This window comes from Paroedura picta, chromosome 2 (genome assembly GCF_049243985.1).
Source record: "Paroedura picta isolate Pp20150507F chromosome 2, Ppicta_v3.0, whole genome shotgun sequence".
Classification (NCBI taxonomy): Eukaryota; Metazoa; Chordata; class Lepidosauria; order Squamata; family Gekkonidae; genus Paroedura; species Paroedura picta.
The window spans coordinates 78,890,284-79,007,791 of record NC_135370.1 but is presented as its reverse complement, the minus strand read 5'-3'; the positions used below and the strand labels follow the sequence as shown (position 1 = coordinate 79,007,791).

General features: G+C 45.5%; 5 protein-coding genes and 1 long non-coding RNA gene across 13 annotated transcripts; 2 read left to right on the top strand and 4 right to left on the bottom strand.

Annotated features, from left to right (window-relative positions):
- Nucleotides 1–5,395: 5,395 nt before the first annotated feature.
- On the top strand, nt 5,396–26,025 carry LOC143829745 (sphingomyelin phosphodiesterase 5-like). 2 transcript variants are annotated; one of them, XM_077321103.1, is made up of 8 exons: nt 5,396–5,712; nt 16,649–17,711; nt 21,319–21,391; nt 22,105–22,245; nt 22,341–22,430; nt 22,797–22,860; nt 23,210–23,360; nt 24,143–26,025. In XM_077321103.1, the coding sequence occupies exons 2-8, from the start codon at nt 16,740–16,742 to the stop codon at nt 24,245–24,247; spliced, it is 1,596 nt and encodes a 531-aa protein (XP_077177218.1). In that variant the 5' UTR covers nt 5,396–5,712; nt 16,649–16,739; the 3' UTR covers nt 24,248–26,025. The 2 variants fall into 2 exon arrangements, with proteins under 2 accessions (XP_077177218.1, XP_077177217.1); XM_077321102.1 differs by lacking the exon at nt 5,396–5,712 and adding an exon at nt 13,700–13,859.
- A 2,666-nt stretch (nt 26,026–28,691) lies between these two features.
- LOC143829742 (membrane-spanning 4-domains subfamily A member 8-like) lies at nt 28,692–45,963 on the bottom strand. Its single transcript, XM_077321098.1, has 7 exons — nt 45,811–45,963; nt 42,046–42,272; nt 41,103–41,216; nt 38,010–38,066; nt 36,886–36,993; nt 32,289–32,402; nt 28,692–30,073 (listed from the first exon to the last, which is right to left on the bottom strand). The coding sequence occupies exons 2-7, from the start codon at nt 42,259–42,261 to the stop codon at nt 29,945–29,947; spliced, it is 738 nt and encodes a 245-aa protein (XP_077177213.1). The 5' UTR covers nt 42,262–42,272; nt 45,811–45,963; the 3' UTR covers nt 28,692–29,944.
- Nucleotides 44,837–48,840, top strand: LOC143829744 (uncharacterized). Its single transcript, XR_013228225.1, has 3 exons — nt 44,837–45,014; nt 46,839–47,016; nt 48,188–48,840. It is a non-coding gene; the product is annotated as an uncharacterized LOC143829744 (long non-coding RNA).
- A 181-nt stretch (nt 48,841–49,021) lies between these two features.
- LOC143828736 (olfactory receptor 9G19-like) lies at nt 49,022–50,478 on the bottom strand. Its single transcript, XM_077318987.1, has one exon. The coding sequence runs from the start codon at nt 50,473–50,475 to the stop codon at nt 49,531–49,533; it is 945 nt and encodes a 314-aa protein (XP_077175102.1). The 5' UTR covers nt 50,476–50,478; the 3' UTR covers nt 49,022–49,530.
- A 5,125-nt stretch (nt 50,479–55,603) lies between these two features.
- LOC143829743 (membrane-spanning 4-domains subfamily A member 12-like) lies at nt 55,604–80,499 on the bottom strand. 2 transcript variants are annotated; one of them, XM_077321100.1, is made up of 7 exons: nt 80,422–80,499; nt 79,181–79,407; nt 78,225–78,347; nt 72,866–72,922; nt 69,737–69,841; nt 65,248–65,361; nt 55,604–57,384 (listed from the first exon to the last, which is right to left on the bottom strand). In XM_077321100.1, the coding sequence occupies exons 2-7, from the start codon at nt 79,394–79,396 to the stop codon at nt 57,289–57,291; spliced, it is 711 nt and encodes a 236-aa protein (XP_077177215.1). In that variant the 5' UTR covers nt 79,397–79,407; nt 80,422–80,499; the 3' UTR covers nt 55,604–57,288. The 2 variants fall into 2 exon arrangements, with proteins under 2 accessions (XP_077177215.1, XP_077177216.1); XM_077321101.1 differs by having other exon boundaries at nt 69,815–69,841.
- Nucleotides 80,500–89,514: 9,015 nt separating this feature from the next.
- Nucleotides 89,515–109,265, bottom strand: LOC143829740 (membrane-spanning 4-domains subfamily A member 8-like). Of its 6 annotated transcripts, none has more exons than XM_077321095.1 (7): nt 109,243–109,265; nt 106,144–106,373; nt 105,280–105,408; nt 98,675–98,731; nt 97,156–97,272; nt 93,723–93,836; nt 89,515–90,180 (listed from the first exon to the last, which is right to left on the bottom strand). In XM_077321095.1, exons 2-7 carry the CDS (start codon nt 106,333–106,335, stop codon nt 89,932–89,934), a joined length of 858 nt encoding a protein of 285 aa, XP_077177210.1. In that variant the 5' UTR covers nt 106,336–106,373; nt 109,243–109,265; the 3' UTR covers nt 89,515–89,931. The 6 variants fall into 6 exon arrangements, with proteins under 6 accessions (XP_077177210.1, XP_077177208.1, XP_077177212.1 ...); XM_077321093.1 differs by lacking the exon at nt 109,243–109,265 and adding an exon at nt 108,807–108,872 and having other exon boundaries at nt 106,144–106,378; XM_077321097.1 differs by lacking the exon at nt 109,243–109,265 and adding an exon at nt 108,807–108,846 and having other exon boundaries at nt 106,144–106,296.
- Nucleotides 109,266–117,508: the final 8,243 nt, after the last annotated feature.

Sequence of the window (117,508 nt, the reverse complement as noted above, 5' to 3'; positions counted from 1 at the left end):
AGTGTCAAAAATAATGGACAGAGGTTCAGAGATGACATCTGCAAGTTCTTTTAGCACCCTTGGATGCAAATCATCTGGCCCAGAAGACTTTGTTTCATTTAAAGAAACTAGGTGTTTGTGGACTGCTCCAACAGTGATCCTATGCCACCATTCCAGTTCCCCGTGTTGTGTTACATTTTTGCCAAAGGGATCACCATTTCCGTCACAAGAGAAGACTGAGGAGAAATAGGAGTTCAGCCCTCTCTTCATCATCTATTATAATTTCACTTTCTTGTTCTCACAGTGGTCCTACGGTGTCCCTATTCTTTTTCTTGTTTGAAATATAACTAAAGAAGCCTTTTTTTATTGTTTAGCATTTCTTGCTAGCCTAAGATCATATTGAGCTTTAGCTTTTCTAACACTCCTCCTACAATTATTGGTTATTTGTTTATTCTCATCCTTAGTATTAAGGCCTTCCTTCCATTTCCTATATGACTTTTTTTTATTCCTCAAATCATTTGACAACTGCTTATGGAGCCAACTTGGCTTCCTTAGGCTCCTTCCATCTTTTCTTCTCAAGGGAATTGTTTGTGATTGAGCCTTCAGTATTTCACTTTTAAGAAACTCCCAGCCCTCTTGGACTCTCATCTCTTTAAGTCTTTCTGACCACGCGACTCTACGCAACATACCTTTAAGTCTGTTAAAATCAGCTTTCCTGAAGTCCAGTCTATACATACGACTACGTAAAGGTTTTCTCTTTCCCACAATTGAAAATTCCAAAAGCACATGGTCACTCTTACCAAGTATGCCCACTACTTCCACCTCATCTACCAGTTCTTCCCTATTGATGAGAATCAAGTCTAAAATGGCATAGCCCCTGGTTCCCCTATCTACTTTGTTTCTACCTCATGTGGCAACTGTGCATTGTTTACCTGGCAGGAAGCAAGGAGGACTGATTTTGTCCTGGAAGATATGATTGTTCCTTGCTCAGTTTTTGCAATTCATATCCTGATGATAAAGTAGCTGATCAAACAGCTCAAAGGCACATGTTATGAGGCATTGTGTGGGGTTTTTTTGTTTACATTCTGGCAGGCACAGTGACTACTTGCATAGCACAAAGGAACTCTGTATGAGTCTTTGGTTCTTCAACACATGCCAGGTATGTAGTGAGTGCCCTGCCATACCCTCAAAAGTCTGTTGTTATGTGCCCCATTTTTGTAGTTAATGCCAGCCAGGTGAGGTGATTGTTGTCTCCTCCAGAAACATGTGCTCTGAAGTAGTGTCTGCATAATGTGGTAGTTTTGCAACAAGTACTAACATGTAGGGTTTACTGTGCAAGCCCTGAAAGATCCAGTTGTTGCCCACCATGTTTTTATACTTAATTCTTGGCCAGGTGACGTTACTGCTTTCAGCTGCCAAAGGCATTCTGCATGTGCACTGAAACATCATTTCGCCCTGTGGGGCAGCTGTGTAACATGTTCATTACACAGGTAATCATTTTGGTGATGTCCAGCAAGAAACTCTTTTTGTTGGTCAATGCAACAAAAACAGGCACCCCCTGTTAAAGCAATGCTTTTTTTGTAATGTTTTAAAGTTTATATTAAAATAAGAAAAAGACAGGAGAAAGATATCTTTGGGATACATAATATCAACCAATACCCCAGTTCCCTGATCACAGATTCACTTCTACTTATTCAAAAAATCTGTAATGCCACTGTTCCTCAGATTCTGAGATTGGTCTTTTGTTAACTTGATTAGTCAGCTTAGCCATTTTTGACAGGTAGGCTGTTTTTGTTGCACTGAGTAACAGAAAGCCCATCCATGACACAAAATCTAACAGGCAGCATTCTCTGACACAGGATCAGTTGGAAGACTTCGCTTTGAGGAATCTGTGCCTCAGCTAAAATGAACACTGATACTCCTGCATGTGACCTCTGGCTGCAAGACATTTAGCATCTTGGCCTCACATGTCATTTGTGTTCATTGCATTGTGTTTCCTTCTGGATGTTGCACTAGCAAGATAAAGTGTGTCTCACTTGAGCATCCTTTCCCCTCACTTTATTATGAAGTGCAAAGAGTCTGTCTACCCACCTGCAAAGTCCTCCTCTACCCACTCACTTGGCAGAGGTGCTGGTGGCACAGGTGGCACTTGGCAGAGGTGGCAACTCTGGAGGCTGGAGCAAGCATGAAAGCTCATTAGGTGCTGAAGGGCACCCAGGGTAGTTCTGTAAATGACAGGCAAATGGGCCACTCAGAGTTATTTCTGGTGTGATGTAACAGATTCAAGCAGGTCACTGTGTTGGTCTGAAACAGCAGAACAAATTTTGAGTCCAGTAGCACCTTTAAGACCAACAAAGGCACCTTTCCAGGAAGTCCAAGTAGTTGAAATGTAATCTCTGAAATAAGATCTGCTTTCCAAAACATCCCAAACTGACAACAACATAACTGCCATTTCTTCCTTACTATTGAGAGCCCCAGCTGGCTTCAGCCTCTCCTGGCCACCCCTCCCTTCTCCAAAGGCTCCGGAGGCAGGGAGGGGGGGAGAGATAGAGGGCCATTCCGCACCAGGACCAATGTTGCCAAATGTTCACAGAATGCAGAAACGCTATATTAAATAGTGGAATTTCATCATTCCGCATACTCTTATTTTTAGTGGAATATAGAAGTCCCAGTAGCGTTTCATTCATTCCCCACAGGTTCCTGGTCTCGCTGGAATCAGAACAAAGGAAGCGATTTTTTTCTGCGCTGCTTCCCGCCCCTGACCGTCAATCAAGAGCCAGTTTGGTATAGTGGTTAGGAGTGTGGACTTCTAATCTGGCATGCCAGGTTCGATTCTGCGCTCCCCCACCTGCAACCAGCTGGGTGACCTTGGGCTCGCCAAGGCACTGATAAAGCTGTTCTGACCGAGCAGTGATATCAGGGCTCTTTCAGCCTCACCCACCCCACAGGGTGTCTGTTGTGGGGAGAGGAATGGGAAGGCGACTGTAAGCCGCTTTGAGCCTCCTTCGGGTAGGGAAAAGCGGCATATAAGAACCAACTCTTCTTCTTCAAACGGAACAGCCAATGGGCTGTTGTGTTCATGCTCCCAAAACGCCCCTTTCCCTTTAAGAATGTTTTTTAAAAAAACCAAACACACCCATTGCAACGAATATGCATTCAATCGTTGCATCGGAAAGACCTTTTTACTGGCATAGGAGCTGGCGATTAATCGTTTACATGCTCCTCAAGTAGAACCCCCCCCACAGGAAATTACAGGCAGTGCCGAACAGGGGTCTGTGCTGTGCCTGGGAACTTAGGGAGCTTTGTTTTACTTTAAATCACTTCTGTGGAGGGACTTTAGCCAGTGAAGCCTCGCTCGTTCATTGCTTTCGCAGGTCTAAGGGGAAAAAATGGCGATCGCTTCTCCGGAAGTTCGGGGCAAGAGCGGGGGAGGGACTTTCTACCGCTATATTGAGAACGCACATGTCTTTCGCTGGTTTGTTGCAGCTTGTGCGCAGAAGTGTAGTGATTTTTTCAGGGGGAATCCACTTTTCCCGATTCCCCGAAAAGCGCTACAACGAAGTGTGTTGCAGGAGTGTTGCAGATTGTGTGCAACGTCATGCGGAACGTTGAATTTGTAGCATTTACCAAAGGTAAGACTTCTGCTACATTTAAGTCATGTGGAATGGCCCAGAGAGATGCAAACTCCTGAGAAGAGTGGGTCTGGAATTTACCTGCTCAGGTGCAGATGAGCTGGCCTCTGCCTGGAAGAACATCAAGGTCAGGAGACGGCGTGGGGGTTGTACTGGTGCTGTTGCATCCAGGTTTGCTTTGCAGTGGTGGGGAGAAAGCTGGAATGGTGTGCTCCCATCTGGGTGACTGTGGGGGCACGTCTAGTGGTGCCTCTGTTCCAGCAGTGGATGTGGCCAGAGAGGCGTAGTGGGTGTTTCGGAAGCCTTCAGGAGGGAGCGCTCACCTTAGGGGTAGGACTGGGAAGGGCTCCAGCACCATGGGTATTCTCTGGGCAAATAGCCTGGCCTTGGGAAGCCAGCCTCCAAGTGGGACCTGGAATTTCAGCTTATCTGAATAGACTACAAAGATCAGTTCCCTTGGAGAAAATAGCTGTTTTGGTGAGTGGACTGTATAGCATTGTACTCCACTGAGACCACTGTCCTCACCAGGCTCCATCTCCAAATGTCCAGGCATTCTTCACCTGGATCTGGCAGCCCTTCTGAGGGGCTTACGGGAAAGGGAGAGAGGTAAAAACCCTTTAAATGAGAGGCTAACACACTGTCCTTAAAGGAAGAGGGCTAGAGTGTTCCAAACGAGTGAAGGAGACCAAGGGTGACTCCAAAACATCCAGAGCCATATGGAAAGGTGGTATAAAAATCTAAATAAATAAATAATCCCTCCTCAGGCAATTCCTAGGCTATCTAAGGCTCCCTGGTAAAAGGCACCCTCACACTTAAGAGGCTGCACTAAATCTCCCTTGGCAAGAGAGCAGCTTCACACTTAAATCTGTGGTGCTATTTTTAGGCTCTTTTGTACCAAAGGAGGCAATGGCAGAGTCCTGAGATGCTAGGCTGTAAGCTAGAGTCGACTGTACCATCTTCAGACTGCCCTATTTATGGGCCTGCTTCGAGTTCCTGTCACACTGGACATTCCAAGCCTAGAACTTACAGAGATTTTAAAAGTATAATTCTCAGGTGGATGGGGCCTGATGAGGGTCAGGGCTGTTGTGTGGTCTGACGGTGGGCCTAAGCAGTCCCCTGACAGCGTTCCAAGCCTAGAATGGCCCCACTGAACCACTCTTTGCCTTGTTGGAGAAACCGTATTGATAAGCTACATGTACTTCTTGCTGGTAGGGAACATAGTGGCTCCCTGGAGCTTTTCGGGGTTGGGAAAATCATGCTGGGAGGGCAGTGGGGAAAGAAAAGGCATACATTCCAAGCACAGAAATCCCAGAGCATGTTCATCAGCTCCCACCTCTGCTCCAGTGTCCTCATTCAGAAAATTGCCCATAATTTCTAACCCCTGCCAGCAACCTATTATTTTATTTCCACATGCCTTTGATTTGTTTGTCACAGACAGATTTTTATTGGGATTTTTTCCATTCACATATAAAGAAGCTTTGCTGAAATTAGTGGGATTGTCTTCTGAATAACTCTGCCACAGGTGTCGTTCCTCCCACTTAGAGCCTAATGATTCTTGGCTTTGGCAATCCAATGGAACGAGATGCCTTTGTATCCCTGGAGAACAGTTTCTTTCCCTCTGATGGTAAATGTCTTGCCTCCACCCACTTGTCGATGCATTCAGCAGAAAAACATTGCCTGCCCCTCCCTCCCTCCTTCCTCTAGTCTTGTGCAGGTCCACAATTAAACTGTAAGCCTCGAGGCAGACTCTCATAAATTAATCTGTAATAAGTCAAGAAGCTGCAGGAAGCAAGACAAGTAGCTGGCAGAAATAAGAGGATGCTTTGGATTTCTGGATTCCTCCATGCAGCCACTTAGGAATGCCTTTCCAAAGCTCCCTGGCAAAGCAGGAGGATCATCATAGAGCATGATTAAGATCCTTGTTATCTGGAGCACACAACAGACTAACGACAAACAGCTAGATCACTTGAGCCCAACTTTGCCTCCTCTTCCAAAGCCTTGGCAGAGTTATTCCCAGGAAGAATCTCAGCCAGGCAAGCGCTGGGCCTGCTGTCCTGGACTGCTTGGGGAGAGAGACCCTTTGAGGGCCACCATGTCAAAGGTGAGTGCTTTGGAAGGGAATAGCAAGGGCAGAATGTGAAGAACCTGATGAGGAACCAGGCCTGCTGCCTTCGCAGTTGCATGACAACTTGACCCAGCTCAGAAAGTAGGAGGAAGGGAAATTCCTTTTGTCCCTTTTGACAGATGTCAAACCGATAAGCCAAGCCCAGAGCAAGAGGGTGTCCATCTCTTGGTTGCAGCCTGTAGGTGGCAGAGTGTGGGTAGATCCAGCAGAGGTTCTGTCCTGATATAACCAGTGCATCTGGAGCATGACTTCTCAATGGAGACTGATGTTCTGGGTGCGTCCTCAGTGTGGTTAGATATGAAGTAACAGACACATCTCCTTTCCTTTTCCTGTCCCTTGTCCTCCTCATTTTAATTCTGTTAATCAACTGCTGGCAATTCCCTTTGTCTTTTTTGAGACCTTTGTTTTTCTTCAAAGCTCATCTTCCCAGCAGACCTGCAAACTGTTTCCTTTTGTCATGCTTGAAACCATTTTGCTTCTTTCTGATCTTCAGTTAGGCTTATTTCAACCCTCTGCCTTCATGTGCTAGAACTTCTTGTTTGTGTCAACTATAAAATCTATATGATCATCCATTTCTATTGAATGTAATTGGGAAAGGGGGTGTTCCTACGATACATTCTCATATTCATACAACAATGGTGTGAGACAAGAACAAAGTACGTGATCCCTCAGCAGTTTCACCAGTTCTGTATACGTCAGGAAAATGCTGGACCACCTGACCAAAATCCCACCCAGAGTCCTTGGATTCAATAGGCTTCAGCACTCCCTGCTCCAGCTTGAAGCTGCCTTCTCCTTGTATAGCAGCATTCATGTCATACTGGTTTGTTTAGAAAGCACGGGTAATGTTGGAAATGCTTTGCTTTTTTTCTCATGTAAAATGGGCTGCTTCACTGCTGAGGGAGTTGCAAGTACAGCATAATGACAAGACAGGTCGAGTTTCAGCCCTGCATTGCTGACACACTGGGGCACATTTACAATAGAAGGTGATTTTTGGCTAATAGTGTGATCCCCTCTTGCTTGTGCAGCAGACTGACACAGGAGATGGTGTTTGTGTATCAAGCTGCCTAGGAGGAGAACCTATACAGTTACAGACACAGCCCTTCCTCTACCTGAGGTGTTGGGCAAGGTGGGCTTCTGTGGAGAGAGGATCCTGCCAGAGTGGGTGTCTGCAAGACATCTCCTGTTAAGAGCACGGTCTTAAGCTACAGTGGTAAGATACAGTGGAGAGTGAAAGACATCTCTTTTTTGGAGCAGCAGTCGGTTGTAAATAACTGGGGTGTTTTTGACTCAGAAAGAAAGTGTTCCTACCAGTTATTTACATGAAGTAAATGGAGCATAGCCTTTTTTCAATCAGGATTGTTTGGAGAAGAGGTTACAGAATTTGATGATTTGTTTGTCCCCTGAATAAAGCATGTGTGAAACAGGAGGGCCCAGTATCTGTTGGGGAGTTTTCCCTGGTATCTCTCAGGCATCCCAGCTGGGTGGTTCCTGGACTGTATTTGAAGATTTAACAGATATAACATGGAGACCTGGAAGTTAGAAGATCATGCTCATTTTTAATGGGATTCATGTGATATGTGTGTTAAAAATGCCTGTGACAGATGTGTTATGTAATTCCTTGTATAAGTGAATAGTGGTTGTGTGTGCTGTTTTGTGTCATTTATATCTAGATCCTTGTGTATAGTTGTAGTGGAATTTAAAGTTATGTGGTGTTTAATAATAATTTATGTTGTTTGTACAATTACCATTTATAGTTGGCTTTTTTTGTACATTGGGCCATTTCTATTGCAGACTCCAAGGAGATCAGGGAACATTGCTAAATATTGTGAGCAAATGGGAAATGATTCATCCTGTTCACTCACAGGGAAGGAGAAGACTGAGACGCTGTACCAAGCGAGCAGAATTACCAGTCTGTGGAAAGAGAGCAGCTTGGCTTTGGGCTCTTCCCTTTGCTTGAATAAGGCCAGACTGAGGGGATGTTGTTGTTGCTGTTATTTCAATTTATATCCCGCCACTCCCAAACTGGCCCGTGGCAGGGTACAATGGTCCTCAATGAAACCCCATTAAAACTAGTTGGGTATTAAAAGACATACAACAAAATAATCCCAAAACACTGTGGTATAACTCAACCTCCAATCCCCTCCCAGTAATGTCTAATGGAGGAAGTGGGAAGAGGGGGCAGATGACTCATAGCCAGCCACTGCTGAATACCAGTTATCACCAGTTAACACCAGAGGGGCCCAGTCAGATCTTCCTTGCTGTGCCACCCTCAACCATAGACCTGCTGGTGGAAGAGCAAGCCCTGGAGAATGCCAAAAGCTCCCTCAGGGCCTGCAGCTCTTCTGGGAGCTCATTCCACAAGGTGGGGGGCAGGACCAGAAAGGCCCTGGACCCGGTTTATTTATTTATTTGTTTGCTTTTGTTTATTTAATTTATATACCGCCCTCCCCGGAGGCTCAGGGCAGTTTACATAGAACATATGAGCAATACATAAAACAATCTATAACATATGAATAACCATACAATAATATTAATAACTGGTAGTTGTAACAATAGAACAGTGTAAACAATGCAACAGTGCAACCAGGTCCAGAGCACTCTGGTGGAGTTCTGGGAGGGAGGGGAGCAGGGGATCTTAATTCACTGTTGGTTGTGCTTGGTCTCAACCAAATGCCTGGCGGAAGAGCTCCCTTTTGCAGGCCCTGCAGAACTGTTTAAGCTCCGTCAGGGCCCTGATCTACTCCAGGAGCTCATTCCACCAGGTGGGGGCCAGGACAGAGAATGCTCTGGCCCTGGTTGAGGCCAGGCGGACTTCTTTCGGGCCAGGGACCATTAGCCGGTTGGTGGCGGTGGAGCATAGGGCTCTTTTAGGGGCATAAGCAGGGAGGCGGTCCCTCAGGTACACTAGGGCCTGACCGCGTATGGACTTGAAGATAATTACCAGAACCTTTAGTCTGATCCAGAATTCAACTGGCAACCACTGCGGTTGGTGGAAAATGGGCTGGACCTCCACAGTTGAGGCCATGCATCTCTGGGGCCAGGAACGACCAGCAAATTGGAACCCACAGCGTAAAGCTCTGCGGGGGGCATAGGGCAATAGGTGGACCCTCAGATATGCGGGTCCCAGAACCACGTAGGACCTTAAAGGTCAAAACCAAAACCTTGAACTGTATCCAGGCAGCAACTTGCAGCCAATGTAGCTGCCTCAGCACATCCTGGATGTGAGCCCCCCAAGATAAGTGGCCTCCTCAGATAAGAAGGGTTGCATGAAAGATATTAACTGCTGCAAGACTTTATTCCTCCCCAAAAAGTCTCTCGGGCTGTTATGGAAAGCCCGATATCAGCTTTCTGCAGTTCAGGCAGAGGGTATGGGGAATTCTGGATGGATTTAGGCAGGTCCGGTCTACATAACTATTTTAAAGATGGCCCCCACCTACTTAGTCGTTATTATCTTGGAATCTCATCCAAGATAGTAATCTGTGGAAAAGAGCATGTGATTGGCAGGCTATGTACATATATCTAGTTTATTTATTGTGCTTGTGGCACAGAACGTTACTCTGGATTATGTTCTATTGATAGCAGGACTGGTGGGTGTCAACCTTCTTCCTGGGTTAGAATTTCACTTTTGCTCCCACTGGAGATGGTCCCATAGCTGAGAGCCAGAACCTTTTGACAGACAGGCTGTGGAAGTTCCCACAGCAGAGAACTGAGTTGCCAGGTATGTAGGGCCTGGAGATCCCTTGGAATTACTGAAAGGGCACGTCCCCCCCCCCTTCCCAGGCTCTAATCCTAAAATCTCCAAGAATTTCAAAACACACGGTTGGCAACCCTAGTGGGACCTGATTTGGACTGAGCCTGCAGCTTGCTGTTGAGAAAATGTACATAGAAATGATAGCTATGTGTGTTTCCCCAATGAGGCAAACAGTGGCTCTCTACAGTTATTTTGGTTCAGGAAAATGACATGGGGGGCACGCACTGAGGCTCTTCTCTCTCTGTATGCTGAAGCCCTGATCTGAATCAGACCCTATATACTTGGAGACTGTTTTTCCAGAATAGAACTAGAGGCAAACATCTGATGGAGAATACTCTGAGCAGCCACATGGTTATGTAAACCTGGGGGAGCTTCTGGCATCCTGCAGGGCCTGCAAAACGGAGCTCTTCCGCCAGGTCTATGCTTGAAGCCTGGGTTGTGAGATTGGTTTGCACCCCCCCCCCATGTAAGGCAGCAATTAGGCCGTTGTTATCTTTGGACCCCTCTTTCCACCCCCTACTAGAGGCTGATTGGGGGGTTGGGTGTTCAAGTAATTACTGCCATGTTGTTCCAGCTGTTGTATGATTTTGTTGTCCTGTATTTAATGGGGTTTTAATGGGGGTTTTATTGGACATTTTATAACCTGCCATGAGCCGGTTTCAGGAGTGGCGGGAAATAAATTAAATAATAACAATAACAATAATAACAATAACAACAACAACAACAACAACAATAAATTGGTTCTGAGAAGTTAGTAAGGGTGGCCTCGGTTATATTTATTAACTTCATTTAAACTCTGTCCTTCTCCCCAATGGGGACCCAAAACAGCTCTCTTCTGTTTAATTCTCACAACAACCCTGCAGAGTAAGTTAGGCTGAGAGTGTGTGAATGGCCCTAGTCTCCCATCAAGTTTACAAGTCTGAATGTGGGTTTCCCAGATTCTAATCTGGCATTCTAACCCAGGGTTCCCCAACCTGCTGGCATTTCTGTAATTCTGACAAAGTGGGTTAGGTGAAACAGCCAAATGGCTGCCACAGGAGGCAGAACTGACCAGCAGATGGCTGCCACAGGAGGAAGAGCCACACTCACAAAGGAAGCCCAATGTGGGGGACAAGAGGGGTATTAAAACAAATCCAATGGGGAAGTAGAGTTAGAGAGAGTAAGACCATGCTGTGGTGCCAGCTGCTGTTGAAATGTTACTCAAATCAGAAGGCCTCCGGCTGGCTCCACCCACTTTCTTAAAATACTTGGCGGGTTGCTTAAACCTGCACTAGCCACTACACCACTCTGCTAACCTGAAACTCTCAGTTGGTACACTACTGAGAGGAGAGTACAAGAAGTTGCAAGGAAAGGGGAGGAGATTCCTGGCCAAGGTCAAGAGATGGGCAAGTGTCCTTGGAAGAAAAGACTATCCCAAATAGCAAGGGTGATTCTGATGAGCAGAGACAGCACCTCTCATCTCCTTTTACAAATAAATAACAGTAAAAGAACCAAAAACTATAATGTACCATAAGTAATATACTCAGAAAATCAGTATTTACTTTAGTGTCATAGGTCTACATTTTCATAACGTTAACTGATGTGTATTTGAGCCTCTATTAGGTGAGAAGTGATTCCAGATATGAATATTTTGTTTCTGATAGTCTGCGGCTTCTTGTTCATCCAGTTCCACAGCTTCTTACGATCACTGTTTGCTTGTCATAAATATGAACATGGTCATTGTTATGGAGAGGCTGAAGTTCACTGTAACATTTTTCTCTTCAGCCTGATATTTCCTCTTCTGTATATGCTCATCCATTCTCTGCTATACAAAGTTCATCAGGGGGTGGCCCATGTTCTAGCAGGGCTATTCTTTAATTCAGCAGGGCCAGAAAAGTATCAGCTCCAGGTGGGTTTTTTGTAGCATCTGTTTTATTACTTGGTTTCCTGTTTCCATAAATAATGAGCTAATGTTGCCCTCTCAAAAGGTTTCTAATGCTCCATTAAATTTTTTCTGTTCTTCATGTATTCTTGAGAACATGTTTTACAACCCTGTAGCAACCACAGCTTAGATCCCCCTTGCCTGGTTTGGTCATGAGAAAGCACTTGTGTGCATGTGTGTGTGTGTGGGGGGGGGGCAAGAGAACCTCAGCCTGGCATGCTGTTGGATCAGACCCTAATGATACTTTAACATTACTTTAAAATGGTGGAGGCAACCATGGGTCAGAACCACAAATGCTGCCACATCTAGGTTGGTCAATAATGCTCCCAAATTGCAAAACTGTTTCAGTTAACTTCAATTCAGTTACAAACTCTTCAACAATTTTAACATTCTTTTGGCACTCTGACTGAAAATGTACCTCTCAAATTTCTCATTTTACAAGGTCTACCATAGTCTTCCAGTACATATTTATTTCCCCCTCCTGTAATTGTAAGCTGTTGAAAACATCAAAGGATACACACCCAACAACTGTAGAAAATAAGGCTAGCTTTTGGGTGTCTTCTTCATCAATGGCACATACTGCAAGAAATACAGAGAAAAATAAGCTGGGTACCGCCAAGGATGGGCAAAGGGGAATCTCATGTCCCTCCTCCACTATTTCCTCTTTCCCTTGCCTGCAAGCCCATATAGCCTCCTATCTTTTCTTTCGTCCTTGTCTCCTTTCCACCTACCGGCAAACCTACCTGGCTTCAGTTTTCCCTCCTTTTTTCTCGCCAGCCTCTCCCTGGGAAAACGCGGCAGGGCTCCAGCCACTGAGCTAGGTCCAGGGTTGCCCAGTTTCCAATTTACAGTGGAAGACCTCTCAGCACTGCAGCAGGTTCCCACTGGTGCTTCAGTGGGAGAAAATAGGGAGAGAGAAATTGGTGCCAGTGCTTTGACATAACATTCAGTGATAACTGAAGTGACCTACTGGGACACTCTAGGATTTGTAAGAACATGATAGTTTGGTGCAGAGAGTTTTGCTAATCTTAGTCCCCACCTTGATGGCACTTCCATGTGCAACCAGAAATCACTTCAGTGATTTAGGGCGGGCTCTGTCCGGGATGAGGAAGGGTGCCGATTGGCCCCTTCCTCCGGACAGACCATCGGCGGGGCCTCTCGCCGCGTCAGGCCGCCATGTCCCGCGTGCCAGCGGCCTGCAGGCTCGCCGGCACCGAGACCATGATCTAGTGCCCGCTGTATTGTGAGTACAGCGGGCTTGATTACTAGTCTTATCTATTTCCCCTCTCTTCCATTTTATCCTCACAATAACCCTGTGAGGTAGGTTAGGCTGAGGAGGGGTGAATGGCCCAGGGTCAGCCAATGAACACCAAGGCAATTTGACTCTGGGGCTCCCAGATCCTCACCTGAATCTCTGATCACTATACCATTAGTCACTATAGGATAATTGATGGTGAACACTAGCAGGCAGCCAGACATGGGTGTTAAACAGTTTGGGCAGTAGGAATGAGGCTGTCAGCTCTAAGATGGCAAATACCTGAAGGTGTAGGAGGTGAAGCCTGAGGAGGGCAAGGGAGGGAATGTAATGCCATACAGGCCACCTTCAAGAGCAGCCATTTTTTCCAGGTGAGCTGTTCTCTGTTAGCTATAGGTTAGTTGTACTCCCAAGAGATCTTCAGCCACCACCTGAAGGTGGACGAACTTAGGTAACAAGTAGCTCAGTGGTTGCTGCCAGGCCTGGCCCCTCTAAGTCCTCTTTCAAGGGCCAAAGCCAATTTGCCCTGCCACTTCCCCTGCCTTTTACTCACAGAAGACAAAGACTAGCAATATTGTGGGTGCTTACTTACAGCCACTGAGAGCATTCTTTCTCAAAGCTGTAGGCACTGCTTCTATTATTTTCTATTTTTACCCCATCCTACTCCTTGTATATATTTTGTCAGATTTTTTTCTGGAAACCTGAGGTTTTTCTCAGATTGGTGAAATGTGCATCTTAATCTCTGGATTTAAGTATCCATAGATGTGGTCATAATGTGAATTAGATATATTGCTGTATTTTACTTGTTTCATAATTCCAGCTGGTGTTCCATAATGCTCAACATAACTCAGAGGACTCAGAGAGTAAACTACAGCTGCTATATTATACACCCACTGAAACACCAGCCCAAGCCAGTAAACTGGAAATTGAAACATCAAACAAAACTGGTTGAGACCGGTTCTGAAGAGGGCCTGAAGAACTTCTCTTAAAGAAACAGATCCTCACAGGATTTCTCCCTGTGTAGTGGTGGCAGTTTGATTTTATGGGCAGCTCCTCTAGCATGGCTCTCACCCAGCAGCCATCCCAGTCATAGCATAGAATCTGGAACTCTTGCTTCATATCTCTACAGCTATTGCCCCCCAGAAAAATATGTGCCTGATTTCAGCTGAATGGGACTTCCTTCTAGATGCTATGAGGTGAGACATTTCACTCAGCCTTCCCAGTCTTACAGGGCCTGCAAAACAGAGCTGTTCCACCAGGCCTATGGTTGAGGCCTACAAATACCACCAACAAGCTGACCTCTCTACATAAATGACAAACATCTGTATGCCCACTCAACATGTAACAACAAAGCACTTTACCTCCCCCTCCCTCCTACCGGAGAGAAGGCAGTGAGTTCCCAATTGTTTTAATAGAAGTTTGAATGGTTTAACATGTTTTAACCATGATTTTATTTTATCATATGTTGTGAGCTGCCCTGAGCCCCTGGGAAAGGACAGCATAGAAATTTGAAAATAATAAAAAACTAATTAACAACACCCCCCCCCCCCCGGCAAATATCAGATTGTCGCAGATTATCTGCCACAATTTGATTCTTGTGGCGGCTGGCCAGCACTGAGTCCCGCTCACACCACTGCTGGCTATCTTTCGTGCCTGGACCTGCACTCCTGGTGGCAGGGTCAGCCATCAAAGACGGGCAGTGGAGGCGAAGGCGGCCTGTCTCTGCCGCCTGTCTTCCTTTCCATCCACTGATGTGCTCCCTGAGGCAGGACAAATGGACATGACATCTGTAGTAATTTCCATTTCAGAGTTTGCACCAGTAGATGTGCTTCCACATCAATAAAACCTCCTCCTCACAGCCTGTGAGGGCACCAGAAAAGCAGTCTGTAGGGCCACCAGAAAAGCAATCTACACATAAGCTGATGCATACATATATACACCCTGTATTCTTGCCTTTATTTAGCTTCTGAGCCCTGCAGTTTCTTGCTCTCAACCCCTACTGTGGGTCTTCTCCCACCTCCCCCAGCCTGATCCTTTCTGGTTCTTGTGTCTTTTTGCTGCTGTAATGGAGCCTGTCCACAATTTCCAAGAGAAATATCCCCAGTAGTTTCTACTTGGAGTTGAACCTAAAGGTTATTAAAAAAAAAGTCCCCAAGTCAGCCTATGGATCAATCCTTTAACATATGTTTGCATGCATGGTTTAGACGGGAGATGACTTAGCGCCCCTCCATCAGCACCAGTGACAGGCTGTCAGTCTGATATGCTGGCTAGTTTGGTGGTCTGACAAAGGATTCCCCACTTTTGTAGAATTTCTCCTGGGCTGGGAGTTCAGTGTTTGGACCAATGAGAAAGTAGGGTACCAGTTTAAAACTGTTGCCAAAGGAAACTTTAAGCAATAAATGTGTGCTTCATGAGCCTGGGATGTTTTTACATTCAGAGAGATGAGACTTTTGCAACAGCCACATCAGTAGATTTGTGCCACACAAATTTCTTGCCAGTGACTTCATGGAGTGCCCGTACCTTTGCTGTATGCACACCTAGCTCTTTTGAATCTACAGGCATCAGGTAATGTGCTCCACCCCTGGACCAGCATCTGGAGGTTTGCTTGCAAAATATGCAGTGGATGTGGGCTTGTTTGTTGTAAGAGCCAAAGAATGGGACCCAAACCCGGTCTAACACCTGTACAGTCCCAGTCTTGCCATGTAGGCACAAGCACACCTTCATTGATTGCATGAATTTGGTCATCAGAACTGCCCCTGCACTCCAGTGAGGCAAGGGGAACTGCCTGCAGGACCAGCCTTGGCATATCCAGATTTTATCTGGGTATATCCAAATCAGCTGTCCATTTAGCTCCCCACCCTCCAAGCAGGAACGAAAGAGATCAATAAAGTGGCTGCTGGCCCTTTAAACTTAACAGTTTGACGGGTCCACCAGTCAACTATTTAGTTTGACTGGCCAGCAGCCATTTAAATCCTTCCTTTTGATTCCTACCCCTCCAAGCAGAGGGAAGCCAAAGGAACTGCTGGAATAGCTGTAAGTGATCCTTTTAACTGAAATGGATTGCTAAAATGGTTGCAAACCATTTAAACTTAACAATTTGACAGGTCTGCTTGGCAGCTGTTAAGTTAAAATGGCCAGCTATTAAGTTTAAATGGTCAGCAGTGGGGAGAGGGAGAGAGAGAGAGCTGTTCAAACTGAGCCTCCCAGCAGACCCCAAGCAGTCTACTTTGCGGTCTGGCTCCACAAGAACCAGCCCAACCCTTGTTGTGGCGCCTGAAGGACCTTCTCATCTATCGAAACCTCAGCTTTGGTTGCCAAGATCCCCCTTGGTTCTATCCCATGACTGGGTTTAAGGAAGGTTGGCCAGTGCAGGATTTCATCCCCCTTCCACACACTATGTATCACACTTCAGTTGTATTAGATGCAGAAACCAAAAGTGTTTTTGAAAACACGCATATTATAGTTAAAATATTTGTCTTACCTCTTTGCAGAATTGTCACTGAGATGGCTTACATAGGGATGCCAGATGTCCTGGGATTATAACTCATTTCCAAGAGCCAGAGATCAGTTCCCCTGGAGAAATTGGCTGCGTTGGAGGGGGAACTCCATAGCATTATACTCCACTGAGGTCCCACCCCACCCCAAATTTCACCCATTTCCGGCGCTACCCTCAAAATCTCCAGGTATTTCCCAACCCAGAGCTGGCAACTTTAGGCTTACAGCATATTAAAACTAAAAAAGTTCAGTGTGTCTGAAGAAGTGTGCATGCACACAGAAGCTTATACCGTGAATAAAACTTTGTTGGTCTTAAATGTCCCACTGGACTCAAACTCTGCCCTACTGCTTCAGACCAACATGAACCCCTTTGCTTGCTTAGAAGTGGGGGTAGAGTTGCCAGGTCCCTGGTGCTGAACAGGAGACCCTGTCTCTGCTGTCCCAACCTTCACTCCCTCCCTCCCTCTCTCTCTCTCTCTCTTTCTTGCAGCACTTGTGCACAAAGTGACAGTGAGCCAAACACCAGCCTTCTGCAGCCCACTGACACTTGGCACAGCTTCTCCAGACCATCCAGGGGCAACATGGGCCTGCGAGAGTCGCCCTTCTCTAGCTGCTTCTTGAGGAATGTGGACGCTGCGGTCAGAAGAATCATGTACTTCAGCTTTTGGCCCCTGAACCAGCTGCTGGCCTTGAAGCAAACCACAGCAGAGAAGCAGAAGTACCAGCACCAGCAATGCCTGCCATATGCCCTGTGGGCCTTACTGAAAGGCCTTGTCCTTCTGCTGCTCCTGTTAGCCTCTTTGCCTTCCACTGTGCTGTGCCTGCCAGTGTGGCTCCTCCTCCAGATTGCACGCCGTCCCTTTGCTTGTCAGCACGGGCCCAGGCAGACTCCCCCAGAAGAGTGGGTGCTTCCTGGCAAAGCAAAGGTCTTCCGCGTTGTCAGTTCCAACGTCTGCCTCCTGCCCGAGGGCTTGGCCAAATACAGTAACCTGGGTCAGACGCAGGACCGTGCCAAACAGATTGCCCTAGGCCTTGGGCAGGCTGCAAGCCACAACGGTTTGCCGCATGAGACAAACTCCAGGAGCAGCTTCTTCTGGAACGGCTTGGACATCTCCAATGGGACCACGCCTGGGGCCACCCGATCAAGCTCCTCCAGGACTGACGTTGATGTGGCCATCGAGATGCCCCTTGATGAGGAAAAGGCCACTTCACCACGGGAGATCACTGCTTCCTTCCCTCCAAATGTGGACTTTTTGTGCCTGCAGGAGGTTTTTGACCAGGATGCCGCTGCCTGCCTGCTCCGGTCTCTTGGCCCTCACTATGAACACATCATCTACGACGTGGGCTTCTATGGTTTCATTTGCTGCTCTGCCTTGAGATGGCTCAGTTGCGTAACACTGTGTAGCTACTGGAAACGGCTCAACTGCTTCAAACTGCTCAACAGCGGCCTCTTCCTGGCCAGCCGCTACCCCGTGCTGGCTGTGCAGTACCACTGTTACCCCAATGGCAGAAATGTGGATGCACTTGCTGCTAAAGGACTGCTCTGCGTCCAGGTGAGGGGCAGCATCAGGGGCAGGGGGGCAGGTCGGGAAATCCATGAATCTGCCTTATACCAAGTAAGACCATTGATCTTTCAAGGTACGTGGTGTTGGTACTCCAATGGGCAGCAACTCCCCAGAATCTCAGGTAGTTTTTCACATTGCCCACTCTTTATTTATTTGTTTGCACCTTTCATATCCCAGGGTTCTCCTCTTCTCCGTTTTATCCTCACAACAACCCTGTGGTGTAGGTTAGGCTCAGGTCATCCAGCAAACTTCCATGGCAATTTAGACCTGAACCGAAGACCTGCTGCATGCAAAGCAGATGCTTTAGTACTGAGCCACACCCCTTCCCACATTTCCTATTAACAGGCCGACAGCTGTCAACATTGCTTAGCACCTGCCTAGCTCTGGGGCAAATAAGGCCAGCATTGGCACAGGGTGTTTTCTGTTGGTTGGAGTGTAAGATTGGTGTAGTGTAGTTGTTAAAGAGTGGTGGACTGGGTTTCCCCACCCCTCCACATGCAGCTAGCTGGGTGACCTTGGGCTAGTCACAGTTCTTTCTGAGCTGTTCTCACAGAGCTGTTTTGTTAGAGCTCTCTCAGCCCCACCTACCTCACAGGGTGTTTGTTGTGGGGCAAGGAAGGGAAAGGTGTTTGTGAGCAACCTTGGGTCACCTTCAAGTAGTGAAAAGCAGGGTATAAAAAACTAGCTCTTTGTCTTCTTCTCTCCCTGGGGACTTAAAAAATTGCCTGACACACTGTCTGGGGGATTCCTTCATCACTAATGAATGGGTTGCATGAGTGTGGCCATGTCTTCACTGATGGGTGGCTAAAGTCACCCAGCAAGCTTCCCTGGCAAAGTGGAAATGAGCCCAAGATCTTCTGCATGCAAAGCAGATGCTTTAGTACTGAGCCACAGTCCTTTCCATACTTCCTATTAACTGTCCTACAACTGTCAACAGTTGTTTAGCACCTGGATAGCTCTGGTGCATATTCAACAGGCATTGGTACTGGGTGGTTTTGTGTGTGTGTGTGTGTGTGTGTGTGTGTGTGTAGGGGGGTAGTCTTCTGTCCCAGGGGATTATGTCAGGGTACTTGAAATGCTGGCTGGCACATTATCTGGGGGATTCCTTTGGTGCTAATAGGATGCATGAGTGTGGCCATGACCTTATTGGTAGGTGGCTAAGGAAAGCTAACTACTCTAAGTGTTGCATCTCCAAAGAAGGGTCCTTGCTTCACAGCTGGATTGCAAATGGAGCAGATGCTAATTGCCCACAAAATCACCAACTTTCTTTGCCACTTTAAGGGGAAGGAGAGACGAGGCTGGATCCATTTGATGATACTCTGTCCTGACCATGGGCAAATGTGAGAATGGTGGTTCAGAGAGTGGGGGGCATGAGCATAAGCCCACAATCTTGTTCCATCCAGTGACTAACCAGCTGCATAAGGACCAAGGCCTTCTGCTGAAGTTGCCTCCTGGCATTCAAAGATTGACTACCTCTGGACATAGCTAGAAGCCACTGATGAACCAGCCCTTCATATTCCCCTTTTACAGCTGCCTAGTGTAGTGGTCATTAGAGGGAATGCAGTGTGGTATAGTCATATCTTGGAAGCTAAGCAGGGTCAGTATGTGGATGGGGGCAGTGGTCCCCAACCCCCGGGCCACGGCCCGGTGCCGGGCCGTGAAGGCCTCGGCACTGGGCCGCGGCTCCCTCTTCCCGCCCGCCCACAGCGAGAAGCTCGCCAGGCTGCAAGCAAATCGGCCGCCAAAGCGGCCGATCAGCTTGCGGCCCGGCAAGCTTCTTGCTTTGGGAGGGGGCGGGAAGAGAAGCTTGCCGGGCTGCAAGCTAATCGGCCGCTTCGGCGGCCGATTTCCTTGCGGCCTGGAGGGGCGGGGAGAGGGAGCCACGGCTGCTGGCATGCCGGCGGCGCAAACGCGCACACTTGCCGCGCGTACGCGTTTGCGTCCGGCGGGGGCACAAACACGCACGCACGGCAAGTCCGCGCACACGCGGGGCCCCGGGTCACCCTCTCCCCGCACCCCGGCGCAGCGGTCCGCAGCCTGACAAAGGTTGCAGACCACTGGATGGGGGAACTACTGAGGAAAACTGTGCAGAAGGCGGCAATGGCAACTCCCCCCTGCTCCTCAGTTGCTTTGAAATGCCCTTGCTGGAATTACCTTAATTCATTTGTTACTTAATGACACACACATGCATATTTTAATCATGATCACCTTGTCAACTGGCAGAGAATATCACAATTTAATCACGTGGTGGGTAAAGAAGTATTTCCTTTTGACCTTCCTGAACCTATTGTCCATTAAATTCACCGAGTTCTAGTATTACTTTCTTCAACCCATGCATAACTTTATAAACTTCTAGCATGTGTCCCCTTAACCATCTTTTCCCTCCAAATTGGAAAGTCCCAGAATCTTTAGTATTTTCTCATAAGAAAGATGCTCCAAGCTCTTAACTCTTCTGAATATCTTTTTACCTCTCTGCCATAACTAATCCGGACCCCCTCAGCATATAACTAAAGTTAGGGTTTTTTTTTGCCCTAGTGGGTAATTATACTTTGCCCTTATTGCTGCTGAACTTCTTTAGCCACATTGTTCCTACTCACCCAGTTTACACAAATCCTGCTATAGCTTTTCCGCATCCTGAATAATTTGGTATTTTCTACAAACTTGGCCACTACTCCACTCATCCCAAATTCAGGATCATTTATAAACAAATTAAATAGCATTGGCCCCTGTACTGATCATTGTGAAGCCCCCCCTCCCCCAGGTTTATTTCCATTCATTGTGAGAACTATTCATTTATTTCTGCTGTCACTAGCCAATTTTTAATCAATATGAGGACTGTGTTTTTATCCCCTGACTGCTAAGCTTACTCAGGAGTCTTTGGTGAGCCAGCCATCGCTTCTCCTGAACATGGCTAGAAGATACATTCCCTTGTTGCCAAGGAACCACATTTGGAAGCCATGATTTTCTGAGTGGCTTGGGCCCTCCCTCTACTCCTATTTGGGGAAGTTAAGCATGCTTTTGCTGGCCAGGGCATTTGGAGAAGCCCGCTCTTCAGGCGCACTCTTTCTCCCCTCTCTTAGCCATTGTCCGTTCCAAAGCGACAAGCCCTTCCCATTCATCAGATCCCTCCCACCTTTCCTGGACTTCTGACTGCCCTGCCCTAATAGCAAATATGGAAAGAGCTCAACCTGCTTTCTTTCACCTTTACTCAAAGAAGGCCTCTTCTGGCTGTGTTAAGCCAATGAGATGACTGGTCCTCCTCTGCCAGAAGCATGAAGCAAAGTCGATAAAGGCCTGGGAACCTAGGAGCTTAATGGGGAATAGCTCTTGAACCCAATTTTTTGGACTCCAAAGTCAAAGCCTAACAAAGATTCCTGTTTTGCCCCTGAGAAAGGCTGTCTGACAGACCACTGAGTCACCCCAAGGATAGGCTATTAACTCCCCTCTTCCCAAAAGATGTGCTTAAAAAGCAAGAATACAATGCTAGGGCAAGATTGGTTACTCCTTGCTTCCACATGGCTGGCGTGAGAGATGGGTATTTGTGTTTTTCTCCATAAAAATACCTGCAATTACTTTTTTGATTTGCATGTCTCAGGTTCAGCTGGGAGTTTCCCAAGGGCAAAGGATTGTGGGATACATGTACTGCACTCACCTTGATGCCAACACAGGTAAGTGTGAATCCTTTCCTGCAATAGGCAGACTTCTATTACTTACTGATGGTTGTGCCATAGAGAGCCCATCTATCTCCAGGACAGTCTGTGGAGGCAAGTAGCACCTCTTCGGAGTCTCAGGAAGAATCATAGAATCATAGAGTTGGAAGGGGCCATACAGGCCATCTAGTCCAACCCCTTGCTCAATGCAGGATCAGCCCTAAGCATCCTAAAGCTTAGGGCTGATTCTAAGCTTTAGAAGAAGAAAGCAATGCTATCCAGCAGTCTATTAAGGAGAGTTTTACACATTTTTATATGCATCTTTTAAAATGCCAGTGATTGAACCTGGGATCTCCGACACACAGTGCATTCATCTCTCCCACAAAGCCACCCATCCCACCTTACACACCATCTTGTTTTCCACCAGAGAGGTTAGAACCTTCCTCCTGGGAAAGGGACAAGGGCATTCTGTACCAGTTCTCTACTTATCAGGCTATGGACCTTGCGGGGGTACACCAACAGTGGGGAGCAGGCTGGTATCCACCTGCCCCCCCCCGATCTGTGAACCTGCTTCTCCCCTTTCCATTCTCCAGGAGGCTTGCTCTGGGTCTTGGGGTTCTCCAAGTGTGGTCTGGAAATGCACCTCTCTCTTCCCCTCCTAGCAATGTTTGATGTGCACTTTTGTGAGGGGTGTGCTAAAATGCTAATGCAACTCAATCTCTACTTCACAGACGGTGAGCAGATCCGGCATGACCAGCTAAATCAGGATCTGCACTGGGCACAGCAGTTTCAGGAGACAAATGCTCAGCCTGGAGATATTGTGGCCTTCGACGTCTTCTGTGGGGATTTAAATTTTGACAACTGCTCCTCAGGTGGGAGCTGGGCCAGGAAACCAGGAGGGAAGTGTAACAGACAGATTAGGCTGTGTGGAACTGCCAGCTCACTGCCCCCTTTCCTTTATTCCTAGGTAATGCGATGGAGCAAGTCCATGAGATCTTTGGTGTGTACACAGATCCATGCCGTATTGGGCCACAACAGGACAAGCAGTGGGCTCTTGGTGGGTGTCTCCTTCTTGCTGCAGCCTCCCTTCCCCAGGAATTCCCTGTCCCTCATCCTCCCCAGTGCCCAAGGGGTGGAAAGCACATAGCACCACACAGGCTTCCTGTGAGAGATGCGGTGCTAAAACCTCTTCTATTCTGCAGTCCCTGTGAGATCCTTGCATGCTGCAAGGTGAGAGCCAGGAGAAGAGGCTTTGACACGGGGGTGGAACTGGAAGCTATTAGAGCCCCTCTTCCTCCCACCCCAGCACATCCTCCTGCCTTCACCTAGAACTTTCCCATTTGAGGCAGAGCATGAAAATGTAGGGCTGGTGGGGAGAAAGCATCGGGCCAAAGGCTAAAACGATTGCTCTGAATTTCTACAGGTACTTTGATGAACTCCCTCAAGATCTATGATGAGGCAGTGGCAACCCCAGAGAACTTGAAGAGGTGAGGGGAGACCTGGGCGATACCTGGAGAGCTGCAGATCCCCCTCAGGCAAACCAAGCACCAGCCACTTGCTGGGGGAGGGCACAGCGCCGGGGATAGGAAATCTATGGGGCAGGGGAGACACATGCATTGCTTTGGCCATACTGATTTCAGTTAATTGATAAATCAACTTGGGTGTGCATGTCCTTCTTTGGGTTCTCTAGTTCTTTCTTCCAGTGCAGCTGAGGTGGTGTGACTTTCTGAAGAAGACAGTAGTGGGGCACCGTCAGGAAAGCTGCAGGGCCACTAACAACGGCTTTTCCAGGCAGTCCCTTCCCTTCCTTATTGAGACTTGCTTGTTTTCTTCCAGGACTCTGGAAGATGAAAAGGAGCGGCACAAGTACCTGGCAGGCCCCATCCTGGCAGACGGGCAGCCAGACCTTTCAGCAATATGGAGTGAGGGGCGCCGCATTGACTATATCCTTTACCGGGAACACCTTGGCCCTGTGGAACTGAAAGTGGTGAGCGGAGAAGTTGTGGGCATACCAGTTCTTGGGAGTGGGAGGAGAATGACGTCTCTGTTGCCCGTGAAATGGGGGAGGGCCCAGAGTGCTGGCAGACTCCACTCTCTCTGAATGCCTCTTTTGGAGAAGGCTCCGGAAAGTGCCAGCCTAGGCCCTGTTGAGGGATGGGACTGGGCAGAGACCTGGAGGAGGGACTCTGTGGCAGGAGGCAGGCTCCTGTTGGACCTTGGTGCAGCAGCAGGGAGGGGACAGCACGGTGCAGAGTGAGACCAGGGCTGGCATGAAGGGAATCCTGGGCTTCCACTCCTCACTTTTTGATGCTGGGAGGGGGAGGAAAGACCCTATAGAATTCCTCCTGGTAGTACCAAAGAAGGAGAGCTGTGGGAGGGCAAGTCTGGTGTTGAGTTCTCCCCTCAGCCTTGACGTTGCTGAGCATGCTGCTCTTCCTGAGCCCCAACGCCCCCTTCGGAGATCATGGAGCTATTTGATCTCCTCAAAGCACTCCAGGCATTCAACGGTGCCTGCTGATTATTATGCTGATCTACACTAGGGTAATCTCAGCTGCCACTAGACACACATGATGAGGGGCAGAATAAACAGCTATAAGTCAGACTGGGGCTGCCTGCCTGTCAGAAGGCCTTTCTTCCTGGATCCACTTGCAACGGGGCCTGCAATTTCATCCACTCTCCTGGCCATGCACTTGCCCGCTCCTTGTTTTCCCTGGCACACGTCTTCCTTGCTCAGTCCTCTCACTTCTCTCTCTCTCTGTTTACTCCCAGGCTGTGGAGAGATTCTTCTTCATCACCAAGCTGGCCCGCTGCTCTGACCACCTTCCTGTGGGTCTGCAATTCTCTGTGACTCCTGTGGTGCAAGCCAGCATGTGAACCCTCTCTGACGCTGGGCAAGGAAGGTGGGCCTGTCCGTAGGCACAGAGGACCGAGCTACTCTCCCTGGTTCAGAACCCCACAGGGGAAGGACTGGCACTCCTTCCCCTTTGGCAGAGTAGAGCAGCCCTGCTCCAGCAGGTGGGCCGCGTGACTCTTGGCCCTTTGTCAGACGGCAAGAGGCTGCCCATGGGACAGCACAAGAAAAGTGGCTTCTGTGGCAATGGCAGTTGCTGGTGGGGTACTTTAGGGTGGGGGCAGAGGCACTCATCCTCTTTGCCGTTTCAAAGAGGCCCTTCAGGGGAGCTTGTAGCAGAGCAGGGCCAGAGAGAGTGCCTGAATTGGCTTTCATGACCTGAATGTGGAACCTTGCCAACCACCGATGTTCTATGTACCCGGCTGCCCTAAACCAATTCAGGGCTCCCCCCTCCCCACTCCTTTATCTGTGGATCAGGCAGTGTGAACTGAGCCCAACTAATCACCGCCTCAGAGTAGTCCAGTAAATGGCCCCAGAGGGAAAGAGTTGAGCTTGCTGGGAAGACAGCGGAGCTATGGGGGATGTGGGCCACTCTTGCCCCAAAGACTGCTATCAGCTGCCAGTGTGTTATTCCTGGAGGAAATCGACACCTCCATATATGCCCAGACTCCCCAAATAAATATTTTTTCTTAACTTTCCTATGTGTGGTTTGAATGGACAATAATCATTCATGTATTGTGAAGTACAATAGAAAAGCATCCAGAATGATTTTGTAACTCTTTCAAACTCATGGCATAGAACAAAAAATGAATACAGATCACTTGCAAATGCCAGGAAGTTCCAGTGTTTCCAAGTTACTTGTGAAAATGAGCCCGGAATAAATTACTCTCCTTGAGCACCATCCAAACAAAGACAAGCCCTCAAGTGCCTCTGATTTCCTTGGGAGAACAAAGTGTGGATTTCACTTCATCTGCTGAAATCAATACGACTGCCATAACACACACAGTGCCCAGCTTCAAAGACAATTAAACTGATTTTCACTTTCAGGCTGCAAAAGGCAAATATTTATAAAGTACCTGAAAGACAAATTGCTGATTATCAGCTTTTCTGCTTCCCAAGTGGCAGCCATTCCTGACCTACGGACAGCCCCCTAACCTAAAACAAATTCTCACTAAGCGCAAAGTGTCAGGAACTGGAACCAGACCCTGCAACACACCAAAGCCATGAACTCATATATACTCAGGGCACTCACTGTATTTAGTATCATTGGCTGTACCATTTGGGGCTGATTAATTTGGCCATCCTCCAGCGAATGAATGCAAATCTGACATTAGATACAATATCGAGGAATCGATAAATCATTTTAATGTTCCAGAGGCATTCTGCTGATAGTCACTATTTTTCTTCCAAGGAACTTCAAAGGGAGAATCTAACAGGAAATTGCTGAATTAGCTTCATTAAGATCAGTATTATCTTCATGATAGATCTCAAATGAGATCTGATATATCTCTCTCATTATAGCTGCTGATATCTTAGCACATTCCACTCCTTATAAATGTTATTTCAGAAATGCCTCTACAGTTTTCTAACTAGATTTGCTTATCACACACAAGACTTGTTTTCTATTACTCTTACTTTGTCTGTAAACTGCTGGGAGTGGCCCTCATCCACTGAGTGGATTGATTACTCTTCTGGATGTATGTTGCTTTAAATTGGCCTCCTTGTAGTTTTGATTATAAATGCATGTGCCTATTGATTGTACATCTCATGCTTCTGATAAAGTGCGTCCTGACTCACACAACTGGAATAAATATTTGTTAGTCTTTTAAAGTTTCACTTTTCTTCCCAGGAGCTAGATAGTGTGAAAAAACACTGTCCTAAAAATTAATTTCATCGACAACAATTGTTTGGCTTCATTTGAAAGTATGAGCTCTCTGTGGTCTCTCTCATTCCAGGAAAGAAGAAACAGGTTATCTTAACTGCTCCCCCTAATTACAAACAGTAATAGCCTAACTTATATATAAAATAACAAAAATTGAGTCCAATATCACTTTTAAGACCAACAAAGAGTTATTTACGGTGTGAGCTTTTGAGTGCACGCACTCTTCCTCAGACTACTTGAGTGCATACACTTGAAAGTTCACGCTTTGAATAAATTTTTATTGGTCTTCAAGTCACTATTGGACTAGTATTTATTGTGCTACTTCAGACCAACACGGCTACCCACTTGAATCTATCTGGCACATCTTTGTTGTATAATAAAAAGCTAAGGCCTAGGTGGGCGGAGAGTGGGTGGAGCCAGTTGTGCCTTCTGATTGGTCCAAAGATCAGACTGTCCCTGCCCCTCGGACTTAGGACCAGCCCCAGCCCGGCCAGGGGCAATCTGGCAACATCACCATCAGTCTGCCCCTGACCACCGCAGGGAGAAGAAGTTGGTAGGGTTGCCAAGTGAGAACAGAGGCTTGGACAGGCCGCGCCAGCCCTTTTCGCCCCAGGGCTGTCCTAGCTATCACATCCAAGTGACAGTGGCTGATGAGTGTGCTCCTCCCCCCTCGTTTCAGGCCTGCTATGAAGGAGCCTCTGACAGCCCCTGACAGATGGGAGGGAGGTGTTTCTGAGAGCAATGCAGGGGAGTCTGTAGGAGGACCTGTGCTTTCCTTTGGTGAGAGGGGGAAGCTTTTCCCTTTTGCCAAACAGTTGGCTGGCAGGGAGGCCACAGAAAACCCTCTTCTCACTTAAAATACTGCTCTGACTGGCCTCGCTGCTGGAGGGAAGAAACAGCCAAGCCATGTGTATTTCTTATGTGTGACTCTCTGCAGATTTGAGGCCTACTGCACAGTGTTATTGTGCAGACAAAACTGAATGCTGTTGCGTTCTTTTGTTTCATGTTTCATCTGCACAACGACGCTGTGCAATAGGCCTCAGGTCTTTCAACTCAAGAACAAACTGTGTGGGAGGCCTTAAATGTTTCTTCTCCACAACAACCCTGTCCAACCTTGCAGATTAGCTGTAACTCCAGGAGCTCTCCAGGTCCCACCTGGAGGTTAGCTACCCCTGGGTTGGAAATATTCCTGGTGGTTTGGAGGTGGGACTTCAGAATTGTACAATGCCTCAGAGTCCAGCCTCCAAAGTAGCCATTTTTGCCTGCAGAGCTGATCATTATAGAGCTTAGCAGTGATCTAGAGCCAATGGTAGAGGCTTGTAGACTGGCGTTGGGAGGGAGTGGTGCGAGTGTATCCTCCTGGGCCAGCCCTTATCAGAAACTCTTTATATACTGGGGGCACAGACAGACAGACCGGCATCTATCCTGTGAGTCTGTTGTGTAGGAAGATCTAAATTAAGAATATTTACAGCCTGAAACTGTAAATAGTGAACAAGTAAATGGCTGGAGGGACATGGGAACCGTAATGACTTTTTCAAGCTTGGCCTGATAAATGAAACACCAGTATTAAAAAGTCCTGACTAAGGTCAAGACTGCTGTACACAGAGAGACCTCTTCTTAGGACTGCCAGCTTGCAAATGAGGCTCTCTACCTCACCTCCTTCAGAGGGAGTCTGCTATGGGGAAAGGAAGGGAAGGTGATTGGAAACTGCTTTGAGATACCTGAGGCCTACTGGGTGACTGCAGCCCATTCCCAGTTCCCTCAGACCTATCACAGCACCACATCCCTCACAGGTTTTCTATTATGGGGAGACAAAGGGAAAAGGTGTTTGTAAACCGCTTTGAGACTCCTTTGGGTAGTAAACAACAGGGTACAAAAATCCATCTCTTCTTCTAAGGAGCAACTGTGAAAGAAGTATGTGGGCACATAACATTTTATCAACAGTAAAAAAAATGGAGACAGCAGGAGCAGGGTGGACACCTGTGTACTATGACTATCCCACGTTTCTTAGGGCAGGGGGACATTTTGGTATATGTGGCCTAATTCACACAAGGGAAATGACATTGAATGCAGAACTGGGAGGAATTGGTTGCCATGTAATCTTCCCCTAAGAAGAGTCTCCAGTCTGATTTTCTCTTCACATATTTGGCTCTGGAAAGCTCATCTGTAATCACTAAGCCACAATTCCCAAAGGTCAGTTGTTTCCCACCTTCAACGAACATTTTAATCTAAACCACAGGTTCTCGACACTCAACTCTCCACACCCATGCCCTCATTTGTCACCACAACCTCCCACACAACACACACATTCAGCCTCATGCCCTTACAGACTGGACAACTCCTCCCCTTCCTCTTCCCACTGCCAAGCTCTAGCGCCCGTTGTATTCCTGGAAACAATGGGCTTTGCCCCTAGTATAAGATAAAATACAGAAGGAACGAATGGCCAAAGAGGCTCAATATCTGACAGGGTGGGACCAACTGCTGAGCGCACTCTTTTCTTCCCAGATTGCACCTCTGCCTGCTGACCTCTGAAAAGGTTTTGAGTCTGCTTTAATTGCCCTCAGAACTGAAAACCATACAATGGATCATTTGTTAATAAAGCTTTATTTAGCACATTTACTTCAATGTATTTTTGTTCGCCTTTTAATTTTTTCCCTGTTAAAAACAAGGAATGTAACAAAAGTAAATGTAAATTATCAAAGTATGCTAGAAGCGCATCATTTGGTTTAATCTCCCAAACCAACAGCACCATCAGGTGGTTGAGGAGAGAATTGCAAGCAAAACTAATCAGTCGGGCTGCGCATGTGGACATGGTGTTAGATGTTGAAATGATCGAGAGGACTGCAGAGACACGCAAAACACCACTGGCAAGATGTACAAGGGGGCCATGGCTGCCTGTTAAAGGAAAGTCGGGCAAGACTTGAATGTCACTTGGTGCTCTGAGGTGACATCTCCTTGGTGAAAGTCTTGCCTCAGGAGACAAGGGTTGGCCTTTGGATGTAGCAGAGTAAACAGGACCACCATTGTTGTGCCTGAGATAGTCCTGCAAAATAGCGTAACTGTACCTACTACTCCCTAGAAGGCCAGATCCTGAAGATGAAACTGAAATACTTTGGCCACCTCATGAGAAGGAAGGACTCCCTGGAGAAGAGCCTAATGCTGGGAGTGATCGAGGGCAAAAGAAGAAGGGGATGATAGAGAATGAGGTGGCTGGATGGAGTCACTGTAGCAGTTGGGGCAAACTTAAATGAACTCCGGGGAATGGTAGAGGACAGGAAGGCCTGGAGGATCATTGTCCATCAGGTTGCGAAGGGTTGGACACGACTTCACACCTAACAACTACAACAACAACAACAACCTACTGTAAAATTGGTTGTGGCAGTGAAGTGGTATGCTCTTGGCCAGGTTATTTGTAAGGGTTGCCTTCTAGTTTTCCTTCTAACCCGAACCTTTGGTTACATCATGAGAAGACAAGGCCCAGGGGAAGAGACAATAGTGCTAGGAAAAGTTAAGGTAGGAGGAAAAGAGGAAGATTGCAAGGCTGCTTAGAGGTTGTTAATTTGTAGGGTCACCATCAGTTGGAAGCAACCAGGCAGCATATAACAAACACACACACAATCTTTTGGCCTTGGAAGACTTGGGACCTGAAAAACAGATGCAGAAAAGATGTGCAAGTAAAGCTTCATGAAAGCTTTACAGCAGTTTCAAGCACCAGATAAAAAGGTAAACCTTTATTTGAATGTTTTAAGGCACGGCTTGTACTCTGTGTTCCAATTGCAGTTTGATTAGAGAGACGGTTGCTGGCAAGACTCCTCTCTTCAGTTCTTGACTGAGCCTCTCATTTTGGACAATCAGTCTCATAGGCTGGAGGAGCCGGATTGCCTTCAGCATGAGCCACAGGAGGAGCCGGATTCCCTCCTGGATAAGCCACGCCACTATTGACTGTGTAGGGCACAAGAACCATGGTCTGAAAAAAACACAAATATTTACTTATTTAAAACATTTGAATCCTGCCTTTGGGCCCAATTACTGTCCAAAAGGCAGTAAACAAAAAATCATTGAAACAATTGAAAAGGTAAATATACAGGTAAAATTCTAAATTTATAATTATAAATTTAAAACACATTTAAAAACACGGAAGTACAGCCATTTCTGGAGGTATGCCAGATAAAACAAAAAAACTCTCTTGACCTGCAGGAAAAAGACACCAATAGATGGAGAGAAGAATCTCCCAGGGGAAGGAGTGCCAGTGTTTTGGTACCACGATGGAGAAGGCCCTTTCCTGGGCTGCCCCCTATCTAGCCTTACTTGGGGGGGGGGTAACCAAAGCAGGGCATCCAAGGATGACATGAGTGAGTGAGTAGGTTCATATGGGAGACGTCAGTCCTTAAGGTATGGTGGTCCCAGGCCGATTATGCTAGACAAAATATATTCATTTCTAGGAGAGGGCTGGGAGGAAGGGGTGTGGTACTTTCTGCTTTTTAGATGTAAAGACATGTCGAAAGGCTGTATTGAAGGACTATGTACAGCCTCCCAAAGTATTTCTACACTAGGGGCAAAACCTGTTGCAGGCAGGAATGCGATGGGTGCTAGCCCCCCCCTCCCTGCCCTGGGCAGGCCAGCCGAGCCCCTCTCCCCTGTGGCCCTCAAAATTCCAGGCAAGGCCTCCACAGGCCTTTTTGGGGCAAGGGGGAGCACTGCCGGGGATCCCGTTCCTTCCCAGGCCGCCCTGCCAATGCCTGTCATAGCTGTGGCTGGAGCTGTTTAGAGCAGTGGTAGCGCTGGCAGGGACTCCATCCCTCCATCCCCAACCCCACTCCCACTGCCCCTGGCCACAGTCCCTGACCCTCTTCCCTCCCTCCCAGCTCCAGCTGCCTGCCTCTGGCAATTCTTCAAGATGCAAGAAGTTGGAGGGGATGCAGCAAGGGGCGGGACATCCCTCCTGATTGGCCGTTCATTGTATGGCTGGCCAAGCAGGGATGGGACAGCCAGAACTGCCTCCCTGACTGGTGGGTAAGTGATGAGTCCGAGCTCCTCTTACCCTCTTATTAAGAGGAACAGATATCAGGTTATTTATTTTTGTTTGTTTGTTTTGTTTTTGAAAATGCTATGGACCTGGTGGAAGTGGGAGAGAGGATGGCGAAGTTAAATCTAGGGTTGCCAGTGGTCCACTGGTCTGGTCAGGGATCCCCCACTTCCTATACACACCTTAGCCTCCAGCCCCTCCCCAAACTTAGTCCAGCCTGGCTTTCAGCTGGAAATGACACTAACATGCCAGGGTCATCAGGAGTGCCACTCCGGGTTTGGGGCAAAGTTCTATGGTTTGAGGCACACTCTACACTATAGCTTTGCCCCAAAGACAGAGTGTCATGCCCCTCCCCCCACATCTTCGACATACCAACATAGCACATCATAAAGCTCTCAGAAAGTGTGTCCAATCTCCCACCAGCAGCATCAATGAACCTGGCAACCCTAGATGCATCACCAATAACTAGTCTTGTATTTCTGTAGGCCACACAGAGAAATCACAGTGCAATGAATAGGCTTTTGCTGAGTGGGAGCAGGAAATACTTGACAGAAGTGCTCCCACTAATTTGCAGCAAATGAGAAACAAATGCACATTTACTGCACAATATATGAGAAGCAATGTCTGAAAAGGAATGACCTCCATAATCTGGTTAGTGGCTGGCCAAATGTTTTGTCCTCTTACAAGTCTAAATAACTGCCAAATGTATCCTCAGAGCACCCATCTTGGCCCAGCTTCTTCTCCATCTAAAGGTAACAGCAGCAAGTGGTGGAGGATTCAGTAGGTAAAAGCATGCGTAGAAGAAAGAATTAAACCCTTCTCCCCTCCCCAGATGGCTGTGATCCAAACAGGGGCCATGCATGAGGGGAATTAGCTATCGAACTGTGGGGAAGATCTGATCATGGATCTCCTAGTGATCATTATCTCTGCAGATGACCCTGCCCCATGCAGATGACCCTGCCCAGGCAGGGAAAGACCTGACATCCAGAGCCAATATCTGCTCTCAAAAATAAGATTGAGGAGAGGAGGTGCAAGAGCCTGGCAGTCCCCTGAAAGCATTTTTCAGTCATGTGTTATTCACATGCATAACTTCTCCAGATCTTTGGGATTTTCAACATGAACAGTTTAAGCATTGATCAAGGTGCCAAATGCTTACCGGATCATTCTTGCAGCAGGCAACCTGGCATCCAAAATGTGCTGTTGAAACAGTGATGCAGAACTCCAGTAAACTGAATAAGAGGAGAAGAACACCAAGACCGAGACCTACAGGCTGCAAAACACAAATGTAAGTGCCCTATTATGCCCCACTCATTGCCAACCTCTTAGTTCAACTGCAACAAAAAGCGGCCGCGAGTAAGCGCGGCCGCCGTTGACGCGGCGGGGGCGCCTGGGAGCGGCGCGGACCCAGCCGGGTCATAGGCGCGCCGCTGCGCGCCGGCAAGGGGCGGGGCTGCCGGCCTATAAAAGGCCTGGAGCAGGGCAGCCCTTCCCTTTTCGGCAGACGACGCAGCCCGGACAGCAGCCCTCCCATCCCTCCCTGAGTTGCGGCCATGTTGTTGCCTCCTAGCCACTTTTTTGATTCAACTAATGGGAATTATCAGTAGAAGAACTGGTGAAAATGTTAAGCCATTTGCTCTTGAAGTTTGAACATGAAACGCACAATAGCAGCTAAGAACCTGACCAGGACCTTCTTGGGACCAAACTACACAATAACACATTATGTTCTCTGCCAACTCTGGCTAGTGACATTCCTAGAGATTTGTGGATGGAGCCTGGCGAAGGTGGAGGATGGGGGCAGGGAAGGGACCACAGTGGAAAATAACACTATAGAGTCAGCCCTTCAAGGCAGCCATTTTCTCCATGGGACAAGATCTCTATAGTCTGGAGATCAGATGTAATTCCAAGAGATCTCTAGGTTCTACATGGAGGGTGTGTTCAGTACTCTTCCCATTGCAGCCGCATGGCAGCTGTGTGGAATGTTTGTACTAAAGCCTGTGGGAGCCCAGCTGAGCTTGGGACTGTGGCACTGGCTGAGGAGGGGTCCTGACTCCCCCCTGTTCTATTTTCCTGAGCTCCTCCCCCATGCGTTGGTCCCATGGGCTCCTGCAGGCTTTTGAAATGGCATTCTCCTCGGGGACTGTTTGGCCGCAGGCTCCCCAGGCCCGACTCCTTAAAAATGGGTCACGTAGTTTGGTCTTATGTCTATTTGGTATTTTGTAGCATTTTAAGTCAAGGTTACAGTTACAAGCCGCAATCCTTGTTAAGTATATAAAAGACTGAAAATCTCATTTGCACCTCTTTCTTCCTCTTCATGAAGCATGAGAAATAGAATAGAACAGAAAGGAAGAGTCAGATGCATTCTGGTTTCATACTTATATTGTACAGCACCTAAAGCAGTCATTCTCAAACTTTTTTGGACATGGCCCTTTTAGGAGCCCTTCTCTGATTTCCGGGCCCCCTGTCAAATAAGCATACAACACAATCCTTACCACAGGTTCCTCTTTATAATTCTGAAAGGGCCATATATCCAGGTGCTTTCTGACCTGTCTGGGTGTTGTCTGGGCCCTGTTATAGACACCGGAACCACCAGCCCAGCCAGATCCAGTGGGCCAATCTGGACGTGCCCAGCTTTACCCAGCCCATGGAACGCCCGCCTCCAAGAGCAGAGCGCAAGCTGCTTGCCCAGCCTCACAGCCAGAAGGTTCCTGCCTGCCGAGGTGGCTGCTTGGCTGTCTTGCATCCTTCCCAGAGCCGCACACCCGCCGCCAACACACAGCGTGGCCCGACCGCCATCTTGAGAGGATCATGGCCGGCAGGGGAGGGGGGTCTGGCACTGCTTGCCCCGCAAGGGGCTCTCATTGTGTCACAGACATGCTGATAGCCCTTTGACCGCACACCCACAGCTCCCAAGGTCCCCCACTGCTGGGAGGGGGTTTTTCCTCCCTGCTTGGCCTGCAAACAGCTCTCACGGCAGTAGCAGCCCTTCGCAGTCCACACCGTACCCCTCCCCCCCCGGGAGTGCTGCCGCCGGGAGGGCACTTTCCCTCCCCGATTCGCTCTTCAAAGGCCATGCACCGGCTAAAGTCCCTCCACAGAAGTGCTTAACAGTAAAACAAAGCTCCATACTGCAAGTGTCTTTAAAGTTCCCAAGCACAATACAGCCCCCTGTTTGACACTGCCTGAAATTTCGGCCACAAATCACACCCACGGAGGGGGGGATTTTTTTTTTTACTTGAGGAGTGTGTAAACAATTAAGCACCAGCTCCTACGCCAGCAAAAAAGGTCTTTCTGAAACAATGACTGAACAAATATTCGTTGCAACTGGTGTGTTTGTATTTTTAAAAAAAACAGTTCTTAAAGGGAAAGGGGCTTTTCGGGAGCACAAACACAACAGTCCATTGGCTGTTCTGTTTGATTGATGGCCAGGGGCAGGAAGAAGCGCAGAAAAATATCGCTTCCTTTATTGAGATTTCAGTGAAACAGGAAACCTGTGTGGAATAAATACAACGCTACTGGGGCTTCAATATTCCACTAAAATTAAAGGTATGCGGAATGACGAAATTCCACTATTAAATATAGCATTTCTGCATACTGAAAACATTTGGCAACATTGGTCCTTGTGTGGAAAGCCCCCAAGTTATGTCAGACCAACCTTATCTCTTTTTTCGAGAAAGTGACCACCTTGCTGGATCAGTGGGAGGCTGAGGACATGGTTTATCTGGATTTCAGTAAAGCTTTTTGATAAGGACCATATGATATTCTTGTTGACAAGTTGGTAAAATGTGGTATGGATCCTAATTCTGTCAGGTGGACCGATAACTGAGGGGGTACTTATTAAACTGGGAGGGGTAGCAAACACAACAGAAAACATAATCAGAATACAGGATGATCTTGATAGGCTTGAGAAGTGGGCTAAACTAAATAAAATGAAATTCAATAGGAACAAATGAAAAGTTATGCATTTAGGTAGGAAAAATTGTATACACCAGTAAAGGATGGGGGAGATTTGTCTTGGCAGTAGTATGTGCGAAAAAGATCTAGGAATCTTAGTAGACCATACATTGAACATGAGTCAGCAGTGTGACTTGGGGGCTAAAAAGGCAAATGAGATTTTGGGCTGTATCAAACGGAGTATCGTGTCTAGATCCCGGGAGGTGATAGTACCGCTTTATTCTGCTCTGGTTCAGCCTCACTTGGAGTACTGTGTTCAGTTTTGGTCACCCCAGTTGAAGAGGGATGTTGACAAACTGGAACATGTCCAGAGGAGGGCAACAAAGATGGTGAGGGGTTTGGAGACCAAGACATATGAAGAAAGTTTGGGGGGAGCTTGGTCTGTTCAGCCTAGAGAGGAGACGACTGAGAGGGGATCTGATAACCATCTTCAAGAAGTTCCTGACAGTTAGAGCGGTTTCTCAGTGGAACAGGCTTCCTTGGGAGGTGGTGGGTTCTCCAGCTTTGGAAATTTTTAAACAGAGGCTAGATAGCCATCTGACAGAGAGGCTGATTCTGTGAAGGCAAAGGGTGGCAGGTTACAGTAGATGAGCGATTGGGATGTGAGTGTCCTGCATAGTGCAGGGGGTTGGACTAGATGACCTATGAGGTACCTTCCAACTCTATTATTCTATGATTCTATCAATAAGTTAGGCACCAAGGGTGCCAAAGTGCCCGGAAATGCCAGAACAGGGGCATATCTTCCAAAAAGGCCCTGGCCCTGTCTGAGGCCAAGTGAACATCATAAGGACCAGGGACCTCCAACCCATTCATACCCACAGAGCACAAGTCCTACAGGGGTCATAGGGGTTTAAATGTTCCTTCAATTACATTGGGCCCATATGGCGAATGGCCTAGAAGGTCAAAACCAAAATCTTGAACTTGATCCAGTATTTAACAGGCAACCAATGCAGCTGCCTCAACACCGACTGGACATGGATGTTCCAGTGAGAACCCTAGCAGCAGTATTTTGCACCACCTTTAGTTTCCAGGTCAAGGACAAGGGAAGGGCTGCATAGAGTGAATTACAGAAATCCAGGCTGGATATGACCGTCACATGGGTCACTGTGGCAAGGTCTTTTTGAGACAGGGCATTAGTAGCTGTGCTTGGTGAAGGTAGAAGAACACCAGCTGGGCTACTTTGTTGACCTGAACCTCTATTGACAAGGAGGCATCCAGAATCACCCCCAGATTTCTGGCTGAGTGCCACCAAGCGAATCCCCCAAGGTCCTCCTCTGGTTGTTTGCTGGTTTAGATGCCTTAACCTCCCTGAACCACCAAATGCCAGTGCCTTGTCAGACTGCCTCTGCTGTGTGCTACTGTGCTGCTTGTGTTACTGTTTGCAATTATTTATTGCCTCAAAAAATGGGGGAAATTCTATCTTTCTGGAAGTTGTTATAACAATTGTCCTTGAGGAATCCTAAAGCCCTCCAAGTCTTGCCAATTTGGATGGAAACCCATGCAGGTACAGAGCTGAAAAATGGTGGGTGTCTTTCATTGAAACCAGTGGGAAATGACAGCAAAAGAGAATTATGACAATGAAGAATCAAAAATGAAAGGAACAAGAATGAAACAACACCATATGACAAAAGCTAGCAATGAAACAGACTCTTTTGGCACTAAAAATAAAATAAACAAAAAAACCCTGCTATGTGTAAGTCTAGAAAACAGCAGACAGCTCAGACTGTGAGGAATTTCAGCCCACATGTTTCTTTTGTGAATCTAGCTCATAAAGTCAAAAGTATTAATATTTGTTCACTTACATTTCTGTAGCTATATGAGTATTGTATACTCAGTTCCGAGATATATAGAATCACACCAACTAATGCCATCACAGCACTTGTGATGTTCATTCCCACGCTACACTGCACCTGAAAGGGACCAAAAATCAATCAAGCTTCTTCAAAGAACATTGATAGGTTTGAATTCTAGTATATCTACCATTAAAATATGCTCTATATCCCTGCGGATGGTTCTTGTAGGTAGTGAGACATAATGATTGGAGTGCACTCAAGAAGACAGACAGGAAAGGAATATCATGTCACATGAAAATATATATGTTGTGAGATTTCTATATCGTCCATTTTATATGGATAATATATTGGAGGGGGGGAAATGGGTGATAGGTTTGAACAGGGGGTTAGGTCTCTATCGAGGGAATGAACCCTGCCAGGTATTTTTGTTGATGTAAAAGAGTGATTCCTCCTTCCCTCAGCAGCCCTTGGACTCTACTCTTTATGTGTATCCTTACCCCATCCCCCCAACTGGGAGCAGCATTTCAGTGGCCAGATTTGGCTGCAGCAGCAGGAAGATTTAAGAAATCAATGACATTTTCCCTTATATAATCTACAGCTTATTACATGATAGCAAATTGTGATTTGCTTGTCTATCTATCACATACATTCGTCCTCACTAGATTGATTTTGTAATTCTGGACTTTGGATCCTATCAGGATCCATCCTCAGCAGCTTGTTTGGTTTATTCCCACACAACAAAATCAGTTAGATTATAAGGAAAAGTCCATGGCATTTCTCCTTTCCCTACCAGAAATTGGGCAGGTACAGGCATGGAAGTGTAGGCAGAATTTAAATATGAAAGGAAGCAGAGCACCAGCTACTTTTAATCTTGTTCTCATTTGCCCACGTTTCCAGTGTGGTTAGATCTCACTGAACTCTCTATCTTTTGGGGGTGTTCACTATTCCTCCCAATTTGATGTCATCTACAAATGTCATGAGTAGTCCCTCCACCCCCCCATCAGATAATTGATTAAAAGCATATTGATAGTTCCTGATTAAGTGGACAGCACAGTTTCCACAGGACCTCTTATAGAAACCGTCATGATATGCAACTCTAGTTTCAAAGAAGAAAATACATAAATCTCTCTTACCAAAGACTTGCTCAGCTGATTCTCAACTGACACTGACAGGGATCCAGAAATAATGAACTGTCAAAAGAAGGGGGAAAAGTATCACCTTATAATTCGCCCAAGAGTTCATACCAGACCACTGTAGAACAGTGTGTTTTCTCATTATGCTCAACTAGTGCCATTTTAAAGCAGAAGAAAATCTGGCCTTCTGATTACCTGAGGTTTCTACCTCTTACACGAGCAGCAATGCATTTTGAAAAAACAGAGGCCAAGCATTTTTCTTTGTCGGCCTATTTTCTCAAACTTGTGCTTGTGGCTTTTGTATGAGAAATAGCCCTTTTACATATTTATCTTAAATTGTATCAATACTAGTAAAAAAGCCTGCTGCAGTCAGGAATGCAGCGGGCTCTAGCGGGGTAGTGGAGGGGGGAGACAGGCGGAAAGAATGGCAGGAAGACAGAGAGAAAGACAGACAGACAGAGAGAAAGACAGAAAGAAAGACAGGAAAAAAGACATACAGAAAGGAAGGAAAGAAGGAAGAAAGAAGGAAGGAAGGAAGGAAGGAAGGAAGGAAGGAAGGAAGGAAGGAAGGAAGGAAGGAAGGAAGTGGGTGAAAAAATGCCACAGCACCATTGGGGGTGGGAGGCTTCCTGGTCCAAACTGTAAGGGAAAGAACCCCCTGCCCCCCCGGCTCTTGTTGGGCCAGGAAGCCCACACGCCGCCTCCTCTTCACACGTTCCGATTAGGCCCTGCCTTGTACAGGCCATGCCCACTCTCTGCCCACTTAGCCCTTAGCTTGTTATTTTAACAGCAAACCCACTATTCTTAAGTGAAAGCCTTGTCATGGGTGAGAACAAGGGAATTCCAGATCCGTGTGTCCCATTTTCTTCGTGCCAAAACCAGATGTGAGCATGAGGTTTTGTGTTAATTATTGTCAGGTAATTAAGGTAGCCAAATTTGACATCTACCTGAATGACCAGTTTGGAGAGGCAAACTACCTGATGGCACTTGATTTAACAAACAGGTACTGACAGGTGCCAGCGAAATCCTGCGACTGGGAGAAGATGGCTTTCACCACCCCATGCAGCTTATTTAATTTCAAGTAGATGTTGTTTGGGCTGCATTGGGCTGTGGCAATGTTCCAGGATTTGGTGGACCACATCCTGGCCTCATACCAAGGGTTTTCGAGCGCATATATTGACAATATCATTATCTTCAGTCTGAATTGAGAGTTGCACTTGCTGCATTTGTCTCAGGTCTTGCGTGCCCTGAAGGCAGCCGGCTTTCACATGAACCGCAGGAAGAGCCACCAGAGGTTCCAAGAATTGTGGTATCTGGAATTCATAGAGGGATGAGTCCAGCTAAGGCTCCTGCCCGACAAGATAAACTTCCTGCAGGAGTACACCAAGTCCTACACCAAGAATTGCTATGACAATTCCTAGGGTTTGTGGGGTAGTTTAGTAGATACCTCATTTGGTATCTATAGCTAGCCCCCTCATCAACTGTGGGGAGGAATCATGATTTCAACAAAGCCTTTATCCTCTATGCAGATGCCTCTAGCACTGGTCTCAGTGCCATACTGTCCCAGATCCATGGGGGGGGGGGGCTGAATCTTCACGGAGCTTTTATTCCAATCCTAGGTCAATTCAATCCCTGCCATATAACTGAATATGATTTCCAATTTGATTTTGGGTGATATAAATTTTCTATCTGAAAACAATCTGATCAAGCTGTTCCCCCCCCCCCCCGTGATATCCAGGAGCTGAACTAACTCAGTATAAATGATCAAGCCACTTTGAGGGCTCCTAGTATTAAAGCGCAGATCTGTGTTTTCCCAGAATAACGTCAGCAGTCTGTCCCTGATTGGCTGGGTGCCGGTTCAAAGAATTCTTTGTTCCTGGTTGCAAGATTTATTTTTTTTTAAGTTTAAGGTGACTGTGCTCCAGAATCCATACTTCTCACAGCAGAGATTTGCCTCATTCTGTGAGAGGCTGCTGATAGCTTGTCTCCACTCTTCTCGGCTGCCCCCCCCGCTCACCCCCTCGCTCTCAGGCTAGTGCTCAAATGCAGATGGGTTTCTATTTCAAGTGGGGGGGAGAGGAGGGGGGAAGCACAAAGACTCTGGTTCAAATCAATCTGAATTCAGCAGGATCAACAGCAGAAAAATCAAGTTCAGTGCAGATTCAGCCCAGTACTCTTTATGAGCTGCTAGCTGCAACCCGCATGCTACCATATAGAATGAAGTGTTGCTGGTGAAATGTACAGTGGGGGCCTCGCTAATGGTTTGACAAAGGAGGAGGCATGGAGGAGAGAGATTTGGAGATACAGCAAGGTGGAGACATCAGGAAGGGAGAGGAGGGAGGAGGGGAAGGGAGCCAGAACAGATAGCAAGGAGAGCAGGGAGACTGGGAGGAATGCTGGAGGCAGCACCCAGGTCCCCTGAGGCAGGAAGAGAGTCTAGGGAACACATCTCCTCCCCACATCCCATCTGGCATCTGCCTCAAGAGGGCACCAGAACACTGTCCCCAGAAGAGACTCAAGTGGGCCCCCTAGAGGCAAAGGCAGGAGTGTCCCACAGGCATCAGTATCTAGATAGGAAAGTTAATTTAGCTATGTTTTTAACCATTTGGTTAAATATACTGTTGTTTATTAGCAAACATTCCTTTTGTTATTTAATAAATTCTTTTCTAAACTTTTTCAAAGGTGAGGGGGTTTTGTGTTTATCTTTTGTGTACACATAGTTTCAAAGGCCCAGGTTTGAACTCTGCTGGCTCGTTAGAAGAGCACGTTGAAGTCTTGACACCACTGGACTCACACATTGTGTTCCTGATGAAGCCAGTCACTGAGAAACCAGCACCAGTCTGTATAACTCGGGCCTCTGTTTTGTGGACAAGTTAGTGTGTGATGCCTGGTCCTTGAGGTTCAAGCCAACTAACATTTATTTCCTTCATTTTCAAAGTAATCATCTTCCTATCCCATTTTATAGAAATTAAACCAAGATAAACAAGATAGAGAAGATAAACAACTGAATAGGAATTGCATCACTTCCAAGGATTAAATTCAGGATTATGAACACTGAAACACTCTAGTTCTCAAAGACAATTTAGTACTTACAAAAAGTCCACCCCAGAATGGATATCCTCCAAATGCAGCCACAGGAAAGTAGACTTGCCAAATCGAGACAGCCCCAAAGCCGATGTGCATCAATCCAACCATGATCTGAACGGCCTGTGGGAAGATGATACAAGATAGGGCAACTCCTTTAGAGCTGGGAAGTGACAAGTTCTGATCATTTAGCACAGTCTGCACAATCATTTTAAAACAAGGGAAATGTTCATTTGGTCTGTTCCTTTTCATCAATTCCAAACTGAAACAGGATATTTACCAAGACCTCACCAGTGAGCACCCCATTCTGTTCATAAATATCCTAGTTTGGCTGGGAACTTTAAATTAATCTAGGAAAAAGAGTTCATTCCAGCCGGAGCTATTATCTTTGGGCTCCCTGGCTAGATGCCCCTCAGTTTCCAAAATGTCCCTTGTATGTTCAGTCCAAGAGTACTGAACTTCTGTCTCCAGGTTGTCCCCTTTCAAAATTTTTAGTCACTGGAGGGCTTTGTTCTATGTGTGTTCTGAACTTCTGCATTCTCTTTCATGTGAAAATAGCTACATGGTTATAGGGAATATTTTCAGTTACCTGCTTTGAAGAAGAAACATTTTCAGGCTTTTCTAATAATTGGGGTGTCTTGCACTACCAAATATTAGGATTCTGTATCATTGGGACATATTCCAGCTATATCTATCACTCTATGAATGAGCGAGTGATCTGTGAAGGCCAAAGACCTTTGAGTTGTCTGGTTTTGCTCTATTTTGCTGTCAAGTGTAGGCTCCTAAAGCAGTTTCCAATAATATAGTTGTTTCGGATATAAAAATAAACTTAGATGATAATTTGTTATTTCCCTTTTCAATGAATCCCTCTCAACCTGTTTAGTTTTCCTAGAACTACTATGAAGTAACCATTGAAATCCCTGGAACATGCATAGGCATTAAAGGCACCTACCCCCAGAGTTTTAGCCTCTACTCTGAGCATTTTCTCCAGTCCCCCCCGCTGAGGGTTCTGCTGAGGAGGGCTGAACGGCTGGCCCACATATTGAGTTACTCCAATGGGTTGGGTAACAGCACCAGGGATGACCAGGCCTGGATGGATTACATTGGCACCATAAGATGGAACAAAGAATGTTGTTTGATTTGCCATTCTCGGAGGATCTGTTGCCATTGGTTAGGTATCTGCATGAAAGAAAGAAAAACAATAAAACAAACCTAAAAAGCTACCCTTTCATAGATTTGAACAAATATTACCAATTCCTCTCCTATGAAGAATTTGAAATGGAGCCCCAGAAGATGGGCTCCATGCTGGTCAGGTGACTCGTGAAAATTCTGTTTTCTACATATGGACAGCACACAATGAGGGGAAAGGGATTCTTAACACAATAAATTAAAATTTTGCTTCTTTAACTGTATGCATATCTAGAAAAACTAGACTTTGAGTTTCTGGGGAGTTGCCATCTCCTCCCTTCTCATACGTTCCTTGCATGCGGCTCAGAAGCTAAAGACTTCAAGCTCTGGAACAAATTCTAGTTTGTGGTTATATGTGAACCACAAATGATTCCCCACTTTATTCATGTAAAGAGGATTCAAAACCACAGTTTAATCCTGGGTTACAATCCTGGACAGCAATCAAGAGAATAACTATAGTTTGTGGTTCAGATATAATGACAATTAAAGGGTGGCCAACATTTTTTACATAGTCCTTGAATGTTCCCCAGTCAAAACTGCCCGATCGTTTTGTTCTACAGCCATTGTGCAAGCTCAGTGTGTTCAGCCTAACACTTCATCAGCATCAGCAACAGCAGCAGCAACAATAGCATCTATCCTCTTCTCCCAACAAAGTTGGTAAAGTGCTCAGGGGAACTAGCATCACTTTATCCTCATGAGAAACAGCCTTCATCTATGAAGATGGTCATAAGATGATTGTATAGCACCAACAGGGGACCTCAGAAATGGTCTGGAACCATTTTGGCCGAACCAGCTTGGCTTGATCGAATGCTGCTCCAACTTTTGGTACTTGAAATAGGACAAATGCTACCTGCATTCTATCCTTTAAGGATGGGTTTGAACATTTGGTAGTGATGGAAAAGCCCTCTGTACATGTTCAGAGATACTCTGGCATGCCAGGCATTTCAAAGCTGTGTTCTTTTTCAAATTAAGCACTGTCCCCAAATTCATGTAACTCATTTTACCCCCAGAGCTTTAGCCTCTTCTTTGACCAGTTTATCCAATCCCATTCATGTGAGGGTTCTGCTGAGGAGAGCTGAGCAGAAGGCCCACATACTGTGTTACCCCTCCTGTTTGGATAACAGGACCAGGGATGATCAGGCCTGCCTGGATTACGTTGGCAGAAATAACAAAGCAAGCAGCTACTCAGTACAGATACAACAAACTAAACAAAATCCTCAGCAGAGGTAAAACTAAGGGCCATTCCGCACCAGGATCTATGTGGCAAATTGGTTGCGGGATGAAAAAACGCCATTTTAAATTGTGGAATTCATCGTTATGCATACCTGGCTTTGTGGTGGAATCCAGTTGCGTTTCTATTGTTTTCCATAGGTTTCCGGTCTCGGCAAAAATCGCTAGCCAGGAAGCGATATTGCTGAGCTGTGTCCCGCCCCTGGCCGTCAAGCAGCCAATGGGCGGCCATTATCATAAAACAGACATCGAACCCCAGCAATCACTGAAGCCATAAAACACTGCAAGTCACCCTGAGCCTGTTGCCAGGAAGGGCATCTTATGGTCATCTTATGACCATTAAATTTATGTAATAATGAGACAAAGATCAAAAATAATTTTGAAAGTAGAGTGACAGAGTGAACTTCGCCTCGCAGCTGAGCCCTTCAAATTTTCTTAGCAGCATTTTCTAGAAATCATCAAGTACTAATCATAAGCCCCAATTGCTTCTTTCTCCCTCTGTCCCCTGTCCCTTTTCCTGTAGGCCATGAGTGACCCACTGGCTGGAGCCCAACACTCCAGAGGCACATGGAGCATGAGGAAAGGAGAGTGGTTAGACATGTTCTGCTCCTCTGTCAAGCAGTACACGGACCTTCTCCCTGGTTCCTGCAACTCTCCCAAAGCCTCCAGGGAAGGGACTCCAAACTAGGGGTCTGGGAACCTCTGAGGTTCATAGCAGCTCCAATGGGGGTCCACGACCTTTCCCCTCCTGCCTTAATTGACTTGGCCACAAGCTAGGGAACTGGCAGCTTCCATTACACCTCCCCTTTGGATATAATAGAGGAATGGGGCACCCTCTTTGGGAGCCCCTAGAAGTGGACCCCTTGGACAAATCACTCTGAAATTGTGAGGGGACTTAGGGAAGAGCCTCCCAGAATTACCCTGAAATTCTGGAGGCTGTATCTCAAGCTCTCACCCCCAAACCCCAGGAAAGGCAGAAAAACTGAAATTCCCATTATAGCCAATGGTCACATTGACTTTAATGGGTGCCAAAAGCAAATTAGCCGGATTGGGCCCTTAGTGATTTATGAGTCCTTTGATTTTGGGCAGGGGGAAGAATCATTCCTGATTCAGGGGGAAGAAAACTTTCAAGAGACACACTTTGTGTCACAACAGAAAATCATTGTCATTTATTTCTGGCATCGCCTATACTTGTGTTCACCTATTCATTGCTCCAGGCACATTGCCATTTTTAAAAAGAAATTCCTGTCCCTGGGAGAGGGAGGTGGGTGTGAGGGCAGGACAATACAGACAACTCTAGCGCATTTGAGTCTCCATACCTTCCTTCTCCTGGTTGCCTGCTGGTTGCTCTACGGACGCTTGCAACTTTTAGATTGGTGAATCCTTTTTATCTGATTCCCAAACTCATGCTTTAAAATGGAGGATGTGGTGAGCTGTCAGCTGGCCAGACACTGGATGTGGGTGATGTGAAGTGGAGCGGTCGAAATATAATGCCTAGATTAGGTAAGCATTTCACTATATTTATTGTGTACAGAAAAAGCCCTAATTTTTTCATGGCTTCTAGGACAGCAAATGCTGTTTTGATAGGGAAATTCCTTGTTGAGGCCATGCGAGTTTGAGAAGCCTGTGACAAAAGATCTGTAATTTGCCTGCCCTCTATGGCTTGAATTCTGCCTTTCTTCCTCTTATTCCTAGTTGAGATTGAATGATACTATTTAAGCCACAAGAACAGAGAAAGAAAAATAAAGAAAAGAAAGAATTGACTGCAATTTAAAATAAAAATGAATAGAAATGTCCAATTAAACTGCAACAGATTAAAAGCCCTTAAAACATCTCCCCAGATGAAAGAATGCCTATCCAGCTTAGACTGAATGTTTGCCAGAAAGGGAATTTTTTGCAGTAACTGCTTAATTGTTACAATTGCTACAACCCCCCCACCCCTCAAAGAGCATTATGCTCTAGCACTTCCAACTTCCTGGTGATCCCTTGACCCCAAGGAAGCTCGCTTGGCCTCAACCAGGGCCAGAGCTTTCTCAATCCTGACCCCCACCTGGTAGAACGAGCTCCTAGAGGAGATCAGGGCTCTGCTGGAACTTGAACAGTTCTGCAGGGGAGGGCGGTATATAAATAAAATAAACAAACAGGATATTAGGATCATGAACCTTTTTGCTCACTCTCTTAGTGACTACACACTAACAGAACTGTTACAATGAGTATTGGTAAAACCATTAGAAAATTGGTACAATAGCATAATATTTTAAAAATGAAAATCACATAAGAATGAAAAGTTTAACATTACCACTACTCAGAATGGATCCTTGGTAGCAAGCCGTCCCCCAGTAATCCACAGTACAGCACAGCACTGCCGATGTACTAGCTGAAAAATTCTTGAGAAGTTCCTGGTCAGCTCGACTCTCAGGTGACACTATCTGCCACCCGATCAGTAATGAGAACTTTCTGGAACAGTTGGCTAAAGTAATCTCAGAGATGGAATTTGTCACAATGTCAATATCAGTTGTTTATTGTTGAAGGCAAAACCATAACAACCAAATAAATGTATTAGAAACACATCACGCTTGGTTGCATATAACCACAGAATCACTTTGTCCACAATGCATAGTGAGAATGAATCAGTAAATGAAACCTGAGCACATGCACAAAAGAGACAGGTGCTGCATCATGGAATATTTCCAGAATGCCTATTTATGGTGTGGCATAGGCATGTACAAGAAGAAGAAGAAGAAAAGCAAACTGTTTGGATTCAGCCTTACTTGATTCAGGCCAAAACTGATCCATCTAAATCAACTGATTTGGGGTGGAGCTTGGCTGAATCGATTCTGCCAACTCTGATTTGGCATCATTAAAGACAATGGCACCTTTAAAGTGTATGGAAATTTTCCCATTTCTACTCAGTGGCCTGCGGGGGAGTTGAGTTAGAGGCACCAAACTTGCTGCCTCTCCTCAAAAAAAACCCCCCATGTTTCAAAAAGATTGTCCCAGGAAGTCCCATAGGACCTCCATTGTTTCCAATAGTGTGTGTGTGTGTGGGGGGGGGGGAATCAGATTATCTCCTATATAGGCAGAGAATGGATTTACGCTCACCCAAGGAGACTTGTGAATCTGGAAGCTCTGCTAGATTTGACCCCCCCCCCCCCACAGCAACTTGGCTGTTGAGCGGATAGAGCAGTGGTTAATGCCACAACCCTTTAATACAGTTCCTCATGTTGTGGTGACCCCCAACCATAAAATTATGCAAATATTCTTTCACAGCAATTAAACTGAAACTGACTGATACCATGTCAATCTCACTCCTTTCCGCTGCTCCAGACAGACAAACGCTTGATCTACCCTGCAAGTCTGTTGTGAAGATGGCGCCCCCCCCCGGCCAAGCTGCTTGCCCTGCTGCAATCCCTGTTAAAGGGTCATTTGACCCACAAAGGAGTCCCGACCCCCAGGTTGAGAACCACTGTGGTAAAAGATTGGCATGTCTGCTTCTCTGAAGTCGGTAAGATGGCTCCCCAACACTCTCCCATCTCCTGTCCAAAGCTAACTATTTGGTATGTACCAGAGCTGCAAAAATGGAAACAGGAGTGAGATGGCTAGAGTGAGTCTGGCAGAAAAGTTGTGACCAAGCATCAAGAACATCTTATAAGATAATTATGAATGCTTATGAGATGGTAGTGGAAGCCACTAAGGAGGAATTCTATGTGGCCGCCATTGCCTCCACAAGCTCGCGCCTGGCACAATTATTTTAAACAAAAAGAGTTAGCTTTGAGGGGTTCCCGAAGTGGGTGACCCGTGCCTGGTGGATTTCTTGGTCAGATGACATCCAGGCCCTGCAGTATCTTTCTAAATACTGTCGGGCCTGTAAGGAGAAGTTGCTTCACCAGGACAGTTGAGAACAGTTTTCTACCACCTACTAGTTGTTGTTGTTGTTGTTTTTACAGCAGTCTGGAGTGTTGCATGCCAAATGATCATATTTTATTCTGATGCTTGAGCTCAGGTGCTATTTGTTGAGATATGCAAGATGTGCAGTGTGTATGAATCAACAGTACAAAAAGAATTTCTACAGGAGGCATTGGAGGAGATGTGTATTTAGCATAGCATAGGAACTTCTTGATGTTTTGTAGACAATCTCCTCCTGATTGGCTCAATTGGAAACTTCCTGCTCCTTTAAGCATACTTCCTCCCTGCTTGCCTCCTCAGGAAAGGTCCAAGAACCAAGCACTGCCACCCTCTCCTCAGGTGCTTTTATGCAGCTGATGTTCTTTACAAAAATAGTTATTTATTTCCTCCTGCTGTATCATTAGAAGCGGGGCACGGGGAACTCCACATCTGCCTTCCCCGACCCTTCGGGGGGGGGGGAGTCTGTGTGTGTGTGTATATATATATGTTTGTGTGTGTGTGTATATGTGTGTATGTGTGTATATTTTCCAAGTATAGAAACAGATACAAAAGGAAAATAGTGTATATAAAAATCATATATGACAACATTTAAAACACAATATACATGATCGATAAACAGAACAACTCACACACTAATTTAGTTTCCAGTAATCAATCATGATCTGAATAACCATTATTTATAAAATTCTGCCACGGAAAGTTTTGGAATTATCTTCCTACAAAATCTAAAAAGGGTCAGTAAATTGTTCTGGTGGCTGTCTGTTTACCAGATTAGTCAGCTCCAACATGACGACAAGATTTCTCCTAAGCTCCAGTCAAGAACTCACTCCATACCTAAACCAAATGACAGTGGGGCGGTGCGGGAAAATGCTGAGCACAGAATACAAATGAGCACCACCAAATATCAAAGCAGCTCTATCCGGTACGCACTCCAGGCAACCCACTCTGGGCAACTCTTGCTGCTTCCATCTTGATACTACAGTCAGTTTATTTGCAGCAGTTGCATGAAAGAAAAATCCTCTAGCTTCGAAAGGTAGATTAGAAAGTAACATGCTTAATGTATACTATTTTATTAAGTTGATTTACAAAAATCATACAATGGAATAGTTACAATAATGGACAAAAAGCAGAAAATATTTTTTTTTGTAATATGTAGTAAAAATAAAGGTGATGGTTTTCTAGATGGGGGAACATTTAAAAAAATGTGTTATTGCTTTATGTATTATTCTGGTTTAATATGTTTGAAAGATAAGTAAGATTAGTTATATACAACTTGATGAAACTAAAATTGACTTTTAAATATTTTTAAAATTTAATTATATGCTCTCTGTGGAAGGTAAAATGTAAATGATGGAAATAGTTAAGCCCTGGGGAAAATATAGTACATACTCTGCAGTAATATTGATGAGATAAAAGAAGTGAATATATAAGATACATTGTGAAACGTTAGCTTCTTAACAGTCATCGTTTTGTACATGAAATATGTAATATCATTTTTATTCTGTATTATGTTATATTTTTCCTTCTTGAATCAATAAAAATATTTTAAAAGGATCAAATTTTGCTCTAAGCCCTTTAAATCTCCTAGTGTGTTTACACGTGGCTGTTTCCTTTCTACAAAAGAGTGACACTTGGATTATACTTGTGTTTAGGGTCGTCCAGCCTGGACCCTAAGAAGATTCCTGAACCCTTTACCATTGCATTGAGGGGAATCCTTTTGCAGTTTCTCCCATCCTTGTGATGCATTGTGATGTTTTTGTGCAGGATGAGGAAAACGACTCTTATCATTTCTTTATTCCAGTTCTGTGAATGAGTAGGTTGGAGGTTCCATGGGTCTGTGCCAGCTCCTGTTTTTCTCTCCTGCCCCCTCCCCCACACTGGACTGGACTGAAGTGGCTTAAGGTTCTATTTACCTTTTCCACCCTGCTGTTTCTCCTTCTTATTTTCTGAAGAGGCTGCCAGGAAGAAATAAGATCACGACTAGAAGAGGCAAACATGAGTACACAGGATAGTGGTAGAACTTTAATAAGGTTAAAGTTGGAAGGACTCTTGGTGATGTCTCCAGCCCTTTGTGAAGCAGTAAGAAAAGACACAAGCAGATGATATTTCACTCTCATTTCTGAATCACATGGACAGAAAACCCACCCAGCACTTTCTTGAAGGCCGCCTTCACATCCTTGTTGCGCAAGCTGTAAATCATGGGGTTGATTAGAGGGTTGACAACGGTGTAGAATAAGGCGTTGGCTTTGTCCCAGTTTGGAGTGTGCTGGGAGCTAGGTCGGGAATACATCATGAGGATGGCTCCGTAGAAGAGGGAGACAGAGATGAGATGAGCAGAACAAGTGGAGAAGGCCTTGCGCCTCCCAGCAGCAGAGCGAATGCTAATGATGACTGCTATAATTCGAAAGTAGGCACCCACAATGAGAATAGTGGTGGCCAACACATTGCAACCAATGACAGAACTCAGGATAAGTTGATAGAGCCAAGTATCATCACAGGCCAACTTTGCTAATGGTGGTGCATCACAAAAGTACTGGTTGATGATGTTGTCCTCACAGAAGTGGAGGCGGAAGGTGTTAGCTGTGTGTATAATGGAATTGACAAAACCAGCTACATAAGAAGCAATGACCAGTTGGATGCAGAGCTTCTTGGGCATGGCAGTGACATAGAGTAGTGGGTTGCAGATGGCCACATAGCGGTCATATGCCATGGCAGCCAATAGGAAGCATTCGCTATAGGCCAAGCCAGCAGAGAAGAAGAACTGGGCTGCACAGCCAGCAAAAGAAATGACATTGTTCTTGGAGACACAGTCAAACAGGATCCGAGGAGTGTACACTGTGGAGTACCAGAGATCCAGGAAGGAAAGACTGCCCACAAAGAAGTACATTGGAGTGTGCAAACGGGAATCAAGGTAGATGAGAGCTATGAGGCCCAAGTTCCCAGTCACTGTGAGAATATACAAGACCAAGAACAGCACAAAGAAGACCAAGCGCAGGACTGGATCTGTTGTGAAACCCACCAGAACAAAATTAGTAATTAGGGTCTGGTTGACTTCCATATCTATGGTCTCTATAGGCCTTATCTGTTGATACAGAGAAGAAGAATGGGTAGGTCACTATTTATTACAATGGTATGTAGAAGACACCTGGGGATTTGAAAGGTGTATTTTAAAATGGCACATTTTGTTTCATTTTGCCTCTTGCCCAGACAGCCCTTGTTTCGGAAGAAACAGTACTGCTTTGATATGATACCTAGATAACATCAATCTGGAAACCCGACTGAGATGGGTCAAGGACTGAAGCTTCCTCCAGGAATGCTGATATTTGGTCCACAGCAGTCCTTTCAACCAACTTCCCCAAAAACACTAAGCCCAAGACAGGGTGGTAGTTGTTAGGCTCCTGTGGATCTAGAGATGGTTTTTTGAGCAATGGGCGTACCACTGCCTCTTTTAATCCTTTAGTATAGTTATTGTAACTACCCCCACAGCTAATTCTCCACCAGGTCTGGCTAACTCCAAGTAGCTAGTTTGGGAACACTCACCTTTAGACCAAAGCAACAGAATCAACAACCTCTTGAAAAGCCTGTAATAAAAGCCAGTTGATATAAACAGATGGTCCTAAAAAGAATCCTTCAAGATCAGGCTCTACTCAGGGGGTTGTTGGGAATCCCTTACTTACAGAACGTATTGTTGTAGTTATGTAAATTATTAAATGAAGCATGCCTTATGAAGAAGTTATTTAACTAGCAATCAATACACTTTCATAGCCGAAATTAAATTGTAATGGAATTTTAATCCGATCATTGCTTTGTGTGTGTGTGTGTGTGTGTGTGTGTGAGAGAGAGAGAATTGCTGCGAAATCGCAGCCGATTTATGTTGACCATCAGCAAGGGCCTTTCAAGGCATGTCAGAAGCAAGGGTGGTTTGCCATGGCCTCCCTTGGTGGTGGTCTACCTTCCAATTACAGATCCAGTTTAGCTTCCAGATCTGCTAAAGCTATACCATTATATATCTCATGTTCTCATTCTCGGAGATGGAATTCTAAGCCAGGTTGGTGTAGTGGTTAGGAGTGGGGACCGGGTTTGATACTGCGCTCCCCCACGTACAACCAGCTGGGTGACCTTGGGCTGGGTGACCTAGCACTGATAAAGCTATTCTGACTGAGCAGTGCTATGAGGGCTCTCTCAGCCTCACCTACCTCACAGGGTATCTGTTGTGGGGAGAGGAAAGGTGAATGTAAGCCGCTTTGAGACTCCTTCAGGTAGAGAAAAGCGACATATAAGAACCAACTCTTCTTCTTCTTCTTCTTCTTCTAAGCTCAACTTGCACAGGATATATTGCCAAATATTTTTCCTATGTATCTCTGGAACCTGGGCAATTTCATTATGCTGTATGTTAATATGCCCTCTCATTCTAATCTGAACTGATTATTTTCAATCCATGATATTGTATCTGAGGATGTGTGCATGCACACAAAACCTCATACATTGAATAAATCTTTGTTGGTCTTAAAGGTACCACTGGACTCTAAGTTTGTTCAGTATATTATCTCTTTTGGCCAGTGGGTTTATGTGGAGAATATGAGCAAAATGTATTATTTCTATCAATGGAAGTTGCTCAGAAAGGTGCTCACTTAGACCATTTACGCACTGGAGGTTTCATGCCGGGCTGCAGGCTGGAGTTTTAGTTGTGGCAGGTGGCCCCACCTCTTCCTGCACACACATGGGGGAGCATTTGGCCTGGTGCACCTCATCCACCCCCGATTTGTGCTCCTGCACGGGAGCTGGGGCAGTGAAGTTCCCAGTGCATAAACAGTCTTAGTGGATTCTGCAAAATTCAATTAATGGCAGAGTGGTTTTTTCATGCATTCACTGAAGCATGAAAATATGGATGCTACTGCAGTTGCCCAACCTATCCGTTAGAACCTTTGATGTACAAAGTTCTATGGTGTCTCTCTCTATAAAATGAGTCCAGATTCTTCACTGTGCTGCTCACAGCTTTCTGAAACTGCCTCCCTCTCCATACTGTGGTCAGAAAATGTTTGAAAAGAAAAAAAACAACTCTGCCACTAACGAGTCAACAAAAAATCCCTCTACCAAAATGTGTCCAGTCATAATAAGATAATTTGGGCCTTCCTTGTGCCTCTTTCTCAGTGTTGTGCTCTTGTGCTGTACAAACATCTCTCTTTCAGTGCTTTTCTATCTCCCTCTCCAGATAATCCTGTTGCACTTGGCCTCCATCAGAATACATTGGTTTTCAAAGAGCTGTGCTTAATAGCATTATACCAAGACACTGAGAATTGGTAATGGGAAGATTTAAACAAGAAGGCATGTTAGACTTTAAATTACTTCAGGCTACATAGTGTGTGTTGGACTCCCTGTGAGAGTCATAAGAACGCATAGAGACAGCCGAAGACATTTTTGTGCAGAAAAACCCATAGAGAAGTGGAGACACAGAACGAATCAATAGCAGTCCGTGACTCCTTCTCCCAAGGCTCACTGCCTCCCCGTGACCAGTGGCTGGATGCCCTGACCACTGTTTCTTACGGACTTCTTGTCAGGCGGCCACGACATGCAACACATGCAATATGGACCACAAGCCCTTCTTGTCATTCTATTTTAGAAATCTCTGGATATTATATATAGTCATGGTTTAATTTTCTTTCTCAAAAAGAATTCCTGGGGATTGTTCTGACACTCTTTCCACATTTGATGTACATTTCAGACACTTGGTCTTTGGTGGGCTCATCCCCATTTTAAAGGGCCCGGAAGCAAAGTCAAATCTTAAAAGGCTGTTTAAGCTACGAGGATGTAGACAGAGGTGGGAAAACTGAACTCAGAACCTTTTCTCCTCAGAAAAACAAGAATTTGACCTTAGTTGGCTCTCAGACATGGTTTCTGGATACAGGTGGGCTGGCCAGTTCCTAGGAGCTTAAACTGGGACTACAGATTAAACCTGGAGCAACCAGTCTTACCTGTAAGAAGTGTGGCTTATTCTCCCATGAATTCCATTTGAGTGAGATAAGAAGGTGGTTTATACACCTTGCATCAGTTCCCAGTGTGGCCAATTAAATATTGATTCCTCTTTCTTGCTGATCTGAGGTGGGAATATGAAGATTAGACTACTGAATTTTTTTTTTTGACTCCTGCTCCCTGAAGTGTTTATATTTAAGAGAAATAGGAGTTTGTCCACTGGGCTTTAAACTCTGCATGTAAACAACCCCCTGAACTCTAAATATTTCTATCTTTAGGGTACCTGAGAGCTCCATTGTAGTTCCTTTTTTGTAAACAGTTGCAACTGTAAATGTAGTATTAAGAGCATTAAGTGAATTCCCTCTCTGAAATAAGGTGGCCGTAGAGGTCAAATGTGTATGTGTGGATTTGTAAAATGGTTACCACCAGTAATCACCGGCAAATGGATTTGATTACCAAAGACAATTTAAGTCCTCAGTTCATGCCAAGAATGGAATTTCTTACCCTAATTCAAAGGATTGTCTTTAAAATTGTCTTTAAAACATTAGGTCTAGTAAATTTCTTTTCCATATGAGTTGTCTAAGAATGAAGGCGCTGAAGGTACTGAAATATCTCTATTAATTATTCTCCTAGTTCTGGTCTGTTTGGGCTGTAGGCTGTTTGGGCTTTAGGACACCCCAATGTGTTTCATGCAAGAATGGAGATAGGAGGCTGGGTATTCCCAGTCGTAATCCAGCATGCTAACTGTACCTCATGGGCACTCAGCTAGGTTTCCTGCCTCATAAGAACACAGAAGATGTCCAGTTGGTCCAGCAATTATTTTACTCAGTTAGATTCACTGGTAGGCAACCTTACCATATTTGAATGGGCACCTATTTGATTGAGAAAGCAGATGGGATACAATGAATTGATCTAGCTAAGGTATAATGCCACCTCTAGAGTAATCTAAACTCATTTCCCCATAAATCCATAACAAAGAGATCAGAACACCTTTATGCATTTTACATCTGAGTTGTTCTGAGCAGTTTGTCTTTGCATCTTTTCCCCTCTAAAGATAAAGTTCTGTGTTTCTGTATCCATATAACTGCAGACTTTTTAGCCAATAAAACCAGAAGTTTGAGTTACCACCAGTTAGGATGACCAAGCATTTGCTTCTGTGGGACCGTTTATGCACTGGAGGTTTCATGCCAGGCTGCAGGCTGAAGTTTTACTCATGGCAGGTTGCCCCACCTCTTCCTGCACCCACATGGCAGAACATTTGGCCTGGTGCACTTCATCCGCCCCCGATTTGTGCTCTTGCATGGCAGCTGGGGCAGTGAAGTGCATAAACAGTCTGGGAGAACTCCCACTTGTGGGCTTGTCTCAGGTTGGAGGGGCACCAAATAAATAATTGCTGAGGCCACACTGTCAAACAGCTCCAAGTATGCAAGATTAAGCATAACCCCAAGAAATATCATGGAATTTACACAATTTAGACAATGGATTATAGAAAAGCAAGAGCTTCTCCTATGAGACATTGCCCATCAACAACAGGTGTCCTAAGTCACCATGGAGACAGACCTGTGTCAAGTCCTACAGGCCGGCAAAAGTATTCAGTCACTAGAGTGCTGGCAGACTTTCCTCTGAATTCTTCTTTTGGAGCAGAATTCTTCTCTAGAGACCCAGGCAAGTGCCAGCCTCCGCCCTACTGAGAGATGGAGTGGGGCAGAGACCTGGAGGAGGGACTAAGGCAGGAGGCAGGCTCCTGTTGGGCCTTGGTGCAGCAGCAGGAAAGGGACAGAACTGTGCAGAATGAGCTCAGGGCAAGTATGAAGAATCCCCAGGGAATCCCGGGCTTTCAGTCTCCACTCTTTGAAGCTGGAAAGGGAGGAATGACCCTGTTGAATTCCTTATACTATCAAAGAAGGAGAACTGTGGGTGGGTAAGTCCCTAATTCAGTTCTCCCCTCAGCCTTGACTTTGCTGCTCATGCTGCTCCCCCTGAGCCACAGGCCCCCTGTTGGAATTGCAATCAGCAAGTAATTTGACAAAGCCAACCTTAAAAGGTTGTTGTTAAGTTGTGAAAATCTTATAAGTGCTTTTGAGATGGAACTTTGTACAAATAATTAATATGTTCTTACTAAAATATATAAACCCTTACTGAAGAATGATATGGAAGACTGTATGATAAAATGCAGCAAGAAATTTGATTATAATATACAAATGAAACAATGTGAAAAGTGTGGAAGAAATGTATTAAATTCACATTGTCCCAGTTTAAAGGAAATTGTTTACAAAATGATGTACCAATGGTATATGACAATAGAAAAATGGAATAACAAAATTATCACAATGGATTAAACAAATGTCGGAATGGCAACCAACGACCATGGACATTTTACCATACATGCTGGACCTGTGGTAGAGCTCAGAAATTCTGGATTCAAATGCATGTTTGCATACAAAAGTTCTTAAAGACTAATATCGAAATAATACCAGAAGCATTCTTGTTGGGCTTAATTGATAAAGGATCTAAAAATTGATAATGAAACTTTGTTTAGATACATGATAACAGCTGCGTAACTTTTATGTGTGGAAAACTACATATCTGCCTACTGAAGAAGATTGGATTGCTACCCCTCCCTCCTTCTTTACTTGTCCCATTTGAATAGATTGTACCCCTCAATTCTAGTATTCCAATTGTGAGTATTATCCCATCAAGTTTCTGTGATTCCTATTAGGTCATAGTCCCTTTCCTCTATTAGGACTTTTAGTTCCTCCTGCTTGTTTCCTGCATTAGTGTCGAGTCATCTTAATCCATCCTTTGTGTGCCCCATGGTTTTGGTTTTTGAACTCCCTTGTAAATTAGTAATTCCCAGTTTATGTGCCATTCCCTGTAAATTTGCAATCTTCTCATCTTCAGTTCTTGCCATCACACTAAATTCTGAATTTATGTCTTGCTCCCCCTTTGGATTTAGTTTAAAGCCCTCTTCAACAGGTGTGCAAGGCTTCTCCCAAAAATACTTTTTCCATCCCTTGTGAGGTGCACGCCATCTCCTGATAGTAGCCCCTCATACTGACAATCGTAGACCAGGATCCAGAAATCCAAACCTTTCCCATTGACACCAGTGATGTAGCCAGCCATTTACGTGCATGATTTGTCTCTCTTTTCCTAAGTCACGGCCATTTACACAAAGAATAAATGAAAACACAACCTGCACTCCCAGGTCCTTTACCTTTCCCCCCCAGATCCACAAAGTCTTTCTTAATATGTTCCATGCTGTACTTGGGTGTACCATGCTGTACCACATGAATGGGGAAAAAGGGGTAATGACCTGTGGGCTTGATGAGCCTGTCCAACCTTTAAGAAAAGTTTCCTAGTGTTTTAAAAGGGCATGGATCCCCTATTATATTTCTCATCCTTTGAATCCAGGGTCCCGTTTTAAGAATGTCTGGGGATTTTGCATACCCACGTGTGGGGGGAACTACATGATCTAATATGTGATTTGCCTGTGGGCACTCAGGACTATCAGCAGTTTATGGAACTTGTTAAGCAGTGTTTGAACTTGTTGGAGGACCAGTTGATACTACATTTCTGAGCGGCAAACCTTAAGCCCAAAGAGCCCTATGCTTCATGTATGTCTTGTTTAACAAGGCTCCTTGACTTGGGTGGAAGCATATAACAAACACACACAGAATCTTTTGGCCTTCAAAGGAAAGACTTCAGATCTCAAAAACAGCTGCAGAAAAGATGTGCAAGTACATTGCTTCAATAAACCTTTACAATAGCTTTGAATGCCAGATTAAAAGGTAAACATTCATTAGATTGTTTTAAGGCACAGTTTATAATCTGTGTTCAAATTGCAGTGATTAGTGTAAGGGTTGCTGGCAGGACTTCTCTGTTCCATTCTTGACTGAATCTCTCATCTCGGACAAGCAGCCTCATAGGCTGGAGGAGCCGAACTGCTTTCAGCACAAGCCATGTCTCCATTTATAGTGTAGGGCATAAAAACCATGGTCTGAAACAAGCAAGCAAACAAGCAAACAAACAAACAAACAAACATTTATTTATTTACTTACATACAACAATGTGAGAGCCAGTTTGGTGTAGTGGTTAGGAGTGCGGACTTCTAATCTGGCATGCCCGGTTCGATTCTGCGCTCCCCCACATGCAACCAGCTGGGTGACCATGGGCTCGCCACGGCACTGATAAAACTGTTCTGACCGGGCAGTGATATCAGCGCTCTCTCAGCCTCACCCACCCCACAGGGTGTCTGTTGTGGGGAGAGGAATGGGAATGTGACTGTAAGCTGTTTTGAGCCTCCTTCGGGTAGGGAAAAGCGGAATATAAGAACCAACTCTTCTTCTTCTTCTACAATCTAACGCTCCCTTTCCACCCAATTACTGTCCACAAGGTGGTGAGCAAAAAATCATTAAAACATTTAAGCTGATAAGAAATGCAATTAAAATTACAAATTTGATAAACAACAACAGAAGCATGGCCAGCAGTCATTACTGAAGGTCTGCCTGATTTTTTAAAGAGTCCAGACCTGAGGCAAAGATAGTGATATGAATCTCCCTGGGGAAGGAGTTTCAGTGTTTTTGGTATCACAACAGAGAAGGCCGTTTCTTAGGTCGCCACCCACCTGCCTTCAGACTGAGAGACAAGAAGCTGTATCTTTATACCCCACTTTTCACTACCAGAAGGAGTCTCAAAGTGGCTTACAAACACCTTTCCCTTTCTCTAACCACAACAGGCACCCTGTGAGGTAGATGGGGCTGAGAGAGCGCTAACAGAACTCTTCTGTAAGAACAACATAACAGAACTGTGGCTACCAAGGTCACCCAACTGACTGCATGTGGAGAAGTGGGGGATCAAAGAGTCCACTGCTCTTTACAACAATGCCATGCTTGCTCTCAGGTGGTCAGGGTAACTGGAGCACCACGTCCAATGAAGGATGATCCAAATGAGTGAGTAGGTTGATATGGGAGAAGGCAGTCCTTGAGGTATGTTGGTCCCAGGGCTACTATGCTTGACAAAATATATTAATGTCCATGAGAGGGCTGGGAGGAGGGGAGATTATACTTTCTGCTTTTTGTAACTTAAAAAAACATCTGGAAGGATTGTACTCAAGGATCGGTTACAATCTCCCAAAGTATTTCTACATTTCAATTTATTAATTTTTTAAAAAGGTGTGAGCCTTGCGGGTGTAGGTGAAAAGATGGAAGAGGTATGTTGCCAATAACTAATCTTGTAGGCTACATAGAGAAATCACTGTGCAATGACAATGATTGTTTCCACATGTGGAGAAACATCTAGTTTTAGTATCGCTTTGGATTTCCTCTGGATGCTGCGAGAACTCTAGCCTTTGTGCATTTGGGCTTTCCTTCCCTTATTTCCCAGGCTGGAATTCACAACATGTTTTCTGCACTAAATCTGATGGAGGCAACCTCCTATCATGCTTTGCTCCCTTCCCCTTTTCAAAAACGTGTTTTTTTGCAAAATGGTGCCATTGTGCCCCTTAATCCCACCATTATGCACCCTTGATTGCCTCCCCCCTTTTCCTCAAAGTGTCCTGAATGTACTAATAATAATAATAAAAAAAACATCCTGATTTATCTGTTCCACTTAATGTTCCTGGTAAGGGATTGGAGGAGGAGCTAGTCTCATGGCCTAAGTGTCACTCAACACTTAATACCCACTCAGGGTGGCTATCCCACCCCTGAGTGGCTCATCCTCCAACCGGCTTGCTTGTCTTTCCAGCGACCAGCCAATCAACTTCCATCCCCCACCCCTGACCACCCCTTCCTCCTTCCACTTCCCTCCAAGGCTTGGAGGCTGCAATCCCTGCCATGTGATAGCTGCTCCTGCTGGTGAGTTCCATGCAGCCTGCAGCCTTTCCAGGTCCTGGGGGGAGGGAGAGGACATCTGTAGAGTTCTTCCACTCTACCCCCCTAATCTAGTGCATGTTGTATTCCTGAACGCAACAGGCTTTTCATCCAGTAACATTATAATGCTGCTGTGCAAGTCTGCATGACCACTTAAAAAAACAATCAAAAACTTAGAAACAGCATTGCTCCAATCCTCAGCAGTTTTTCTCCTAGCAGATCAATGGAGGATAATTTCAATCTGTGGGAGGGGGAGAGGGTTTGGAAAGGGCGACCCTTGGTGATGCCTCAATGTCATGTGCAAATCATAGCAATGGAAGAGATAAGGAGAGAAAACAACAGCTGACCAGTGAAATCCACTAAGTGGATTCAGTGGTTTCCTTCCGGCTCCATGAATGGGATGTCTGCCTGCCACTTGACCAAGCCCCTCTTTGTTACCCATTTCTGCCTATTCACGGTGCAACAAAGACCTTCCTGGTCAGAGATGCTAGACCCATGCATGCTTGCTTATGTGGTTCTGATGGACTCTGCTCAGCGTGCATTGCCATTTTCACAAAAGGCTCGCTGCTGCAGAGAGATGAGCTTTGTTTGCAACCATATTTTTCACCCCACAGTTCTTGCCTTTCCAATACCTCCCCCAGTATAATGTCTCTTCTTGTTTACAATGCCAGAGAAGCCATCAATCCATTTTATACATGTCTGCTTGGAAATAGGCACAGGAGTGAGCAGGGAAATGCAAAAAAAAAAAAAAAAAAAGTGGGTGGAGAGGAAGATCCGTGGTACCCAAGAAACCCAACAAAGCATGCCTTTTCACCATTCTATCCTAAAGCCCATACATATAGGGGTTACTGGCAGGACTGCTGTGATTGTTCCAAATAACTCCAGGCTTGGCAAGAGCTCAGCTGAGCCAACAGCAGCCACCCCACCACTCTGATCTGCACTTATTTATTTATTTATTTATTTATTTATTTATTTATTTATTTATTTATTATTTGATTTCTATACTGCCGCAACCTCGTGGCGGTTTACACATAGAATTCTAAAACAATAAAACCCCAATAAAATCCTCATTAAAATAACAATCACAATGGCGACCATAATCTCTAGTAATCCCTCCTTGTTCAGGGTGGGGCACTAGATCTAATCTAATGTAATGAGAGCCGGGCTGAGATGAATTTGGGAACCAGTTGGAAAACCCCTCCTCCGGGACTCTGCCCCGGCCTCAACCATATGCCTGGTGGAAGAGCTCCATCTTGCAGGCCCCATGGGAAGCTGGTAACTCCGGCAGGGCCCTTAGCTCTTCCGGGAGCTCATTCCACCAGGTTGGGCCCAGGACCAAAAAGGCCCTGGCCCTAGTCGAGGCCAGGCGTATGTCCTGGGGGCCCAGGACAACAAGTAAATTCATAATCGAAAAGCAAATGGCCCTGCGGAAGGCATAAGCAAGCAAGCAGTCCTGCAGATAGGCAGGACCCAGACCACATATGGCCTTAAAGGTTAATACCAATACCTTGAACCTGACCCAGAAACAGACAGGTAACCAGTGCAGTTGACGAAGCACCGGCTGGATATGGGCCCTCCAAGATGTTCCAGTGAGGACCCTCGCAGCCGCATTTTGTACCAGCTGTAACTTATGGATCAAGGAAAGGGTAGGCTGGCATAGAGCGAATTACAGTAGTCTAAGCTGGAAGTGACCATTGCATGGATCACACTGGCTAGGTGTTCTGAGGACAGGTAGGGCGCTAGTAGCCAGGCTTGGCGAAGGTGGAAAAAATCCTTCCTGGCTACTTTTGTGACCTGAGCCTCCATTGAATGGGAGGCATCAAAAGTCACCCCCAAATTCCTGGCGACCGGTGCAGGTATTAATTGCACTCCATCCAGGCATGGGAAGTGCATTTTCTGGTCCTGCCCTCTTCTCCCTAGCCACAGGACCTCCATCTTGGAGGGGGTTGAGTTTCAAACGACTTTGCCTGAGCCATCCAGCCACCGCTTACAAACATCTGGCAAATGTATCCGTGGGGAGTCTGTCCGTCTGTCCATTAGAAGGTAGAGCTGGGTGTCATCCGCATATTGGTGACATTCCAGTCCATAGCCCCGGACCAGCTGGGCTAGAGGGCACATATAGATGTTAAAAAGCGTGGGGGAGAGTATCGACCCTGCGGAACCCCACAAGGGAGCCTACAAGGGTCTGACAACTCATCCCCTACTGCAACCCTCTGCGATCGATTCCGGAGGAAGGAGACCAGCCATTTTAGCGCAGTCCCTCTAACTCCAGTTCCGGTGAGGCGGTGAGCCAATATCTCGTGTTCGACTACATCGAATGGAGCCAACAGGTCTAACAACACGAGTATGGTGGAGCCGCCTTAGTCCAGCTGGCGCCAGATATCGTCCATTAGGACGACCAGCACAGTCACCACCAGGATGGAAGCCAGACTGGTATGGATCAAGGGCCAAAGTTTCCTCCAGAAATGCTAGTAATTGGTCCGCTGCTAATTATGAGGAACATTTTCCACTCGCCTGTTATGACCTCAGGGAGCCATGCTCCAGGCAAACAAGGGAATGGTTGACCTGCACACCTTGGCCCTTCCCTCACCTTCTTTGTTCTCACCTCTTTTTGTTGTTGTTACAATCAGGCAGACATTTCAGAATGGAAAGAGCAGGGAGGGAGTGGGAAGGGAGGAAAGCAACAAGGAAAGGGCAGTTCTGAAATGACTCGAAATGGTGGGCTCGGGGAAAAACACAATTGCAAACATTTATGCATTGGGTGGCCCCGAATTAGACCCTATCAGACTGCACTTGAAAAGACAAAATCTGGTATTCTGGGGATTCCTTTGTTGCAGGGCAACTGAGGGGGCAATTTGGGTCTTCATCTGAAGAAGCAAATTTTAGTGTGGAAACAGATGGAAAAGATGACCCTTTAAATATGCAAATGCTCGATCCCCTTCTAACCTCCATCCCATCCCCATGGATTTGAGGGTGGAGGCTAGGGGAAAGGGACCGACATTGTTCTTGTGCAATGCAAGGTTGATTAAGAACAAGGCCTCTACTCTGCAGCACTTTATTGCAGAGTCGAAGGCGGACCTTGCTTGCGTGACTGAGACCTGGGTGAGGGAAGGAGAGTCAGCGGCCTTGAAAGAACTAGCCCCACCAGGCTACTCGGATGACACCCAGCTCTACTTCCTAATGGATGGCTGGCCGGATTCCCCTCGGAAAACATTTTCTAGTTGTTTGGAAGCAGTGGCTGAATGGCTCAGGCAGAATCATCTGAAACTCAACCCCTCCAAGACGGAGGTCCTGTGGCAAGGGAGAGGAGGGCATGGGGATACAGGGCACAGCCTTATGCTGGATACACTCCTTTCTCCAGAACCGGACCTAGAGTGGGGGATGAGTTCTCGCGTTCCTATAGACTCCCTTGTGGTGTCCCTCAGGTCCTCTCCCCCACATTGTTTAACATCTTTATGTGCCCTCTGGCCCAGTTGGTACAGAGCTTTGGGCTGGGTTGTCACCAGTATGCTGATGACACCCAGCTCTATCTCCTCAAGGACGGCTGCCCGGAATTCCCCCCAGAACGATTCGCCAGTTGTTTGGAAGCAGTGATGGAATGGTTCAAGCAGACTCGCCTGAAACTCAACCCCTCCAAGACGGAGGTCCTGTGGCAGTGAGGTAGGGGGCAGGATCAAGAAGCGCGCCTACCCACCCTATCAGGGGTGCAACTTACCATCACGTCCCAGACCAGGAATCTGGGGGTGACCATCGATGCCTCCCTGACTATGGAGACACAGGTCAAGAGAGTAGCCGGCCAGGCATTATTCCACCTTCGCCAGGCTCGGCTACTAGCACTCTACCTGTTTCCCAATCACTTAGCCACAGTGATCCATGCAACTGTCACCTCCAGAATATATCTCTGTAACTCACTCTACACGGGCCTACTCTTGTCCTTGATTCGGAAACTTCAGCTAGTGCAAAATGCAGCTGCTAGGGTCCTCACTGGAACATCTTGGAGGGCCCACATCCAGCCGGTGCTGAGGCAGCTGCATTGGTTGCCAATTGCTGTCCAGATCCGGTTCAAGGTTCTGGTTTTAACCTTTAAGGCTTTATGTGGGTTGGCACCCACATACCTGAGGGACCGCCTTTTGCCTTATGCCCCCCACAGGGCCCTACGGTCTGCAGGTGAAAATTTGTTGGTCATTCACAGCCCCAGGGAAGCATGCCTGGACTCAACCAGGGCCAGGGCCATTTCGGTCCTGGCCCCCACCTGGTGGAATGAGCTCCTGGCAGAGCTGTGGGCCCTGCAGGATCTTTCAACGTTCAGCATGGCCTGTAAAACAGAGGTCTTGCGCCAGGTATATGGTTGAGGCTGGGGCTGGCAAGATAGATCTATGGCCCCCCCTGGGAACATCATCGGGACCTCCTTGTCCACCCCGCTAGTAGTGGGGGGGAGTCAGGTTTTTATTGATCTTTCCGCCATGCTGGGAATGTTTTATGTCTTTTCATGGAGTTTTAAGGGGGTTTTAAGATATTGTGACCCACCATGAGCAGCAAGGGAGTGGCAGGAAATAAATTGAAAATAATAATAATAATAATAATAATAATAATAATAATAATAATAATAATAATAATAATAATAATAATAATTCCAAACCATATCAGTAGTGTGGACACAGTCTATGTTATTGCTGAGTGGGTGCAGGAAATACTTGACAGAAGTGCTCCCACTAATTTGCAGCAAATGAGAAACAAAAGCATATTTATGAAACAGTAGAGGGATGATGATGTCTGAAAAGGAAAGACCTCCATAATCTCGTAGTAGCTGGTCCAATGTTTTTTTCCTCTTATAAGTATAAATTAGTGGCAATATATCATCATAGCACCTATATTTCCTCAACTTCTCGATTTAAAGCAGCAAGGATCAGTAGGTTCAATAGGTAAAACCATGTGGAAATGCATGCAATCGAGTTTTTCCCCATGACCGCCATTTTGAGTTGTTTGGGCACATCCTCATTGCCATCTTCCCTTCCTCCCCTTCCCTTCCTTCCTTCCAAAAAATCTTCCTTTTCTTTTTTTTTAAAGGGGTGATCTTGTTACAGTGTTTCTAAGTTTTAAAAAAGCAGTCTTACACAGCAGCATTAAAATGTTATAACCCAGATATAGATATAGATATAGATATAGATATAGATATAGATATAGATATAGATATAGATATAGATATAGATATAGATATAGATATAGATATAGATTGCTGGATTAATAATAATAATAATAATAACTATAATAATAATAATAATAATAATGGCTCTTTGAGAGGAAGTGGGGGAGGTGACCATGGGGACAGAATAGCAGGCATCATTTTGCAAAAATCACATTTTTTGTGGAAGGGAGCAAAGCATGGTGGGAGGCTGTCTCTGCCAGATTCAGTGCGGAAAGTATGTTGCAAATTTCAACCTGGGAAATAAGGGGAGGAGAGCCCAAATGTGGAAATGGTAGAGTCAACATACAGCATCTAAAGGAAATCCAAAGCTAGGTGAAAACAAGGTATGTCTCCTAATGCGGAAACCATCCTATACTGATCATTATCACTGCAGCTGGTACTCACCAGATAACCCTGCCCCATGGGATAGCTTCCCAGGCTGGGGAAGACCTGATATCCAGAACCAACATCTGCTCTTAAAAAATCATTTGAAAATTCAGAAGGAGGAGATGCAAGAGCCTGGCAGTCCCCTGAAAGTATTTTTCAGTCACGTGTTATTCACATGTATAAAGGGAACATCTCCATGAATCTTTTCTTTGGATCTTTGGGATTTTCAACATGATCAATGTAAGCACTGAGCAAGTTACCAAATCATACAGATACAGATACATTTATTTCAGTCAACGACCAGTACAAAATATAAAACAGTAAAACACTATGTAAGATTGATTAAAAGTTCCAAAATACTTCATGTATTCAATAAATCCGTCCTAACCCTTATACATATTGAGCCAGGCACTCTGCTTACCGGATCATTCTTGCAGCAGGCGACCTGGCATCCAAAATGTGCTGTTGAAACAGTGATGCAGAACTCCAGCAAACTGAAGAAGAGGAGAAGAATGCCAAGACCGACACCTACAGACTGCAGAACACAGATGGAAGTGCTCTATTATGCCCTACTCATTGCCAACTTCTTAGTTCAACTGCAACAATAACAGGTTCCCTCCTAGCCACTTTTTTGATTCAACTAATGGGAATTCATCAGTAGAAGAACTGGTGAAAATGTTAAGCCATTTGCTCTTGAAGTTTGAACATGAAAAACAAAAGAGCAGCTAAGAACCTGACCAGGACGTTCTTGGGACCAAACTACACAATAACACATTATGTTCTCTGCCAACTCTGGCTAGTGACATTCCTAGAGATTTGAGGATGGAGCCTGGCGAAGGTGAAGGATGGGGGCAGGGAAGGGACCACAGTGGAAAATAACACTATAGAGTTCAAAGCAGCCATTTTCTCCATGGGACAAGATCTCTATAGTCTGGAGATCAGTTGTAATTCCAGGAGATCTCCAGGTTCCACCTGCATGCTATGTTCATCACTCTTTCCTTGTAGCCGCACGGCAGCTGGGTGGAACATCTGTACTAAAGCCTGTGTATACCCTTCACTATGCAAGTTGGGCGGCGGGCACACTTTTGCCCGCCCGCGGAGACTCATGGATCCAATTGGTTTCCGGAATGCTCTGTGGGGCCCGATGCCTCCTGGCAACTCACTGGCGGCGTTAGTAGAGGACTGGCAGTCCCGTCTGACAGCCGCTATAGATGAGATTGCCCCTAAGCATCCTCTCTGCCCTCGACTCAAACGGGCCCCCTGGTACACGGGGGTGCTCCGGGAAAAGAAGAGGGAGGTGAGATGACTAGAGCGAGTGTGGCGGAAGACTCGCGACGAAGCTGCAAGAACATCTTATCGCACGCTTATGAGGGCGTATGAGATGGCGGTGAAAGTGGCGAAGCGAGAGTTCTTCGCCACGGAAATCGCGTCCGCAAGCTCTCGCCCGGCCCAATTATTTAGGGTAGTTAGATCCCTTACCGCCCTTCAGGGGCGCCAAAATATTAGTCAATTGGCACTTGGCTGTGAGGCATTAGCAAGCTTTTTTGCGGATAAAGTCTTGTCGCTTCGCCATGACCTTCCTGTCACAATTAATACAGTAAATGAACTGGAGACCTGTTGGCCGTCTTTGGCAGCGAGGTTTGATGGCTTCAGACGGCTCTCTTCTTCCGAAGTGGACAAGTTGCTGGGGTCGGTCAGGGCGACCACCTGCCCCCTTGATCCCTGTCCCTCTTGGCTTCTCAAGGGGAGCGGAGAGGGGATAGGAGGCCAACTCAGGGATATTATCAACCTTTCCCTGAGTTCCGGGGAATTCCCCGAGCGGCTGAAGGAGGCAGTGGTTCGCCCTCTCCTGAAAAAATCAACGCTGGACCCGCAGGACCCTGCCAACTACCGCCCGGTGTCGCACCTAGCGTTCCTGGGCAAGGTGGTGGAAAGGGCTGCGGTGGACCAGCTCCTAGCTTTCTTGGATGAAACTTCGGCACTCGATCCATATCAGTCTGGCTTCCGCCCTGGCCACGGGGTAGAGACGGTGTTGGTCGCTTTGCTGGATGATCTCCGTCGCCAGCTGGATAGAGGCGGGTCAGCCGTGCTGGTCCTTCTGGATCTGTCGGCTGCTTTCGACACCGTGGACCATGAGATATTGGGCCACCGCCTCGCCGGTACGGGGATACGGGGTACAGCCTTGCGCTGGATACGCTCCTTCCTCCAGAACCGGACCCAGAGGGTTGCAGTGGGGGATGAGCTCTCGCGCCCTTATGGACTCCCTTGTGGGGTCCCACAGGGCGCGGTTCTCTCCCCCACACTATTTAACATCTTCATGCGCCCTCTGGCCCAGCTGGTACGGAGTTTTGGGTTGGGCTGCCATCAGTACGCTGATGACACCCAGCTCTATCTCCTCATGGACGGCCACCCAGACTCCCCCCCGGAACCATTCGCCAGATGTTTGGAAGCAGTGACAGAATGGTTTGAGCAGAGTCGCCTGAAACTCAACCCCTCCTGTGGCTGGGAAGTAGGGGGCGGGAACAGGAAGCGCATTTACCCACCCTGGCAGGGGCGCATCTTACCATCGCGTCCCAGGCCAGAAACTTGGGTGTGACCATTGATGCCTCCCTGACTATGGAGGCGCAGGTCAGGAAAGTAGCCGGCCAGGCATTTTCCATCTTCGCCAAGCCCGGCTACTAGCGCCCTACCTGTCCCCCGAACACCTGGCCACTGTGATCCATGCAACGGTCACCTCCAGATTAGATTTCTGTAACTCGCTCTACGCGGGCCTATCCCTGTCTCTGATCCGGAAACTCCAGCTGGTACAAAATGCAGCCGCTAGGGTCCTCACCGGCACACATTGGAGGGCCCACATCCAGCCTGTGCTGAGGCAGCTGCACTGGTTACCAATTGCTGTCCGGATCCGGTTCAAGGTTCTGGTTCTAACCTTTAAGGCTTTACGCGGGCTGGGACCCACATACCTGAGGGACCGCCTAGTGCCCTATGCCGCCCGCAGGGCTCTGCGCTCTGCGAGTGAGAATCTTCTGGTCGTTCCCGGCCCTAGGGAAGCACGCCTAGCCTCGACCAGGGCCAGGGCCTTTTCGGTCCTGGCCCCCACCTGGTGGAATGAGCTCCCGGGTGAGCTGCGGGCCCTGCGGGACCCTTTAACGTTCCGCAGGGCCTGCAAGACGGAGCTCTTCCGCCAGGTCTATGGTTGAGGCTGGGGCTGCCGGGGTACATCGACTGCTCTCCCCCGGGCTTCTTGAACATCGTTGACCTCCTTCTCCTCCACCCCCCCCTTTTTTAGGAATGGGGGTAGGAAGGGGATCTTATTATTGTGCTGCCATGTTGTGACATTTTAAAGCCTTTTAATGGGAGTTTTAATGGTTTTTTTAAGACATTGTAACCCGCCGCGAGCCATTTGGGTGTGGCGGGAAATAAATCGAAATAATAATAATAATAATAACAATAATAATAATAATAATAATAATAATAATAATAATAATAATAATAATAACAAGGAGGAATGTGGCTACACATCTCCATCTTTATTTCTGGTTCCCTTTACGCAAGCATGGTTAGGCTAGGAAGCCTACCCAGAAAGCCTTACATATCAGAAATAGGCCAGCACTGGCTCTATGTGAGATTGGAATTATACAAGGGAATAGTTGATTATCACAAGAGTGATGCAATTAATCTACACAAGGGAAGGGCTGGGTCATTTGCTCTTTACCCCACCTTGGCTGAGTGAGGACAAAGGAGTTGACAGCATCTGGCTAGTGGCTAATCTACTCAATGACTGTCCACATTTGAAAGTATCATCTCCATTTAATATCTTTCCTGGATGAAGTCATCCTTCTGGCAGCATTTTCCTATCCTTAACTGCTGGTACATTAATCTACCATTCAGGTGAGACTGCTATGCCTAGGCACCCATTCCAGCTCAAGGTGCAAATAGGGCCACACCTGAGACATTCCCTGTGTACATTACATCAACTCTGGAGGTCTCCCAATAAACCAATTAAGGCCTCTTGGTCAAAACCTAGGTCACCCACTAGCAAAGTTTCTGCTTCTTTAATATTGCCCAGTTAATCCCATCAAGATAGCGGGCCTTTCTGGACACCATAAATATAGCAAAATACTTACCCGGTGAAGACACTACATTTTTGTGTTCTGCATGACATCACTAATGTACAGCGTTAAAGCAGAAAAACGGTAGCTACATCCTCCATTTTAAAGCACTAGCTGGGGAATCACATAAAGTGAAAAAAGCATAGAATATTCTCCAATAACGAAATGAATGGAGGCAACCTGTGTTTAACCCAGGGTTCTATATGGTCATTAGAACTTTGTAAAATTTTGGTTCACCATTACTATTTAGATCCAGTGTGTGAATATGGCTCTCTGTTGTGCATTTGACTTGTCAATTGACAATAAGTGAACCATCTTCTAATAAGTACAACACCTGCTTTTTCTCTGCTGAGCAGTTATATTGTGAAGAATGCTATTTCTAAAAAAATATGTTTACTAATTAAGGGTCTAGATACTAGTATAAGAAGTTGCCTCTTGGATATGAATTATTGTTATGATCAAGTTGTAGAATTCTAAATGCTTTCTTCTCTTCTGGTAATTGTCATTTTCTCTGTGAATCCATTGGAATTTACAGGCTTTAGACATGGCTATCTGATGTTTGATTGTATTCAGTGAGTTAATATTAAACTTTAACAACTGGGTGGGGGGGAAGTTATGCTGCCTTGACTACTGTGAAAATTGAGAGTAAGCTATGAGTGAAGAAACGGCATTAAACTAAATAAACAGAAGAATGCCTATGCACAAGTCTAAAAAACAGATAATTCAATCCCATTAACACATGTCCTTTCTGTGAATCCAACTCATAGTCAAAAGTATTAATTATACTTGTTCACTTACATTTCTGGATACAAGTACATTTGCAATCACTTCTGAGATATATAGAATCACACCAGTTAATGCCATCACAGCACTTACGATGTTCATTCCCACGCTACACTGCACCTGAAAGAGACCAAAAATAAATCAAGGTTTGAATTCTAATGGCCATTTCTGCATGAGGAAAATGTTCCTGTACAGCCTTTGCATGTTGGTGGCTTTTAGAGCCTCCTCCATATGATGTCACCAACATTTCAAGGCTGTCCAGTAGCTAGGTTGCAGTGTGGCCATTTTAAACTCATGATTTCAGGAATCAGGAAAAAACTGAATATATATATTTTTAATTGCATAGTCTGTGTTGCAGCAGGACCATAAACCTACTGCATTATCCAAGGTGAAATAAAATCTTCTTTAAAGTCTCGATGGTCTTTTGGGGCTCATACAGGCAAAACAGAGCCCCATTTGCTTTTTCTAGAGGTGGGAAATGAGCTGGGAAAGGGGGGGGGAGGGTGATCTGGCTGTCTTCTGCCAATCAAACAAGGGTCTGAGCAACTTGTTTTAAAGCAAACCATTAGCACAAAATGTCTTTTTGGGCTTCAGTTACCCGTCCAGCCTTCTCACAACTTGGGCAGGTAAAAACAGCCACGTTTGCATTTTCTGGAGGTGGGAAATGAGCTGGGAAAGGGTGTGTGTGTGATCTGGCTGTCTTCTGTCGATCAAATAGGAGTCTGAGCAGCTTGATTTAAAGCCAACCATTACCACAAAATGTCTTCTTGGACTCCAGGAACAATGTTCAGCGTCACAGAAATCCACCCAGACCGAAATAAACTGCAAAAGAACGCTTGAATTCCAAAGGGGGGGGGGGAATGCTGTATCGTTCTGGCGTTTCTCCACAGCAACGTGGCAGTGTTGATTTTTATTATTATTTTATTCCAGGAGATGGGCTGGGGTCAATTCTCTGGTCCTATATGGCTTGGAATCAACGGAACATATAGGATACCTTCTCCCATATGAACCAACTTGTCACCCTTGGAGGCCCTGCTTTGATTGCCCCTGCCATCTGCAGCTAGACAGGTAGCAAGTAGCAACCTGAAAATGGACTTTCTCAGTTGTGCCACCAAAATTTTGGAACTCCCTTCCCAATGAGATTCATCTGTCTCCCCCTTTTAGGGTCTTTCACCAGTAGGTGAAGACATTTTTGTTTTGTTTGACATACCCCCATGGTTGTTGACCCTCCTTTTAGCATTCTTTATTTAAATTTGTAATTTTAACTGTATTTTTAATTGTTTGAATGCTGCTTTGACAGGGTTTGTTGAAATATTGTAATGTATTTATGTTCTTTGCCTTGTAAACCCCAATAAGTTGGAAATGTGACACAAAAATATTTAAAATAAATAAATGTCTTGAAGGAGATCTTTATTGCTAGTTTCCTTCTGGCTGTTCCTGGTATTTATTTGTTCCTGGTGTTTATTCTTCCCTTTACCCCTGATTATGTCAGTCTTAACAGTTCATCACTTAAAACACAAGGGATGCTTGAATACCTGCCATGTTACGTGCTATAAAGGAAAATGCAAACAATATTTTAAAACACTAACAAAGTATTGTGAGTGGGTTTTGTACATGGGGTTAGGTGGGGCCTTACAGTTGTCTTCCACTCGTAGCAACACTTTCCTCTAGAACAAGGAACTTTTTTGATGACACAGAATTCTTTTCACTACTACACCAAAAGAAGATATACCATTGTAAACAAAGGAAGAAAGGAGGGATGTATATCATCCTCAGAAAATATATAAATATTTTAATTAACTATAGTTTTATTACTTAATAAATAAACTGACTTGGAACTACTGGAGACATTTCCATGGCTCCCTGAAGTGAGGTCATGGAGAAGGGTGGGATTGGCGCTCATAACCCAGGAAAGGGTTATATATATAAAGGAGGTGTTGAGAGAGGAAAGGGGCATGTGGGAATCCGTGAGGGAGCAGAAAGTTCCTCCTGATGCAATGTAGTAGAAATGATACCAGGCACAGAAATGGCAGGTGACAAAGGGGCACTTTGGGTTGGGAGCCCCAGGGAGAGAGGGAACAAGACTGAGCTGAAGCAGCAAAAGAAAAAAAAATGAGGAAAACCTCTCATAAAAACCCTTCCGCTGCCTCTTGGCACATAATGAGGTACTCTACTTCCCCTAGTGAGCCATGGGGCTTGGGATCCTGATAGAGAACGACAAAAGGTCAGGACTCTTCTCAGGACACCATGAGAGGGCAAATGACCACAAATTCTCCCCTGATTGATTTCTTGCCTATCTGTAACTTGCATTTGTCCTCACTAGACTGATTTTGTAATGCTGGACTTCAGATCTGATCATGATCTCTCCACAGAAGACAAAACATACCTGTGTGATTCCTTTCCACAAAAGAAAGTTAATTTTAGAAGATCTGAATCATAAAAAAGAATCAATGAAATTTCTCCTTTTCCCTATAAATGTCTACTTTTATAGTATTCTACTTTTATATTTCTATTCTATACCTACTAGAAATTGACAAGTACGGACATGGAAGGAACCACTGTGGAGACTCCTCCTCTGTGAAATGGGGCTCTATATCTCCCCCCACCCTCAAGGATGGGGATTGGGGGTGGGTTAGTTTAGGTTATGTGTTTTTGCCGCAACTTGGTTATTGTGTTTAATTATGGTTTTACTGTTGTGATTTTAATGTATGGGGTTTTATTGTTGTAACTTGACTCGAGCCTCTTAGGGAGAGGCGAGTAACAAATATAATAATAATAATAATAATAATAATAATAATAATAATAATAATAATATATGATACTTCTCTTGCATATGAAAGAGATACTCTGCAGGAGTTTTCACAGTATGAACACTATCCCTGTGCTCTGAACAAAAGATGGCAGATCAGGATCTGAATGACTCAAGCCAGCCTGCTAGAAAGGTGAATTTTAGTCAAAGCTTGTTGTGTTCACTGCAGCATATTGATAAGAGGAAATCAGGGTGTGGAACCTGATGGGAGCAGGACTGTTGGTTCCTATTTAAGTGGGCAGCACTTTCCAGAGGACCATCAATTTATACGTAATATGGAAGAATATTGTTGACAAATCTAGTTTCAAAGAAGAAAATATATAACTCTCTCTTACCAAAGACTTGCTCAGATGATTCTCAGCTGACACTGAAATGGATCCAGAAATAATGAACTATCAAAATAAGGGGAGGAAGTATTATACACAACTTTTACAGAACAATTATCTCTGTTTAGAAACAAGGGGACAGATGTTTGACAAAAGCATCTTTCCTCATTACACTCAGGGCCATTCTGCACTCGTTCAAAATAGCACAATGGTTACAAATTGAAATCGCTACTGTTTTGCTGTTATGCACAACGTCGTTGACAATCTGCAACACTCCTGAAACCGATCCGCAAAAAGCGCTTAGTTGTAGCGCTTTCAGGAAAATCCCAAAAAGTGGATTCACCCTCCAGAAAGCGCTACACTCTTGCAACCAATCTGCAACACTAGCGGGAAAGTTATGTGCATTACCATTGTTGCGGTTTCTGCAAAGTCCCTCCCCCTAGCTCTCCCCTCTGATCTTCTGGCGAAGCGATCGCTATTTTTTTTTTCTGGGAGCAAGGAGAGATCAACGCTCCGGCAAGCCTCCATTTACCCAGTGAGGCTTCCCTGGCTGCAGTCCCTCCCCAGAGCTGTTTTAATCACCAAGCACGAAACAACACACAGCCCCGTTTGTTGGTTTATTTTCCCTTTATTTTTCACTGTATTTTCGGCAGAAAATCGAGTCCGTGTGGGGGGGGGTTGTTTTTTTTTCACTCGGGGGGGGGAACGTGGCAACGATGAAACGGCAGCTCAAACACCGCCTGCTAGCTAGATGGGTCTCTCCGTTGCAACGAATCAACGCAGATTCGTTGCAACGTGTTTTTTTTTTAAACCTTCCTTAAAGGGAAAGGGGCTTTTTGGGAGCATGATAACGGCCGCCCATTTGCTGCTTGATGACCAGGGGCGGGACAAAGCTTGGCAATATCGCTTCCTGGCTAGCGATTTTTGCCGAGACCGGAAACCTGTGGGAAATGATAGAAACGCAACTGGATTCCACTACAAAGCCAGGTATGCATAACGACGAATTCCACAATTTAAAATGCCATTTTTTCGTTCCGCAACCAATTTGCCACATAGATCCTGGTGCAGAATGGCCCTCAGTATCATCTTTAAAGCAGAAGAAAAACTGGTCTTCTGATTACCTGAGGTTTCTTCCTCTTACTACAACAGCAACGCTTTTAGAAATAACAAAGAGACCACTTATTTTTCTTTGTCAGCCTATTTTCTCAGAGTGCACAGAGCACTTGGAATGCATGTGTATTCATGCAGTACATTGTAGGATTTTATGAAAATGAAGAGGCATGTGGAGGCCCAGGACAACTATGGAAGACAACATTGTGTACAAAAACAGAGTTGAATTTATTTCCCCTTTGTTGTTGTTGTTAGGTGAGAAGTCATGTCCGACGTATTGCAAACCCATGGACAATGATCCTCTAGGCCTTCCTGTTCTCTACCATTTCCCAGAGTCCATTTAAGTTTGCACCTACTGCTTCAGTTACTCCATTCAGCCTCCTCATTCTCTATCGTCCCCTTCTTTTGTCCTCAATCGCTCCCAGCATTAGGCTCTTCTCCAGGGAGTCCTTCCTTCTCATGAGGTGGCCAAAGTATTTGAGTTTCATCTTCAGGATCTGGCCTTCTAAGGAGCAGTCAGGGCTGATCTCCTCTAGGACTGAACGATTTGTTCGCCTTGCTGTCCAAGGGACATGCAAGAGTCTGCTCCAGCACCAGAGTTCAAAAGCCTCAATTCTTTGACACTCAGCCTTCCTTATGGTCCAACTTTCACAGCCATACATTGCAACGGGGAATACCATAGCCTTGACTAAATGCACTTTTGTTGGCAGGGTGATGTCTTTGCTTTTTAGGATGGTATCTAGATTTGTCATAGCTTTCCTCCCTAGGAGCAAGCGTCTTTTAATTTCTTTGCTGCAGTCCCCATCTGCAGTGATCTTGGAGCCCAGGAAAATAAAATCTGACACTATCTCCATCTATTTGCCAGGCATTGAGAGTGCTGGATGCCATGATCTTAGTTTTCTTGATGTTGAGTTTCAAGCCAAATTTTGCACTCTCCTCCTTCACCCGCATCAACTGGCTCTTTAGTTCCTCTTCACTTTCTGCCATTAGAGTGGTATCATCTGCATATCTGAGGTGGTTGATATTTCTCCCTGCAATCTTGATCCCAATTTGTGACTCATCTAACCCCGCCTTTCTCATGATGTGCTCCACATACAAGTTAAATAGGCAAGGCGACAGTATACAGCCTTGCCAAACTCCTTTCTGAATCTTGAACCAATCAGTGATTCCATGTTCAGTTCTTACTGTTGTTTCTTGACCTGCATATAAATTTCTCAGGAGACAAATAAGATGCTCTGGTATTCCCATCTCTTTAAGAACTTGCCACATTTGTTGTGCTCCACACAATCAAAGGCTTTAGCATAGTCAATGAAGCAGAAGTAGATGTTCTTCTGGAACTCCCTAGCTTCCTCCATGATCCAGCATATGTTGGCAATTTGATCTCCAGTTCCTCTGCCTCTTCGAAATCCTGCCTGTACTTCTGGAAGTTCTTGATCCACATATTGCTGGAGCCTAGCTTGTAGGATTTTGAGCATAACTTTGCTAGCATGAGAAATGAGTGCAATGGTGCAGTAGTTTGAAATTCTTTGGCATTGCCCTTCTTTGGAATTGGAATGTAAACTGACCTTTTCGAATCCTATGGCCATTGTTGAGTTTTCCATATTTGCTGGCATATTGAGTGTAGCACTTTTACTGCATCGTCTTTTAAGATTTTGAATAGTTCAGCTGGAATGCTGTCACCACCACTAGCTTTATTGTTGCTCAGACTTCTTAAGGCCCATTTGACTTCACATTCCAGGATGTCTGGCTCCAGGTCAGTAACTGGGATGTTAAGCTCACTCTTGTATAGTTCCTCTGTATAATTTTGTCACTTTTAAAAATCTCTTCTGCTTCTGTGAGATCCCTACGATTTTGGTCCTTTATTATACCCATCTTTGCATGAAATGTTTCCCCATATAAATTGACAATTATTTATGGACACAGGAAGAGAGACACACCTGCCCCTAATGAATCCATGGAGAGAGATTCAGATGAGTAGCTGTGTTGGTCTGAAGGAGCAAAATAAAGTTTGAGTTCCATGGCACCTTTAAGACCAACACAGTTTTATTCCTGGTATAAGCTTTCATGTGCACACACACTTTTTCAGTTATGCATGCACATGCAAGCTTATATTAAGAATAAATCTTTGTGGTTCTTAACAGTGCCACTGAACTCAAATTTTGAGTTCCTGATGAATCCAGTCACCGAGAAGCTAGTACCAATCTACATAGCTGAGGTCTCTGTTTTGTGGTCATGTTAAGAGTTGTTGTTGTTGTTGTTGTTGTTGTTATTATTATTATTTATTAGATTTATTTCCCACCACTCCCCGTAGGCTCGTGATGGGTCACAACAGTCCTATCCCCATTAAAATACCCATTAAAAGACTTTAAAAACAATCCCAACATGGCGGAAGCTCTCATTATTCCTACCCCCTGCTATCAGAGCAGCAGGGAGGGTGAGGAGCAGATCTAACTTACTAGGTCCGGGGGGGGGGGGAATGCTGGCACTCATTCGCTGACCCCGGCCTCAACCAAAAACCTGGCGGAAGAGCTCCATCTTGCAGGCCCTGTGGAAAGCTGGTAAATCCTGCAGGGCCCGCAGGTCGCCCGGGAGCTCGTTCCACCAGGTAGGGGCCAGGACCGAAAAGGCCCTGGCCCTGGGTGAGGCCAGGCGCGCTTCTCTAGGGCCAGGAACGATCAGGAGATTCTCCCCCGCTGAGCGTAAAACCCTGCGGGGGATATAGGGCGGTAGGCGGTCCCTCAGGTATGTGGGTCCCAACCCGCGTATAGCCTTAAAGGTCAAAACCAGAACCCTGAACCTGATCCGGGCAGCAATTGGCAACCAATGCAGCTGCCTCAGCACAGGCTGGATATGGGCCCTCCAAGGTGTACCAGTGAGGACCCGAGCAGCTGCGTTTTGCACTAGCTGGAGTTTCCGGATCAGAGACAAGGGTAGGCCGGCGTAGAGCGAGTTACAGAAATCTATTCTGGAGGTGACTGTCGCATGGATCACTGTAGCCAAGTGGTCAGGGGACAGGTAGGGCGCTAGTAGTCGGGCCTGGCAAAGATAGAAAAATGCCTGACCCGCTACTCTCTTGACCTGAGCCTCCATAGTCAGGGAGGTATTGATGGTCACCCCCAAATTTCTGGCCTGGGGCGCGATAGTAAGTTGCACTCCTGCCAGGGTGGGTAAGTGCGCTGCCTGGTCCTGCCCTCTGCCTCCCAGCCACAGGACCTCCGTCTTGGAGGGGTTGAGTTTCAGGCGACTCTGCTCGAACCATTCAGTCCCTGCTTCCAAACATCTGGCGAATGGTTCCGGGGGGGAGTCTGGGCGGCCGTCCATGAGGAGATAGAACTGGGTGTCGTCAGCGTACTGGTGGCAACCCAGCCCAAAACTCCGTACCAGTTGGGCCAGAGGGCGCATAAAGATGTTGAATAACGTGGGGGAGAGGACTGCGCCCTGCGGTACCCCACAAGGGACTCTGTAGGGATGCAAGAACTCTTCCCCCACCGCAACCCTCTGGGTCCGGTTCTGGAGAAAGGAGCGTATCCAGCGCAAGGCTGTGCTCCATATCCCCGTGCCGGCGAGGCGATGGATCAGAAGGTCGTGATCCATGATGTCAAAGGCCGCCAATAGTTCCAAAAGGACCAACAGGGCTGACCCTCCTCTGTCCAGCTGGCGACGGAGATCATCCAAAAGGGCGATCAACACCGTCTCCACCCCGTGGCCAGGACGGAAGCCCGACTGATATGGATCGAGTGCCGAAGTTTCCTCCAAGAATGCCGAGAGCTGGTCAGCCGCAGTTAAATGGAAAGGAGAGAACTTGAGAAAGTTGGCAGCAGACCACAGGAACCACAGTAGTGGGGTAAACTACGTGTAGAATGGTACCAGCTAAATATCAGGAACTTTTTCCAGAGTAGCTCAGCAGTGGAGTCAACTGCCTAAGGAGGTGGTGAGCTCTCCCTCACTGGTAGTCTTTAAGCAGTGATTAAACAGAAACTTAGCATGGATGCTTTAGGCTGATCTGCATTGAGCAGGAGATTGGACAAGATGACCTGTGTGGCCCCTGATGCCCTATCCTAATTGTTTAAGCCAACTAATATTTATTTCCTTCATTTTCAAAGTGCTCATCTTCCTATTCCATTTTACAGAAATTAAATCAAGGTAATCATGAAACAGAAAATAGATAACTGAATAGGAATTGCATCACTTCCAAGAATTAATTTCAGGATTATGGATATCGAAACACTCTAGCTCTCAAAGACAATTTAGTACTTACAAAAAGTCCACCCCAGAATGGATATCCTCCAAATGCAGCCACAGGAACATAGTATTCATAAGATAAAAAGAAAGAGAGAGCCCCAAAGCCGATGTGCATCAATCCAACCATGATCTGAACGGCCTGTGGGAAGATGATACAAGATAGGGCAACTCCTTTAGAGCTGGGAAGCGACAAGTTCTGATCATTTAGCACAGTCTGCACAATCATTTTAAAACAGGGGAAATGTTCATTTGGTCTGTTCCTTTTCATCAATTCCAAACTGAAATGGGATATTTACCAAGACCTCACCAGCGAGCACCCCATTCTGTTCATAAATATCCTAGTTTGGCTGGGAACTTAAAATTAATCTAGGAAAAAGAGTTCATTCCAGCTAAAGCAGTTCTCTTTGGACCCCCTGACTAAATGTCCCTCAGCTTCCAAAATGTCCTTTTTATGTTCAGTCAACAAATACTGAACTTCTTTCTCTAGGTTATCTCCGTTCAACATTTTAGTCATTGGAGGGCTTTGTTCTCTGTGTGTTCTGAAGTTATGTATTCTGTCTCATGTGAAAATAGCTTCATGGTTATGGGGAATAGTTTCAGTTACCTGCTTTGAAGAAGAAACATTTTCAGTCTTTTCTAATAATTGGGGTGTCTTGCACTACCAAATATTAGGATTCTGTATCATTGGGACATATTCTAGCATTGCCTATCACTCCATGAGTGAGTGGACAATCTGTGAAGGTCAAGGAGCCTGGTCGGGTTTTGCTCTCACCCTCTGTCCAATGTAGGCTCCCAAAGCAGCTTCCAGTAATATAGTTGCTTCAGGTCAAAGAATAATCTTAGATGATCATTTGTTAATTCCCTTTTGAATTAATAGCTTCTCACCTGTGTAGTCTTCCTAGAACTGCGCTCCTCTACTATGGGGACACCAATGAAATCCCTGGAATGTGCATAGAAATTAAAGGCACTTACCCCCAGAGTTTTAGTCTGTACTTTGAGCAGTTTATCCAATCCCCACTCCTGAGGATTCTGCTGAGGAGGGCTGATTGGCTGACCCGCATATTGTGTTACCCCAATGGGTTGGATAACAGTGCCAGGGATGATCTGTCCTGCCTGGATTACATTGGCACTATAAGATGGAACAAAGAACATTGCCCCATTGGCCATTGTCTGAGGATCTGTTGCCATTTGATAGGTATCTGCATGAAAGAAAGGAAAAACATAGACAAATGAACCACTCTCACAGATTTGAACAAATATTGTAAATCCCTTCCCCATGCAGAATCTGAAATGGACCCCCAGAAGATGGATACCTTGTCAGTAAAGTGACACATGAAAGCTCTGTTTTCTAGATACGGACAGCACATAAAGAGGGGAAAGGGATTCTTAACATGAGAAATATGCTTCTTTGACTGTTTGCATATCTTAAAAATAGGAGTTTCTTGGGATTGCCATCCCCTCCCTTCTCATATGCCCATTGCATGCAGCTCAGAAGCTGAAGACTTCCAACAATTGAACATAATCATAATCATCATCAACAACAATAGCAGTAACCATACTTAGCTGTCTTTTTCTCCCAATGGCAAAGCAATACCCTGGCAACAAGAATAAGCCTTCGCCCTTCTATTACATGCATTTGGGGATATCCCTGATATGACAAAGGTTGGTAAGGTGCTCAGAGGAAGTGGCATCACTTTATCCTCAGGAGAAATAGCCTTCATCTACGAAGATGGTTATAAGAAGATTACCGTATTTGCCGGCGTATAAGACGACTGGGCGTATAAGACTATCCCCCAACATTTCCACTCAAAATACAGTACTATGGGCCATTATGGGCAGCTATGTCTATCCCAACTGAAGTGCACCCGGCGTATAGGACGACCCCCCCACTTGGAGTCATATTTTTCAGGCAGAAAAAGTAGCCAGCAAATACTGTATATAGCACCAACAGGGGACCTCAGAAATGATCTGGAAAAAATTTGGCTGGTCCAGTTAGACTTGATCCAATCCTGCACCAACTTCTGGTATTTGAAAAGGTATCAAACACTATCTGCCTTCTCTTCTATAAGGTAGGCTTGATAATTTGGTAATGGTGGGAAAGACCTCTGTACATAGTCAGATGCACTTGGGCATTCCATGCATTTCAGAGCTGTGTTCTCCTTCAAATTAAACACTATCCCCAAATTCATGAAACTCACTTTCAAAGTACTTACTTTACACTCTGTGATGTACTTGGTCTCAGACTCCCAGTGTAACTGTTACTACACTAGAAAGTGCTAAGAGGAACTTTGCTAGCATTGGACTTTGAGTTCTGCTCTGTACTGTGCCCTCATATATTGCCAGTCTAATTTACTGTACAGGTTATTTAGATTTCAAATATTCTTTTACTTCCTGTTACAGGAGCAATCTCTCTATATGAATTGTTTTATGCTTTGATTTCCTTCCTCTATGTAGCCATTATTGGCCCCAATATTAATTTTTCCTGAAAGGGGAAAGTTTTATGTAATTTTACTTCTATCCTAGTGATCGTCAAAATAGGTGCTCACTTGTCTGCTATTTCTGTAGTCAGCAGGTCTCATGAATCCTTAGTCTTTCAGGCTTGTGTGTGCCATCCAGGCACAGCTGAGTTATGGGCACTCTGTGGGGTTCTCAAGGCCAGTGATGTTCAGAGGTGGTTTGCCACAGCCTGTCTCTGCATCATGACCCTGGTGTTCCTTGGAGGTCTCCCACCCAAATACTAGATGGGCGCTGCCTCCCCCTCAACAGGTGAGCCCAGCAAGAGTCAGCCAAGCAGTGCCTCCTCCATCCTCTGTCTCATGGGAGCCTGGTGAACACTCTCTCCCCATCACCATGTGATGGCTGAGCAAGCCATGTGAGGGCTGGATAGGCAGTATCTCCCCCTTGCTGTGAGAGATGGCCTGGCCTTGGTATGGGGAAGGCCATTGGCCTGCTGGGAAATAATAGGCATAATGGCCAGTTCACCCTGTATTTCATCTTGACATGAGCTCTTTCTTTACCAACTTCTATCTTCTATTTTGTCTGCTGCTAATAGAAACATGATTAGGGGGACACCATGAAACACCATGAAACACACATTCTTGTTCATGTACATTAACTGAAGTTGCAAGAGAGTGGGTTCAGCTCTGTAAGAAATGTAGTCAAGTCACACTGGGGTATGATTTCAGAACATCACCACTTTCTTCCTTTAAGACTTATTTTGGTATTTGGAGCAATGTTGTCTGTGGATGTATAAGCAAAAATTTGTTACTGGGCTGGTCAGGCCATGATGGTACCGGTACCTTGAGAAAGCAACCATGTCTCAGTTCATCCTGCAGAGTAATGACTTTGAGAATTATTACAGCAGTGCTGCAAAGATATAATTATCTGAGAAACATGTTATATATAAACACAGATGGATAGCAGTAACACAGTGGCCATTTTAGAATAGGAGAAGCCTCTTCTGATAGAGCTTTGTGGCAGTGAATAAAGGGAAGTAGATTCACAAGAATTTGCTTGAACGGTAGAAAAGAATATCAGAGTGCTGATCATTATCACTAATTCCTATGAGATTAACTGAATGATTGATCAGACCATTCATTCTGCATATATCTCAATAGGCATACCAATATTTTAACTGGTTTGTAGGTGATGGACAAGAAGGTCTCAGCAACAGGGGTGAACTGTGTATTGAACTTATACATTTTCCAGTAGGCTGCTACTGCAGAAGGTCAGTGGCAGACACCACCACCCCAGGGAAGCTGGAGTCTGACTGCTAGGGGTGGTTTGGCTTGGATAAGTCAAAAAGTGCCCAGATCAGTATTGATTCAGGTACTTTTTCAACTCACCTGGGATGAACTGCTCATTCCCTGAATTCAAATGGTCTGCATCAGGTTGGCCAAATCATAATTCGATCATGATTTGTTCCGTTTAAATGTCCCTCCACCCTTACTTTCTCAGGCAGTGCCTGAGAAGGTGGGGGAAAGCACCTCACCTGCGCCCTTTAAATCCCTTCCCAGCTGAGGAGGGCTTAAAAGGGAGGGGGCTGGGCACCTGTCATTAGCAGTTGTTTGGCACACTGGCCACTCCCATTAAATGCTCACCACACCTTCACAGGCAGCTTTGCAGATGCTCTCTTTCCCTCCTTCTCAGCCAGCACTGCTGCCCTGGAACTTTTTGATGAAATTGTCAAACTAATTATGGAACTAAAATCTGGTAAAGCTTCTGGACCCAGAAATTCTGAAAAACCACATTCACTGGTGGTCTTTTCCACTGACCCTTATTGATCAACATGAGGTTGTTCCAAATTCTTGGTCAAATTCAATAGTCATTCCAATTTTCAAAAAGGGCAACTGTCTTCCAGAAAATTTCCATCCAATTAGCCTTGTCTCAATGATTGGCAAACTTTATGCCAAGCATCTAGAGCACCACCTGAATAAGTGGATCCATTCTTATAACATCATTGGACCAGAACAGATTGGACTTACTAAAGGAAATTCTATCACAGACCACTGCTTCCTTCTTGCTTCCCTGGCTGATAAATATATAAATTCTGGTACAAAAATTGTATGCAGCATTTATTGACTTAAAAAGTGATATGACTTGGTTCCCAGTGAGCTATTGTGGAATAAACTGGAGTTTCTGAGGATCGATACTCACATTATTTCTCCTTTAAAAACTCCATACAGCAACATCATGCCAAGTTAAATAGTCTGGCAAGGGTCACCTAACAGCTAAGCTCCCACCCACCAAGGGACTTAAACAAGAATCACAGAATCATAGAAGGGCCCATTCAGGCCATCTAGTCCAACCCCCTACTCAACGCAGGATCAGCCCAAAGCATCCTCAAGCATCCAAGAAAAGTGTGTATCCAACCTTTGCTTGAAGACTGCCAGTGAGGGGGAGCTCACCACCTCCTTAGGCAGCCTATTCCACTGCTGAACTACTCTGACTGTGAAAATATTTTTCCTGATATCTAGCCTATATCGTTGTACTTGTAGTTTAAACCCATTACTGCGTGTCCTCTCCTCTGCAACCAACAGAAACAGCATCCTGCCCTCCTCCAAGTGCCAACCTTCCAAATACTTAAAGAGGGCTATCATGTCCCCTCTCAACCTCCTTTTTTCCAGGCTGAACATTCCCAATTCCCTCAACCTATCTTCATAGGGCTTTGTCCCTTGGCCCCAGATCATCTTCGTCGCTCTCCTCTGTACCCTTTCAATTTTATCTACGTCCTTCTTGAAGTGAGGCCTCCAGAACTGCACACAGTACTCCAGGTGTGGTCTGACCAGTGCCGTATACAATGGGACTATGACATCTTGTGATTTTGATGTGATGCCTCTGTTGATACAGCCCAAAATGGCATTTGCCTTTTTTACCGCTGCATCACACTGCCTGCTCATGTTTAGTTTACAATCCACAAGTACCCCAAGGTCTCGTTCACACACAGTGTTACATAGAAGCGTATTCCCCATCCAGTAGGCATGCTTTTCATTTTTCTGACCCAGATGAAGAACTTTATACTTATCTTTATTAAATTGCATCTTGTTCTCTTTTGCCCATTTTTCCATTGTGTTCAGATCTCGTTGAACTCTGTCTCTATCTTCCGGAGTATTTGCCAGTCCTTCCAATTTGGTGTCATCTGCAAACTTGATGAGTAGTCCCTCCACCCCCTCATCTAGATCATTAATAAATATGTTAAAAAGTACCGGGCCAAGCACCGAGCCCTGAGGTACCCCGCTACTCACCTCTCTCTAGTCTGATGAAACACCATTGACAACAACTCTTTGAGTGCGGTTCTCTAACCAATTCCCTATCCACCTAACTATCTGAAAATCCAGATTGCAGTCCTTCAACTTATCCATCAGAACATAATGGGGAACCTTGTCAAAAGCTTTACTAAAATCCAAGTAAATGATGTGTTCTTGGATGTGTTCTTGGCCCTAATCTTTTAAATTTATTTTTTAATGACTTGGCTCCAAACTTTGAATTGCCATCCCCCTAGATTAGGGTCACATTCTATCCCCCTATTACTCTACACCGATGATACTACTACTACTACTACTACTACTACTACTATTATTATTATTATTATTATTATTAATAATAATTAGATTTATTTCCCGCCACTCCCCGTAGGCTCGTGGCGGGTCACAACAGTCTTATTCCCATTAAAATACCCATTAAAAGACTTTCAAAACAATCCCAACATGGCAGAAGCTCTCATTATTCCTATCCCCTGCTATCAGAGCAGCTGGGAGGGTGAGGAGCAGATCTAACTTACTTGGTCCGGGGGGGGGGGGATGCTGGCACTCATTCGCTGACCCCGGCCTCAACCAAAAACCTGGTGGAAGAGCTCCGTCTTGCAGGCCCTGTGGAAAGCTGGTAAATCCTGCAGGGCCCGCAGCTCACCTGGGAGCTCATTCCACCAGGTAGGGGCCAGGACCGAAAAGGCCCTGGCCCTGGTCAAGGCCAGGTGTGCTTCTCTAGTGCCAGGAACGATCAGGAGATTCTCCCCTGCCTGCGGGGGGATGTAGGGCGGTAGGCGGTCCCTCAGGTATGTGGGTCCCAACCCACATATAGCCTTAAAGGTCAAAACCAGAACCTTGAACCTGATCCAGGCAGCAATTGGCAACCAATGCAGCTGCCTCAGCACAGGCTGGATATGGGCCCTCTAAGGTGTTTCAGTGAGGACCCGAGCAGGTTCGTTTTGCACTAGCTGGAGTTTCCAGATCAGAGACAAGGGTAGGCCGGCGTAGAGCGAGTTACAGAAATCTATTCTGGAGGTGACTGTCTCATGGATCACTGTAGCCAAGTGGTCAGGGGACAGGTAGGGCGCTAGTAGTCGGGCCTGGCAAAGATAGAAAAATGCCTGACCCGCTACTCTCTTGACCTGAGCCTCCATAGTCAGGGAGGTATTGATGGTCACCCCTAGATTCCTGGACTGGGGCGCGATGGTAAGTTGTGCTCCTGCCAGGGTGGGTAGGCGTGCTGCCTGGTCCTGCCCTCTGCCTCCCAGCCACAGGACCTCCGTCTTGGGGGGGTTGAGTTTCAGGCGACTCAAAATCACTCAAATTGAATTTTCAGTAGATTTTTCCCTATTCTCAAATCAATCAGCCATATTTTGTGCCTTATAACAGAGATTATTAGAGTTTGACTACTTTTAAAATGTATTTATTTAATTTATTATATTTGTATACCACCCTCCTCAATCCTTTTTCTGTTCAACCTCATATATACTCTCCTATCAACCTTAGCTTACAAATTGATCATGGAAGGATGGTCCACTATGTCTATATTTTTGATAACCCTTGCCAGCACAAAGCTTTCATGATGACTAGGATGAATGTTGTTATCTCTAAGGTGATAGCTGGGAGATATCAGAAGGTCCCAATTCTGGAGAGGTTATATTTATGTCCTGTAAACTTACCAGATTCAACCCAACACATAATCCTAGACTGCCAACTTCAGGAATTTCCTCATTAAAAAAAATTGTTTTCCCTTTATTTCATTCTAAAGGATTTGTAAGGAAAGTGCATTTTGATACTTATTAAATGATTATTCACCTGAAATAATGTCCGTGGTTGCAAACGTTTTGGTGGAAGTTTTAAAAGTTAGAACTCAACTTTTAATGCATATTTTACTGTTATTGCTTTCTTGTTCTTCATATATATCTTCAGTTGTTTTCATCTCTTCTCACTTATATGTTGAATTCTATGGAATGCTAATAAAGGTAATGAAAGAATGAACTAACATTCTTCAGGCTTTAAGAAACCCCAAAAGTTATCTCAGCAGGCCACACCTCCCTGTCACACTCCTGATAGTTACATGTCACCAGAAGTGACATCACCCAGACACTCCCACTGGATGTGACATCACTCTCCATCACTCCCATCCCCCCCCAAATGCCAGAAATGGCCCAGCTGCCTACTCCACTGGGCTTGGAACAGGGCTGGGGCAGGCCTCTGTCGCACACCCACCCCCCAACACTGGGCTGCTCTCTCAGGAGTGGCCTCCCTGGTCTTTGCTCTTGCCTGCCAAGCAGCAGGCGCACCAGTGAGAATGGCAGTTCTCACATGGAGCTCAGCTGGCTGCTGCGGTTGTAGGGCTCAGCTGGACTGGCTCACAAGGGGCAGCCATGAGTCAGCACTGTACTTCCCTCAGCTTGTCCAAGGGTGGCCAGTGGTGGCCTGGAGGGAAAAGCAGAAATTGGGCTGCAGAAGCAGGGATTTGGGCCCCTTTTCTTGTACATTGCAGGGAGCTTCCCCCATTTTCAGGGCAAAAGCTGCAGGGTTGCCCCCCCCATCCCCCCATAAACGTACCACCTCAGCGTTTCCCTTTCCTCCCCTGCAATAAATGGAGGAAAAAGTTGGGCTAGGCTTTGCAAAGCTGCCTGGGCAAAACCAAGCTGCAAGTTGCAAGCAACTTCCCACCCCCGCATGGTTCTTAATTTAAAAAAAATACAGGCTTGCAGTGATTGCATCACGTCAACAGTGGGGGGCTTTATGCACCGGGATCTTTGTTGCAAATTGGTCACTGAATGAAAAATCGCCATTTAAAATAGTGGAATTCGTCGTTATGCATACCTGCCTTTGTAGTGGAATCCAGTTGCGTTTTGTAGCATTTCCCACAGCTTCCAGTCTCGGCAGAAATCGCTAGAAAGGAAGCGCTATTGCCAAGCTTGTCCCGCCCCTGGCCGTCAAGCAGCCAATGGGCAGCCGTTAGCATGCTCCCAAACAGCCCCTTTCCCTTTAAGAAAGGTTTTTTAAAAAAAAAAACAGACCCATTGTAACGAATCTGTGTAGATTCGTTGCAACGGAGAGACCCATCCAGCTGCCTAATGTGTTTGAGCTGTCGTTTGACCGTATGATCGTTGCCACGCTGCCTCGAGTGAAAAAAAAAAATCCCCCCCCTCTCACGGGCCCGATTTTCGGCTGAATGAATGTGTAAAAATTAATGGGAAAATACATCAGCAAACGGGCTTTTCTGTGGTTTGTGCTTAGTGACTAAAGGTGAAGGACTGAAGCCAGGGAAGCCTCTAAACAGAAAGAGGCTCGCTGGTGCGTTTATCCCCGCTCGCTCGGAGAAAAACAAATGGCGATCGCTTCGCCGGAAGTTTGGAGGACAGGCTCAGGAGGAGGGACTTTGAAGAAACCGCAACAATGTTAACGCACAGGTCTTTTTCGCTAGTGTTGCAGATTGGTTGCAAGAGTGTAGCGCTTTCCGGAGGGTGAATCCACTTTTTGGGATTCCCCTGAAAGCGCTACAAGGAAGCGCTTTTTGCAGATTGGTTTCAGGTGTGTGGCAGATTGTCTACGACGTCGTGCGTTATGGCAAATCAATAGCGTTTCCAATTGGCAACCATTGTGCGATTTTGAAGGCGTGCAAAAAGCCCCTGGATGTCAGCTAATGTTAACACAGCAGTTGCAAACTTTTTCAAGGGACTAACAGGAACTGTATGTGGTAGGGAGAAAATAAGCAAAGGAGAGAGATTGGGGAGGTGGAAAGCTCTCTGGAGGGGGAGGGGGAGGGAATGCTGCAAGGCATTGATTCCTGAGGGTGCTTCCCCAAAAGCATGTGTGGAGAGACTTTGGTGCCTTTTGTCCTGAGGTGGTGGCAAGCCAGTCAACAGTACTGTTCCTGCTCAGATGAGGCCCAAGAGCATGCAGTGTGGGCAAATACCTTCCTTTCCCCTCCTGCAGCCTTGCCAGGAAGGGGATGGATGTAACGCATTCCCTTTAACTCCCCCATAAGTGACTAAAAGTGGCTGGGATTGCGCCCAAGAAGGTACAGCTCAGCTCTCTGTGATGGCTCAAAGGTGGAGTGACTACAACGCAGGAGGGGCTGGTGGGGAGAGCATTCTGTTGCCCCCCACTCTCCAACACCAGAAATGGGCCAGCGGCTACTTTGCTGGGTGAGGACAGATCTGGGGCAGGCATCCACCACTCCATCATCCTTTGCCACACCCTCTATGCAATTAAGTTAAAATGAGATTACTGACCTCTCTGGACTCCAGTTGCTGAACCTCAGCCAGCAAGGACTTTTATAACCAGGGCCATCATTGGCCATTTGGGGAGGGGGTCAACATGGCCATATATGGTTATATCACCCGATAATTTTTTTCATTTAAAATATATTAAAAATTAACTCCCAGCTAACTGGCAAAACCCTTCCAGGGGCATCAAGAAACCCCAAGATTTCATGAAACCCCCATTGAGAAAGCCTGGTATAGCCATTTTCTTCTGTTGTTTTTTTTCTTGCTCTTGTTTTATTTCCCAATTACTTTGTTTACAGTGTAGTTGGTTCATCATTCCACTACATGGGGAATTCATTCTTTTTTTTTTTTTACAATTTTATTTTTAATAACCTACTTTATTAATTCCAATTAAGTTGTAGAATCTGTATGTTCTTTACTGGAGTAGTGTTCATTAGAAAGAGCCCTTTCTTTGCTTGCATTAAAATATTGAACCACTGTGAATGAAATCAGTTGCTTGGGCACTTTTTAAACCCTAAAAGAGCCATAGTTACCGCCTATGAATGTCTGCGGTCACAAGTATCGCTCTGGGAAAGTAGAAGACACTGTAGAACATCCTACCTCTTTTATCATAATCCAGATCTCCTTAAATCAAGTCTGGTACGAATCAGGCCCTGGTGCCATCACCATATGCTTTCCTTAGAAACTCTCCTTTTTTATTTTTAAATTATATGGTGTTAGTGACAGGAAGTTCTTGCCATGATTGATGTGGTGGAGCTTTTGCCAGGCCTTGGATGCTGTCACAAGCAACCTGGAAAGTATCCAGGGCTGCAAGGCACCACTATTCCCAGCATTTGTGGGAGTTACGATTAACAAAGGAATTCTCAAGCAGGGCTCCCCAGCATTTCCCCTATATCCTGCCTTAATCCTGCCAAGTTCTTCCCAGCATTGCTGTAATAGCCGGCCAATTCTGCTGACCTAGGAGTGGTGTTCTCACATAGTTATTGAACCTGGGAAAGGGGGTGGAGCCTGGACACCTGCCTCAAACCACCTCCTTTCTCTCCCCCTCAATCCTCCTCTGGCTGACCATCTGAAAACACTTCCAGCCTGGTTCCAGGGCTCTTCAAAGCCTGAAATATATTTCAAGTATTTCTCTACAGTCAAAAGGTTGAAAAAAAGAGGCTGGAAATGCAGGAAATGATGGGAAATGATGTTTCCAGTTTTCCTCTGATATCCTGAACACCCCCATCCATCTTTACAACTAGAGACAATAGTAACTTCATTTGCTATAGTTGCTAAGGGTCCTGGATGCTGCCAGGTGATAGAGAGATATGTATGTAGAAGTTCCTGTTTTGACACAGGAGTGGGCAAAGATATAGGGAACAAAGAACATGGTTCCTGGTAGTCTTGGGTGCTGCTGTAGAGTCAAGATTCCCTACTACTTATGGAGCCCCGAGTGTCACTGCTCCTTGTTTTTAATAATTTTTGGGAAAGTACTGGCAGGAAGAGCCCCAGGATCCCAATAGAATTTTTTTTTTGGGGGGGGGGGTTAGTCCGTATATCAATGCATCTAGTGTTCAACACCCCTCCTGCAATTACAACTGTTTCCATTTATTGAATTGTATGGATTACCCTAGAAAAAGTTGTAGTCCTGTGGTGTGCTCCCAAACAATCAATATTCCTGAAAAAAATTAAAGGAGACATTTTTCTGCTAACTTCCACAACATCTCCTTTGGTTTCTTCATGCCTCTCTTTAGGGATAGGAAACCACATGGTCCTGGGCTGTAGAAGGAAGACTGGCCTCAGCAGGGGTGGCTTCATCAGGACAGAAAGAGATATTGTCCTGGGCTATAGAAGGAAGACTGGCCTCAGCAAGGATGGCTTCATCAGGACAGAAAGCCATATTGTCCTGGGCTGGAGGAAAAAGACTGGCCTCAGCAGGGGTGGCTTCAGAAGAAATCACATCATTACCGATGACAGTGTAGGGCACCACAACTATGGTCTGAAACAAAGAAGAATAATTTATTGTCAAAAATATCCTCCCTTGCATCACCTCTCTCATTATAAAACAATGGTGAGGAACAGGCCTTATTTCTGTAGATAGTTTTTGCTCTCTGAAGTTGGGAACACACAAAAGATTCTTATGCTCAACTATTATGTTTAACTATTTTAGAAGTACCATATTTCATTTGGAAGACAGGAATGCAGATATGAATGCTACTATTCAAGTTTATTACAAAGGTCTTAAACAGTGCATTCTAAGTGCATTAAAATAATTTAATTAATTTACGAGATTATCTGTAACCATTAATAAAGCCAGGAAGGGGTGCTGGGAGGAGCTGGGACTCATCGCTTAACCACCAATCCGGTTGGCTGTCTTGTTTCTGATTGGCCATACATCCAACAAATGGCCAATCAGGAAGGATGTCCTGTCCCTGGATGCATCCCCCTCCAACTTCTTCCATTTAGAAGTTCCAGCCCGGTAAGCAGGAGCTGGGAAGGAAGGCAGAGGGCCTTGGACTGTGGGTCAGTGTGTGTGTGTGTGTGGGGGGGGCTGCCAGCAATCCTGCTGCCCTGAGCAGCTCTGTCTGCAGCCTTGCCAGGCTTTGGTAGAGCTGCCAGGGTAGCGGGAGGAGGAGTTAACTGCCCACCAGTGCATCCCCTCCTGCCTCAAAAAGGCCCACTGAGACCTCTCCAGGCTGTGGCTGGCCTGCCCAGGGTGGGGTGGTGGTGGTCTAGCAACTGCTGTATTCAGGGATACAACAGACTTTTCACATATCACACTCATCACTTTCAATTTTTGCTCAGGCCTCTTGTATGGATGTAGGGGCTTAAACACCCTTACTCTTTTGCTGTTTCTATAGAGGTTTTGCTATAGGACAATCTGAAAACTGCCTTGGATATTGCAAATACCAGTATAGTAGAGCAGTGGTCCCCAACCTGCGGGCCGGGCCGTGAAGGCTATGGCGCCGGGCCGCGGCTCCCTCTCCCCGCCCCCCCCTGCAGTAAAAAACTTCCCAGGCCACAAGCCCGGGAAGCTTCTTACTGCGGGAGGGCGGGGAGAGGGAATCACAGCCGGGCCGCGCGGGCGCGGCCCGCGGGCATGGCCTGCGGGGGTGCGGCCCGCCACCACGGCCCGATGAGCGGGCGCGGTCCGCGGGGGCGCGGCCCGATGCCCTGCGGGTCCCCAGCCTCAGAAAGGTTGGGGACCACTGTAGTAGAGTTTTTGTTTGAGATCCAGTGGTCATGCTATGAACCGCAACAGTGTTGCCCTTGTTGTTGTCGGCAACCATTCAATCAAGTCCGAGTCTTAGCAGTTCCATGGCACAGTTGCTATGATCCCTGATCCTGCACTGCCTTCCTCAGCCACGCAGTGTTCTGGCCAGTGTACATTCTGATCATGTCCAACCAACCGTGCTCTTTGTCGGCCTGGTTTCCTTTTCTCACTGACCAATTCTAGCATAATCGCTTTCTCCAGTGAGTTGGACCACATGATATGGCTGAAGTAAGTGAGCCGCAGTTTCATGATTTTGCCTATCAGTGAGAGATCAGGCTTTATGTGCTGTAGTATTTCCTTGTTTGTGACTTTTGCTGTCCATGGATCCCACAGAGGCCTTTCCCAACACCAGAGTTCAAATGATTCTTCTTTTGTCCGATTTTTTTTCATTGTCCAACTTTTACAGCCATAAGTGGGTATTGAAAATATGATAGGCCGAACTAAGCTACATTTGGTAGTCAGGCTTGTGTCCTTGCTTTTCCATGTTTGATTCAAGCTCGTCATTGCTGAGCGACCCAGAGCAATTCGACATTTTATTTCCATAATGCAATTGACACTCACATCAGTTTGTGATCCAAGAAAAATGAATTCTTGAACGCATTTGATTCATGCAATACTGATCCAGGCTGATTTCCTATACAGCAGTGGTCCCCAACCTTTCTGAGGCTGGGGACCGGCGGGGCTTCGGGCCGTGCCCGCGTGTTGCGCATGCGTGAATGCGCCATGCGCATGCGCAATGCGCGGGCACGGCCTGCGCAGGCGCGGCCCGGCCCTGATTCCCTCTCCCTGCCCTCCCGCAGTAAGAAGCTTCCCGGGCCGCAAGCTTGCGGCCTGGGAAGTTTTTTACTGTGGGGGGGGGGCGGGGAGAGGGAGCTGTGGCCCGGCGCCATGGCCTTCCCAGCCCGGCACCAGGCCGCGACCCGCAGGTTGGGGACCACTGCTATACAGGGCCCTTGAGTTCCTCTATGAGGATTTTCATACGCTCTTGGCAATAAAGGCTAATAAGACAGTAATCAAAGATGAGATGAATGACCGTTACACATGGAAGCCGAAGTGGTCACATCCCAGTGAGTGGGAAGTCACGCTTGCCCCAGCCATAGAGCAAGCAACATGCCTACCGTCCACTTTCAGGTGGTCATTGACATGCCTCTAAACTATAAGACTTCACAACCCAGTTTGGTAGCTTTCATCTTGTGGCCAGTTTTTTGTGTTAAACAAAATAATACCAAGATAAGAGTTTTGTATTATTTTCCATGTTTAAAAGTAAAGCTTTGTCTGTTTTCTTGAATTACATGCTTTAATTTTGGATATTCAAGAGACTTCATATTCTTGTTGCTCGGTTTTATGCTTTTTCATAGCTGTTTCAGGCTCAAAATGTGAAAACTGGGAGTCACAGTCTGTTAGGAGTTAGCATTTATATTTATATGATAGAGTCAGATGAAACAGGGACACTAATGGTCATTCTTATTCTTGCAGGGAAAAAATTCCTAGACTAGTTGTGATCCAGCTCCAACGTCTGTCTCTGTCAAGCAGAAGACATCAGCTGAAGGTTAGAGGAAACTAGAAGAGCTCTAGAGCAGCCTCTAGGTATTTTTTAATCCATTTAATGTAACATGAGAATTAAATTCCATAAGCAAGATATAGCCCTTGCACCCTCCTTTCTGTAGGCTTTGCAGCACCATCACTTTGTTGGAATATGCAGGATCTTAGGCTGCCTAAGGAGGTGGTGAGCTCCCCCTCACTGGCAGCCTTCAAGCAAAGGTTGGATACACACTTTTCTTGGATGCTTTAGGATGCTTAGGGCTCATCCTGCGTTGAGCAGGGGGTTGGACTAGATGGCCTGTAAGGCCCCTTCCAACTCTATGATTCTATGATTCTATGATTCTATGATTCTATCTGTATTGTGCATGAATCAACAGCATAAGCAGAATACCCCATAGGGGGCATCGGAGGAGATATGTAGATATTCCATAGTTACAATAGGAACTTCCTGATTGTTTTCACATAGTCTCCTCCAGTGTCCCAACTGGTTCATCAGAGGCTTCTTGCTCTTTTGAGCAGACTTCCTCCCAGCTTCCCTCCAGAACATCAATTCTACTGACAGAATGACTGCAGACAATAGTTAGACAGGCCTCTCTTGACTCTCTCTTTCTACACAAAGTTGTTTCTCTTCTGAATAAAACTTTAAGCAGCCTCGTGCTGCATTCCTTCACATATTTAAACTCTGACAACATACTTAGATTCTGAGCAAGGTATCAAGTGCTTACAACGTCATTTGTGCAGCAGGTTGCCTGGCATCCAAAATGAGAGGTTGAAACAGTGATGCAAAACTCCAGCAAAGTGAATGCAAGAAGAAGGATGCTGAGAGCAAAACCTATGGACTGCAGAACAGAGAAGCATTCAGAACATCTGCTAGGCACCTCTGGAAAATTAGTTCAGTTCACAGATCAAGAGTGGCCCAATCCCAAAACTTCATCAAGGGGAGAGAGTGACAACCTGAACAATTTGATAAAAGTGTAAATGTTGTATGTGAATGACTCTTTGACCACTGAAACTAAAGAACTATGATAACTGATGCCTCCGTCATGCTTTATGTCATAGTGATCATGATACCATGTTTCCCTGAAAATAAGACACTGTCTTATATTTATTTTACCTAAAGAAGACACACTATGGCTTATTTTCAGGGGGTGTCTTGTTTAGAAAATCAGTGCCATCAACAAAGGTGTTTGTGTGGGGTGAGAGAGACCCACAGACTGCTGCTGGTCAGTGCTGGGGAGCAGCAGCTTTACTGGAGTTTGTGGGGGGTGAGAGCGACGGGGCAGGCAGCGCAGTGGAGGGGCAGAGTGCTGATGCTGGCGATGCAGCAGCCGTGCCCACCCACAGGCGCAAAGCTCTGCGCCCACGTGTGGGTGCCGGCTGGCGTGCTGGTGCAAGTTCCGTCCCTCCCATCAGGAAAGCAACCCCCAAAAGGGCCAGGGGAGGGAAGCAGGTGCACAGCAGGGGAAGGGAGGGAGAAAGGTGGGGTGGGGGTGGAAATGTGTCAGGTGTACTTGGGGCTGGTGCCCGGGAGGATGCCTGGCTGGCTGCAGGTGCCCAAGTCTTCTGCCAAGCATCAGCTGGCGTTTTGCTGCTGTCGTCCTTGCTTACAAAAAACGCCTGCCTCGATTCTCCTGCTCCGGCTGCTGGAAGCAAACCGGGATCGCTGCTGCTACTGCGCTGAGGAGGAGGTGGTGGCGCGTGCTGGAATCTGCCGCGAGGGAGGGAGGGAGGGAGGGCGGGTGGCTCTTCCCTTTGTCGCCTCTTGGCTGGGCTTTTCCACCCCCTCCTTTGAAGAGAGGAAAGAGAAACACCCCCAAGTCACAGCGGATTCCCAGCCCTGTGGCGGGGGAAGAGAGACCTACAGTGCTGAGTAGAAAGTCAGCTGCAGCTTTACTTCTATGGCGTATATTGTGCTACGGCTTATTGGTATGTCTTATTTTCGGGGTTTGGCTTATATTGCACAAATGCTTAGAAATCCTGCGATGGCTTATTTTATGGGCATGTCTTATTTTCGGGGAAGCACGGTAATTCGTGGAGACATTACATTTAATTGCTGTATTTTGTATGCATTAGGTAAAAACACCCCCATCTTCTATACTCTTAGGCTAGACTAGATGTGATTTTTTAATGAGTCATGATGGAGCTCCTGCAGTGGAGCAAGTAAAAGCTGCCAGATCCATTTCAAACTGGGGAAATGGCATGCAGGGTAGGATGGAGGAGAATGAAAACCCTGCTTCCCCCATAGTATGGTCCCAGTTCAAATTGGACCACTGTAGCAGTTGGGAAATTAGTCCCTCCAGTTGTCATCTGACTGGACCAGTTGGACTTTGGGTCTGATCCATTGGAACTTTATCTACATTGTATCATGAAGAAGAAATGCTAAAGCATAGCAGTTAGATAAGTACCCCATTGTTTATTCCACAATGTTTAGCATCAAATGGATGTCCATTCCTTGGACTCCACAGTTCAATCCTGAATGGAAAGATGTTTTTGCCCAAACTTAAGGCAAAATTCAAAGATGGGAAATTAATATAATAATTAATAAAACTGTGTTTACCACTCGAGGATTTCCTTAATAACCCTTACCACTTTCTACCAGTCCTGTTCACAAGTTACAGTGAGTGCGTGTACAATCCATAGATGTGAACACTTGATTTTTTTCTTTATACAAGAATTAAGTAATTCTCATGTTATATTCAATGTGCATAGAGCAAAACATGTGATTGATGCTGCACATTTCTCCATGTATTAGTCCCTGGGTTCATTTGTAAAATTAACACATTGTCATGGTTGGCCATAATATGATGCCTTAATATCTATGCTGTCTTGACTATGCTAGATTTAAGGACTCAAAAGTTTATATTATACCTGACAGCCTTGCTCAGCACTTCAGAAAGTATGATCATGGAGTTTTTGGAGGTCACACTGTTCCTCTCTGGGATACAGGGCTACCAGCCTGTCTGGTGGAGGTGGCTCTACCCCACCCCACCCCACCACTGATCAGTTGTCTGACAAGGGGACTCACCAGGAAAATGAGAGTCCCAAGTGATGTTGCCAGCAACATGGCTATATCACTTCCTATATGTACTGGAAGTTACATCTTCATGTTGTGATATCACAGTGACATTCTGGTATTTGGCAAGACCTCTGGTAGAACCCATTTTTCCATAGACCTTTCCCCAAATACCAGAGCATGACCACAACGTCACAGCATAATGAAATCCTTTCTGGTGCATGCCAGAAGTGACATAGCCACATCACTGGCAATGTCACCTGGGCCTCTCTTCCATACCTGGTGAATCCCCCATCCCTCGCTGGTTGGAAGAACCTGGCAACCCTACTGAAGAAGCTGATCTTGCATGCCAGTAATTGTTTATGCTAGTGGAGTTGCTCTGTGAAGCTTTGGGATTTTTTCAGGTTAAAAGAGGACGTAGGACAATACAAAAAGTCCAATGTACAAAAAGGCCAACCATAAATGTGCATTGTTCGAAGAACAAAAATGATTATTAAACACCATATAACTTTATTAAATAATTCTTCACGTATGGGGAAAAATTCTCCCTACAACTATATACAAAATTTAAATATGAATGACAAAACGGCAGACACAACCACTTTCTCTCTGAGTCAAAAAGACCCCAGTTATTTGCAACTGACTACTGCTCCAAAAAAAGAGATGTCTTTCACTCTCCATGCAGCAATCCTATCAGAAGCTCTCTCAGCCTCACCTACCTCACAGGGTGCCTGTTGTGGAGAGAGGAAAGGGAAGGTGACTGTAAGCTACTTTGAGATGCCTTCTGGTAGAGAAAAGCCAGGTATAAAAACTGACTCTTCTTCTTCATCTTACAGGGGGCATCGAAGGAGATGTGTTGTAATAGGAATTTTTTGGAGCAGGATGTGGCAGGCATAGGGTGAAGGGTTTCTCCCCTGCTGCCATTCTGAAACACTGCAGTACCATTGAGGGGCATTTATGGCGCTGTAAGGTACCTTAGTGCCATGGCTGGGAAACCCTGAGTTAGACATCTAGGTCTTTGTTTCCTCTTTCTATACAAAGTTTGTTTCTCTTCTTAATAAAACTATTTTATTTTTTTAATCAGCTTGATGCTCAGATCTCTTTGCATATTTAAACTCTGCCAGCAGGTAATATGTGTCACTTACCTCTGTCAAACTATAATCTAAATCAAGTACATTTATAATCATCTCTGATATATACAGTATTGCACCAATTAATGATATGACAGCACTTGTGATGTTCATTCCCACACTGCTTTGCACCTGGAAGTCAGACACAAAGAAACAGGTTACCTCCTTGTATAGTGAGAGGTAGAACTGCTTTCACAGTCCAAAAGAAGAGTTATATCCAGTCAGTATCTAGGTAAACCCATATTCAGTAAGAAGCCCAAATTTCAACCTACATGGGCATTTTCCTCAAATTCCAAACTATGTTCATATATACAGTGGCAAAAAAGCCTGCTGTACATAAAAATTCAATGGGTGCTAGCCTTCCCATCCACTCCACCCTGGGCCCTCCACAGAGGGCCATAGAGGCTGCAGCGGGCCTTTTCAGGGCAGGAGGTGGAGTGTTGGTGGGACTCCCTTCCTCATTCCCCCCACTTTGGGAAGGCCTGCCAAGGCCTGGAGAGGCCACGGCAGGCCTTTTCAGGGCGGGGTAGAGTGCTGACAGGGACTCCTTTCCTCCCCCCCACCAGTAGCCCTGCCAAGCCTGGTGCAACCACAGCTGGGACTGCTCAGGACAGGGGAAAGCGCTGGAGGGGGACTCCCTCCCTCCTTCCCTCCCAGGAACTCCATCCTCCCTCCCAGCTCCTGCTGGCTGCCTAGCTTACCACGGGCTTGCACTTCTTCCACATGGAAGAATTTGGAGGCAGATGTGGCCAGGGGCAGGACATCCTATTTGGGATGGACGGCCAATCAGGGACAGGACTGCATACCTGATTGGAAGTTAGGCAATGAGTCTCAACTCCTCCCACCACCCCCTTTCTGTTTTATTTATATGTTCAGATGTTCAGATAGGTTGTTTGCTACAGGTTGGACAGTTGGAGCAGTATTACTGCTTCCTCACAGTATTGTGGTGCTTCTGTGTACCTCCTGTGTTCTCCCATCTTTCCTGTGACTCTTCCCAAACCTGCTTCAGTGAGATTTTGTGGGAAAGTTTGCAGCAAAACTGAAGTGGCACACCCATGTGTATTGGAAAATCTGGATCTGTGTATTGGAAAGTTTAACTCTTCTTGGCCCCACCCACATCTGAGCCTTATTCTCTGCCCTAGTTCCCCTACACCAGCCAATCCTCCCCCACTAGTTTTTGGGTTTTTTGAATCACCAATGTAATATTATTATAGTACATAGCAAGTGGCCTGTCAAATGCTCTGGATCTACAGATTTCATTTAAAGAGAATTCTGTAAGCTTTTCTGCAGAGATATGCACTTCCACTTACATCTTTGCAATGAAAGGGGCTTTTGTTTTTGCCACCAAGTCGCAGCGAACAGTTTCTAAGGTAGAAGTTGAGATCCCTGAACACCATTCATAGAAACAACCTACACCAATGGTCACTTAGTAAGCATATGGAAACCCTTGATAAGCCTCAGATTGCAAGTCAAGAGGGAAAACTACTTGTTGACACTTCTTGTTTTACAGGAGGGGGAACTCTGTAAACCTCACCAAGCAGATATTCCGATGTCTATCAGCTGATACCGAGAGGGATCCAGAAACAATGAACTGTCCAAAAGATGAAACAGGAGAAATGCATTAAACTCATGCAGCTCAATATATTTACAGAAAAACTCTCTACTCATAGAAATGGAGTGCTATCTTAGTGATGTCAGTAATCGTTTCATTAAGAGCCTCTTGTGGCGCAGAGTGGTAAGGCAGCCGTCTGAAAGCTTTGCCCATGAGGTTGGGAGTTCAATCCCAGCAGCCGGCTCAAGGTTGACTCAGCCTTCCATCCTTCTGAGGTCGGTAAAATGAGTACCCAGCTTGCTGGGGGGTAAACGGTAATGACTGGGGAAGGCACTGGCAAACCACCCCATATTGAGTCTGCCATGAAAACGCTGGAGGGCGTCACCCCAAGGGTCAGACATGACTCGGTGCTTGCACAGGGGATACCTTTACCTTTACCTAATCGTTTCATCTTTTAAGCCTGAGGGCAATTCCGCACAAATGGCAATGTCGCTAAGTCTGAGCGCTTTTGAAAAGCGCTGCAGGAAAAAGCAGCAGGTCGCGGTAACACACACAGCCGTTTCTATTGGAAAAAAGGCTCTCGCACTAGTGCTGTTCTCCTAACACACAAGTTTCCGGTCTCGCCGAAATTGCAACAGAGGAGGTGATATTTTTCTACGTTTCCTCCCTCCCCTGGCTGTCAATCAATCAGAACAGACAATTAACTGTTGTGTTCATGTTTACCTTTAAGAACTCTTTTTTAAAAACTCGAAAACACCGGTAGCAATGCATATTCGTTACTTCCATGTATCAGAGAGACCTTTTCCGCTGGGGTAGGAGCTGGCGCTTAATCGTTTGCACGCTTTTAAAGAGAAAAAAAAATCCCCCCCTGCTATTCCTGGCTGAAATTATGGGCAGTGTCGAAGGGGGGTGGGGGGTGGCCTGTATTGTGCTTGGAAACTTTACAGACACTTGCTTGTGGAGTCATTTCAGCCAAAGAAGCAACACTTTTTCATTGCTTTTGCTGATTTAAGGGGGGGGGAATGGCAATCGCGACACCGGAAGTGCGGGTGCGAGAGATTAGGGAGGGACATTCCTTCTACCGCTACATTGTGAACACATATGTCTTTTCCAGATGTGTTGCAGGTTGTTCTTAAGAGTCTAGCATTTTTTTTACAGCATTACAACGAAACGATTTTTGCATTACATGGAAAGCATTACAACGAAGCGATTTTTGCAGGAGTGTTGCAGGAGTGTTGCTGATTGGGTACGACATTGTGAATAACGAGAAATATATAGCGTTACACAATGGCAACACTTCGGCTACATTAACACTGTGGGGAATTGACCTGAGTGTTACCTCAGTAGAAGGAGCCCCTTTAGCCACTGGATTATTGTAGGTTTCCAGATCCCTCTCTAATGGAAATGATATCAAGTTGTATTCTTTAAAGGCTATTTTTGAATGTATTGGAAAAGCCTCACTAAAAGTTATGACACATAACACAGTTGGGTCTGGGCCCCTAATAATGAATGGAATTACCATCACTTGGAGGATGGTCTTCAACATTCCCCTGTGTCACCTACCTCCCCATGAGTTTCCCCAACAATCCCAATGGCCATAAATGGGATATAGATTTAGGTGCTCTATAATCTCCCCATCCCATTGCTTACATTTAAATCATACCCTTCCTTTGAAGTGTTTGTGAGGTTCTTTCTCAGCCACCACATTGCTTTTGCTCCCTGGGACTCAGAATAGTAAGGGGGGGGAGGGTAGCATTGCCCAAACCCACCCTCTCTTTCCTGAAGTCTTGCCCTTGTCTGAGTAATATGAAACTCTCTGTTTCTTCCCTATCCTGATTTTGCACCCACCATGTATGCATCCTCCTTATCTGGGTCGGGTTGAAGAAGCACCTCTTCCCCAGTCTCCAGATCCATCCTTGATGGACCGCCTCCTTTCTCTTCCTGGCCAGCTCTTCAGTCAGGCCTTTTTTGCCTGGCTCCTCCTAGGTTCTTGCATGGTGGGCCATTAAAATGCTCCACCCAGGCCATCATTGTTGGGCTCCTGCTGCTGTCTTCATGCTTGCTATCTGACCCCATGGCCTCTGAAGGTCACCCTGATGGGTGCATTGTCTTTGTTCACCCAGCACCAAGAGATGGTGTCATCAGCCAACACCTGACACTGTGGGGTCCAGAAGGGAAATGACAAGACCCAGAAGGGATGTGGCACCACCACAAGATGACTTTGTCATGAGGGGTGGTGTAGAAACCTTAAAATAAATAAAAAACATCCTGTTGCTGCTGCTGCCTGCCACCCAGAATCCTGCCCTGGAAGATCTGATTGAGTAGCTGCCTGAGATACAAGGGAGGGGTGTGTGTGTGTGTGTAGGGGGGGAGAGGGTCTCTCTCTTTGCTTGGGCAAGGACATTGCTCAAGGCAATATATATGGTTCCCCCATTTTATCCTCACAGCAACCTTGTAGGGGTAGGATAGACTGAGAGACAATAACACTGTTCCAAAGTCATGCTTCCCTTCCCCTCAGTAAAAGTCCACTGAACCTACAGCACCTTGCCCGGTTCTAGGTTTTCAGAACAGTCTCTGGAATTCTGTCTCTCAGTCAGTCCTGTACCCAGAAGTTTCATGTTAAGGACATGAATTATACACTGGGAAGGTGGCTGCATCCATCACCCCCAAATCCTGTGGTTCAGTGGACAAAGCTTCATGGTCCAGGAGTGTTATGGGGTAGGACTGAATATCAAATGTTATTGTTGTACTAACAGTAGTATTTTTATTCACCACAAAGTATGTACCCTTGCCAAAACTGCAAACACACTAAGCATGTACAGAACACTTTCTACAGACATCAACCTGCCTGATATTAGGAGACTGCTTTCTAGGTAGAAAGGAGTAATTTCTAGCAAATTTAACTCATCTCCCATTTTGTCATTACATTAATTAGTAATTAATGAATACTAACCAGTAATTAATTATTTTGAAATTTTCTTAAGGGAAAAATGTTCATACTAATTAAATCAATGAACTCATAGTATGATTATAAGCATACTTCAATTAAAAGCCTAAGTTTGTGTATGAGCATATAATTTCCCCCTGGGTAGCTGATGATATGTCATATCAGATTGCATTAGCTTTGCATTCCCAGTGATATCGTAGCTCTATAGTCCTATACATTTCAGAGTGAAATCTCTTTCAACCAGCCTGCATATTTGATTCGTCTAATACTTCAAGGCCTGTTTGCTTGTGATTATTACTTCACTAGAGGCAAAGCCCAGGAATACAACGGGTGCTAGCATATACACTGTATATATATGTTGTATATACATATACAACGGGTGCTAGCACTGTAACCTCCTTCAGTTCTGGCCCTTCCATCCCCCTGCTCCCCTTTCAATCTTGAGATCCAATGTGGTAAAGTGGTTAAAGAGTAGCAGAATCTAATCTCAAGAATTGGATCTTATTTCTGACTCCTCCTCACTATGCAGCCAGCTGGGTTGCCAACTTCCAAGTGGGGGCCTGGAAACTTTCAGAAAGATGAAGGAGAGAAAGAGAGAGAAAGAGACAGAGAAAGAAAGAGTGAGAGAAAGAGACAAAGAAAGAGGAGGGAAGGAAGGCATTCGTTCTCCTGGAGAAAACAACTGCTTTGGAGGGGCACTGGCCCTCTTACCCCCACTTCCATACAACACTGTCTGCACAGGTCTCCACTGTCCCAACCTTCCCATCAAACCCCACACCTTCCAAAGGCCAGGCCAGGCAGGCTGTGGAGGAGTAGCTGCCACCTTCCTGCCCCCCACCATCTTCCAAGGCCAGGCAGGGAAGGCTGCAGGGAGGCTACCTCCTTCCCACACCTTCCTCCACATCTCCCAAAGGCCAGGCTGCTTGAGTAAGACCATAGGGGGTGGACTTCCTCCTTCCCATCCATTCACATTTCCCAAAGGGCAGGCCAGGCAGGGAAGGCTGCAGGAGGGGGCTGCCTCCTTCCCACCCACCCTACGTCTCCAAAATCCTGGGCCAGGTAAGAAAGGCTGTGTGCGGGCTGAATCCTTGCCCCTTCTATCACATCTCCCAAAGTCCAAGCTTGGAGGGGAAGGCCACGGGGGTGAATGGGCTGCCTGTTTTCCCCCTACCCCCACATCTCCCAAAAGCCAGGCTGTTTGGGGAAGGCCAGGGGGGATCAACTGCCTCCTTTCCATCCTGACATCTGCCAAAGGGCAGGCCAGGAAGGGAAGGCTATGGGGGGTGTAGTCTGCCTCCTTCCTGCCCCCTGACATCTCCCAAAAGCCAGGCTGGGTGGGGAAAACTGCCGGATCCCCTCAGCCCCTCTGAGGAGAGGGAGGGTGGGGATAAGCAAAGAGCACTCCAATGGCCAGCTACAGGGCCATAAGGAGGTGTTGTGAGCCCAGGTCTTGTTAGGGAGGACTCCTCGGAGGAAAAGCCTTGCCAGGAGTTCCAAATTTTCCTAGGCCTCAGCTGGATGAGAGCTTAGCCCACCCAGATGTTCAACAGGCAGAGAGCTCTGGCCAGGAGGGAATAGAGCTGCAGACAAACCAGGGCTTAGAACTCAAACTTTTTGCAGGAGCTCCACATTCTTCTGCCCAGCCTCCAGCTGCAGCTCCCTGCCTTTTCGACTCACCTGAGCCAATTAAGCAATGCCAGCTATGTGCTGGAAGAGAGCTCCAGTCTAAAAGGCACCACACCATGTTAGCAAGACAATTGCTGACTGCAGAAGACTGCAGTGACAACTGAGAGGTTGCTGACAGCATGATGAGGTCACTTTGGGTGCCCACTGGACACAATACCATCCCATCGTCATTGGCATGGCCTGGGCATTTCTCGTGCTCATATTAAGTCCCACTGCCGATCCCCTGTTAGTTATCAGGAGCTATTTAGCAACCTTAGACTCCTCATGGGTTAATTCTTAGTAGTAGGTAGAAGTGTTACCATTAAAACTGCTATTCAATGTAGTATCACCAGGTCCTAATCCATGATGACATCATCAGCCTCTCCTTAGAAAATCTCAAGGTTTCAGGCCTCTTGTCAACCCTATAGTATTCCTAGGCCCCTGCTCATAACATTTCTGTCTAAAGGCCTGCTTATTGGAGAAAATATACATTTTCCCATAATCAAAGGATAGATTTATCCAGCAGGAAAATGAAACAAGGCCTTGAGAAGTATCTTTCCAGTGCAGACATTTAAACCACAGTTCCAGAAATTGTACTGAGTAACAAGAACATTTCCAAAAATAAATTGTAGAAAAAATGTACTATGTAATTCTTCTTGCAGATGTATACTTTGTAGGATTCAAAGTATACTACCCCCCCCCCAATTTCGTAAATCAATATAGCTAATTGTCTACATCAGTGGTCCCCAACCTTTTTATCACCGGGGACCGGTCAACGCTTGACAATTTTACTGAGGCTCGGGGGGGAGGGGATAGTCTTTTGCAGAGGGACGTCGCCATCACCGCTTGAGCCCCTGCTCCACTTGCTTTCCCGCCGACGCCCCTGACTTCCTGCTGCCCACTGGGGGGCGCTGCGAGCAGCTGAGCAGTGCCATGCCGAGGGGGAGTCCCAGCCATGGCGACCACTGGAGAGCACCAAAGGTGAGCCGGCATCAGAGTGGCAGGACAGCCCCTGAGGCAGCAGCCGGGGAGGAAGACAAGGAGGAGCCGCAGCCCAGTACTAACTGGTTCACGGACCAGTACCGGTCTCCAGACCAGGGGTTGGGGACCACTGGTCTACATAGTCAAATATAATGGTGTGAGTAGGAACTGTGAGACACAGAATCAAATCCACACTCTGGCATGGCAGCTGGTCCAGTCAGTACCTCTAAGCCTAATCTGCTAGATAAAATGGGGGAGAAAGATGCTGTAAACTGCTTTGGGTGATCATTGTGAAGAACAGTGGGATATGAAAAAGGAAATAAACAATAAATGAAGCTGAAGAAATGGGGAAGATTAAAGGTAAATTGATAGATGGGTTGGAAGGAAATAGGGAAATAAGAGAAACTGAGAATATGGAGGAAGGAAGAAGGCTATATTGTAAGGAGAAGGATACAGGGGAAAGTAATTTGCCCCCCTCCACACAAGTCTTAGTACTGCACTACTGTGACAAAGCCAGCAGCCTACACTACATAACTGTGCCCGGCCCAGCAGCCAGCACTACACAACTGGTGGATAGTTTTCCTGGGCAGAGTCTGCCAGGGAGAGGGAAGGGGGGGGACACTGAATATGGGAATAGGAGGAGAGAAGGAAACAGGAAAATCAGAAAGGTTATGTGGACTTTCAGAGAAACAGAAAAGGAAATGGTGGAGGAGGGGAACTGAGATGCCACCACAACTCCTTGTGGGTCCCCCATTTGCCTTCATATAATCCTATTGCATTTTACAGAGAATGACAGTCAATCAGCTATTTTTGCTGTGACCAAATCTCATCTAAGAAATCTGAAGCTTTTGTCAAACAAAAAATGAGCAGCTGAACAGGAATAAGAATGTGGACCTCCTCTGAAATACTGAACCATACTTGGGTCTCCAGTGAGCATCAATAGATTTAGAAAGATGTAGCTCTGTTTAGATTACACTGGTAACATAGTACTTACAAACAGTCCCCCCCAGAATGGGTAAGCTCCATAAGTGGTCAAAGGTGCATAGTGTATGTATGTATTACAAAGAAGAGTTGAAACACCACCAAATCCAATATGTATCAATCCAATTATGACCTGGACAGCCTGTGGGAAGAAAATACAACAAACAAGTGGAATCAGTTCCTCAGTCTTTGGGAAGTACATACATTCTAATCTGCAGTGGTAAACTACCCTCTGTCACAGGTTCTGTCTTAGAAAGGACCACCAACCAGCCTGGTGGAAATTGCCCCGTCCCTTTAATAGAGGCAACTGAAGCTTTTTTATTGCATGGAGGAAGGAGATCTCCCACCACCAACAAACTTTGTCCACATTATTCCAGGGGTCAGTGGGATATTTAAAAAAAAAGAATCTTGGTAATGGAGTGACATTATGAAATGACACCATGCCTCTCTAGGAATTTGTGGAAACTTTATGGTAAAACCAAAGTGTATGCAGCAGTTCCTAAAGAGGACTGATATCACTTCTGGGAAACACGATGCTCATCCTGTTTAGGAATTGGCAAAAGATCTACAGTACATAGAAAGGGATTCTGTTTTCCCCAGAAGTGATGCCATGCTGTTGCTGACGGTCACCCCCCCCCCCCCCCCATGTTCTTCCTCTTAGTTTGCTGCTGGTTGCCAGGCCATGTTTTGCAACTCTAGTGGTAAATAATCCCATTAAACCTCTAATAAAGGGAAATGACATATTTTCTTCATGCAACTCTACTTTTGGGCCAATCCCTTTGATCCAATTGGTCCTTCTTACACAGACACCATACCTGTAGGGAAACCACCCAAAATCCAATGCACTAGCACAAGAGCAGAAACCCAGTGCACTTACCCCCAGAGTCCTGCTCTCTACTTTGCGAAATTTTTCCCATAAGTCCAGCTGAGCATTCTGTTGAGGATGGTTGTTCAAGTTTTCAAGAATCTGTCTTCCATATTGTGTTTCCATTTTAGGTTGCATGATAGTACCAGGGATTACTTTGCCTGCCTGAATTACATTGGCATCAGTTGGTTGAATGAACAACATTTTATCAGTTGCTTTTTCTTCTGGATATGTTGCCACAGCTAAACTGAAGGAAGGAAGGAAGGAACTCAATGGGCCATTCCGCACTCGTTCAAAATTTCACAATGGTTGCAAATTGAAATCGCTACTGTTTTGCTGTTATGCACAACGTCGTTGACAATCTGCAACACTCCTGAAACCGATCCGCAAAAAGCGCTTTGTTGTAGCGCTTTCAGGGAAATCCCAAAAAGTGGATTCACCCTCCGGAAAGCGCTACACTCTTGCAACCAATTGCAACACTAGCAGGAAAGTTCTGTCCGTTACCATTGTTGCGATTTCTGCAAAGTCTCTTCCCCTAGCTCTCTCCTCTGATCTTCTGGCGAAGTGATCACCATTTTTTTTTCTTGGAGCGAGCGGAGATCAACACACCGGCGAGCCTTCGTTTACCCAGCGAGGCTTCCCTGGCTGCAGTCCCTCCCCAGAGCTGTTTTAAGTCACCAAACACCAAGCAACACACAGCCCCGTTTGCTGGTTTATTTTCCCTTTATTTTTCACTCTATTTTCGGCCGCGGGGGGGGGGGGGAGCGTGGCAACAATGAAACGGCAGCTCAAACACCACCTGCTAGCTAGATGGGTCTCTCTGTTGCAACGAATCAATGCAGATTTGTTGCAACGTGTTTTTTTTAAACATTCCTTAAAGGGAAAGGGGCTTTTTGGGAGCATGATAACGGCCGCCCATTGGCTGCTTGATGGCCAGGGGCAGGACAAAGCTCGGCAATATCGCTTCCTGGCTAGCAATTTTTGCCAAGACCGGAAACCTGTGGGAAACGATAGAAATGCAACTGGATTCCACTACAAAGGCAGGTATGCATAATGACGAATTCCACTATTTAAAACGGTGTTTTTTCGTTCCGCAACCAATTTGCTACATAGATCCTGGTGCGGAATGGCCCAACATGTTTCCTTATTCTACATTGTCTCCCCCACTCAACACAATACATGAAATAAACTATAGCCCATTATGCACACACTGGATAATGCACTTTAGAAGAAGATTTTCCTGTTCCACACAGGAAAATCCAGCAGCAAAAGCACATTGAAAGTGCATAATCCAACATGTGCATAATAGGCCTAGAACCGCAGTACATGAATGCAAAAATAAGCAATCAATTGGGTAATTACTGAGTAATTCCTGTGCTGCACTTTGTATAGGTGAACTGAAGAGTTGCCTGTCTGGGCAACAGAAGATTAAAGAGAGTGGGGTTCCCAACATGGTAACCCTGGGTACCACAGCACCTGCTTAGACCCATCTTGGCACCTATCAGGTGTCTTTAAAAGTGGGCAGAAGCAATTGGGACTTTTTACCCAGCAGGGCACTTTACTGGCCAGTGGGGATCTAAATGGCTTTGCAGATTAAAAAAAAAACAAAACAAACATTTTGTTTTAGCAGTAACTGCCAGCCCTAGCACAAAGATCTTTCACCGAGGGACTGAAGATAAACTCTGTGTAAGCAAGAAAATGTTTTAAAAACAATTTGTTCATTTTAAAAGGCACCCTGTTAAGTAGAACTTCTGCCTAAAATGTTGAAAAGCTATCCCCATAATGCATAGCCTCACTCTCTCACATAACACCTCCTATGGCAGACATTCTGTAGTTGTGCTCACCACCACCTTGTATCAGAATTCCAGAGGTGCTTACCGGTTTTAAAAGTTTGGGGGCCCCTGCAAAAGGGTTTGCCTTTTTACATCCAAGAAAGAAAGAAACTGATGTGAATAAAACCCAACAGTCTGAGTGAATCACCATTTCTGAAGGGAGGGAGTGGCAGCCTGGTTGCCCCGTAACAGGCTACGGTCCTGAACACCAGGTTTTAGGGTTCTTGTGCAGAGCAAAAGCTTTAATGTCATCGAGCTAGCCACATCCTCTATACTTTATAGATCTACCATGCATGCCTGCTTGGTGTAACTAATGCACACACAATGCAAAGATGAGAGAGTCCTGTAGCATGTAAAAGGCCAAGTAAATTTCCAAGATGTCTGACAAAGTGAGCTTTGACTCTCAACAGCTAATACCTGGGAAATCTTGTTCGTCTTTAAGGTGCTACTGCACTTGAATCTAGTTCTTGTATTGCAGACGAACACAGTTACCCACCTAAAATGATCCCTTTGAGTGTTAACAACCAGCATTTTATACACACACTGCCCACAGCTGCCTTCCATTCCTATCTGCAAAAGCCAACTCCGTGAGGTAAGATTAACATTGCACCTTCCATGATGTGAAGGTAGGCATATTATTTGATATGGCTAGCATTAGTAAAGCATTCCACGCTATATGCTTTAGACACATACCTTCTGTTCTTAAGGTGGGTTCTCGTTGTTCAAGAGTTGTAAAAAGGGTTCAGGAACACCCTGGCATTCCTTCTAGTATTTCAAAGCTGAGTCCTGTTTCAAATGGAGCACTGCCCCCAAGTACTTTGAACTCACCCCCATATTACTTACATTTCACTCTGTGCTGTGCTGGTTCTCAGCCTACCAGCATATCTGCAACATCACTAGGAAGTGATAATAAATGAGAACAACACAGGCAGCTTTCAGACTTTGACTTTTGCCCAGCCCATGATATTGCATTTCTTCACCACCACTGTGTCATTATGTTATGGCATTTAAAACATTCTTACACTTCAGATGTTCTCCTTTGATTATATGGCTTTTCTACATGTCTTAATTTTAGTATCATACTTACCCTCTGAAAACAGCCACTCTGCATGATGTCGCCAACTTCCTGCATCCGGTCAGCAAACTACTTGCTATATCCACCCTTTTAAAGCGTGAGTTGGTGAATCCCAATGGCATTTTCGCACATAGGCAAAAATAGCATTACGCCAGCTGAGTGGTGTAACGCTAAATATTATTGCCCCTCCCGGCCACTCCTCACCTTTTTGCTATCTTGCTGTAGTCTGCCACCTTTTCGCGCATCTCACCTTCCACAATTGCTGCTGGAAATGGCAGAAGAAAGCAACACGCTTTATACATGACTCTCTTCCACCTGTCAATCAATCCAGGCAGCCAATCCCCTTTCTCCATGTTTTAAAGGTCCAATGATGCCCACTATTTTTTTAAAAGAATTAATATTTCTCAGTTTAAATGCCTATGCATATATACACAGTACTTTTTGAACACCACCCCCTTATGTGGAAAACATAACTGGTTGGGCTCTTGCATGCTCGCATGAACCTGCATGGTTTGGACAAGATATATAACCACATTATTAATCCCATTCAGCTCTGCAATTTATTGATTTTGGTGTTGTTTTAGTAGGAAACACTGAGCAGATTTTAGCTCACCCATGGAGACTTATGGATCCAACTGGATTCCTGAATACTCTGTGGGACCCAGTGCCTCCCGACACTTCTCTAAATGGTCTAGTCAGCAATTGGTGTTACAGAATACTGGCCAATATTGATGAGATAGCCCTCTGGCATCCTCTCTGCCCCTGTCTCAAGCAAGCCCCTTGGTACACCAAGGAGCTTCACAAGAAGAAGCAGGAACAGCTTTCCGCAGGGCCTGCAAGATAGAGCTCTTCCACCAGGCATACAGTTGAGGCCATGGCAGAATCTCAGGGTTACCATCTGAAGACACCCTGATGTGATGTGAGGTAGTTAATATAGATCTTGGATCTCGGGCTGAATGGGGATGGGATTGGGAGTTTAGAATTCTCTTAGGAAGTGATCTGTTTTAATTGTGATCAGGAGTGTTTTATGGTTTTTTTATGGAATTTATTGTATTTTATTATCTTGTGAACCTCCGCGAGATCTTCAGAGAGCAGCAGTATAAAAATAGACAAATAAACAAACAAACAAACAAATAAACTGAGATGATTAGAATGAGTTTGGAGGAACATCTTATGGAATGCAGATGAAAGCCTATGAGATAGCAGTGACATCAGTAAAATGTAACTTTTACTTGACTACCATTGCATCTGCTAACTCACAGCTGGCACAATTATTTAGGATAGTTTAATCACTGGCCTAGAGGAAGGGCACCAAAATAATAGCCAATCAGATATCAGCTGTGAGGCATTTGCAACTTATTTGCAGACAAAATCTCCGCACTCCACCATGATCTTCTTCCAACCTTAGACACAGAAAGTGAACTAGTGGCCGCTTGGCTGTCGTTGGAGAGTACATTAACTTAAGATAACTCACACTGACTAAAGTGGACAGGATGCTTGCAGCAGTCAGACCAGCCACATGCCCACCAGATCCCTGCCTAACATGGCTACTAAAATCACTAGATATAAGAATAAGTGGTCCCCTCCAGGAGATAATTAACCTCTCCCTTGAAATGGAAGAATTCCAAGCGGGGCTAAAAGAGGCAGCGGTCTGCTCGCTGCTGGGGGGGGGGGAACACATCACTAGACCTGAGAGCCTAACAACTACAACCTGTTTCACACCTAGTGTTGCTGGGAAAAATGGTTGAAAGGGCTGCCATTGGGAGATCAGCCAAGTGACAGGGCTCTGGTTGGGGTATGGAAGCCTGCCTAAAAGAGCCAAATATTCTGGCCAATATTAACAGCCCAAACCCAGGGGGGATTTAAAGACTGCCTACAATTTCAATGTTGTATTGACAGAGTTGATTGGAGAAGCATTTTTAGTGGACATGTAATAATAACTCTTCCACGTTATTTAACATCTATATGCGTCCCCTGGCTCAGCTGGTACGGAGTTATGGGCTTGGGTGTCACCAGTACGCTGATGATACCCAGCTCTATCTCTTGATGGATGGCCGGCCAGATCTCCCCCCAGAAAAATTCGCCAGTTGTTTGGAAGCAGTGGCTGGATGGATCAGGAAGAGCCGCCTGAGACTCAACCCCTCTAAGACGGAGGTCCTTTGGCTAGGCCGAAGGGAGCAGGAACAGGAAGCGCGTCTTCCCTGCCTGGACGGGGTACAATTGTCATCTGTGCCCCAAGCCAGGAATTTGGGAGTGATTCTGGATGCCTCACTTTCCATGGAGGCCCAGGTCACTAAGGTAGCCCGGACAGCGTTTCTCCATCTACGCCAAGCTCGGCTACTAGCGCCCTACCTGCCCCCGGAACACCTGGCCACTGTGATCCATGCAACGGTTACTTCTAGATTAGACTTCTGTAACTCGCTCTACGCGGGCCTACCCTTGTCTCTAACCCGGAAGTTACAGCTGGTACAGAATGCAGCTGCACGGGTCCTCACTAAATCATCTTGGAGGTCCCATGTTCAGCCTCTGCTGAAGCAGCTGCACTGGTTGCCAGTTTGTTTCCGGATCAGGTTCAAGGTTTTGGTACTAACCTTTAAGACTATACGCGGCTTGGGTCCTGCATACTTGAGGGACCGCCTATCTCCTTATGCCCCCCGCAGGGCACTTCGCTCTGCGGGTAAGAATCTGCTGATGATCCCAGGACCCCGGGAGGCACGCCTGGCCTCGACAAGGGCCAGGGCCTTTTCGGTCCTGGCCCCTACCTGGTGGAATGAGCTCCCTGAAGAGCTGCGGGCCCTGTCGGAGCTCTCTGAGTTCCGCAGAGCCTGCAAAACGGAGCTCTTCCGCCAGGCGTTTGTCTAAGGCCGGGTGATGGCCCGGGGCTAAGATCGGACCCCTCTCCCCGGAGGGGGGAGGCCAGTACTAAACTGACCTGGTTCCCCAGAGTGTTCCATCCTATGCCCAATTATCCTCCGTTCCCTTCTGCTCATCCAGTGGGCCTGTACGGGAATAGTTTTAATCGCCATCATTGTGACTTAGTCATTGTTTTAATGGGGTTTTAATGGGGTTTTAATGGGGAATTTTAATGGTTAATATATTGTATTTGTATTTTTTTTTTAATTCAGTTTTTATTATTATTTGTTCTTATAAAAAGCATTTACAGAAAAGCAAAGAACAAAAACAGAAAAGCAAAAGACAAAAAAAAAAAAAAAAAAGTGACCAGCTGATAGGTGTCATCAATACACGTATATCATACTTGATATAGTCTGATATTATCTTAAGAGATATATAGTTAGTTCCCATTACATATTGGTCCTACTCTAACAGTTACTGCTGTCTTTCTTAAGGAAGTCCAAATAATCACTCCACTGTTCATCATATTCTTCCGGAGATCTCTTCTTAACCATGTTGGTGAGTCTTGCCATTTTTGCTAAGTCCGCTAATTTATCAAGCCATGTAGAAATAGTTGGAGTCTCAGTCGCCTTCCAGTGCTTCGCCCACACCAACCGTGCCGCCGTAGTTGCATGGAAGAAGAAGATTCTAGAAGAAGTAGGTAAAGCACTTGGGTGGAAGCTTAGCAGCATAGATTCAGGCTTCATTGGGTATCGCATTTTAAATATTTCCTGTAACACCATATGTATTTTAGCCCAATACTTTTTTGCTTTTTCACAATTCCACCACATGTGATAAAAAGAACCTACTGCTTTATGACATTTCCAACATTTATTATCAAACCTATCTGAGATTTTTGCAATGACCTTTGGAGTAATATACCATCTATAAAACATCTTATACCAATTTTCCCTTAAAATTTGGCTGTTGGTTTGTTTAGGAATTTTGATCCAAACTCGCTCCCATTCCTCCATACCAATTATGGAGCCCAGGTTTTGCATCCATTTAATCATACAGTTCTTTACTTGTTCTGACTCAGTCTCGTATTTCAAAAGAAGTTTATAGATCTGGCCCTGTAGGTGTGGTTTTTTGAGCAATAACATGTTTTCAAAATCACTAAGAGGTGAATTTTTGTCCACTCGAATCTCAAAGTCTGTTTTTAGTCTGGCTTTCAGTTGGTTATACTCCATCCATTGTAGCTCATATCCTTCTTTTTTTAATTCTTGCAGACTCTTGAGCTCACCTGTTCTCGTTAACAAGTCTTTGTACATTGGGCATGTTATTCTTCTTTGCTGTTGTCTAGAAAAATACGCCTCTATTGGTGATTTCAGTAAATATGATGAGGAGCAGAGTCTTGTTTTGTATTTATTCCAGATCTTTAGTAGGGATCTTGTCCAAAAGCTGACCTTAGGTTTTTCCTTTCCTTTTGTTTTCAAAGAGGGCCAGAGCATTTCATGGAAGCTTTGCTTACTATCTGCCTTTTCCAACACCAAATCTCTTGTCATTGGATCAATTATCCAGTCTGCCACTGCTGTCATTGTTGCCGCATGTAGGTATAATTTTAGATTTGGGACGCCCTGTCCCCCTCTCTTCTTGTCATCTTGTAGAATTCTAAAGGCAATTCTTGGCCTCTTGTAGTTCCAAATGAACTTATTTATTTCAGACTGCCATTTATTTACCACAGAGTCATTAATATCTATTGGCAGAGTTTGAAAGAGGAAGTTAAATTTTGGTAATATTGACATTTTTACTGTGGCCATTCTTGCTGACCACGAAAGGTTCAAGCTGTTCCACTTCTTAATGTCCTGTTGGATTTGTGACCAGAGCTCCCCGTAGTTGTTAGCAAACAAGGTATCAGAGCGATTTCCAATTTGGACTCCTAGATATTTGACCTTTTTAGGGTTGATCTCACACCTTAGTGCCCTTTTGACTATCTCTATGTTCAAATCTGATATGCCAAATAGCATAATCTTGGTTTTAGAGAGATTTATCTTATATCCAGAGTGTTTCCCAAAAGTGTTTATCTCTTCAAACAACAATTCTAAAGTGGTGCTTGGATTAGTTAATACACAAACAACATCATCAGCATAGCTTTTAAGTTTAAATTCTTCTCCCGCAATCATAAGTCCCGAGAGCTTTGCGTTTGCTCGAATTTTACGAGCTAGTGACTCCAATACCAGGTTAAATAGTAGGGGGGATAGCGGACATCCTTGTCTAGTTCCCTTCCCAATTTGAATAGGGTCTTTAGTTAACATTCCATTAACCAAGATTCTTGCCTCTTGCTTTGAGTATACATGCTTGATTAGGTTCCAAAAATTGTCCCCACATTTTAGTTGGGTAAGCGTGGCCAGTAGGAACTTCCATTGCACCTTGTCAAAAGCTTTTTCAGCGTCCAAAAACACAAAAGCTGCTTGAATTCCTTTAGTGCGGACCACCTCCATTGCATTAAGGACAAATCTGACGTTGTTTTTCATGTACCTTTTGGGCATGAATCCTGTTTGATCTGGATGGATGATTTCATTAAGGCATTTCTTCAGTCTTTCTGCTAAAGCCTTTGCAAAAATTTTGTAGTCCACATTAAGTAGTGATATTGGTCTATAAGCATTTGGCGATAGTGAGTCCATACCTTCTTTATGTATGAGTGTTATCGACGCTTGCTGCCACGATTTGGGGAGTGATTTTCCAGAATTGTCCACTACCTCATTCACCATCTGTGTCAGGACTGGTAGTAATATATGATTTAATTTCTTATAATAAGTTGCGGAGAGGCCATCTGGGCCTGGGGCCTTATTTAATTTCATAGCTGTTACCGCTTCGGCCAGTTCCTGAGCTGAGAATCTCTGATTTAATATCTTTCGTTGCTCATCTGTGAAGGTTAAGGATGGGGTACCTCCAAGATATTCCATGCTGTCAGGTATAGTTTCTTCGTCTGTTTGGTATAGATTTTGGAAAAAGGTTGAGAGACATTGTTGTATTTCCTGATCTGTACGAAAGTGGTTGTCTCCATATTTAAGGCTGGATATAACACTTTTGTTATGATTTCTTTTTAGTTTATATGCCAGCCATCTTCCAGGTTTGTCAGCATGTTCAAAATTCTTTTGTTTTATCCAATCCAGTTTTTTCCTCATATCTTCGGTTTCCAATGCATCTCTTTTTAGTCTTAAGAGCGTTATTTGTTTGGCTGTCTTCTTAGACAGATGGGCTTGGTGCTGGATTTCTAATTGTCTGATTGACCAGACAATTTCGTTCAGCTCTTTTTCTTTCTTTTTCCTTTTGGCGGTGTTCAGGCTTATCAATCTTCCTCTTATGTACGCTTTACTCGTATCCCAGACCGTAGATAATGGAATCTCTTTTGTGCAGTTAAGTTTGAAAAATTCTTTTAAGTCAGCTTCGCACAGATTCAAATTCTCTTTGTCTTCTAGGATGTATTCATTCATTCTCCATCTTCGCATACCAGCTCTGCAGAAGGAAAATTCTGCCCATATTGGGTTGTGATCTGCAAAGGTGTTGGGGAGAATTTCCATATTTGTCACTTTTGGTAATAACGATTTTGAGCACCAGCATTGGTCTATTCTGGAGTATGAGGAGTGTCGAGAAGAATAGAAGGTATACTGTTTGCTTTTGGGGTGGAGTTCTCTCCAGAGATCTATTAATGAATTGAGATGGATATTGCGTTTGGCCGATTTCGGAAAATGTGCTCCCTGTCGGTTGTGTGATTTGTCCAGCGATGGGTTCATTACTGCATTAAAGTCTCCGATTATGATCCACTGTTCAGTAATAGTTTCTGTGTGCTTCTGAAAGAATTCTTCAAAAAACTTGTCCTTCGCATTGTTGGGAGCATATATGTTTGTCAATGTATATTTCTGACCATCTGGTAGTTGTATTTCAAGTGTCAAAAATCGGCCGTCATTATCTTGGATTTTCTGCTCAACCTTAATGTTGGGGTTCGCAATGTAAATAATCACCCCTCTTTTTTTCACTGTGGCAGAGGCTGCAAATTCTCTTCCTAGTTTTCTTGTTGACAATATATTTAGATTTTTTTTTCTCACATGTGTTTCCTGTATACAGTAGATATCTGCTCTCAATTTTTTCAGTTGATTGAAAAATTTGGTGCGTTTGGCCGGTGAATTCAAGCCATTAGCGTTTACGGATAGCACCTTTAGCTTCTCCATTTTTCCGTGTTGGGGCGGTTGCTCCTTGTTCTGCTTGAGAAGGGGTGGCTTGTGTTCCCGTTGCTTGTGTTAGGTAGGATGATCTAACGTCACAGAGTTGAACTAATCGACGCGTAGTTTCCGCTCTTGTTGGGGAGGTCCTAGGTGATCCTGCCCCTGAAGTGCCTTGAGATAAGTTGTCAGCAAGCTCTTGAGCCTGTTGGAGCGTTCGGATAGTTTTTCTTCCCGATGGTAATATCACTTCCAGGGCGAATGGGATTCTCCAAAAGTATCTTATCTCTTTGGCAATTAGGATCTGTCTCAAAAAATGAAATTGTGCTCTTTTCCGTAGTGTGTCTGCTGGCAGATCTTGAAAGATTTGTATTTCTTGGCCTGCCAATTTCAATGGCGTCTCCCGATGCTTTTGGAACAAGTTATTTCTTACTACTTTGCTATCAAAACTTATAAGAATATCTCTTGGTTGTTTCTTGCGTACGGCAGCCTTTGAGTATACTCTATATACTTTGTCAATCCGGATTTCTTCCTCCTCCAGGTACTCTTCAAGGCTTTCGGTAATTTCCTTCCTCAGGTCTGTTTTCCCAAATTCTTCCGATACGCCTTTAAATTTCACGTTCCTGGCTTTAGATTCTACTTCCAGGACTTCAAACTTGTCATCTGCTACTTTTTCCCGCTCCTGCTGATTGTCTTCCACACGTTGGATTCTCGTTTGGTGTGTTGCCAGCTGGTTTATGTTTTTGCCTACTACTTTCTCCAGACCATCAATTCTGTCTGAAAGTTCTTTCTTAATGTCTTGCACCTCCTTATCAACCTTTTTAACTGCTTCTAGTATTTCTGAATTAGCCTTACATAATAGGCGGTACATCTGTGCATTGGTTAGGTTTTCAATATCACTTTCCTTCTCTTCTGCTTCTGTTCCCCCAATCTGTTTCTTTTTTTTTCTGCTTCTGCCTCCTTTCTTGCTTCAGCCATCTCCTTTTTCCTCTTCCAAAAATTGGTTATAGTGACTTCTGATTTAGGGGATCTGATTTGCTTTGGGCGAGGTCTTAATCTGTCTGTCATCAAAAAAAAATTTTTTTTGTTTTGTTTTGCTCAAAACCAACACTATAGTTTGACTTTATGACCGCTTTCACAATGCCAGTACAGTAATTAGAGTTTTAAATACAGAGTTAATATATGTTGCTATTACTTCTTCAACTTTAGGTGCTTGCTTTATCACCTTACAATAGTCATTGAGCCAATACTCTAACAGAATGACAACCTGAACATTCACACTCTCTGTTAATCTATTATCTGTGCAATACTAATTTTTTATGTCAATATAATGGGCCTAGATCGTTGATTTCTTCCAACCTGGTTGGTGGGGCTGGCTCTCTCTTTAGATCCTGCAGATAAAAGAACAAAACAAC

Excerpts from the sequence above, each read along its gene's own strand:
- LOC143829745 (XM_077321102.1), top strand. The coding sequence starts at position 13,813 with ATGTGCCTGATTTCAGCTGAATGGGACTTCCTTCTAGATGCTATGAG. Across the intron at positions 21,392-22,104 it reads TCACCTTGATGCCAACACAG|ACGGTGAGCAGATCCGGCAT; the intron begins GTAAGTGTGAAT and ends TCTACTTCACAG. Across the intron at positions 22,861-23,209 it reads ACCCCAGAGAACTTGAAGAG|GACTCTGGAAGATGAAAAGG; the intron begins GTGAGGGGAGAC and ends GTTTTCTTCCAG.
- LOC143829742 (XM_077321098.1), bottom strand. The coding sequence starts at position 42,261 with ATGGCAACAGATCCTCCGAGAATGGCAAATCAAACAACATTCTTTGTT. Across the intron at positions 36,994-38,009 it reads ATCAGCTGAGCAAGTCTTTG|GTGCAGTGTAGCGTGGGAAT; the intron begins GTAAGAGAGATT and ends GGTCCCTTTCAG. Across the intron at positions 32,403-36,885 it reads ACTCATATAGCTACAGAAAT|CCTGTAGGTCTCGGTCTTGG; the intron begins GTAAGTGAACAA and ends TGTGTTTTGCAG.
- LOC143828736 (XM_077318987.1), bottom strand. The coding sequence starts at position 50,475 with ATGGAAGTCAACCAGACCCTAATTACTAATTTTGTTCTGGTGGGTTTC.
- LOC143829743 (XM_077321100.1), bottom strand. The coding sequence starts at position 79,396 with ATGGCAACAGATCCTCAGACAATGGCCAATGGGGCAATGTTCTTTGTT. Across the intron at positions 78,348-79,180 it reads TACAGACTAAAACTCTGGGG|GCCGTTCAGATCATGGTTGG; the intron begins GTAAGTGCCTTT and ends ATCTTCCCACAG. Across the intron at positions 69,842-72,865 it reads ATCATCTGAGCAAGTCTTTG|GTGCAGTGTAGCGTGGGAAT; the intron begins GTAAGAGAGAGT and ends GGTCTCTTTCAG.
- LOC143829740 (XM_077321095.1), bottom strand. The coding sequence starts at position 106,335 with ATGTTGTTCATTCAACCAACTGATGCCAATGTAATTCAGGCAGGCAAA. Across the intron at positions 105,409-106,143 it reads TAGAGAGCAGGACTCTGGGG|GCTGTCCAGGTCATAATTGG; the intron begins GTAAGTGCACTG and ends TTCTTCCCACAG. Across the intron at positions 98,732-105,279 it reads CATTCTGGGGGGGACTGTTT|TTCATTGTTTCTGGATCCCT; the intron begins GTAAGTACTATG and ends TCTTTTGGACAG.